The following is a 144,179-nucleotide window of genomic DNA, read 5'->3' on the forward strand; positions in this document are numbered from 1 at the left end:
AAGCCTCTTCTTCATGAAAGATGCATCGGTAGATGCTGTTTGCCTAATGAAATATACTGTTCAATTTGATATTTAGAAAACGTGAACACCAAAGTGCACATTACACAGAAACATGAGCAGCCTTGAACTTTCTAGTCCTAGATTATAATAAGCATATAACCACATGCTTAATATTCAGAAGGGGAAGAAATGTATTCATATAAATGTTTAAGCTTCCCTATATAATGTTTGATTGGAATATGAACTCAAACTAAACCTAAGAGCTAAACATTTACTAGTGCAGATTCCAGGGCTGCTGACAAAAATGCCAAGCCCCTGGCAGATTCATTCATAGACTTCCTGAGGCAGTAGAGAAGATGTTCTAAACTATTATCTCACCTTTGTTCAAGAACTCCTCTTCAACTGTAAGAGCTATGACCGCTACATATGATATGCAGTTTCCTCTTACCTTAAACCAAGGTAAGGGTTGGTTATGCCTGGCGAGTGGAAAATGCCTGAAATCCCAGGATTTCCCAGAACATGGAAAGGGGTGAGGCAGAAGAAGGAGGGAGGTGAAAGGGAGGGGCAAGGATAGGAGAGACATGGTACTGAGAGTGGCCACTGGGGACAGCTGCAGCACTAAGAGAGAGGCCAGCAGGGGTGAGGCTTCACCATCTTGCCTACCACAAAGTTTGGGTAAGTAGCACCCCTGCCCCAAACCCAGAGCCTGCCCCCCATGGAGAACCTACAGGCTGCAGAAGGGGTTTCTGTGGGGACAGCCTCCAGACAGCCTACAGGCCACACTAGGGGGTGCTGAAGTTAAGAGGTAACCCGTACAACTTAGCCCAAACAGATAGTCTGCAGGTCATGGGGGAGAGCAGCTGGAGGGGAACATCCCACTAAAGCCTGCCCTCTAACATCCTGCAGACCATGGGGGGCCAGCTGGAGTGGGACTGGCCCCAGGATCCTGGCCCCCCTCAGACAGACTGCATACTGAGGGGGGCTGCTGGAGGAGCACAGCCCTTCAGATCTTAGCTCCCTCCCCTTTCAGACAGCCTGCAGGCCATGGAGGGACTCTTGGAATGTGGGGCCACCCCTGGAGTCTTGCTCCCCACCCAGACCATCTGCAGCCCACAGGGAGGCATTCGGAGGGGGATGAAGTCTGCTGGAGCCTGCCCCTCAGCTTGCAGATTGCAGGGGAGAGGAAGCCTGCTGGAGGTTGGGGGCAGCTCCATGACCTTCCCCCCAGCCTGCAGTGGAAAGGGGCCACTGGAGGCTGGGGGCAGCCCCCAGAGCCTCATCCCTACAGCCTGTAGACCACAGGGGGCACTGGAGGTGTGAGGGGGCAGCACTGGAGCCTTGCCAGCCCTGGGAGCACCTCAGCAAACAGGCTGCAGGATGGAGGGGACTGCTGAAGGCTGTAGGTAGCCCACAAAGCACTGTCCCTCCCCAGACCAGTGGAGGGCTGGGAGAGGCGGCTGTTGGAGGCCAAGTGCAGCCCACAGAGCTCTGCCCCACTTCCAACAGACAGAACAGCCACTATGCCATGCAAAGGCCCACTGAAGAAGCTGTAGGCCTTGGGGGCAGCAGCACATTCTGGGTAGCTGGAGGCCAGGCCCAACCCACAGAGCCTCAGTCCCCACCCAGCAAGTATGCTGCTCTGGATCCCTCTGTCCCAGGAGTAATCACTGGATGGGGAGTGCAGTCCCATCCCCATCAGGAGGAGCCTCTGGGTTGGGAGCACTGCGTAGAAGCATCACCTCACCTCCATGGGTGGCCCCAGTAATTCCCGTACCTCCCAGACCCCAGTCCTGAGACCCTGCCCAATTTCTGCACCTCTCACCTACATTGACCCCTCTAACCCTCTGCCTTAAGCCACCCACCTCCTGCCCCTCTTCATCCATGAACCGTCACTCCAGCCTTCAAATTTTTCTTCATTTTGAAAAACACTATCAGCTGATAAATTTTTCATTTATTTTCAAAAATGACTTCCTTTAAGGAGCAGAGCAGTGCCGGCTACATCTGCTAATACTACCTATAGCATTCTTGCTCACACGATTCATAAATCAGCCTGGCCTTGAATGTAAATACTTGAATGGGTAAGTTAAATAGGATGTAGATGTTCCGTGGCTCTTTAGAAATCTTCCAAAGTTTTAAACTGAAATTTATGAAAGATACATTTAGTTATAGGATTGTTTTACATGGAATTGCATAGGACTTCCTAATCTAACCTTTAGACTAATTATGATGAGAAACTGCAGCAGTGCTACCACATTTCCACAAGAACTTTCTCCATTGTACAGAAGCTCATTCAAAAGGACAAGTCAATTCTTCTAACTCACTTGGCAGGGTAAGCTTCACTTCATTATGGCTACGTCTACGCTAGCCAAAAACTTTGAAGTGGCCATGCAAATGGCCATTTCGAAGTTTACTAATGAAGTGCTGAAATACATATTCAGTGCCTCATTATCATGCGGGTGGCCACGGCACTTCGAAATTGACATGGCTGGCCGCCGCGCGGCTCGTCCAGACGGGGCTCCTTTTTGAAAGGACCCTGCCTACTTCGAAGTCCCCTTATTCCTATGAGCAGATGGGAATAAGGGGAATTCGAAGTAGGCAGGGTCCTTTTGAAAAGGAGCCCCGTCTGGACGAGCCGTGCGGTGGCGAGCCGTGTCAATTTCGAAGTGCTGCAGCTGCCCGCATGCTAATAAGGCACTGAATATGTATTTCAGCACTTCATTAGTAAACTTCGAAATGACCATTTGCATGGCCATTTTGAAGTTTCTGGCTAGTGTAGACATGGCCTATGTGTGCCCTATAAATACAAGCTTGGAATGAACGTATGATTACTCTGCAATAAATTGTATATTAAAAGTGATAGTATAGTGGTGTCATACAATTTTTCCAGATTCATATTCCATCGTGTTTTATATACAGAGATTAAGAAGAAAAATGGCTTACTCTTTTAAGTGTATGACTGTTAACTTTGTTAGTTAAGATAATACTTTATTTCATGAAACACAAGTATTGATATCCATGAAAACAGATATTACACTGTGCAATGTTTTTGCCTTATTGCATTTGAATTGTAACTACTAGCTAATTTGTACCCAGTGGTACTTTGAGCAATTAATTCCTCTCAGTAATAGAAGAGAAATAAAGTGTAAAGTAGTGCCTCAATTTAAGTGAGTGTTGTGTTCCCATGCACCCTAGCATAACTGAAATTTCACATAAGTTGGGGTCAGCTTTTTATCTGGTGGAACGCAGGTTCTGCAGCCAGGGAAGCAGCAGGAGCACCTGGAGCTCCTTTGGAAAGGTAAGTCCTGGTGAGCCAGACTGGGGAAAAGGTTGAACTGGGTCTGAGGTGGGGGGTTGAACTGGGGAGGCAAAGTTGAACCGGGGCCACACGTGGGCGGGGGGGGGGCATTGAACCAGGGTTGGGGGGTTCAGCTGGAGCCAAGCTCTGGTGGTAAGCTGGTGTGGGGTTTGAAAACCAGGGCTGGGGGATTGAGCTGGAGCTGTGCGTGAGGGGTAGTGAGCCAGAGGTGGGCACAGGGGTTGGGGGTGAGCCAGAGCTGTGCACAGAGGGCATTTACACCAGGGTGGGTAGGGTTGAGCTGGAGCCACGTGTGAGGGATGGTGAGCCAGAGACAGGGGCAGGGTTGGTGAGCCTGAGATGCGTGCAGGGGGGTTTGAACCAGGGTAGGGGTGGTGATTCAGAGCCATGCTCAGGCAGTGAACCAAAGCCACATGCAGGATGGTGAGTTGGAGCTGTGTGCAGGGGTGGGAGGTTGAGCTGGAACTGTGTGCGGGTGGTGAGTGGGGTTGAGGGTGGCGTTGAGCCTTGGCCAGGGGGACCAGAATTTTTAGTTGCGCTTAACTCGCATTATTGAGAGTTAATGCAACTTGAAATTGCGCATTTTGAGGGTTTACTGTATATGCAATAATATTAAGTACTGAGATTTTATTACTGGACTGTGGTAAATTTAACTGAGCATGTTTTTGGATATGATAATTACACCTGATAGGGTTATTTTACTTTTTTGTATAGGTGGGCATTTTATCTTAGGATGCAAGACTTTATATTGTTGAAAGCGAACACAGGTGAACAATGTTTCATGCTGGGTGAAGTTAGCTGTTCCCTGGGGCTCAGTTTAGACTGTTTTTATTACAGTTGTCATGTATGCTGTCTATCCTGCCCCAGAATCTTTTTGCATCATCTGTCCTTATCTACATGTGCTTCTCTTCCTTAGTAAGTGGTAGAGCCATTCCACAATAGCCACCAAAGCAGCTACCACCACTTACTCCTTTGGCTCCCAGTCTTTGCCCCACTGTGCTGAAACAAAACTCAATTTAATTGGTTTAATGGCTGGCAGAAAGGATCTGGCCATTAAACCTAATTAAATTGAGTCCTATTTTAGTGCAGCAGGGCAGGGAACTGCCCATGCTTCAGGTGGAGGAAGGGACTAGAAGGGCCGGAGGGAGCTGTGTGGAGGAGGTGGTGGTGATGGCCCAGTAAAGGAGCCATGGGCAGCAACAGTTGTGCTCTTGTGAGGTAGATGGGGGGCATTTTGGGGTGGCAGGTGTTTCAGCCTGGGGGCAGGGGGAGCAGTTTGTGGCTGCAAGGGGTTTAAGTCTGGGGATGGGGGCAAACTGAATTGCCTTGGGTCACAAAGTCTTACTGAATTGTCAAAATGGGTCACTGTCTTGAAAAGGTTCGGAATCGCTGTATACAAGGAGATTTCACATGATGCTTGTATGTTGCTTATATGTTGTCCACGTTTCACATGCATACAGTAGCACTGGAATAACCCCTGCATGGTGTAGAAGGAGATTTGTCTTGGCACAGTGAAAGGGAAATTTGGTGAAACTCTTGACTCAAGAAGAGCAAAGAATATTGAGAGATTGAATGCTTCAATGGAGCACGTAACCAGCCTAATCCAGAAACTCAGATTGAGATCCGTGAAGAACTGCCAGAGTTAGACACTGATGCATCTCAAATCAAAGTTGATGAGGTTTTGGAAGTTTTATACAAGATAAAAAGTAGCAAGCCCCAGAGCTAGATGGCTTTTACCTGAAATGCTCAAATATGCAGGTGAAGATTTGGCAACAGGAATATGTTTATTATGCACCCAAATGTGGAGAGAAAAAAAAGCTTCAGAAAAATGAACACTTAGTATTATCACCAAGCTTCTGAAAATGGGAGTCTTAAGTAACTGTTCAAATAGGAGAGGAATGACTTTGTTTCTTCCTCACAGGAAATGTCTTAGCTATGATTGTGTTAAAAAAGATGAAAGGAAGAGCAGATACCATTCATCACTAGGACCAATCAAGTCACTAATGCACAGACACTATCATCACCTGAGAAGGGTTACTGAAAATATAAATGAATTTCAGGGAACCTTTGATACTAATTTCATTCAAAAACATTTGATAGTGCAAACAGTGATACAGCATGGAAAATGGTTAAGGAGTATGGAATTCCAATGAAATTTATCAACATAATGAAGAAGACATTAAGGAAGGAAGACATTTTACATACAGGGAAAGAAGTTAAAATTATGTAAACAAATTAGATACCTTCAAGCCACCAGGGCCTGATGAAAAGCATCACAGAATACTCAAAGAACTAACAGAGAAGATAGCTGAGCCCTTAGATATTATCCTTAAAGAGTCATGAAAGATGGGAGAGATTCCAAAAGACTGGAAAAGGGCAAAGATAGGACCCATCTATAAAAAGGGAAATAAGGACAACCCCATGTAATTACAGACCAATCAGATTCACTTCTGTACCTTGAAAAATAATAGAGCACATAATTAAGGAATCAATTTGCAGAGGGCAGCCAGTCCTTAGCACCACCCAGAACATGCTGCATTAGTGCCCCGAGAGCTTCTCAGAGCATGTTGTGCCACACTCTGGATTTAAAGGGTCTGGGGCACTGACAGTAGTGCTGATGGCAGCTGGGAGTTCTGGACCCTTCTGAATTGCTGGGCTTTGGGGCAACTTTCGCCATTTCCCCCGCGTCCCATTGATGGGTCTGTGCACAAGTGATGACGTCATGTGAAGTTATACAGGTCATTGTAGATAAGTGATCACTGGGACATGCTGTCCACTCTCCGTGTAAAGCAGTGATCTCCAACCTTTTTATGCCCAGGATCACATTCAGACTTAGGGCTACCCAAGATCTACCTTCCCCTTCCCTGACCCCACTCACGCCATCTCTCCTGTCCTTGTTGCTTACTCTCTCCCACGCTCCCTCACTTTTACCAGGCTGGAGTTACAGTTTGACGTTTCAAAGGAGGCCTAGATGCAGGAGGAAGGTATGGGTCTGGACTCTGGGAGGGGGCTCAGCACTGGAGCTTGGGGTACAAGAGGGCATATAGGTGCTGGCTCTGAGAGGGGGCAGGGTTGGGGAAGGGGTTGAGGTGCAGGAGAGGCTCAGGATGCAGGAGGGGGTATGGGTGCTGACTCTGGGAAGGGGCAGGGTTGGGGTCTGAGATACAAGAGGGGGTCCAAGATGCAGGGTGGATGTGGGTGCTGGCTCTGGAAGTTGGGGGTCAGGGTTGGTGGGTTGCGGTGCAGGACAGGTTTGGGATGCAGGAGGGGTTATAGGATTCTGGCTCTGGGAGGGGGGTCAGGATTGGGGTTGAGGTTCAGGAGGGGTTTAGGGTACAGGAGCGTTCTAGGGTGCTGGTTCTGGGAGAGGGGTCAGGCTGAGTCAGAAATTTGGGAAGAGGTTTAGGATGCAAGAGGGGCTGGGGGTTGGCATGCAGCTTCTTGCCAGGTGGCTCAAAGCCAGCAGTTCAATAAAGGCTGAGGCACACTGCTCCCAGAAGGGGTCACAACCCCCCTGCCACACTGGGGTGATGGGTAGAAGGCACAAGGCTGTTTATGCTGCCCTTCTCTGCCAGAACCCCACCTTAGCTCCCATTGGCCACAATTTTCCATTCCTGGGCCCTGGAAGCTGTGGGATTTTGGATGTCAAGTTATTTTATGTCTCCATCTTCAAATAATGGCACTGTATTCTAAAATTTGTATGTCTGAATGTCTGTCATGCTAGAAAGTTGCATTGGAACTGTAAAAAGCTATTTTTCATGTGCAATCTCTGTATTAAATGTCCACAGTCATACCTCTGCCTCCATCCAAATGATCTCTCTCTTTTTTCCTATATCTGGCTTGACTGAAATACTGCCACTCGATTGTGTAAGCTCAGCATGTGGAATGCATGCCAAGAATTGCTAGCAGTCCAGTTCTGAATAAAATAATGTGCTTAAGACCTTACAGAGATGTTCAGTTTGTGGAGGGGATTGTTTTGTAATAATTGCATTGTGCAGTATTCTAAGAATATTTGCTAATGAACTTCAGATTTCAGTCTCTCCATTCAAATAGGAGACAGGGGCCATCATGAAAAGGGGAGAGTGAGAACTGGCAGCCAAAAAAGAGAAAGTTCAGTCTGACCAGATATCAAATTGGGGCCCAGGAGAGTGTGTGGGAAGGGAGCAAGGGAGAAGCAAGGGTACACCCTCCCAGTGATTAGTGGGGGCACAGAACATCTCTTGCCCTAGGGCTCTGGCAGGGGCATAGAAGGTGCCCCTCCAAAAACCAACACATTTTATTCTCATGCACACCCCAGCTGAGGCTTGGAAGTGGGTGGAGGAAGAAATTCAGAACTAGAAGGCCAAGGGAGAAACTTCAAAGGTACATTGCCCACCTCTTACATTTGATTTTATGTAAAAATTTTAACATTACAAATACTCTGAAACTCTGATGCAAACAAACTTCTCGAGCAAGAGTCAGCAACTCTTCCGAGGCAGAGTACAAAAATTTGACCTCTATGTATGATCCAAGTGCTGGTGATACTTTTTAAAGTCACTAAAGCTACGTCTACACGGGGATGCTACGTCGAAAGAGCTTATTTCGATGTAGTGAAATCGAAATAAGCTATTTCGATGAATAGCGTCTACATGTCCTCCAGGGCTGGTGCCGTTGATGTTCAACGTCGACATTGGGCAGCACTACATCGAAGTAGGCGTTGCAGGGGAGCGTCTACACACCAAAGCGGCCCATGTCGAAATAAGGGTGCCAGGAACAGCTGCAGACAGGGTCACAGGGTGGACTAGCACTTCCGGGGAAACAGCAAGCCGCTCCCTTAAAGGGCCCCTCCCACACACACTTGCGCTAAACAGCACAAGATCCACAGAGCCGACAACTGGTTGCACACTCTGTGCATGCAGCATGGATCCCCAGCTGCAGCAGCAGCAGCCAGAAGCCCTGGGCTAAGGGCTGCTGCACACGGTGACCATAGAGCCCTGCAGGGGCTGGAGAGAGAGTCTCTCAACCCCTCAGCTGATGGCCGCCATGGCGGACCCTGCTATTTCGATGTTGCGGGACGCAGATCATCTACACATGCCCTACTTCAACATTCAACGTCGAAGTAGGGCGCTATTCCCATCTCCTGTTGGGGATAGCGACTTCGACGTCTCGCCGCCTTACATCGATTTCAACTTCGAAATAGAGCTCGCCACGTGTAGACGTGGCGGGCGCTATTTCGAAGTTGGCACGGCTACTTCGAAGTAGCCGGCTTGTGTAGACGCGGCTTAAGAGTCCTACTTACAGCAGCTTCATTAATATATAAATTAAGGTTCAGAGCACCACCGTTCATGTCTTTTGTTAATCCACAGGTGGCATGGTGTTGACTAAGCTCCCAACAGTATAGGGTGGAGGGGCAGGGCCTCGTGCTAGTGAAAATTGGATTGTGTGCCACTCTTGGTGCATGTTCTGGGGGTTGCTGACCCATGTTCTAGAGGATGCAGGCAATTCCCAGGGGAAAGGAATAGAGTTGTGCTGATTAATGCCCAAGTGAGGAGGATTTGGCCCTGTGAGATGCTGCTCTGCATCCTACCGGATCAGCTTTAGTTCAGAGAAATGCTGATAGGAGATAAGCATTTCTTAAGCACAGTTTAATGGAATGAAAAAAAATTGTAGTAATGGAAAAGGCTTGAGGCCTTTGGTATGTTTTTGTAATGTTTGTTTTATTCTCTTCTCCATTTTAGAAAAGAGTTCTGGTAACAGAAAATGTCAAGTAAAAAGAGAAAATACTTTTATGACCTCAATAATAATTCAACCAAGGAGAAAAATGTAGAAAATGATAGAGTTACTGGTTTGACTAACTTAATTAACAATTTCTTGAGTTAAACTACATCACAGCCATGTAGAGTGGCCCACGTTCTATTAGTCACTCACCCAATCTGAAGTCATTACAAAAAGAGCGTTCAGTGGCACTTTGTGTTGACAGGAACACATCTCTTTTATGTAAATCATGAAGATTTGCTTGTCTGCAAAGTAAATATGGTATATTAATGGTCTAAAATAGTTCCAGTTTATAAAAGGCCATGGTCAGAGGAGGAGGACAATCTTAGTGCCTAATCTTGCATGTTATACTCAGGCAAAGCTGCAGATTGCCTTGGTAAGGAATATAGGAAAGGCCCATCTAAAAAGTGGTTAGCACTTGTGCAGCACAGCCTACCACTGACTCCCCCCACTGACTGCTTCTTTCCTTCATGACTGGCTTCTAAAAGACACTAAGGAATCAGATGTGTTCCCTGGCTGCCCCACCCCAGACAAGGACTGTATCCCCATGCTAACAAATCTCACAGGCGCCTAAAAAGGAAATGCATCTGATTTTTCTGTGGGGTGGCTCTGAAGCAGGATTCCATATAAGTGTGGCTCACCCCAGTCTCCAAAAGGCTTTTGCACAGGGGAGCTTTGCTGCTGGGCTGCCCAAAAAAGGTCTATAGTGGAGCTAATTTGCTCTTTGTGCATAAAAAGGTTAAACATTCTTGATGGACACCTTCGAGCTTTTGCTTCAGGCAGAATGTTCGGAGTGACGCGTCCTTAACCAAATGGGGGAAGGAATGTTGGTGCCAGAATGTTCCCCAAAGGCTGCAAGTGGCAGTTGGACTGAGCAGTTGGAGAGTGAGAGGTCTGCTTAATAGTAGTGACAGAGATAAGATTTCCCTCAATGCTGAGAGAAACAAGTGATGGCAAAAATGAGTTGAAGGAGAAGCAGAGTAAGAGAGGAAATGTAAAGAAGAGACAAAATTAGAAGGGAAAAAACAAGGAAGAGCCCAAGGAAACAGATAAGTGCCTTGTGTTACTCCTGTTAGGGATGCAAAACTTGACCTTAACTTTCTGAGCACTTGCTTTTCCTGCTGACATTTGCTGGTGTGTGGGTGCTCAGAACTTAAGTCTTCTAGGCTAAAAGGAACATGTTTGCCTTTGATAACTCAAATGCTGAAAAGAAAAGTGTTGCCAGGCTGGGGGATAGGTAGCCAGAGGGAATGGGCAGGTTGTCACAATAGGTACAGACAAGTCCTTTGTTAGCTTTACTTTTAAAATATTCCCATTTAACAATTTGTTTAAAAATGTTTTCCCTTACAGAGGGGGCTTGTGCTCTCACTAATTTAATTGCACAGGCCAGGAAAAAGATAGCAAGGACAGAATAAAGAGGGAATAAGAAGAAGCCAGTAGTGTTCGATCTACTCTGATTCACAGATTGGAACAGTTAAGAGCCTAAAGTCAAGGCAGGGAGGTAATCGTAGCCAGAAGGCTCCCTGTAAAAATATGTATTAGTGCTGTATCTGTCTGGTGTCACAGGAAATAACTCCTTTGATACAGCCCTTGCTCTCTCTGCAACTGTATTTCACCGTAGAGTAATATTAATTATACTGGCTATTATTTTTCCAAAATCTTTCTTAAGTATTCCTTACTGCACAGGCATTTTATTCTTAAATTTGAAATGAAGGTGGTCAGACCCCAAGAGGTGTTACTTCCTTGCTAAGCACCCGCAGTTGCTACTGTGGTCCACAGTACTTGCAGATATTTAGCACTTTCTCAGCACTTCTCAGGATTTTCACCTTAACATTTGTCTTTATTGGACCAAGTCTCATTACTTTCTGTCCATTTCAGTAACCATATTAGCAGAAGTTATATATTTTTGTCTTTGATTGTTTGCTTCTCCTTGGCTGTGTCTAGACTAGCCCCCAACTTTGAAGGGGGCATGGTAATTAGGGTGATGGGAGATTACTAATGAAGTGCTGAGGTGTATATGCAGCACTTCATTAGGCTAAGTCTCCCCCATGGCAACTTCAAAGTGTCAAACTTCGAAGTGCTGGCTTGTGTGTAGCCAGGGGTACTTTGAAGTGCCCACGCTACTTTGAAGTCCCTTTACTCCTCAAAATATTGAATCCTGACCCGGGGCTACACACAAGCCAGCACTTCAAAGTTTGACACTTTTAAGTTGTTGCTACACGTACCTACATGCTTCTAGCTTCCATCCTGCACACATGACATAATCCATCATTTACAGTCAAGCCCTGAGATGCAATCGCATCTGCTCTGATCCTACTGACAGAGACCGAAAACTACAAGATCTCTACCAAACATTCATAAACCTGAATTACCCACCGAGAGAACTAAAAAAAACACATCGACAAGGCCAGATGAAGACCCAGAAACCAGCTACTCCAAGATAGGCCTAAAAAAGCCAATAAGAGAAAACCATTTGTCATTACCTACAGCTCCCAGCTCAGACCACTGCAACACATTATTAAAAACCTACAATTTATCCTAAATCATGATGCCACACTCCACAAGGCGCTAGGTAACAGGCGTCTTCTTTCCTATAGACAGCCTCCCAAACATATGAGGATTCTCACTAGCAACCACAGGCTACACCATAATAATATTAATCCTGGAACTTTTCCTTGCAACCATCCCCATTGCCAACTTTGTCCACATACCTATTCTGGAGATACCATCACTGGACCTAACCACATTAATTACAGAATCATTGGCACATTCTCCTGTTCCTCAACTAACATCATATATGCCATCATATGCCAACAATGCCCACACACCATATATATAGGACAGACTGCAAACACTCCTCAACAAAGAATGAATGGACATAGAACAGACATCAAAAATGTCCAAATACACAAACTGGTCAGCCAACACTTTAATGGAGTGGGCCATTCTGTTAGGCTGTGTCTACACTATATCCCTACTCCTCAGGAGTAAAGGGACTTCAAAGTAGCCCGGGCACTTCAAAGCACCGGTGGGTGAGCTTCAGCCAGACGTGAGCCAGCTCTTTGAAGTTTAACACTTCAAAGTTGCCGCAGGGGGGAATTTGCTTAATGAAGTGCTGCATATGCACCACAGCATTTCATTAATAAACTCCTAACACCCTACTTACCATCCTCCCTTCAAAGTAGGGAGGTAGTGTGGACAAGCCCTTAAAGACCTGAAAGTTTGTGTTCTACTGAAATGGGATTTTAACAACCATCTACAGAGGGAATGCTCAGAATGAACATTCATATTCAAATTCAACACATTTACACATGGTTTGAACAGGGACAGCAATTACCTGACCCATTATAAGGACTCTTTTACATGCTTTGATGTTTTATCTAACTCTTAACTTCTGGCCCCCATGCTGTCCCTCTGCTCTTCAGATTTGCAAACCTTGATAATAATTTTTCTGATTTGTCAACCTCGATAACAATTTTTGGACCTCTGTGCTTTATGTATGGAGTCTGTTCTGGTATGGCTATGATCTGAAAAAGTGGGTTTGTCCCATGAAAGCTCATCACCCAATAAATTATTTTGTTAATCTTTAAAGTGTTACATGACTGCTTTTTCCTTTTTAGTTCAGTGGGGTTTGGATAAGACTCTAAATTGCCAACAGAGGCAACAGTATTAGAGAGGTTGACCATAAACTCAATTAAACTCTTAAACTCACATTTTCAAGCACAGGCACCTAAAATTGAGCACTTACAGCCATGCTAGATACCAAAAATAAGTGACCTAATTTTGAGAGCTGCAGTGCTGCAGGTGTTCACTGTATTGTGATTTAATGGGGTTTTGCTACACATTAGAAGGCAAAGGCAAAAGGCTTTGGACAGCTTCTAGGTTTGCATACAACTGGTTACTGAGTTACCTTGGTGATGGGAGCATTATGAAGGGGCAGAGAGCACCTGTAGGTATATTTAAAAATGTTTGCAAGGGAATGAAATTGATAACTGTGGTGATCCTTTCTAGCTTTACTGCCAGTGCTGAGATATTGTAATGTAGTGGTTTGAAAATGGTTATGGGCTTTATCATGTATTTGAAAATGTTACTCAAATAAAAGTAATTAATACTAACATGCTCTTTTTAAAATTTTTACTTCAAATAGAAATCTGACTGAGCACATGGATCCTTGGTATCTGCAGTCCAGGACAATGGTTACTTCAGCACCTTATCTGCTACCTGATCTAGATCTACGAGATGGTGGAAGGACCTTTCACTACAAATATGAACCTAGTTTAAAAACGATGATTCCTGTCCGTCGCAAAGCAAGGCAAGTCACATTTATTCATAATTGATATATAACATATAGAAAGAAAATCTACAGAAAGAAAATCATAGTCTGATGGCTAATGGAGATTAACATTTATTTTTCAGGAAGCCCCTAGCTCCTTTCACCTCCCCAAATATTAATCCTGCATTTATTTCAAATATATTTGAAGACCTGAAATTCATTAACTATGTTTTTTATGAACTACTATCTGCACCTTACTTATATTTAGTTGCAGCAAGCAGTCCTGTAGCACCTTAGAGACTAATGAATTTATTAGGTCATGAGCTTTCCTGGGTAAAACCTGTTAAAGCTCATGACCTAATCAGTTTATTTCTAAGGTGCCACAGTACAGTGTGTTGTTTCTGAAGTTACAGACTAGCATGGCTACCCCTCTGAGATTTATATATAGTTGGTTAACTGGGTTGATAGACTGCCAAGATAAATTTTAGGCATAATCTGAACTGAGTTAAACTGACAGAACGTGACATTTCGGCATTGTTGAAAACTAGGATGAGTGACTTCTCTGATGCTCTGGGTATGCCCTGCAGCATTATCTCAGGAGGATTCTGATTAAATGCAGCAAATGCCAGCTGACTTCATGTAATGAAGCTGACTTTTAGCTCAGAAGCAGAGCACACAGGATGCTTCAGAAGCTACAGACTAGGTTCTTACCCCATCAGTGAGACCTTACTTTATCATTAATTAATAGGCCGTGTATGCATACTATCACTTCATTAAGGGATGCATGTTGGTTTCCGCCTAACAGTATGAAAAGGTCTTTATGTGATTCAGGGAACAAAATTTTCTATATTTAACATTTGTAAGGTCAGTGAGACAACTTTGAAATTAACTTGAATGCTGAATTAATAGTTGTATTTTCCATGTAGACCTTCTGTTAACCCAACGGATGATGCAGGACTGGTCTCATTTGCTACATGTTCTTGGCTTTCATCTTTGCTGGTCACAGGATATAGACATAATATTAGTGTGGACACCTTACTTCCATTATCGTATCATGATAGTTCAGAGCCAAATGCAAAAAGGTAGGATTCTTTTAATTTCAGTATAATTGTTGTAAGATTCTTCCTTATAAGGTGATCTTTATTGAGAGTCATCATTTGGGACCTCCCGGGTTCACTAGATACAATATAGAATAGCAGGGCTTAGCTGCAAAATGTTTTGCATGTTTTGTACTCTTTGACTCAATACAAGATCTTAAAGATAGAAAACAATAAAACAATGATTTGAAAAAGGATGAAGAGAAAGGAACAGAAGAAAACAAGTGGTTGGGACTGGTTTTTGAAAAAGAATTAGAAAGGAGAAAGAAACAAAACTTCTTGATAGTCTTCTCGTTCCTTTATACTTTTTTATGTCTTCTTTCTTTTCATATCTTATACAAAGATCCCACTTTGCAAGAAGCTGAGGTGGGGGGTGCTTCTCCCCAGGGAAGACCTAGATGTGTTGAAATCAAGAGCTTGACCCTAAATGTTAGCCTTCTATATGGCAGACAAGGCTTCTTCTCCTATGGTCTTGGTCAAAAACCTGCTTAAGTACATGAGAGTCTTTCCATTTATTGGATTTGAAACAGACCTGAAAGGCTCAATCTTGACAGGTGCTGAACATTCTGGCCCGAGTCCAGCAATGAAGCTAAATACATTAACGTGTTTAAATGCGTTACTGGATCAGGACCAGAATATCAGCATCGTAGAGCATTGAGCCTAAATACATTGCAAAGCCCTTTGGAGCAACTAGTAAGTTTTGCACATAATTCTAATGGGAAAAATATATTAAGGACACTTATGTAACTTTGACGTAGTGTCTGTAGTATTCATTATGTCAGCACCCCAGGTACCATATGCAACCAATTAATTCCTGAGATTTTGAAAACTATTTCAACTAGTCCATTTCAGTTTACCTAGACCTAGCTGAAAACAAGTATATCTGTCCACAGATTGCAAATATTAATGTTTTCAGTATGATAATTTCCTTAGAGCAGTCATGTTGAATGATGAGTCCCCTTCATGAATTGTTGACCTACAAAATATTATTTGTATAATTTTTAGATTTGCATAACTGTTGGTAGACAGGATGAAGAAATGAATTTTAATTTTATTAGAGTTGCAGTTTCACATATATTTTGTGTAAATTGTTGGGGTTAGAAGCAATTCTATGCCTTTTATTTAACCTTCAGCTACTTACATGGGGGAATATTTTTTTTTCTCCAGACTTCAACTCCTTTGGGAAGCAGAGCTTAGAAAAGTTGGGCCTGAAAAAGCTTCTTTGGGCAGAATAGTTCTTAAATTTCAGAGAACAAGAATTTTGGTGAATGTGATAGCAAATGTCATTAGCATTATCATATCTGCCTTAGGACCAGTAAGTAATTTCGTACTGATGGACTATTTTACAATCAATTGTATTAAATATTGTTAAACATTTTATATTATCTTTATGATTATTTTATTTTCTGTGTTCTGCTTTGATGGATATTAATGAAATAGCCTAGAAAAGATTATTAGGCTCTCTTCTGTTCCAGATAATTACTTTTCATGTACAGTAACATACTTTGAGCTGTAGTGTCCAAGGTTTGTTTGTTCTATGTTGACAAAACAAAATGACAAATGACACAGAAGACAAACAGGAAAGAACAGGACTACAGTTGGGTAAATGTTGTCAAAAACCTTCCAAAATATCTGTTCACCTTTTAAAAAGGGTTCACACACCTTTGTTTTTTTTCTTTTTCCAAAGTTAGATGTTCTTGAAGAGAAATTTACTCACAGAAATATTAAAGGAAATGGCCACTATTAAGTAAACATTGCAGAAAATTAGGAAGAACAGTCAATTTCCCCCCCCCCCCCATTTCCTTGTTCTCACAATTTGAACAAGTAACAAAAATGGGTTTCTCCTTGGTTTATTTTCTCGGCAGAGCTCTTTACTCGCCCACTTCACTTTCTATGTGTGCAAAGAGTAGCATAATAATGACAAGAATATGTTCAGATTCCAAGAAGAATACCCATACACTAGCAGATGTACCTACTGTTGCCTGGGTCTTTAACTGAAGTCATTTTTGAAAATAAATGAAAAATGCACATGCCATTTTTCAATGATAGTATTTTTCAAAAATGAAGAAAACTTTGAAGGCTGGAGTGAGGGTTCAGGGGTGAGGAGGAGCAGAAGGTGGGTGGCTTAGGGCAGAGGATTTGGGGGGCTCAAGGCAAGGGGTGGTGCAGAAGACAAGGCAGGTAGGTACAGAAATTAGGGCAGGGGTCTCAGAATGGGGAGCTAGAAGGTGTGTTATGTCAGGGAGGATACTGAGGCCAGCATGGTGGTAAAGATGGCACTGCTCCAGCAGCAGCTCCTCTGAGGGCCCAGGGCAGCACTCCCTGGCCAGTAACTCCTCTGGAAGGGTCAGAGCTGCACTCCCTGACATGGGAGGAAGAGATCCGGGGATGTGTGCTTGTCAGGCAAGAGCTAGGGCTCTGAGGGTTGGCCCTGGCCTCCAGCTGCCCCACCTATCCTGCAGCCTGTCTGGGAGGGGGGCAGCATTCTGCTGCTGCTGCTGCTGCCCCCCACACCTGCAGCCATTCCAGGGTCTTTGCATGGGGAAGTAGCTACTCCATACTGCAGCCTGTTGGGAGGAAGGAGTAGCACTTTCTGGGCTGACCCTGACCTCCAGCTGCTCCCCCCACTTGACACTGGGGGAGTGGTGCTATGGAGGTTACCCCCAGCCTCCAGTGGCCCCCTCCATCCCATAGCCTATTTGGTGGGGTGCTGCAGGCTCTGGAGGGCTGCCCCCCATCCAGTGCCCCCTGTGGCCTATGGACTGTCTGGAGGGGACCAGGCTCTCAGGGCTGTCTCTCACTCCAGCAAGCCCCATTCCCCATGGCCTGTAGCCTGTTGAAGTTGGGTGAAGCTAGGGGGGCTCACCATGGGCCCCAAGTGGCCCCCATTTGGTCTGCAGGCTCTCAGGGTAGGGCAATCTTTGGGAGCTGCCTCTAGTGGTCTCTCCCTCCCCTGCAGGCTGTCTGGGTGGGGTGCCAGGCTCTGGGGGGGCTGCCCCCTCCAGTGCCCCCCCCAGTGTTCAAGCTGCCTGTCAGGGTAGGCTCTGGGGGCTGCCCCCTGTCCAACTACTCCTCACAGACTACAGGCTGTTTGGGTGGAGAGCCAGGCTCTGGGGGTGGCCCTGCCCTCCAACAGCCCCTCCACAGCTTGTGGGCTGTCTATGGGGGGAGCCAGAATCCAGGGGGCTGCCCCTTTCCAGCTGGCCCTCTGCAGCCTCTCTTCAGCTGACTCCCCACAGCCTCCAGGCTGTCTGAGTGGAACCAGACTCAAAGGGCTGCCCCCTCTCCAGCTACCTGTCTGGGGTCTGAAGGCTGCCTAGAGGGGCAGGCTTCTGTGGGCTGTCATCCTTCAGCTACCCCCTGTAGTCTGCAGACCTTCTGGTGGGGCCAGGCTCTGGGGGCTGCTCTCTCCTCTTGCTGTCCCCACCTCCAGCAGCCCCTCCTAAGTCTGCAGGCTGTCCAGGTAAGGCCAAGTTCCAGGGGCTGCCCTTGGCCTCCAGCACTCCCTCTTGTGGTCTGCAGGCTGTCTGGGGCTTCCCCTCTCCATCTGCTGCTCCCGGGGAGCCAAACTTGAGGGAGCTACTCCCTCTCCAGCTGTTCCTCACCCCCTGGTCTGCAGGATGTCTGGAGTGGCAGGCTGCAGGGGGATGCTCCTTCTCCAGATGTCCCCCTCCACTTACCCTCTCTCTGTGGTCTGCTGACTGTCTTGGGGGCAGGCTATGGAGGCTGTCCCCCTCCAGCTGCTTCCCATAGCCTGCATGCTTTCTAGGGGAGAAGGGTAGGTTTCAGTGGTAGCAGATCCTTTGGGAATTGGTTCTGTCCCTAAACCCACTTGATCCTTGTGGTTGGCACAACAGAGGCTATCCATTGAGATCAGCTTTAAATATGCTAAGCTTTGCATAGCCCTAGATCTCTCACTCTAATTTGCAGGGGCTCCATGGCTGTAGGGAGATGAGGGCAGAAATAGTTAATTTCAGTGTACTCCTATTTTATCTCTCTCTTATGAGCGAAGTATGGGAAACGGAGACAAGTTTTTGTTGCACAGTTACTGATGAAATTTTAAAGAATTAGCAGGCAATAAAAGACATTACGCTAACTAATTGCCTGTGATGAGAGGATCCCATGGATGCCTAAGGCCAAATGAGTCTGCTACATTAATCTTTCTTTTTCATAAAGCAATGTCTCATCTAAATTATGGAATCATGAAAGGTATGGGTCAAATCCAATGTTTTATTGCAAGTCTAAATAAGTTTTCTGGTGACATATAACATGAGCTTCAGTTAAAAGTCTACGAAGAGTTCAAGGCCAGTTAGTGATTCCTATATAGAGAATCTCCATGTCCTACATATGATAAAACCATAGAATTGTAAAGTAATTTTTATTATTAAAGTATTGAATTCCTCACAGGGACCCTAACTGCAGTGTTCCATTTGTCAGAAACATGTTCTGAATCCTTCTACCCATCACTGTAATCTGAATACCTTACCATGGTTTCACAGTATATTTACTACATGCACAATGTCAGTTCATTTGCAGATTTTAAGGGTATCCTGCATTATTCTGTTGACAAGTGCCTGCCGCAGTCCCGCTGAGCTCAGACTGAGATGCTATAAAATTGCAGTAGAGATTTCTTCTTATTACACATACTACTGTAATGTCCATTTCTCATTCCTATCTCATTGTGTCATTAGCCATAGAAATGTGTAATCAATTTTATGAATCTTAATAAGATTTTGGTTTCACTGATACTTTGTGGCAATGCATTCCATTAGGTCATTAAATTTCTTTGTTAGTCTTTTATCAACTTTAAACTTGTTACCCTTAATTTCACCATTCATCCTCTTCTTATACTTAAAAATATTCCACTTTCTAAATTTTGGTCTCAGCATTCTCGCTTTTAGTGTGATTCCTCCTCTTAGAATTTTGAACTTAATTATGTTGCAGTCAATATTACTTTGTGGCTCACTTATAGTTCTTGAGAACAACAAGAGGTCTTGTGGCACCTTATAGACTAACAGATATTTTGGAGCATCAGCTTTCATGGGCATCTGATGAAGTGGGTCTTTGCACATGAAAGCTTATGCTCCAAAATATCTGTTAGTCTATAAGGTGCCACAAGACCTCTTGTTCTTGAAGCTACAGACTAACCCGGTTACCTCTCTGATACTTACAGTTCTTGAATCCACCTATTCTGTGTGGTAAAAAGGAACAAGTCCAGAATAACCTCTCCCTTTGAAACTATTTGTTACAAAAAGCAAATGTTAAGCCTTGTTCTGAAAGACAATTGACCAGTTTAAGCACCCTTAGTTGAAATCCCAATTATTGCAGTTTTATCAATTAATTATTTGTTCATAACTCTCTCACAGAGTAGCAGCAACATTTGGTAACTAGCTAGCTGAGTTGATTTCAGTGGTTTATATCAGGATACGAAGAGTGGATAAATATTTTTATTGAGCCAATAGTTCAAGTAACTAATTCCAGAATCCATCTGCAGAGAAACAACATAGTACTCCCATGTGGTGGATACTGTTTTACAGGCAGATTGATAGGTAACTATCTATTAGAATTTAAGGCGGCACTCATCCTGTACTCATCACCATGATATATGAATGCCTGTCCTTTAGTACTGCATGAATATAAAATGTACTTTCCTTCCCCAAACCTGTATTTTTTACACATATAAATCCCATATGGTACCATGCTGGGTATGCCTACTTTGTGCACAACTTTTAGCCCTTCCCTAGTTGTTCAATTTTTTGACTAAACAAGTCACAAAAGGGGAACACAACTTCCAGTTGGGGCTGTCTGCCCAACCAGAATTAGCAGGTCTTCCCCCAGCGCATCCCTTCCTGCAGATTCTCTCAGCTCTCCCACTTCTCCTGCAGCTCTTTAATAGGGAACACATATTTCCTTTGTGGCTGCATTTGAATAGTGAACAGGACTGCCCAACCCAGGCATATGGCCCTTAAAAGTACAGGATAACCTGTTATATTTCCAATGCACATGCCTCTCTCCTTTATAGTCACATGGGCCACACATCACACAACAGGATGCTTTTAATATGTGCGAAGAGGCTTTTTAAATCCAAAATGGGAACAAAGAACTAAATTAGGAGAGTGCAAACCAAAGAATTATGGGAAAATGTGGAAAATAAGAGCACCTGTAAATATGCGTAAACATTCCTCTGCAGTTCTGCTACTTATCAATTATATCATTGCATAAAACCAGCACATTCCTGTCACTAAGTTCTAATTAAAGTGGCTTCTGTATAGATAATGACTGTGTAGTTCCAGCCATGTTCAGTCATACTTTTGTGGACAATAGTTAAGGAATCCCTACATTTTATTTATTTATTTATTTATTACAAATATTTAAATATCTAACCTGCCAAATCTGGCTAGATGCTGGTGGGCAGCCAGGCCTGTCAGGTGTTCATTTCACTCAATATGTGCTACTGCCTTAAACCTGCCAATTCATGAAGTTGAACCATGTGGGAAATTGAATGAATTTGCCTGTCTATAAATTTCAGATAAATGCTTCCATTAGACATCCCAGACACATGTTTGTATTTAAAATTCAAGAAGTTATTTTCCTTAAGTAGCTAAGGAGCTATTTTATGAAACCATAAGGACATCAGAAGATCGGAAAAAGAAATTTAATAACCATTTCCTAGAGTATTCACATATTACAGCAACTTTTCAAGTAGTATATCAAATTCCCCAATTCTTTTCAAATGCCATTTAACACTTCCTGAAAATGACTCCCAAGAATACTTGTTTTAGATTATGAACAGTTATATGTAGCTAAAAGTAAATAAGTCATATAAGAATATATTCAAACTAAGCCACAAAAGAGTCATTTGTTTGTTAAGATCACTCATCAATAAACTAAACCATAAAAACCACTAAAAAGTACAGAGCTAAGACTAAAAAGGATTAAAAGATTACAAAGTCAGGCTCTCCTAAATTCAGAAATACCAGATTTTGCCTGTGCAAGCTTTAGTTTGACCCTTTTTGTATGATTTAACTGAAATACTTGCACAATAGCTTTCTTCAGGCTATAGCTGATGCCCTCCTTAGCTTTGTGAAGTTCCATCTTGACCAATATAGTGAAAAGAACTGAGTTAAACTATAATTGGAACATGTCTTGTTGATAATTAACTTCAACTTCTAAATTACTTTTTAAATGGTGTGACAGTGAAAACCGAGTTGGGATTCAGACCTATAATTTCCAACTTTTTTTCTAAAACTCAGCCTCCAGTTTGAAGGAAGCATGTAAGGCATATACATGAAAGGTAGTTTTGTATTTGAGACTATATCAATTACTGTTTGAAAAAAAAAACAGTGTAACTTACCATAGGACAAGTCCACAAGAACTCAGCAAGCTTTCATTACAGTTCCTCCTGGGATCCTTCAATGTAATAATGTCATGGTTGTCTGGAGGTAAACCAGTTATCACAGGCCACAGTTACCATGACAACCAAGTCACCGTTGACTGTCCCCTGACTGCAACTGAATTGATGGGAAGGAGGCTGCGTCTACACAATGAAATAAAATCAAATACTTCAAGGTCAAGTATTCTCTGTCAACCTCCTCAAACAAACATGCAAATAAACAATCAAGCAAGTAAGCACACACACACACATAAATGATAGGTTAAAAAAGACATCAAAAAGGCAAAGTGCTCATGAAAATGCTTACTTCAAATCAAGGGTGGCCAACCTCAGAAAGTTGAGAAATAATGATTTAGATAATATAGATTTCCTTTCCGCAATGAAAGCTTACCTCCTTACCTCTCTTTAGTCAGTCACTTTTCTAAATGATTTCTGGTTTTGGTGCAGGAAACTAAGTGATAGTGTGGATGATCAAAAATTGTAATAGCTTAACTGATGGATTTTATCTTTTCTTATGTTTGCTTGCTATTTGGGAACAAATCATGAAATTGTCAAATGTATTCATTACTTTAAATTATTCATTATTGTCTTGGTTTGAAAATTATAGTTGGCAGTCATCTGCAAATTCAAAATACACACTGCAAATATTATAGTCACTGTACAAACTATGAATTATGTGTTCAACAGATATAAGTAACTCAACTTACCAACTCGCCAAACAGCTTGAATTTCAAATTGTAAAATTAATTTTCACAGTTTACACTGTTCTGATTAGTCACTGAAGTGATCCAATCAGAGAAGAGAAACAGTATCACCTGACCTCAATAACCTTCTCCTCAGGTTTTGAACCACTTGACACTCTGAATCAATTGTATAAGCTGCTGTAGAAAGTTTCTTTGTGTATACACTTTAATGGATCTCATATGACTGCATTTTGTATGTCAGGATAAAGGAAGGCATAGGTTCGAGGCATGCATTCAGATTTCGGTTCACACTAATGTGAATGCTTTTTTGGAGTGTTGAGGCCACAGTATAGCTAAAGGTGGATATGCTGAGGATGTGTTAAATCACATTCCTTTGTCCATCTCTGACTTCTGTCCCTTTTAAAAAGTAAAAGATAACCCTTTTGCTCCAATTACCTATCAGTGAAACAGATTCAAATGGTGAATGAGGTGTTACAGTGTGTAATATGGTTGTCATATTTGTCTAATCACTGCACTGCCAGCACTTGATCTTTACTGCAGAGTGCTTTACTAGACTTTGTATTTGAAAGATACTATTTAAAAATTAGTTTCAGAGGGATAGACCTGAGTCTGTAGCTTCACAAATAACAAGCAGTCCTGTAGTAGTTTAAAGACTAACAAATTTATTAAGTCATGAGCTTTCATGGACAAGAGCTATACGAAGAAGTGAGTTTTACCCATGAAAGCTAATAAAATTGTTAGTCTTTAAAGTGCTACAGGACTGCTTGTTGCTTAAAATTAAGATACTTTGGGGCAATTTCTTATCATGACCATATAAAGTGGTCTTGTAGTACCTTTGGATTAGCACACCGAGGTTCATCCATTGAAAGCTCCTTCCTGTCAGAATTCACTCCACTAGAGGAATGACACTCCCTTTTAAGAATGTTCATTTAATTGATTCCTGGACCTAACACTGTGGAGGATCACAGAACTAAAGTTACTAGAAAGTCGAAATGGACACAAGCCACGAAACTTAGATGTAGCTTTGATGGGGTGAGTTTACAAAGTTCAGGGTCGCTTATTCTGTAACAGAGATACCTTTACTGTAATCGTAATTTTACTGAGGCTGTGTCTGGTCTTGCCTTTCCACTAGTCCTCCTCTTCTTTCCCTTTCCATGTCTGTCATCTGCATTCCAACCTTTTTATCACAAGCTGGCTAGAATGAAGTGATGCAATGCTAATGTCATTTAAATTTGCTCCTTTTATTATCCATTTTGCATTCCATCGAAATACCTGCCTCTCTGAGCCAGCTGGGGCTTTATTAGGAATCAGCCGTCATTGGTCAGCTGAGGCCCTGTACTCCCTATAAAAGGTTCGCCTGAGCTGGTTGCAGGGGGGAGGGTTTTGGAAGGTGGAGTGGAGTGGAGTGGAGTGAGCAGTTACCATGGGGAAGCAGTGGGTGAAGTGGCCCAGGGTGAGGTTGCTACTTTGGGGCAGGGGTGAAGGCCCTGCCAGTTGCTTCTTGTCCTTGTAGCGACCCTTCCCCAGAGGGATTACTCCACTGGAGCAGGCTCAGGCCTGCAAGGGGACTGGCTTTATCCTCCCCATTCCGGACTTGCCTATGATGAGGATGGCTCACTAAGCGGACACTCCTGCCCCTGGAAAGGCCTGGGCAGCTAAGGGGTCTCTGTGAGTCTCTGAGGCACAACAGAGAAACTGCCAGGAAGCGCAGGGACCCACGGGGGCTGATGAGGGACTTTGTCACATTAGAAAAGAGGAGACTGAGGGGGGAATATGATAGAAGTATATAAAATCATGAGTGACGTGTAGAGGGTAAGTAAAGAAAAGTTATTTACTTGCTCCCACAATATAAGAACTAGAGGACACCAAATGAAATTAATGGGCAGCAGGTTTAAAACTACTAAAAGAATGTTCTTTTTCACACAGTCAACCTGTGGAACTCCTTGCCAGAGGAGGCTGTGAAGGCTAGGACTATAAGACAGTTCAAAGAAGACCTAGATAAATTCATGGAGGTTAGGTCCATAAAAGGCTATTAGCCAGGGGGAATGTGTCCCTGACCTCTGTTTGACAGAGGCTGGGGATGGACGGCAGGAGACAAGTCGCTTGATCACTGTCTTCGGTCTACCCCCCTCTGGGGCACCTGGCACTGGCCACTGTTGACACACAAGATGCGGAGCTGGATGGACCTTTGGTCTGACCCAGTAATGGCCATTCTTATGTTCTTAAAGTTTTGTGCAACCATATAATAGGTATAAAAATCAAATAACTAGTAAATTCATGCAGTGATCTTTTCCAATTTAAAGATAAGTGAAAGAGGCCTAAACCTCTCTGGAGGCCAGAAGCAAAGAGCCAGCTTAGCTCATGCTGTTTATGCCAATAGAGATATTTACCTGTTGGATGACCCCCTATCGGCAGTTGATGCGCATGTTGGAAAATACATTTTTGAGAAATGCATAAAAGAGGCCCTTAAAGGAAAAACGGTAGTCCTTGTAACTCATCAGCTACAGGTAATTAAAACAATTATTATTAATAAGGCAGTAATTATCAATGTGAAGTATATTTGAAGCATAAATTTGTATAAGTATAAATGTGAGATAATATTAATCCTACAAACAAACTAACATAAACAATTTTTTTCTGTTTTTAGTATGCTGGTGATTGGTGAATGATGTGTCAGGGCAATAGAATAAAAATGGAGAATGTGGTACAGTTTGATAATTAATGTTTAGGTTCAAGTGCTAAGTTCAGGCTCAAACACAACCTTCATGAATGACAGTAGGATGGCTTGCTATAATGATCAGCGAAATAATTAACTCCTTTTAAGTGTCATAGTTAGGGTTTATGGTCAATATCTTACAAAGATGAATACAGCTTAGAGTTATTGTTTCTGGTTATCTGGACTCATGCAGGCAACCTTGCATTGTTTTACATTTTTCACATAATTTCAGGGTTCTCGTTGCCATCGAAAGAACTGGAAATATCTTTTCTTTTTAATTAAGGCTTAGCTTCTGAAGTGGGAAGTGCTTCCCGTGGTAAATTCTGCAGCTGTGGAGGAGTGAAATACGTAGGCCATTGTATGAACTAATTAGTTGGTGTTTAAATTGTTCTAAGATCTGGGAAGCTTTGTTAGGTAAAAGGGGTGGACAACAGAGGGGTTTTTTGCTGGCAGAGGCACGTCTACACTGCCTATTTACTGCCAGCTGCACCCTCTGCCAGCAGCGAGATCTCACACGGCTATGCTAATGAGCTGCAGGAATAGTCTAATGACAGCCATTTGCAACTGCGAGACTGCTCATTAGCATGAAGCTGCTGGCAGGACATCTCCGTGTAGACCTAGCCTTTGAGTGACCATATGGAAGGAATCATTTAAGCTCTCCCAGCCTGTGATCTTGTGTATACTCCACCCTTACTCCAGGCCCTGCCCCCTACCTACTGTCTCCCTCTTCTCTTCCCTCCTTCTCACCATTCACCCCTTCCAGCCAAATCCTGGAACCCAAATGTTGAAAATGACATTTGAAAACAAACCACCCACTCTTCTACAATTTCTTTCTAAAGAAAATGGACCATTTTTAACCATGCCCAGATTGTGAAGCATGGACATGCAGAAGGTACCAAATTATAAACACTAAATTTGGGAATAAAAACATGTCAGCCATGTGTTTTGATATACCTTGTAGTGTTGCCAGAGATTTATTTGCAAAAACTTGGTAAGTAAAGGCAAATCAGCTGTCCTGCTGTATACAACACTAAATAAGATGGAATATATGATGCAGTTCTTCTCTTCAGGTTTTGCACTTTCTTAATCAGTGCATCTAAGATGATTTTGTATTTTAAATGTACTCTTAAGCTTTCATAATATAATCATTCTAAATTATGTTTAATGCACTGAAACAAAAATTATTGTAAATTAATCAGAGCAGTTTAGTGTAGTCATAAAGTTTAGACAAAGGAAACACTAATTTATTTTGTGTGAGCAACATAATAAAAATGTTAATGAAATTCACCATATGCTTATGTTAAAATACGCTTCCAAAGATTTTAGGCCTAATGAAGGATTGTATAGCTTACACTAAGGTATTGATTTTGGTGGGAAGTTCTCTAAAATTAGCTCATCAAATAGTCAGAAATAGAGAAAAGAGAACTCATTTGTCCAGCTATATGGAAGAAAAGGGATGTTGTCCCTGTAAGGGTTCTTTTCAACAGGGAGGTGAAAGGAAAGCAGGGATGGACAGGAATTCTTTGGAAACAAGTTTTGTGTGATAGTAGTTAAAATGTGTATTTTAGATATGGGTGATCTTTTAAAGAATGTATTAAAAAAACTATGTCTGAAGATACAAGTTTTTAAGGCTAAAGATAAATACTCATCTTATGCACCTAAATATCTATGCATGGATTTTTTAGAAATGTGATCTTATAATCTTTAGCAACAAACTAATGAAACTTGTAAAGAAAATTTTAAATTATGGCAGTAATGCACTGGTTTTGTCAGTAGATTCAGAAAGTGACAGAATATACCTCTGGATTAGCACATGCCTGATAAATGGCTTCATTGCCACTTAATGGCTCTTTCATAGGTTTGATGTAATGCAAATAGGTTGGGCAAGCTGGAAGGTTTTTCACTTTTAAGTTAATAGATCCACTCAGGGCAGAATTGGGAGCAAACTCACAAACCTGCAACAGCTTGCTGTGGGAGCCTGCAAGAACTGTCAAAAGGGATAGGAAGAGGGGAGAAGTCAGCCCTAAGACCAAGGGGAGGCATTGCCTCTCATACTAGCCAGCTTTCTCCATCACCCAGACTGAGCCTTCTTTGTCCTTTTAAGAGACCAGCTGTTTCATGCTATCGCTTGACCCTAATTAGTCTAGATCCATCAGATTGGGAAACTGATGCTTAATTACACCACAGCTGGGCTAACTGAACAGAGTGGAGTCTGATTACCCACAGGCCTTTTGGCCTTTCAGGTGCAGCCCTCTCTGCTAGAGGCAGGCACTCCAGAATACACAGTAACGTGGTGGTTAGGGCATTCTCCTAGGATGTGGGCAACCCACATAAAAGTCTCTGCCATGGCTAATTCAGGCCAGGGACTTCAACCAGGGTCTCTCATATCCCCACTGAGAGCTCTTGTTAGTGGGTGTTCTAGGAACAAGCACAAAACTATAAAAGCTCATGGTTTTTTTCCAATGCAGAAAAGGATAAGCATTTTAAATCTTGATTTTTCTTGCAGAGTAGGAAAAACTTTTCCCTCCCATCTCTACCTCTGGGCTTCCCAGACACCTGGTGCTAAGGGCTGTGTTTGAGCAGACATCTCTTTGGAGTCTGAAGTACTGTGCCTCAAGCTCATCCTCCTTGCAGTAGCAGAGTAGGGAAATATCTCCCTTTTGAACATCATAATTTTCTATAAAACTCAAAGCACAGATGTCTTTATTCAGCATTAGAGCCTTTATACTGGAATACTTTTCTTATAGCTCCCTAATGGCAAATATGCCCCTGGAGTTGTGAGGTTTTTGTTTGATCTAGTACACTCATTTCATTTCTTTCACTTTTGTCTTTTTTTGCTAGTAATATAAAAGCAATGTACCAGCAGGTGGCACTAAAGCAACATTTTACACTGTGACGAAGCACAAGCTGTTTGAGAATGCCTGACGCTAATGGAAGACATTAGTGTAGAACGCAATAAATGCCAAAATCTAAATTAATGCAACATTGAGACTGGTCAGATAAAATAAAAGAAAAAAACTCAGATGCAAAATGTAAGGTTCCTACAGCAATGTTAGCATAGCCATTCTGCCCATCCTCTTTATTTATGTAACATTTAACAAAATAAACAGATGTAGAAAAACAAGAGGAAAACCAGTAGATTTATGCCTTAGTGATTTCACATTGCCATAGAAGCCGTTACTTTGCATAGTTTAAAAAAAAAAAAAAACCTTTTGTTTACCAAGCAACTGTAATAATACATTAATGTAATTGGCCTCATTTATCTTCCTAAATTATTTCCTGAAGAAAAAAAGCTATCAGGTAATGCTGAAAATACATCAGAGCACACTTCCAGGAGACAGTGCCCTTCAAGCATAAGTGGCACTTGTTGTTTGTAGTGAAGAAAAACTGCACCAATGCCTCCTTGAAATAAGCTAGGGAATGCTGGGGGTGAGGATTAGTGATGCAATCTGAAATGCCCCAGAGAAGGTAGCAGGAGAGAAATCCATGCTAAAAAAATTAAAATTGTGCATAGCTATTCTGGTGCCAGTGGCTTCGTGGCCTCTGCTTGGTGAAAGGTGGAACTACAGCCCTTCTTAGGCAGAATGGTTTTTTTGACCTTGGGGCAGTGGGAGGGGAGGCATGGAATTCTATGCCAAATATGAATTCTGCCTGTGCATACTGGTACAGAACTCTCCTAGGAGTAACAGCAACCTACTTCAAACTTTTCAGGTTCTCTAGGTCCCGGTATGTTCTGAGCCAGAAAACTCAAGAGCCCAGATCTGAATTGAATTTCTAATATAATGATCACATGTTGACAGGCATTTTGGGGAAAGAGCAGGGAGCCTGCCAAGGAATAAGCCCAGTTTAATAAAGATGCCTGGCTAAACGTGATTGTTGAAGTTGTATGAGGCTTTATAAATGTGTGAATTTATTTAAAGATTTTCTAAGAAACTCATGAGGTAAAACCAGTCACTAGCACCCAAGTCAAGTCTTTTGGCTGGTCTCTGAAGTGGTCTGGGAGGGAAAGAATACTCTAACACCATGAAATTACAATGGAGCCAGAGCCACTCTATGACAGCAATAGGGTGAAGAGAACTTGCAGAGGTGCAGTGCATGCCCCCCCCCACCACAACACACTTCTAGTGCAGCAGCCCCATCAGTTTGGTTGCCTAGGACTCCTCACACCCATACCAGTGAGGGCAGGATTTGCCCTATAGGTGTGAAACTGAGACTAATAACTTGGAGGCCTTGGTTCAGATTTGTCAGGGGCAAAATACATAGAAATCCAATTAGGAACTTAAGTGCATGTGACCTGCTCTGCACAGCCATTCAGTTGTCCCAAAGAAAGAAAGAAACAAGCATTCAGCTTGGAAAACCTCTACCAAGGAGAAATTCTTAGGTGGCGTAGAACCACCATAACCATCTGTTATGCTACCCCTAATCAGAAACTGACAGAAAGGATATGTGGTCATGCTAAGAGTGTGAACACAGCCCCACTGTACTTTGACAATCTCCAACCGATGTATTCTACCCTTCAAATCATTGCTAGTTCTTAGGCTCCAGCAGACTACACCGGATCAAGCACAGAACCAACCCCAGGGCTATAGAGTTACAAGTGGCTTTTTTACAGTTCTTCCCCTCAGTGGCCATAACCATTTATACACAGTAAGATAGTTAAGGAATGAATCCATTTTGTTGGCTGCATTAAAGGGAAGATCATCAAGGTCAGTGGAACCTGAACAAGCTATTTTAGTATTTGAGGCTGAATATTTTAAAAATAATTGTATTGGAAAATCATATTTTAAAATAATTCCTTTACACATATAATTGTGCTGCATAAACAAAGGCATAGTCACCTGTATGGATGTAGCAAATTAACTCAGGATTGCTGAAGTTTTCCCAACTGTGAAATGAAACCCATTAATTACCATCATTCAGTTTGAAAACACTAAGCACATGCATTAATTTTCAATGCAGTTACAACATTTATGGAATTAATGGCCCATTCTTATAAATCTGTAGTATTTAGAATTCTGTGATGAAGTCATTGTATTAGAAATTGGAGAAATACATGAAAGGGGAACTCACCAAGATTTAATGAAAGAAAAAGGACGCTATGCTCAGCTAATTCAAAACCTTTGTATGGAGCAAGCAAAGGTAACACTTAGTATTAAACATATTCCACTTTCACATGCCTTAGAATATTGAAAACAGGATTTCAGATTTTCACACTTATTTTACAGGACACAGAAAATACTATGTCTGAATCAGTGACAGAACCAATGAGTGAAATTCAGGATAAGAGTAGTTCCTCAAGAAGCTCTTACGAAGGGGTTGGAAATCCTGGTAATATAATTTAAGACAGTAATCAGAATTGCCTGTATTTGGTTGTTTAAAAAGACTAATTGTTCTTTCATATGCATAGCTTTTGTTATGTCTGAAGAAATCATCACAAAGGAGTCTGAGAGAGACCTACAGAGAAGAAAGAGCACAGGTATTCTACGAAGAGTCACTTGTGTATTATTCCAAGTTGCTGTTTTTTTAAATGAATTTAATTGTAAATTAATTATAGATTTATGATCTGAATGACGCTATTGAATTCAAAATGTTTTGTATCCACCAAGTAGCTTCTGTTCCTCAGCTATTCCTATCTGCACTTATTATTGGCTCTATGACATCTGTCTTTCTGCTAGGTTTGTACAGTAAAAGACAATGTTGGCTCACAAATTGGACTCCTAGACATTATTACAAAACAAATAATAATATAGTTGCCTTTCCTGACTTGATGGACAGAAACTGCACTTCTTGAAACAGTTTTAGATTAATTTAAGATATGTGAAAAATGCCACACTGAGAATAATGGCAGCTAAAAACTTGCTTTTGGAACAATAACCTAGAAAGTTACAATGCACAAGCATCCCCACATTTGCCTGGCCACTGTGCTTCCACTCTGTTCTAGAGCAACTGAGGCAGTGCTGGACACGTAGTAAGTCTGAGTGAGTGATCCAATGAGACCTCCAGTAAGGGCATGCTACCACCACCTTCCATATTGGTGGGGTGAGACAAGCTTAGAGATGTTTTCAACCTGGTTGGAGGAATACGAACAACTTTGAAATGTATTAAATGTAACATGTGGAAGAGAGGGATTGTGGACCAAAAAAAAGTGCAGGGGAGAGGTAGGAAAGATAGGACACAGCCCATTTTGTTATCTGTCCTGTAAGATGGAAGCTTGTAAGCACAGATACAGATCCTCCATTTGCGTAGCTGACACTGTCACTTATAAGCACATCATTCACAAATATGAAGAAGTGAAAGTTACCTTGGCTAAATTGCCAGCCAGAGTTGTCAGTAGAACCAAATATTACAGTTTTAATGCTAAACAGTAGTTGGTCATGTGTACAACCCAAAGTGTCAGGAACTGTTTTTTCAATAACTGCTGTGTTTTACTTTAAAATTCTTTCAAAGAAATATAATGGGCTTAAGGCAAACAAAAGACACTTTCAGGGCCAAATGAAAGTTACAGGGATGTTGTAAATGTTCTAAATAATAGAGAGAGCAAACTACTTTCTAGCTATAAAAACTCTCCCTTCACATCAGGTTCTATACATTAGCAGTGCAGTGATATGTACAGGTTTATAACTGCCTTAGGTGGAGCAGAAAATTCTGGCTTCTTAGTCTGCTTTAGCATGCATACTGTTCTGTCAAGGACGAGGAGGGAGAACTAGACTGTCAATAGAGTTTTGCATTCAAACTTAGGCACTATTGATCATTTTTAGAAAAATCCATGTAACTTATATTTTAATTCTCAGCATCATTTTCTAGTCATTCAAAAACCATTACAAAACTGGAGGGAGCATTTACTTACCATATGGAAGCATCCAGAGGCAGCAGGGATGCTTTAAAAGAAGGAATAAATTTCATAGATTTTCTTATGAAGCTACAAGTGCATATCTGTATATATCAGCATATAGAGTCTTTGATTTTGATTTAACATACCCAGGATTCTTATATATTGGGTCAAAATTTTCTTACATGAATGTAAGTTTTTTGTTTATGTGGTAGCTCCTGTAAACCAACTTTTTCAAAAAGAGGAAAAACAAGAAGGTTCAGTGACATGGAAAACCTATCACACTAACATTAAGGCATCTGGAGGTACATTCTGCAAAAATGTCTTTATATTGAATTTGCATTTTTCTTTGATATTTCCATTTTTAAAACTAGGATTCCTTTCCAATATTTTTCATTAAATCTAAACTCATATATTTCGGTTTCAGATTGGCTCAGTCTCTGTCCCTGTTAGAGTTTACTGCTTTAATTTTATTAGCATTAAACATACCATAAAACAGTTGTAATCTCCTGAGCTAATCTAGAATTGCAGATCACTGGGTTTTATAGAGAAATATGTTAGTAACTGAGTAATAACTTAAGACATTCTTTCATTTATTAGAGAGAAAATGTAGAATATTCTAGTCAGAGGCACCTGAGAAACAAAATTTGGATAAAGACTGGATTTTCAATATATCAAAGTTTGGAATAGCTGACATCTGGGTTTTGGTCGAGCTCATTAGATAGAGAAGTCTATGGTGAAATTCAGGTCTGGATCGGGTTGAGATTTACATACCCACAGACTCCCAGGGAATTTGAGAGCTTTTCAAAGAATCATAGAATACTAGAACAGGAAGGAACCTCAAGAAGACATCAAGTCTAGTCCCCAGCACTCATGGCGGGACCAGGCACCAACTAAATCATCCCTGACAGGTGCTTGTCTAACCTGCTCTTAAAAATCTCCCATGATGGAGATTCTACAACCTCCTAGGGCAACTCGTTCCATTGCTTACCGACTGTGACAGTGAGGAAGTTTATCCCAATGTCAAACCTAAACCTCCTTTACTGCAATTTAAGCCCATTGCTTCTTGTCCTATCATCAGAGGCCAAGGAGAATATTTTTTCTCTCTCCTGCTTGTGCCAACCTTTTAGGTACTTGAAAGCTGTTATGTCCCCTCTCAGTCTTCTCTTTTCCAGACTACACATACCAAATTCTTTTAATCTTCCCTCATAGGTCACGTTTTCTAAACCTTTAATCATTATTGTCATTCTTCAGTTTCTCCCCATCTTTCCTGATATGTGATGCCCAGAATGGGACACTACACTCCATTTGAAGCCTAATCAGTGCAGAGCAGAGTGAAAGAATTACTTCTCATGTCTCGTTTGCAACACTCCTGTTAATACATCCCAGAATTATGTTTGCTTTTGCGGGGTTTTGTTGACTCATATTTAATTTGTAGTTCACAATGACCTCTAGATCCCTTTCTGCAATACTCCTTCCTAGACAGTCATTTCCCATTTTGTATGTGTCAAACTTTTGTTCCTTCCTAAGTGGAATACAAGACTGCATTTTGCTTTAAAACAACTTCTAGTCCTGCAATTACAAAGGAAATTGCGTTTATTTAAATATATATGCATATTTTTACCCTTAAGATTTTACCCTGCTGATATAAAACATATTTTCTGGGCCTATGGTTAGCCACAGAAAAAGTATACACACAACTGTTTGATCTTAAATCCGATACATGCAAAAAAGCATACAGTCTCATACCTAACAGAGAGAGGCACACTTATGACATTCTAAATATGACTTTTTAATCCTTATGGGTTCATGGGCCCAAAACATTCACTATTTCAATGGTGGTTCATTCAGTAAGACTCATGGAATGTGTGTGTACAGTGAATGTGCATATATTTTAATATGTACATAAGTATGTTTTCCCAAGCATTAATTTGCTGAATTTACAAATTCTGAATGATAGTAATTAACTTTTTATACAGTGGGACTGCTCGTTTGAATAAGAGCTTCTTAATATGAGCAAGGATTGCAGAAGCCACCATTCTGGTAAACACCAAAAGCAATTAAAGTCAGCTCTTCTGTGTGCTAAATTCTGAAGTCCTTACTCAGTTTTTACATGGGCAAAACTCACTTTGACTTCAGGATTTAACTCCAGATCCACACATTCTTGTATATGGCATTTATGCACCTATACGAAGAGAAGAATAAATGTGGATTAAACAATAAAGCTGTTGCTCAGAAGCAACAAAACAGTTTATATGAATAGAGTATACTTAAATATTCTTACATCATCAGTTATTAATCTGCTTTTTTTTGTTCCATTTTCAGGTTTCATGCTGTCTTCCTTTGTTGTATTTCTCTTTATTTTGATGATTTGCAGCTCAGCCTTCAGCAACTGGTAGTTAAGTTTCTGGCTAGAACAGGGTTCAGGGGTAAGTAACAATTGAATTGTAAATTTCTGCTATTTAAAAACAGAATTACACATACATTTCAAGTATATCAGTAATAAATCTCAATGCCAGCATCTATAGCATTAAGGCAGTTGCTGCACAACTTCCTTCCAACCCTGCTTCAGATGAAATTCTTATTTCTCTTATAGTTTTCCATCTAAATTGCAGTTCTTTTAATACAGTTTTCATAAAATATATTCTCCCTAAATGTCAGCGGGTCACTGTCCCTTCCCCTGAATTTAGTTGAATGTGCTTCTGAAAGTGTCCAGCATAGGACCTAGAAAAATTGGAGGATTGGGCCAAAAGAAATCTGATGTGGTTCAACAAGGACAAGTGTAGAGTCCTGCACTTGGGATGGGAGAATCCCAAGCATTGTTACAGGCTGGGGACCGACTTGCTAAGTAGCAGTGCATCAGAAAAAGACCTGGGGATTACAGTGGATGAGAGGCCAGATATGAGGCTACAAGGACCCACTGTTGACAAGAAGGCTAATGACATATTGGGGGTGTATTAGGAGAAGGATTTCCAGCAGATAGAGAAGTTATTATTCCCCTCTATTTGGCACTGGCGAGGCCACAGCTGGAGTATTGCATCCAGTTCTGGGTGCCCCAGTATAGATAGGATGTGGATACATTGGTTCAGTGGAGGGCAACAAACGATTAGAGGGTTAGAGCATATGAGCTATGAGGAGATGCTGAGGTACTTGGGGTTATTTAGTTTGCAAAAGAGAAGAGTGAGGGGCAATTTGATAGCAGCCTTCAACTTCCTGAAGGGGAGCTCTAAAGAGTATGGAAAGAGGCTGTTTTCAGTAGTGACAGATGACAGAACAAGGAACAACGGTCTCAAGTTACAGAGGGAGAGGTGTAGTTTGGATATTAGGAAAAATTATTTCACAAGGAGGGTGGCAAAGCACTGGAATGCATTACCTAGAGAGAAACAATAAGAAGTCCTGTGGCACTTTATAGACTTACAGATATTTTGGAGCATAAGCTTTTGTGGGCAAAGACCTGCTTCATCAGATGCATCTGACAAAGCAGGTCTTTGCCCACGAAAGCTTATGCTCCAAAATATGTTAGTCTATAAGGTGCCACAGGACTTCTTCTTGTTTTTGAAGATACAGACTAACTCAGCTACTTCTCTGTTACTTGTTACCTAGCGAGGCGATGGAATCTCCACCCCAAGAAGTTTTTAAGTCCTGGCTTGACAAAGTCCTGGCTGGGATGATTTAGTTAGGGTTGATCCTAAACTCTCTTCCAGCCCAAGGATTCTGTGATTCTGTGATTCATCATTCTAGCACAGCTATCTGTCATGATTCATCACTGTTAACACAGCGCTCTTTCAAATTCACAGTGCTCAGACTGGTTTTTTTCTCCCTCTTTGAGCAAATGAACATGTGATCACCACTCTAGCTAGCATGGGTAAGAACAGTAGTAAAGATGCAGCAGCACAGGGTTCAGCAGATGCTAACAACCCAAGTGTGTTACACAGGGTTTCAGCTTGGGTGGCTAGCCTGCACTGAAGCCTGTACCACCCCATCTTTACTATTGCTACCCAGGCTAGTTAAAGTACAGCTAGTGGGAGTATGCCTATTGGCACTACACTCACACCTTCATTTGCTGTGTTCATACTTTTCTAAGTCAGTGGCCCACATCACCCCTGCAATTTTCAGCAACCTCCTGCCCATTCCAATCCAACACTGCCCTCTTGGTTTATAACAGTGGACTCTATCCACAATAGCCCTTTAGCCCTACATTTATCTATCTCCTTCCTCTCCCACTCATTCCAGCTCTACAATTTTGTGCTCCTCCAGAAGTTAATCTTTCACTTATGCTGTTGTAGGTCCCTGGATCTGGGATTCTCTGCCATCTTTTTCCAACCCAATGGTTCATGTACCTTAAATTTCATTTGAAAAACTTTTCCTTTGCCATATAAGGAACTCTCTGTAAAGACTCTGAGAAAATGCATGTTAAGGATGCCGTATAAAATCAAATGAATCATATATGCATTGAGAACATACTTGCTGGGAATTCAAAGCTATGTTATGACTGATTTACTGCTTCACATTTCTTCACAATGAATATAAATAAGTGGGCATAAATCATGTACTGATTTGTATTAGTTTGAGTGCTCTATTGTTGTACATGCTTTACTGGAACAAAATCACACCTATATTTCCCAATATCATCAGATAAAAATAACTTAGAGTTAAATTGTGCCATCACCAGCTGAAAAACTAGTGGCCCTGAACTTCCGAGGTACAAAGGTTCCCTCTCTTATCTCCCTTGCCACACAACATTGCTGTCCAGTGTATGGACTTCCCACTTTACCAGCCCAGTCATGAAAGACTTTTGGGGTAGGGGTGTAAGAAATTTGTAAAGTGAGGGTGCTAAGTGCCATTGAACCAAACTGTGAACACTCTATATAATGGAAACCACTTCAAGCCATGGGCTACTGAAGTGTACATACCCCCTGCACTCCTGATTCCAGCACTTCTGGTTGGGAGAGAGATTTTTACCGTTTAGTTGCCTCTGCAGCTACGTAAGATTTAGGCAAGTGTAAAATCTTGTTCCAATATGGCACTGCAAAAATGCTTCAGAGATGCACATGTTCCCTGTCGCTAAATAAAAGGGGACTGACTAGCTGACAGTTTTTCAACTTTATGTGTTTGGGTTTTTTAATGATAAAAACATAATACAAATGAAAACAGCTTTTGTCTAAGGTTTCAATATGCTTTGTTTACAACCTCAAAACTGTAATACAATGATAATGAAAAAAACTAGCTTTTACACAGCTTTTCATCATAAAACAGCTTTTGTATAAGGGTTCAATGAGTGTTTACAAGCCCTAAAGTGTAATACAATAAGAAAAATCATAAATACCTAGCTTTTCTATTACTTTTCTTCACTAGATCTCAAAATGCTCTACAAAGTAAGCAAGCAGTATTCGTACCTTTGTGTTTAGTGCATCAGAACAATGAAGCATAATTGCCAGCAAAAAGGGTTCTATTTATTTTCATTCTTCAAGCTAAAAGAAATGCAAAATATACACAAATATCATTATGGGGAAAAAAGTAAAATTGGTTCTTAATCATGAAAGGTGTTATCATTAAAAGATTAAAATTTGCTTCTTTTAAAATAGAGATTTCTCTGATAGTCTCCCTGAAAATACAAACATATGAATTTTTCCCCTCTTAAATTTATGAAATTTAAGATTCTTCATAAGCAAGGATTTAAAAGTCCTCACACTATCTGCAGTTTTCCTTCAAGTGCTCCCTGAAGGTGCTCCACGTGGGTGTCAGTGTGTCCCTGCACTGTAGATCGGTAGCTTTGCAGAGCAGTTCCCTTACCCCGCCCTGCGTGCCACGCATACGCAGAAGCCAGGAGGTGACAACTGCACTGAGGAGGGAGTGTGTAGCACAGCTCTCCTCAGTTCCTTTTCTACCCTCCTCGGCTATGGACAGACGCAGAGCAGCTCTTTCCGTGTTTGAAAAAAATCTCAAAATTTGGGCTTAGCGTCCCTCCTTTCCCTCATAATTTTAACAGTTATATATTTTTAAACCATCTTTACCTCAGGAAAAACTTTAAAAAAGCAGCAGCTGTTGTGGCTTTTTTCTTAAAGAGCAACTTTTTTTTTTCTCTTTTTCAAGGCCTGACTCTGAGAGGAACTGTGATGCCTCTGGAGGCACTATGCCCATGTCTGACAGGCATGCCTCATGCCTTGAGTGCTTGGGTGAATCCCACAGCATTTCTAAGTGCCCCCATTGCCAGGGTGTGCCGGCAAGGGCATGTAAGGAACGTGAAGTGTCTTTAAAAGTGCTACTTTGGCAAAAGTGCCTCAGATTCCGGGGCCTGCCAAACGATGTGTGGGTGCAGCAAAAGCCCTCAGATAGGGTAGCTACGTCGCCTCACAGAAGCTCCCAGGCTGCAACAGCTTCACTGGATCGCTTGCTATTTGAGTTGCCGGGAGTCTCACTTTCTCTGATGCCACCCATGTCAGGTACCATAGAGAGACACAAGTCTTCCTCAGCAAGGAGATCTGAGGAAGAGACTGGGTGACCCACACTGACGGGCACCTCTGGGGCACCTGCTCCTCAGAAGCAACACATGCCTCCACCAGCACTGCCTACTACCTCTGCCAGATCAACCTGCTTGACATAGGAAGGCACAATGGAAAACATGACATATCCACAAAACCCTTCAACTATACTCAACACCATTTGTGTCTTCACCGAACTCTGTGGGGGTGCAGGCATGCTAGCAACTCATATGCTGACCCTCACTCACCTTCACCTTCATCTCAATCTGAAGGCAGTAGCAGACACTCACCAGCTTTTTTGCCTCCATCCTGTCATTCATATTGAGACCATCCCTATCAGACTCATCCTTTCTGGGTACATCAGCCATGGCCATGCCCCAAACACCAGTTTCCATTGCAGCTGGGTCCATGGGATGCCTGGTAGGTGTATCGGCCATGGTTATCCCACACTTGCCACTCTAGGCATACTGACCCCTCAGCGTGAGCACATGCCTGGCACCCTCCTACGATGTTGTCATATTCCTCTCCGGTTAACCTTCTGTCTATTATTTCCCAGATGGCTCCTAATGTTATGGAGGAGTTGCCTCACTCAGGCTACGTCTACACGTGAAGCCTACATCGAAGTAGCTTATTTCGATGTAGCAACATCGAAATAGGCTATTTCGATGAATAACGTCTACACGTCCTCCAGGGCTGGCAACGTCGATGTTCAACTTCGATGTTGCGCAGCACCACATCGAAATAGGCGCTGCAAGGGAACGTCTACACGCCAAAGTAGCACACATCGAAATAAGGGTGCCAGGAACAGCTGCAGACAGGGTCACAGGGCGGACTCAACAGCAAGCCGCTCCCTTAAAGGGCCCCTCCCAGACACACTCGCACTAAACAACACAAGATCCACACAGCCGACAACTGGTTGCAGACCCTGTGCCTGCAGCACGGATCCCCAGCTGCAGCAGCAGCAGCCAGAAGCCCTGGGCTAAGGGCTGCTGCCCACGGTGACCATAGAGCCCCGCAGGGGCTGAAGAGAGAGCGTCTCTCAACCCCTCAGCTGATGGCCGCCATGGCGGACCCCACTATTTCGAAGTTGTGGGACGCGCAATGACTACACGGTCCCTACTTCAACGTTGAACGTTGAAGTAGGGCGCTATCCCCATCTCCTGATGAGGATAGCGACTTCGACGTCTCGCCGCCTAATGTCGAAGTTAACTTCGAAATAGCGCCCGACACGTGTAGCCGTGATGGGTGCTATTTCGAAGTTAGTGCCGCTACTTCGAAGTAGCGTGCATGTGTAGACACAGCTTCAGACTGTTAGGCTTCTTCCAGGGGTCCCAGGTCTATATGAGAAGAGGTGTTTTTTCAGATTTCTCCCTCTCCTCCTACTGATGACCTAAAGCACCTCCAAGAAGTTTTTAAAAGGGTTGCTCACTCGCAGGACATCACCCTGCAGGAGTGTAGCCAGACAAAATCTCCCCACTACAGACCAGCTTTTGTCTCCCCTCTAAGGTGCCTCAGAGCACACGGGGCACTGAACAGCAGTTAAACAGCACAGTCTTTGATGTCTCTCACTGAGGCCCAGATGTGCTGGCTCATCGTGACCCTGAGAAACAGAAAACACAGATAGAGGGCTAGCAGGCTAACTGTCAATAAGGGGGGGCCTCAGGAAATTACCCCAGCTGGCATTGATGGATTTGATGCACCCACACAGCCATCCCAGAAGGGAAATCTCCGCCCTTGTAAAAGAATGTCCTGTACTCCCAAATTCTTTATCTCCTGTCTTACAAGTGCAAATTAAGTAAGAATTGCCCTTGTAAAAACTGGTGTCACAAAAGACAGACCAGTACGATCTGGCACCATAGATAAGAAAGAGAATACGTGACCCAGGGGGTATAAAGATGGGCCCACCAGCACGCTGACTCTGAGTGCATTCCCACCAACTACCCGCTGGCCGGGTCAGGTGATTGCCTCCCGAGGTCCACAACTGGGGACGCCCAACCTCGTATTCGTCTTTCCGCGGAATTGAGTGACCGATCCTGGCTTGGCTACGCAGGTATCGAGAGACGCCAGGAGGGTAAGATGTACCCACATTAAGGTCTCCTTTTTGGTGTACACAAATAAAGAATTAGAGCTCTGTAACTAGATGTTGTTGTATTAAGATATTGTGTTAGATGGTAACAGATATCTTTGTATTGGATTGTAACGTAACCTGTTAACACCTGTACTCTGCTAGCATATAAGAAGTAGACAATAGCCTTTTGTAACCCCACGCTTATAACTGTAGCTTAATAAACTTGTAACTAGTTAAGATCTAAGCGTGACTGCTGTTACTCTCTGTCACTGCAACACAGCCGGCACAATAAAAAGAACTTTAACCATTTGGTTACCACAGCCTGGCCATAGGTGAGAGGACTAGGAGCTCCCTGCTCCAGCAGTAAAAAACTGGGTTGTTTAGGACCCAGGGGAATCCGTCAGCCTGGCTTGTCGCTGCCCTCAGTGACGAGCTCCGTGCTCTCGCAGTTAAAGACTCGGATGGTAACAAGGGCATAGTTGGTACCTCACCGCACATTACCCGGCCACCGGCTAACAAGGAGGTACAAGATAAACAGCATAGGCTGCTCATGATTCTGCAGCCAACTGCACTCCCCAAAATAGCCTTACCTATTAATGAGACAATCCTTGAACCCTCCACTGGACAGGTCCCAGCTTCTATCTTGTCCACCAGTTGAGGGCAGATAGGAAGTATTTTGTTCCATCTAAGGGTGTGGATTTTCTTTTTTTCACATCCACAACACAATTCTTTAGTTATGGATTTGGTAAATCACAGATCCAAGAATCCTCAGTTCAAATCTACTCACACTGGTAGAGAGCATAAGCAATTAGATTCCTTTGGCCATAAGATATACTCCTCATCTACACTACAGTACCACACTGCAAACTATACTGCCCTTTTAGCCTACTATGACCATACAAACTACAATAAGTACAAGACCTGGTGTAAGACCTGCTGGACACCAAATGCCCTATCCTGCGGTCTATTGTTAAGGATGGTTTCTCAATTGCTGAAACTGCTCTTCGGGCAGCAATGGACATGGCTGACAGAGCTGCCATGGCCATGGCCATGGCCATTGTGATAGTTATGCACAGGGTGGCATGGCTCTTATCTTCAGGCATTCCATGTGAAATCCGGTCAAGGGTGGAAGACCTCCCTTTGATAGGAAGTAGCTGTTCTCCAGCACCACTGACAATATTTTGCATTCCATGAAAGACTACAGGACAACACTCCACACATTGGGAATGTATTCCCCTCCTAGCAAGAGGCCCAAGTACATTCCCTTCTGTAGATCTAGGGAGCATAACTATTCCTTCTGCAGACAACAGCATAGGCAATATAATACGCTTCCCCCTATCCCATCCCTCTTCAGTGACCCATCTCATGAGCCCTTCCTACGGACAGAAGCTTCCTACTTTAGGGGCAATAGAACCCATCCCCAAAGAGGCACTGTGGCAAGGAGTTCTACGCCAACTATTGGTGATCACAGCACTCCTGGCTGACCCACCTTTTACTATTTTAACTAAAGACAAGGTGATACTTAGGCCTCACCTGAGGTTTCTCCTCAAAGTCATATCTGATTTTTATGTAAATGAACCTATATACTTACCTACTTTTTTTCCTAAGCCTCACTCCTGTCCTAGGAAAGCTGTATTGCATCTGCTTCATGTTAGCTGTGCACTTGCTTTTTACCTTGAGAGAACCAAACTAAACAGGAAATCTGACAAACTCTTCGTAGCATGGTCAGGGCCCTGTGCGGAAATGGCTGTTTCGGCACAATGCCTGTCCGAATGGATTGCAGATTCCATTCATGCTGCATATCAACTTAAAGGCAAGCAGCCACCACAGACTAGTAGAGCCCATGCGACATGAGCAATGGCTGCAACAACTGCCTTCCTTAGTAATGTCTCTCTGGTAGACAACTGTAGAGTGGCCATGTGATTCTCACACTGTACGTTTGGAAAGCATTAAGCACTGCAGAAAGGGCCAATACCTGCCGTTGCCTTGCAGATGATGTTTTACATCACTTTAATTAAATACTCCAATACCCACCTCCAGCAAATGGTACTGCTACAGAGTCACCTACGTGGAGCACCCACAGGGAGCACTCGAAGGAGAAGTTACTCATTTTCATGCAGTAGCAATAGTTCTACGAGATGTGTCTCTGCAGATGCCCCACAACCCTTCCTTCTTCCCCATCTACTTGGCATCTATAAGAACCGTGGGTAGAAAAGGGACAGAGGAGGGCTCTGCTGCGCACTCTCTCCTCAGTGTGGTGACATCACCTGCTGGCTCCTGCGCACGTTTGGCACATGGCAGCAGGGGACAAGGGGAGAGGCACTGCTCTGCAAACCTTCTGACCTACAGCGCAGGGATGCACCGATACCTATGTGGAGCACCTGCAGGGACACATCTCGGAGAACTATCACTTTGCACAAAAATGAGTAACTTCTCCCTATTTTTATAAACAGGGATTAGGCCTACAAAATGCATTAAAGTTGAATTTTTAACTCTACAGTGCTGTTTTAAAATCTTGATTTTACTTTTCCTTATCTGAAATCCATTTCCATGGAAAGTTAAGAATCATTGTCTTTCTAGTAATTGCGTTGTCAATACTATTTCTCTTTCCATAGCTTTACACAATGGACTGGGAAAAATAAAGTCAAGGCTATAAATGATTTATTCTTGGCTTCATTTCAAGAGTGAGAGTAAGAACTCTGACTTCTAGATTGTAGTGGCTGGCTGGCTGCCTGCCTGCTGAAATACACAAGTGCAGGTTTTAAAACCCACCTACAGATTTCAGAAGGCAAAATTATTACATTTTATATAACACTACAGACACACATTATACTTAACAAATCATATTACTAGAGTAACAAGTGGAACCCAGATATATCATACCTGTCACTACATTCCTCACCACCATAATTTAAAATTTAATATTAACAATATAGACTGTGGATTCTTCTCTCAAAGCACAGGACTCCATCATATTCACAAAAGGAGACTCTATTTTAACAGCTAGCTATATAGGTCCTATGAAATATAGTTGAGCACTTCCGATTCCATATAATGGAGGGAAGTGAAACACACATACATGGTAACTAGACAAGTCCTGAAGAATTTAAAATGAATGAAAATAAGGTTATATTCAAATTTGAATGGGAGAAGATGTTAAAAGAAATTAAAGATAAGATGTAGGCAAATCTGGAGCTGTCGAATGAAAAATGACTTTCATAGAACTTAAACAATATATAAAAAAAGGAAGCTGGTGAAGGGTTATGTGTAACAGAGCCAGAGAACTGTTGTTACAAAATTCTATAGGATTTTAAACCGGAAAATCCAGTCTGAGCAGCTCTGAGGTGTGGCTGCCCCATCTCTGCCCCTGCCATCCAAAATCATTGCTTGGATCATGGAGCCAGTCTTTTCCCCTCCTCCTGCCACTAGGCCCAGGGGCTCAGCAAGTCTGTCAGCCTCCCCACCCTCCCCATGGGGTATTCCTGCACTTAAGTTGTCCCTCTGCCTTTATCCTTATCCTTTTATGTCATGTTATCAGTAAAGCTTTCAAATTTTAATCACTGTATTTTATACATTTGCTTTAAAGACAAACTGCAGCATCCTGAATAATGAAACAGAATATCCCATTTGTGACATGGGAAGCATCATGGATAACCCCAGACTACACTTTTACCAATTAGTCTACGGAATGAGCATGGTGACCATGATTGTCCTAAGCATCATCAAAGGGTTTGTTTTCACAAAGACAACATTAAAGGCTTCTTCAGTGTTACATGATAATTTATTGCACAAGGTGTGGAAGATACATTGCTTTAATTGTTATTAGGGAAGATTTACCATAATAAGCTCATAAAAAGACAGAGAATAGATTAGCAGTTAGTATTGATGCCTAGATCATTGGTTCTGTTCCCAGGTCAGCTGCTGCCTCATTGTGTGACCTTGAGCAGTGTTTGTGAACATTTTGTGCATGCTACTCTATTGAATTATAATGCCCACCTCCTTAAATTAATGCTCCCAAAGTGCTTAAAGTGTCTCAGATAAAAGACTACAGATGCAAGCTATTACTTCTTGTAGCCTGGACCTAAAATGATTCTAGCAAGTGAAACTGCCAGGTCACCAGCACTGTGCAATTGGATGGAAACACCATAAAGATTCTCACCTTCCTCTGAAGCATCAGATATTGGTCTCTGCTGAAGGCATTTTACTGGACAAAAATTGTTCACATGTAACATGTGGATTTAAATCCATCTGAAAATAATCCAAGCACTGGAATCTAAGGGCCAAAGGATGAAATTTTCAAAAGCACCTAAATCCAATTTTTTATAAGTGATGAAGTTACTTAGGGTCAGATTGACAGAGGTTTTTAGTTAGTTGCCTAACGATACACATAGTTGCCTACTGGGCTTCACAAAAATGCCCAAGCACAGACACTGACCCTGTGGGTACTCCAGTGCTGGCAGACACATGGAAAAAAATAACCTGTGGGTTTTGGCACTCAGTGGCAGCTATGCTCCTCCTCCCCCTGCCCCCTGCCCCAATGTCTCCTGCCTGCTGCTGATCAGGTGTTCAGTGGCAGGCAGGAGTCTGGTGCTGGAGGACAGGACAAGGAGCAGGAAGGGGAGGAGCAAGAGCCGGGCGTGCTTGTGAGGGAGGGAAGGAATGGGAAGGGGCTGAGGCAGAGAGGTGTCAGGAAGAGGAAGTGCAGAGGTGGGCCCTTGGAGGAATGGGTGGAGTAGGGGCGGGGCCTTGGCTGGAATGGGAAGAGGTGTTGAGCACACATGGGAAATCAGATCGTTAGTACTCCCTTAGGTGCTCTTAAAAATATTAGTTCATTTGTCTAATCTGCTGTGACCTGTCCTAGGACCCTATATTATATGAGTTTTTGATTCAACAAAGTACTTACATAAATGTTCAGTTCTGGCTGTGTGTACACTAGCACAAACCTTCGAAACAGCCATGCAAATAGCCATTTCAAAGATTACTAATAAGGCACTGAAATGCATATTCAGTGCATCATTTGCATGCCGCCAGCCATGGCTATTCAAAATTGCTGCTTTTCACAGCCACATGGTTTCAAAGGGGGGTCCTTTTCGAAAGGACCCTGCCAACTTCGAAATCCCCTTATTCCTATCTGCTGATTTTGAAGTTGACGGGGTCCTGTCAAAAAGGACCCCTGTCTGGACGAGCCACACAGCAGCGAAAAGCAGCAATTTTGAAGAGCCACGGCCGGTGGCATGCTAATGAGGCACTGAATATATATTTCAGTACCTCATTAGTAATCTTCAAAATGGCCATTTGCATGGCCATTTTGAAGTTTTGTGCTAGTGTAGATATAGCCTCTAAGAATACAAGTTGAATATTAAATTGAGAAGTATTCACTACTACAACACTGCAAACATCTGCTTTGAATCAGACACCCGTTTAAGCACCTTGATGAATCAGGGGTTATCTAGCTTACTGCAAGTGCTCCTTTTAACATTCTGATTTTCATGCACATTTCTTTTGTTGTGATCATGACAACAGGATAAGCCCTTCAGAAATATTTATTTTCTTTTCAAATACTGCTTTACAACACTATCTAACGTTGTAAAAGCTGTAATACTTTTTCTGATGTTCCTCTTATTTAAATTTTATCCAGATTATACTGGTATTTACTTTACCATACATACTTGGAATACTGTAGAAGACAAAGACTGTCATTTGATTCTGCTCTTCCTCTTTATCCCCAGATCTTTCGGCGTCCAATGAGTTTTTTGATACAACTCCCACTGGCAGGCTAATGAACCGTTTTTCTAAGGATATGGATGAATTGGACGTGAGATTTCCATTTCACACAGAGAATTTTTGCAGCAGTTTTTTATAGTGCTCTCTGTTCTAATCATAATAGCCATTGTGTTTCCTTTCCTCCTAATTGGAGTGGTGTCCTAACCATTATTTTTATTATTCTCTTTCAGTAAGTTGATGAGCTAGGTGTTTAAGAACAATTTCAAGAATTTTAGTACCTTTGCAGTCTTGCCAATAGCAATTGTAGTTGTTCTGTACATCTGTTCTTTAGCTTCACTTTTGTAAAGGTTTACTGGAGAGTGAGAGCTACAGAAGTCAATATCTCGTAAAGCAGGCACAGCTAGTGGAAACTGGGAAGCTGGCAAATATTTTCTGCCTTTTATACTGGGGGTAAATCCAGGCTTTTGCTTGCCCTGTCTTTTGCCAATATAGTCCAGGGCCTTCAGTCTGAAGTCACAAGTTATACACAACCTTACCTCAACCTACTGGTCTACAATTAGGACCAAAGCCACAGAAACAGACCAGGCTGGTAAGAGAGAACATAGCCAAGGTATCCTTAAATGCGCCAATTCAGCCTGTGCTAGGTAGTCTCCAGCAATGGGGAAACCTTGGAGCCTTGACTACAGTTTAAACCAACATCCTCAAAGCATCAGCATCAAGGACCAGTCCTGGAGGATGGGCATTCAGTGGGATGCTGGTGCTTAGTCTCTTCTTCCCATACACATTTTCTGGCCACATGATGCAAGTAATTTTCTCTTCCCATCTATACCTGGAAGTAGAGGAGATGGTATTATTTTTTCAGTTTTCAAAATCTACTGTCATATATCAGTACTCATAATGCATTAGTAATGAAATAATATGATATACATGAATGACTAGATTATGTCTGGCCCCTCAATGCAGGGGCAGGCACAATACACAAAGCCAAGGTTTTCAAAAGCGACCAAGCGACCAATCTGAGATGCCTAGAAAGGACCTGATTTTCATTAAGTACTAAGTATCCAGTTCCTTCTGATTACTCAGTTGTCTTAAAGTACTGGTTGAAGTACTGGTTGAACCTCTCTTGTCCAGCACCCTCTCGACCTGACCAACGCTGGATGAGAGAATTTGCTGGACCACAGGTGGTCAATTTTTCTAGCAGCATTTCCAACACTTCCACTGCTTACTGGGCTCTTAGAAGACTGTTGGGGTAAATTACAGGTGAATAACAACACAGAATTCTGAGTACCAGGACTGGTGGCTGTAAACAAACTTTATGGGACCATGCAAAATTTGGCCACACTCATGATGATAAGTGGCCATCCAGCTAACTAAAATCCCGCTGGATTACGGATTCTTCCTGCAACGTGGTGCTGCTCCCTCTCCTGTGGTTCAGACCATCTGAGATTCCAGTTCAGATTGCTGTCACTCCTTACTTAACATTGTAGTTATGCTCCTGAAAAATGCTGCTTTAAGTGAAACAATATTGAGCAAATTCAATTGCACTATATGAACTAATGTAAATGGGGAGGGCTTTAGGTTCCAGGGATGGGGCTTTTTTATTTATTTTTTTTTGTTTACAGACAAAAGACATTATGTACTTGTACAGTATAAGTTTTATAGTTTCAAGCAATTTAATACTGTGCTCAACAGTGATGTTTGTGAAGCTTGCTTGAGGCTAGGGTGTGGCAGATCAGGACATGGGGGGCTTGCCCTCCTCTGCCTGCCTGGTGCTCCTGCCGGGATGCAGGGCTGATGCATGGGGTGTGTCCGCTCTGTCTGCCCAGCATTCCTGCCAAGCCATGGGGTCAGGGGCTTGCCCACTGCCTGGATGGAGTGCCATCTGAGCAGAGTGGGAAAAGCCCCTGTGGAACACTAGGTAGGCAGAGGGGTGGGGGGGGGCAAGCCAAAAACCTTCTGACAGAATGTTGCACAACTTTAAACTAATATGTTCTCTAACAGATCAGCACCCTAATAATGAAACAGCAATAACCAGAATGACTTTAATTGAAGAGTTAAAGCGCCAGCTTTAGCCACTAAATAGTGATGTATACCATCCATGTACTGACATAAACATGTACAATGCAATTTTGCTTTTATTTTGTTGCAGAATTTTTCAGAGAGCCATCGGAGAACTAAAACGAATGGAAAATATTAGCAGGTCTCCTTGGTTCTCACACATTACTTCTTCTGTGCAAGGTCTCAGTGTAATTCATGCTTATACTAAAAAAGAAGACGATATCAACCAGTAAGTTGTATACATTACAAATATATCTTTTTTATTTTGTTCATCATTCTGATATGGACAGAAAACATTTGATTGTTATTCTTTACTTGATTGTGCATAATGTAGCCTTGTACATGCAGTGACTCTAGGTTAACCAGGTGTCCCGATTTCATAGGAAAAGGCTTTATATGTGGGGCTTTTTCTTATATAGGCACCTATTACTTCCTATCTCCTGAAATGACTTTTTGTACTTTCTATGTAATCACCCTGCGACACTGACGAAACCATTCTGTTATTACAATACAGAACAGCAATGTTCCTGCAGCTTTTCATTTTCCTAAAATGAGAATCCATGGTGATGCTTCTAGTTTGTACCGTGGACCCTCAGAAGACCATCACAAACAGCACTGCATGTCGTATCTCGGTGCCTACTTCTGAGCATTGTTCAACCTTTTACTTTAGGTTTTTAGCAATTTATAAGAGCTGAATTAAAAGCCCAGAAGTACTGAGTTCTTGCTGGTGGGCTCCCAAAGTGATTTAGATCCACACATACAGATCTTTAGGATTTGATTTGTCACATCTCAGAGTGAACCATGTCAGCTGTATTTTCCAGAACTCATGACAAACCCTTCTTAGCTTGCTTGAAAATTCAGACACTAAAGTTCCTGAAATTCCAAAGGAAAGATCCCACTTGCCCTGTGTGTCTTCTGCTTTTATCTTACGTGTTTTCTCTGTGATCAGTGACTTGTCATTGCCAGGAGTCAAGTGGCTCCTTCCCTCTGTGCCTTCTTGTTAGGTGCTGTAAGAATAAATCCAGGGGCCTTGTCAGCTTCTAGCAGTCTATCAAAACAAGCTGCCACTTCCAATGTCTCATATCCATCTATCCATCCTGTCAGTAGTTTGACTGTCCCTAGCCCATGGCTAAGGGTACAAGGACAATCAGTTTCTGCATGGGGGAGGGAGAAGAACAGGGACTGTGCCTATGTTTGCCCTCACATAAGTTAACCGTCTCAAAGGGGGCAGGAAGAAGGCAGTGGCGAGGAGCAGCTCATATATTCCCTGTGTCTGACAGTTAGAAAAAGGAAGGTCTCCCCATAAGTCTGACTACACTGGACACAGATTAACTAATACAACGTTAAGCACAATATGGCGCTGATGATAGACAAGGACTATGGTGTTTTATATCATGTCACGTGAACGTTGGTTAGCCATCACAGTCTGACCTAAACAGTGTTTGTGGGTCTTGTCCAGATGCAGCAGACCATTTGTTTCCCTGAGAATGGCATTTTTGGAAGCCTCCCTTTAGAAAAATGTTGCAATATAAACCAAGTCTTGACTAATTCATACTGAGCTGTGGTATCTTCTGTTTTACTCAACTGTATTTGCATAATATTGAAGTAAAATAGAACACGTACAAAGGCTATCATAAAAATGCCTACATCAACGACTCACTAGCACAGGGCCAGAAAAAATAGACAGCATGGGCCAAATCTGGCCCTGAAAAGCCCCTGGATTCAGCCTGTGGATGCAATGGGGAGCTTCAAGCAGACTTCAGAGCCCTCTTTGTTTTTCAGTAGATGAAAGCTGGGGTGGGGGGAGGGCTTCATGCACCGCCCCCACCCCCCAGCACAATCCCTTTGGCTGATTTCTGGCTAATAGGAGCTTCCTGTTGGAAACACTCCATACTCTCCCCATCCTTGCCCCCAACCAGGCTCATGTCTATTCATAGTCACACATGGCCCCTGCCATAGCTGGACATGCAAGGAGCCTGCCTGAGAAATCAGCTGGACTGCTGGCCAGGAGTCACTCAGCTAAATCTCCTGTCCAGAGCCTGCCTCTAGCACCCCAGACCCTCCCTACTCCCTATCCTCTGCCCCTCCCAATTCTGCCCCCTACCCCATATAACCCAAACCCTCTTCCCCCTCCTTCTGCACCCCAGTCCCATGCTTCAAGTCACAACCCAAACCCCAGTCCCCTGCTCCAGATCTCAACCACCTCCTTCACCCAAACTCCTCCTGGAGCCCACACCACCTCCTGCACCACAATCCCCTGTCCTGAGATCCCATCTGCACCTAACCGCCTTCCTAGACCCCACACCTCCTCCTTTCATATCATGGAAGAGGGCACCCCTTGACTACTTTTCAAAGTTTTAGAGTGGCCCCCCCCATCAAAAATTGCCCACACTGTACGAGCAGGAATAGAAGTTGTGTTTACATGTTAAAACCTCTCTTAGGCCGCGTCTACACGTGCACACTACTTCAAAGTAGCGGCGCCAACTTCGAAATAGCGCCCATCACAGCTACACGTGTTGGGCGCTATTTCGAAGTTGAAATCGAGATTAGGCGGCGAGACGTCGAAGTCGCTAACCCCATGAGGGGATGGGAATAGCGCCCTACTTCGAAGTTGAACGTCGAAGTAGGGCACGTGTAGCCGATCCGCGTCCTGCAACATCGAAATAGCAGGGTCCGCCATGGCGGCCATCAGCTGAGGGGTTGAGAGACGCTCTATCTCCAGCCCCTGCGGGGCTCTATGGTCACCGTGTGCAGCAGCCCTTAGCCCAGGGCTTCTGGCTGCTGCTGCTGCAGCTGGGGATCCATGCTGCATGCACAGGGTCTGCAACCAGTTGTCGGCTCTGTGGATCTTGTGTTGTTTAGTGCAACTGTGTCTGGGAGGGGCCCTTTAAGGGAGCGGCTTGCTATTGAGTCGGCCCTGTGACCCTGTCTGCAGCTGTTCCTGGCACCCTTATTTCGATGTGTGCTACTTTGGTGTGTAGACATTCCCTCGCAGCGCCTATTTCGATGTGGTGCTGCCCAACGTCGAAGTTGAACGTCGACATTGCCAGCCCTGGAGGATGTGTAGACGTTATTCCTCGAAATAGCTTATTTCGATGTAGCGTACACGTGTAGACGTAGCCATAGATTATCAAAAATGTTCATCTATTTTCATTCCAGGTTTAAAATGCTAAATGATGAAAACTGCAGCTATTTTCTGTTGTTTAACTGTGCACTATGCTGGTTTGTGGTTAGAACAGATATCCTCGGCTGTGGTAACCTTTGTTGTGGCATTGTTTGTTGCTGTAAGCCCTTCTTTTATTAGTACTGCAGCAAAAGGCTTGGCACTGTCCTATATTATCCAGGTAAAAATAAAGTATCTTGTAAAGTAAAAATAAAGTTTAGCATCTTGCGTTAACCATTGTTAATGTTACTGCATCGACATTTCCTGTTCTGGGCTCTCTTTCTTCTAAAAAGCAGTTTAAATATAATAGTCAACTGATGCCAGATTCTGTGACTTCTGCTCAGGCTGGGCAATATTTTACTCTGAAAATATCACACTGGATTTTGAAATCAGTGGATCAAAATATTACTCAGAATGAAAAAAGCAGAATCGACGCTACAGGGAGACAAAAAAACAGTTCACATTTTAGAAAGAGACGAAATTCAAGTTGTACACATACATTTTGTAACGGTTACCTAATCCTCATTTTACTGCCCCTTACCTTCTATTTAATAACCCATTTATAATGTTTTATTTTAAGTTAAATTGCTAACATTTCAAGGCATGGATTGTGTCTTTTTGTGTGTTTGTACCACACTGGACATTTGGATCCTGACTCAGGCCTTCATGTACTTACTGCATGATATTTAAGTAAATAATTCCAAAACACTTGTGTTTAATATATGAATGTTAAATATTCCTTAGTTTTATATAGAATTTACAAGAGAAAATGATACCTAGCATATTGCAAAGCACAAAAGGAAATGGGAGTTCCAATTGTTCCTCAAATTGTTCCTCCAAAGTTCCAATTCCAATTGTTTCTCAAAAATCACAACAAACATACCAGGTCTTGCACACTTAGGGTAGTGGGTGGGTTTTTTTTTTCATAACCTGTCCACAGTACGTTCAAAAAACCTATAGAAATATTTCCACTCAGAATGGGCATCAATTGGCAACAAGTAATTTCTGAATTTCCACCTTAGACTTTCATCACCTTTGCTCACTATTTTTTCCTCATTACCTTTGAAGCTCATACACCTATTAAAAGTTAGTGTGCAATGAATACATATGCCCAATGGCTTTTACTGCTTGATTAATGATGTGTTGTCAAAATATTTTAACTGTTAAAAATAAATATGAGAAGTGTAGTCATAAAAATATTATTTATTCCTAAAAGTGAGGTACTTAAGAGCTGCGTCTACACGAGCCGGCTACTTCGAAGTAGCTGTGCCAGCTTCGAAATAGCGCCCACCATGTCTACACGTGGCGAGCACTATTTCGAAGTTGAAATTGATGTAAGGTGGCGAGACGTCGAAGTTGCTATCCCCAACAGGAGATGGGAATAGCGCCCTACTTCGACGTTGAACGTTGAAGTAGGGCACGTGTAGACGATCCGCGTCCTGCAACATCGAAATAGTGGGGTCTGCCATGGCGGCCATCAGCTGAGGGGTTGAGAGACGTTCTCTCCAGCCCCTGAGCTCTATGGTTGCCGCGTGCAGCAGCCCCTTAAAGCTCCCCGCCCCCTGCATTCCTGTGCAGGAAGCTAAGAGCGCGTGCAGGCAGCAGCACTGCCACGCAGCCTGCCTGCACGCCCGCAGCAGCCGCAGCCCAACAACGCGCATCGATGGCAGCCAGCCCCCCAAGCGCCCCCAGGGCACACCCCCCCAAGGGGAGCCAGGGCTCCCAGGCTGGCAGCCAGCTGAGGAAGAGGCAGCGGGGTCCCTCCTGGACGGGGGCCAAGATCTGGGACCTGCTGGGGCTCTGGGGTGAGGAGGAGGTGCTCCAGGTAATGGGGAGCAAGAGGCGGAATGCGGATGCATTCGCTCGGCTGGCTGAGGGCCTGGCTGCCCGGGGTCACCCTGTCCGCACTCCTGACCACGTCAGGAGTAAGGTTAACGAGCTGTGGCAGGGTTATGCCCAGGCCCAGGATGCGGCCAGCCGATCTGGGGCTGCCCCCCACCACTTGCCCCTTTTACAGGGAGCTCAGGGCCATCCTAGGCCCCCGGTACATCTCCTCCCCCCCGGCCACTCTTGACACATCGGCTGACGAGCCCCAGCAGGCCCCGGAGATGGAGTCTGCCCCAGAGGCCAGCCCTGCACCCCAGGGGCCCCCCCAGGAGCCCACCCCTGGGATGCCAGAGGAGGAGGAGGAGGGGGACTCCTCCAGCGACAGGGGGCTCCGCATTGCCCTCCTGTCCCAGAGCTCCAGCAGGGTATCTGTCCAGTGGGTGTCCCCCGACCGTGGGAGCAGATCGTCAGGTATGTACCACCTGGTGCACACCCCCAGGGTTAAAGGGTGGGGACAAGAGACATGACCAGGGCCCTCCACATGCCCAGATGACCATGGCCCCAAAGACAGCAGTAGAATGTCCCTCAGAAGAGTGCATCAGCCCCTGCCCCCCAGCAGGACAGCGCCATGCCCCATCTCTGGGGATGGGGGGAGCGGAACCTAGGGTCCCCCGTGGGGAGTGGGGGACACCCATCATCATCAGCAGCATCTCCTGGGGATGGGGATGGGGAACCAGCAGCAGAGGGGTGGAGGGACAAGGGCCACGGGTCAGGGCCCACACTAACGGCTGTCTCCACTCTTCTTCCCCCGTGTTCCGCAGCTGCACCATCGGAGGGCCCGGAGAGCGCCGACGAGGTGTCCGTCGTCCCAGAGAGCCCACCGGGGCCATCCCAGCAGGCCAGCCCCTCGGCAGAGCACCGACCAGCCCCAGGACGAGGCCGATGGCGGAGCCACCCGCGGACGGCCACGGACCCCCCAGCTGCTCACGACCCTCCGGTGTCAGCTGGAGGTGTCAGAGCAGCGCCTGCAGGTGGAGGAGCGGTGGCTGGAGCTCCAAGAGCGAGCGCTGGCCTGGCGCCAGGAGGCTTGGGGGGCCTTCATGCACACCTTTGAGCGCATAGCGCAACACCTGGGCCCCCTGCTGTGCCGCCCGCCACTCTGCCTGCTGTACCACCCGCCGCTCCAACTGCCACTCCACCTGCCGTCCCTCCACCATCAGCCACCCTGGGGCCTGCCGCTGAGTGGGACCATGGGCCTGCGGACACCGGCCGGCCGTATCTGCCAGTTCTCCCGGCCCCCACCCAGCCTCGCCCAGGGCTCCGGCTGAGGCGAGGGTCACGCCCTCCAACACCGGGCACTGGATATTAGGGTGCAGGGCCAAGGACGTGCCCCCCCCTTTGTACATATACCCCATTTGTATATAGTTTTTGTTGGACCCCTGTTTTGCTAGCTGCCCCCCCATGTAAATAGCTCCCCCCTTTTTTTCTATGTTATTAATAAGAGGTTGCACTGTTTGGTTTGAAACAACACTTCCATTTATTTCAAAGAAAAGTGTGGGGGGGGTGCTCTCAGGTGCTCTGTGGTGTGGGCGTGGGGACAGGAAGTGTTGTGGAGGATGGGGGGGTGCAGTGAGTGGCTCGCCCCCAGCTGGCCCTGCCAGCGTTCACCCCGCAGCCTGGTCAAAATGGGCCCGCAGGGCCTCCCAGACCCGGATCCCCTCAGGGTCAACCTGGTGACTGGGGGCAGCAGGTGGCTGGATGTCGGCCCTGCCAGCCTCCACAGCCCAGCCCTGGAAGAAGGCCTCTCCCTTGTTCTCCACCAGGTTGTGGAGTGCGCTGCACGCGCCCACAACCTGGGGGGATGTTGGTGAGGCCTGCATCCAGGCGGGTGAGGAGACACCTCCAGCACCCTTTAAGGCAGCCGAAAGTGCGCTCGACCACCTGGCGCGCATGGTTCAAGCGCATGTTGAACCGCTCCTGGCTGGCTGTGACATGGCCTATGTAAGGGTGCATGAGCCAGGGCCGGAGGGGGTATGCCGCGTCTGCGACGACGCAGAGGGGCATGGTGGTGTCCCCCACAGGGATCTTCCGCTGGGGGATGTAGGTCCCTGCCTCCAGCAGGCGGCACAGGCCCGAATTTTTGAATACCCGGGCATTGTGGGTGCCGCCAGGCCAGCCAACATAAACGTTCAGGAAGCAGCCTCGGCTGTCCACCAAGGCCTGGAGGACCACAGAATGGTAGCCCTTCCTATTGAGGAAGCATCCTCCGCTGTGCTCCGGGGCATGGATGGGGATATGGGTCCCATCCAGAGCCCCAAAGCAATTTGGGAAGGCCAGGCTGGCAAACCCCGCGATGGCAGAATCCGGGTCCCCAAGTCGCACGAGCCTGTGGAGGAGCAGGGCATTGATTGCGCGGATGACCCGCAGGGGAAGGACATGAGAGAGCACCGGTGAGGGGTGTGCAGGGTGTGTCTGGCCCTCCCCCGCCTCGGGCTCCCCCTCCGGGCTCCCCCCCCACCCGGGTCCTCTTACCTCCATGAGGACAGCCCCGACGGTGGCCTTGCCCACACCGAACTGCTGCCCTACAGATCGGTAGCTGTCTGGAGTGGCCAGCTTCCAGACAGCAATGCCGACCCATTTCTCGACGGTGAGGGCACGTTGCATGGAGGTGTCCTGGTGCCGTAAGGCAGGGGTGAGCCACTGGCAGAGCTCCAGGAATGTCTGCCGGCTCATCCGGAAATTCTGGAGCCAGCAGTCATTGTCCCACTCGCCGAGCACGAGCCGCTCCCACCAGTCCGTGCTCGTGGGGTAGCTCCACAGCCGGCAGCGTGTGCGGCGGGGAGGGCGGGGTCAGAGGGCAGCAAAGTCTGGGGCTGCTTCCTCATCCCCTGGGGGCAGCTCCTCTTCCACAAATAAAAGATGATCAGCTGCCTCCTGCATGGCACTAAGCAGGGCGAGCACTGCTCCACCAGGGGCGGATGTGTGGACCTCTGGCTGCTGCTGCTGCTGCTGGGAGTCCATGCTGCTTCCACTGGGTGTGCATGCTTGTGGCTCTGCAGACCGTGTGCTGTGCAGGCTGAGTGTGTCTGGGAGGGGCCCTTTAAGGGAGCGGCTTGCTGTTGCCCCGGAAGTGCTAGTCTGCCCTGTGACCCTGTCTGCAGCTGTTCCTGGCACCCTTATTTCGAGGTGGGCAGCTGTGGTGTGTAGACGCTCCCCTGCAGCGCCTACTTCGATGTTGTGCTGCCCAACGTCGACATTGAATGTCGACGGCACCAGCCCTGGAGGACATGCAGATGCTATTCATCGAAATCGCTTATGTAGACGTAGCTAGGATGTCACAAAAATGGAAATAAATATATCTGTAACACATTTCATTGACTACTGAATACCTTCTAACAGTGAGCAGAACGGCCAAAACACCACAAAACATTCATGTCAAACTGTGAAAAATATTTTTGCAGTTGCCTCAGCTTGGCAAGTTCCACAGGCAGTTATAATAGCTTTGAAAACACCTCGGGGTCTGTCACTGAGCTGTGAATAGCTTGTGTGAATAGCTTGTGTCCCAAGCTCTTTTTCACATTAATTGTGCACTTTTCTTTCCTCTCTAAAGCTACTGTAGCTAGAAGTGAATAGAAAGGACTTCCCACAAGGCACTGGACTAAATTCCAAAGGCTGTATCCTGTCATGTGGTTCTTATATACTTTTTCAAATGGCTGTTACATACAAGGCCACTTAGGGAGGGAGAAACTCCTAGCGTATAGTTGTGTGTGAAGATTTTAAACTTATCAAAAGGAATGAAGAATTGTCACATCTGCGGGTTAGTTTGTACCTGATAGCCTTGCACTGGAGTGGGCACAGAAGGACTGTGCTACAGCAAGACCCTTAAATGGAGAACTGGCTGATTACACAAAATATTAGATATACATTTGTGCACCTATCTTTTGAAAGTCAAACTGTAAAGGACTGTTTTTCAAAGGCACGAAGAGAACAACAAGAAGTCTTGTGGCACCTTATAGACTAACAGATATTTTGGAGCATAAGCTTTCGTGGCCAAAGACCTGCTTCATCAGATGCATGAGTGGGGGTGATGGTTTCAGAGGGGTATCTGAAGAGTGGGGTCCCAGTAAAAGGGAGGGCCAGAGCTGACAAGGTTCAAAATATCTGTCAGTCTATAAGGTGCCACAAGACTTCTTGTTGTTCTTGAAGCTACAGCCTAACACGGCTACCTCTCTGATAATGGAACAAAGGTAAATTAGGCACTCAAATCAAGCTGAAAATCAGTGGAAGTTGTGTGGCTAACTGTCCTTTGTGCCTTTGAAAGCCACACACACACTAAATAACTGCTATCAGATGTATCACTTACTACACAAAGATTACTATAAAGCCCTGAATGATGGTCAGAAACATTCAGTGAGCTAATATAAATATTAATGAGTTTCTTGTTGTTTTAGGCCTTTTGCTTGTAGACATGACACACGCTCAACTTTATGCATGAGAATAGTTGTATTAAAGTTTTGTTTTGTTTTGTTTTGTTTTTTAAATAGTTGAGTGGACTTCAATTACGTGTAAAAACAGGGATAGAGACAGAAGCTAAATTTACTTCTGTTGAACAGATACAAGAATATGTCTTGGTAAGATATACATCTAAATGGGACATTAATTAATTAAATATTGCTTAAATCTTTAACTGTCACTTAATGACTTTGTGGCTCAATTAAGTGTCTTCCCTTTTTTTTCTTTCTTGTAGGCAAGTATTCCTGAGGCCTCCCAGTCTGCAGATATAGTGAACTCTCCCAAAGGCTGGCCCAGTCGAGGGAATGTCATATTTAAAGACTACCAGATGAAGTATAGAGACAACAGTCCCATGGTTTTGAATGGCTTAAATATGAGCATTCATGGTGCAGAAACAATTGGTATTGTTGAAAGAACAGGCTCTGATGAGATATACTATTTTGTCTCCCCAGTCCCAGATTTCTCTCAGCCTCCCATGCTAAAGTACATATTTTTGATATTTCACTGTTTTCTAAAGTCAGTTTATCTGTAAATTGTGACTTTACATTAAAGAAATCAGTTATGCCATTAAGAGCATGTCTACAGTGCCACCTTAAATTGACTTACTGTGGTGGCTGCTGACTATGCTACCCTCCTTCTGTCAGTGGTGCACACCATTATCAAGAGGGCTCCCACCAACTAGGAAAGGGAACTGAGGGCAGCTAAGAACCAGGAAATTCAGTTCTGCATAGCTCCCTAAATGTTCCTGGGGTTTCTTGCCTCCACCAAGAAGCTCCTGCCTGGAGTCTAGTTGGCTGCTGTGGTCCAGGCAGAAAGCAGGGAGCTGGGACTCTGTGTAGACTGCAGAGCTCCCACCCAGGAATTAGGGAGCCTAAGCGACAACCCGAGCCATGAGCCCAAGTTGGTTCCACTTTCAACTTGGATGCCAGAGGTGAGGAGCTGAGCATTTTGCTGTATCTGATACTCTGTAGGTCTTCACTGCTGTTTTGGGGTCAACCTCAAATCCAAAGAGGTCCCTTATTGTGGTGGCTGAAATGAACCATCCTGCATCTGAGAATTAAGTCAGAGGGTGATAACTTTTTTGGTGTAGTGTTCTGCTCACTCTTCATCTGAGAAAAGGAGAGGATATTGTTAGTCTTTTCCTGGATCCAATTGTGCCTTTTTCTCTATGGACTCCAACAAGGTCCTTAGGCAGAACTTTCTGACCTGCCATGACTCTTCACCCTCCAGTTCTGTTGCTATTTTCTGTGAGGTCAATAGCAGATCTGAGGTTAGATGATCAAGTGGAGGAAGCAGACAATTTTAAGAGAACTGATTCATCGAAGCTTATGCCTTCTTAGCCTGGGTTTCCCCCACTCCCATATTGTTCTGCCTTCTATGGGCCTCTTTCCAGGTCCCAGCTACTGGAGGGGCTGGCAGTCCTGGGCTGTGTCATCTTCTTGGTTTCCACCACAGGACTTTTTGGAATCATCCCTTGATGGATGGAGAGGTGATGTTTCATCAGCAAGGATCCAATAGCTTAATAACCCTTGACTCTGGTTCCACCAGCTCTATATACAGCTCTGATAACTATGTCTGACATTTCCTTAAGAGGAAGATGAAGAAAGCTCCTCTTTTTGAACAAGGACAGTGTAATTTGTCACTAGATGACATTTGGAAGGTGTTGCCTCTGCATCATCTGCTTCAGAGGATGCTTTGTAGTTTCATGAGCTGGTGGACCATGTATCACACTCACAGAATTTACCTTCTGTGGCTGTGGAGGAAATGTTCCAACCCGTATTTGATACTCTTGGATATATAAAATCATGAATGGTGTGGAGAAAGTGAATATAGAAAAATTATTTACTTTTTCCCATAATACAAGAACTAGGGAACACCAAATCAAATTGATGGGTAGTAGGTTCAAAACTAATAAAAGGAAATTTTTCTTCACACAGCGCACAGTCAACCTGTGGAAATCCTTGCCGGGGGAGGCTGTGAAGGCCAGGACTCTATTAGGGTTTAAAAAAGAGCTCGATAAATTTTTGCAGGTTAGGTCCCTAAATGGCTATTAGCCAGGGGTAAAGCATGGTGCCCTAGCCTTCAGTACAAGGGCAGGAGATGGATGGCAGGAGATAAATCACTTGATCATTGTCTTCTGTTCTCCTTCTCTGGGGCACCTGGCATTGGCCACTGTCGGCAGACGGGACACTGGGCTGGATGGATGTTTGGTCTGACCCAGTATGGCCGTTCTTATGTTCTTCTTATGGATCTGCCTCCTGGAACAGGGTACGGTTGTTAATACTGGATGGCCTCCTACAGCCTGCTGGAACTATTTGGGCATCCCCTGCATCCAGTTGGTGTATTTCTGAAAAAGCAGAGAATTGTACAAGATACCCCATGACTCAAGGTTTTCTTACTTTATCACTCCCTCTGCCTATTTCACTGGTGGTGGCTGCTGAGAGTAATAATGTTAGGGTCTGGTTAGGCCCAGTAACTTCTTGACAAAGGTGAGAAGAATATTTTTTCCCTCCTTGTCTTGTGGTACGAATATGGCTAGTTTCCAGGTGGTCAGGACATCTATGTTTGCTTAGACTTTGCCAGACAATAATAGAAGGATGGCAAATGTTATTTTCATGAAGAGACAAAATGTGAAGCATGCTCTCAGGGCTTCACCTGATGCATCTCTCTCTTCCATTAGAGCACTAGAATATGTGGTTATTATCTTAAGAACTTTTTCACTTTATTCCTCTTCATTGGCCATGGATACCAAATTGAAGAAGTGGAAGATCTTTTTTTGAAAGGGATGCTCTCTTCAGCAACGAGATCAATGAACTGTTGGAAATATTGAAACATAATACATCCACTCCTTGTTCACTGTATCTTTATCTCTAGGTCAGAAGGAGACCTAATAAGCCTTATTTCCATTATCAGAGGCAATTTTACTTCTGTCATTTGCTTTATTTTTCTCAAATAAGAGATGTAAGCTTTGTCTTAATTTTAGAGTGAGTGCATGAAGAAGTCTTTCAGACACATGCCTGAGACAAAACAATCTGCTCCCACTTCTGTACCCTTCTTGAACACCAGGCGTCATATTTGATGTGAGGATTGAGAGTCATGAACAAATAAATGACTATCCCTTCTGTCCTTTCTTTGGAGACAGCTTAGCAATTTTCTTCAACAACTGGAGGCTTTACTGCATCAACAAGTGGGTTCTAGAAATCACAGAGGAGAGGTGGCAATCCCTCAACAACCAACCATCTTTCAATTCTTTCTAACCTTCCCTTTACATAGAAGTGCTCCACAAAGCTATTCTTCTGTCACACATTCAAAACTGTTCCTTCTATGTGTTGTCAAAGACATATATAAATATCTTTGGTGTCAGGGGTTTTATTCAACTTACTTCCTATTAAAGGAAAAGATAAGGGATACTAATCAATTTCAGATCTGAGAAAACTGAACAAACACATTTGAAAGTTCTGATTATAATGTTACTCTTGGTGTCCCTAACAACCTCATTTTCAATTATGGATTGGTCCACAACTTTTGATTTAAAGAATGAATATTTTCATATTTCAGTCCAGCTGAGCCTTTGTTTTGTTATGGCCCAGGGACATTGCCAGTAAAGGTCCTGCTTTTTGGCCTTTTTAGAGCACCAAAGTCTTTACAGAATCTCCCTCTGTAGAAGCAGGGTGTATTTGTTTACCTGTATTTGGATAAAGAATTGCTGAAGTCTTCTTCATGTGAGGGCCTGCAACTCCATATAAATGCCACAAATTCCCTACTTAGGGATTTTCGACTGCTTTGGAACATCAAAAGTCTTCCTAAATGGCAGTTCCACTGTTTACTATTTTTCATATGGACAAGGTGGTTCTTAGATCTGGCAACAGGTTTCTACAAAAACAGTATTTGAATTTAACTTCGCTCTATTAATGTTTTCCCTATTCAGCCCCCACAACCACATAGTAAAGAAGGGAAATTGGAGTTACATATTTTCGATGCTGGAAGGATGCTGGTCTGTTATTTAAATAGAACAAGGTTTTAGAAAGTCATCTAAGTTATTTCTCTGTTATGCTAAGACTTACATGGGTAATAGTGCATCAGTACAGACTATATCCAGATCAGTTGTACAATTATAGCTAGAGAGCGTTAAACTATGTTATATTGTATAAATACATATATTATAAACAATTATTGTATAGGTTAAACTGTTATAAGTTAGTGGTAGTTCCTGTGCTTGCTATTGTGACATTTCATTCTGCTAGAACAATGGTGGCATCTCTTGCGTGTCTTAAACATGCTCCTGTTGGACAAATCTGTTTGACTGCTTGATGGAGGCTATTCTTTTACCAAAAATATGTTTTGGATTTTGCTTCAGGAGCAGATGCCAGAGTTAGGAGAGCTGTACTTCAATAATTTTTTGATAAGGACTCTATTCCCTCTTACTGAAATTTCAGCACTGCCTGCCAAAGTACCAATAAGTGTGAATATGCCGAATCACTCAAAGAAGTAGAAGGTTGGATACTCGTAACTGGAATTCTTCAAGACAACTCTGTATATTCACATCAAAATGTTCTTGCAAATAAGTAGCCTTTCCCTCTTTTTCACAGTCTTACCTTGGTTCTCTGGGTTAGCTGTAAAACTGTGTCAAAGTGGAAGGAGGGAAAAGCACTACCTTATATAGATGACCCTAGAACATTTGAGGATACCGAGATGGCAGCCCTGTGTACTGTAATGGACATTACCCCATATGTGGGAATACACAAAGTCTACTGGGAGAGCTCTGGTTACAAGTAAATATCATTTCTGTGTCATTAACATTGGCAAGCTGTTCACACATTCAGTAGAGAGCCCAAGAATGACTAAGCATAGAGAATGAACTTAACTCTCACTTTCAGAGTGATCACTTTGTATTAGTGTGGAGACACATCGAAGCGGTAGAAATAACTAAATTTTTGCAACTTGCACTGCTGCTAACTACTGTAACTGATCTGTGAAGAAAATGGAGTTCAGACCACACAAGTATCAAACCTGGAACTTTCCAGCTTGACTAAAATGGTCTTTACATCATTGTTTATAAAAGTCAAAGTTTATCTGCATCATATTTTATTTATCCCCAAAGGAAAATCATCATGAGGAGTTGCACTGTTTCGACTAGTAGAACCAACTGCTGGTACTATCCTAATTGACAACATTGATATCTGTACTATTAGTTTGGAAGATCTAAGAATGAAGCTTTCTGTTATTCCTCAAGACCCTGTTCTGTTTGTAGGTACAGTAAGATAGTTGTTCTTGCCATTGTAAATTAATTTTTTTTTGCAAAGTGAAATGTCATTAAATCATAAATTGAGGGGGTTGTAATAAACTAATTATTAGTCATTATGTATTAATTTGCACTGCAGTCGCCCTGAGAAGACCTGAGATCTGAACCCCACCATGCTTTATAATGCACATAGTAAGAAAAGCTTACAGCATAAACAGGCATATCAGACAAAGGTATGATAAATGAAGTACAATTGTCCCCATTTTACAGATGAGGAACTGGGGTGCAAGAAGGCTAAGGGTATGTCTACACAGCAGTTGAGAGTGCAGTTCCCAGCACAAGTAGATATGCAGGCAATAGCTCTGCTCTACCAGCATCTAAAAATAACAGGATAGCTACAGCAGAATGCTTGCAGACTCAGCCTAGCCATTCAAGTCCTTACCGAGGAGGTTGGGGGAGACTGTATTCTGGCAGCTAGCTCAAGCTGCTGCAGCTACGCTAGCATTCTTAGGGGCCAGCTTAAGCAGAACTAGTGCACTTCTTCGCCATGGAGAGAAAATCACCTCTTAGTTACTGTGTAAGCATATTTTAAGGCAAGTGACTCGCCCAAGGTTACACAGGAAGGCTGTGTCTACACAGCTGCCTTATCTCGAAATAAGCTATTCTGGAAAAGCTATTCCAGAACAGCTTATTTCAAAATAACACTGCTACACAAAAGTTGCATTTTGAATAGCACTCAGCTAGTTTGAAATACAGTGTCTACACACATAGAGCCTATTTTGACATAGAGGTATTAGAGGCACTATGGCTTATTTTGAAATAGGCTCTATTCCCTTTGTCTGCATCTACATTTCCTCTTCCTTTTGGAAGGGGCACATAAATGCAGACAACTGAAAACGCAAACAAGGCATTTTTTGTGAAGAAGTTTGCTTTCGAAAGCGGGGTTTCCTTTCGAAGGAACCCCATCTACACAGCTGTTTGTGTTTTGAAAGCAGCCCCTTTTGGAAGTGAGATTTGTGGAAGTATGCAAATGAGGTGCAAGATATTTAAATTAGTGCCTCATTTGTATTTTGATCGGCTGCATTTATATACCCCTTCTGAAAGGGAGGGGTCACGTAAACACAGCCTGTCTTAACAGCACCTATTTCGAAGTAGGCACTGTTCCTTGTCGAATGAGGTTTAACAATTTCAAAATAAACCAACTGCTATTTCAAAATTATTTTGCATTAGTAGTTGTGTTGTGTACATACAAGGATAGTTATTTCAAAATAATTTTGCTGTGTAGACCTACGTGAAGTCTGTGACAACCCTAGGAATTGAACCAGAAACTGAGTCCATATCCAAAAATCCCCACTGAATCAAATTTTGGAAAATAAGAGCTTCATAAACCATACGGAGAACATGTGAAAATTCCCAGTTTACCAATATTGAAAATATTAAAAATTTTTTGTGAATGGGAGGGAAGTAAACACTAAAAATCTCCCATTCATGAGAGCAGAATTCATTTAGTCTCAAATATGTCAGGCTGAATGGCTAACCATGATCTCAAGCTTCATATGGGCCAAGATGAGCTCATTATTGCTCATTCTAGACCCTACATCCAGTCCTATTTAAAATTGATGCCACTGCTCTCTTTTGCCCATCCAATTTATCCAAAATCCTGCTGCCAAAAGTCTTCTCCATAGGCACAGGAAGTAAGGTTGCAGGGGAGAGGAGTGCTGCAGTACCCCAAGGTTTTGCTCCAGTCTCCCCTGCACCTCAGAGTCAGCACCACTGCTGGCTCCTCCAGCCCTGGGTCCTGGAATCTGGGTAGCCCTCCTGGGCTCCCACCATTCCTGCCATGTGGTCTGCTGGCCTCCCCTCTGGGGTCACACTATCCCTGCTGCAGGTGCCACTGCCCCTGCCCCTGATTTGTGTCCTGCTGGCCCTTCTGTGGACTCTGCTGCTCCCTGGGGTCCCTCTGGCTCTACCACAGGGTCTGCTGGTCCCCCATGCTCCTGCCACTTACTGACCCTCTTGGGGGCTCCATTGGCCCTTGGGGTCCTGCTACCTGCCATCCCTGCCCTGAGCTCTGCCAGCCCTGGGGTCCTGCCCAGGGCTATGCAGCTGCCCCAGACTGTGGTCCCAGCCTGGAGTCATGAGAGTTGTCAACTCTTCCAGTCCAGGAAAGTTGGTAGCCCAATCTCAATAGGTCTAAGGGGTTGGGGGGGAGGGAGGGTGCGTGTGTGCAGCTCAACACTCTCACTCCAAAAATAGTTCCAGTGCAACTGGTCATCTCTCTGTGACTTCAACCATATCATCCTCTTCTTTACATTATTTCCTGGCTTCCCATTGTGCTGTTCTTCATGCTCACTTTCTTGTATTTGTCCTCATAGCCTATGTCAGACTTGCCTACATCTTTAATCAGGTATATAATATTCTTGCTCCCTTGTTTCCACTTGGCCTTCAAAACACTGTCATCTTCTTTTATAAGACCCTCTCGGTAATCTTTCATGCTTCTCTTTAGCATTTGAATATGCTGCCCAAACTTATTAGCCAACATATCTTAAATTCCTTCATAAGAACCTCACTTGGATGAGAAAAGCAGGTATTAGATCATATTAGCAGTATCACTGAAACCCTGAATATAGCTACTATATTTTTATAATAGCAACATGTTTATGGAACAATCATCAATCCAGAAGTATCAATATCAACAAGACACACTGATTCCCCCCCCACCCAGGAACACAATGTAATTTATTGAAAACATGCATTATAAAAATTATAGTATAAATACAAGCTCTTGGCCATTCAGCCAAAATATTTCAGGTTTAAAATGACCTGTGACAGTAATTTGTGAAATAGGGTTGCACTGTAATATGTTTTATTTTTTAAATCATTTTATTTTTTGCCTGTCAGGTACAACCTAGATCCTTTTGTTACCTATACAGATGACCAGATCTGGCAAGCTCTGGAAAGAACATTCATGAAAGAGACTGTATGTTTTGGGGGTTTTGGTCATAATTCATTTTCTGATAAAAAGTTGTTATTTGCTGTTTTCTATTGCATATAATTTATCTTGATAGATTTTTATGGCATGAATATGCAGTCTCATTAGTTGTGAATAATTAATGTCTACTTACTGCATTGCATCCCTTTTTGATGTTATAACAGCAGAATATTTATTTGAAATAGACATTATTTTAACTGTTATTAAAATCAAATATCCTGATAAATGTATGACCATACACAATCAATATATATTATTAGTGTATCATAACTTTTGTCATTGGGTGTTTTTTTGTGTGTATTCTAGGTATTGAAACTTACACAAAAATTACAGGCAGAAGTTTATGAAAACGGAGAAAACTTCTCAGTAGGTGAAAGACAGCTGCTTTGTATGGCAAGAGCACTCCTTCGAAATTCAAAAGTTAGTAACAAAAGAGATTCAGATAATTCCAGCAGTGGTCCTGAATACAAAGATTTACAATAAGGCTTTTCACCATCTATGAACAGGAAAATAGTGAAACCTAAACAGAAACCAACATATGTTTCTTGACAGTTTTATAACTAGTTTATGAGAAAGGTCAGCTTAATTGAAATATATTTTTCAGCACTTCTCATTTAGTGTATTTGACCAAGTCTCTTCCACCTTTTAGATTCATCATAAATCAACTTATGTCTTGTCAATTAAACATGAAACATCTACTACACATAATGGTAGAATACCCGTATTCTATATTTTCTAACAATATATTCATGTCACGTCTCCTGCATGCTTCAATTGCTGCTTTTGACAATTTGAAGTCACAAAGTCCTGTTGTCCAACTAGTTAACAGTACTATAAGGACAGGAAGCCTGTGGTCATTTTTGAATCTAAATCACAGAGCCTGATTATCAGCTGGTATAAATCTATTGTCCTCAGTAAAGCCATTCTGATTTATACCAGCTGAGGTTCTAACCTTGTTTTTTTTGCTTGAAAAAGCATGGTCAAGATTTGTCTGAAGTTCAGCTAGGCTTTTGTCAAGTGACTATGTAATTTTTAAACTTCAGAAGAGGGTTTTGTCCACAGGGATTATTTCTTCCCAGAGGGCCACATCACCACAAATATTTTTTTAGGCTCAAATATGCTTTTCCAAACTTATTTGGAAGGAATAATTAAAAGCTTTAAGGGAGCCGACAAGCCCAGGTTCCTGAGAAGAACTAATGGGAGTTTGGATTTCCCAGTGTACTCAGCTTGGTCCATCAGGTTACTCTTCAAGTAGGCAAGAAAGCATTAAACCAAGTCCCTACACCTGCCTGTAAAAGCATAAAAAAACTGTGGTTTGGCTTTAACTTGAATATTCAAGCATAAACATGACAGTGGGAATGTGCAGACAATTTTTTAGCAAGGGCCCAATCCAGTTTCTTTTCTGTGGAAAGACTTCCATGACTGTCACTGTGGGTTGGATCAGTAAATCTTTTTTAATATTTAAGCCTCAAGATCTTGGGTACCTTTCATTTCCATAATGCTATGCATGTATTATCACTGGGCCTGCTCTATACAAACACCTGGACACATTTTTAATGCTACAAGACATGAGGTGCTAGCTTATAATAGGTTTCTCATTCCCCTACAATCATCTAAATCCAGGGCTCCCCAGTCTTTCAGCTCATACGGTCACAGCACTCAATCTTACTCTTATGGTGGGCCAGAGCAGGTCAATTATAGAAAATAATACATACATTTTGTATATAACGCCAAGGCAATTCCCATAAACAGTGTAAGTCTATACTAGGGAAATAAGTCAATTTCCGATACTCAGTTCTAGCCACAGGATTTGCATAGCTACAATCAATATATCAGAATTGACTTATTTGCCTAGTGAGACTGAGCCTCTATAATCTCACGTTGATCTCCGTTACTCCACGAGATAGTGTGAAGTACTGGGGTCAATGGCCAAGCCCAGAGAGATTGATTTTGCCACATCTTCACCAGACACACAAAATCAAACTCCAGATCAACCACTAGCACGTCAATCTTCCAGTAAGTATAGACAAGCCCAAGAGACTACCCCTGCCCTGATGGGCTTACTGTTAACATAGACAAGACAGCAGAGGGTTAGAGAAACCTTGTAAGGGTGGTTAGTCATTTTATCTTAGGACTGTACACTGTGAGGTAGCTAGAAGCTCCGGGAAAAACAAGAGGGGAGGAAGAGGTGGTTGTGTGGTGGTAAAGCAGAGGGAAGGAGCATTGGAGAGGGATGGATATCAGGGGAAAGAGGATGAAGAAGAATCCCTTTCACAGATTTAGCTTTGTCTTTGCTGTATCAAGTCTTTGAGTGTGCTTTTCTGCAGATGTGTGTAGGTGCTTGCTTCGATTGAGATCCTTGTGAGAACTCCTCATCCAAAACTCGAGACCAAACCGACTCATCAGAAATGTGTCCTTGATCATCCTTGGGCACAGCCACCCACAGCTCCTGCTGGGGGCTGTGGAAGTGGTGGCTTGCACATCCCTGTGGCCTGCGCCATTTCCTGCATCTGTATCAGGATGGTCTCAAAGCAGGCCTTCTATGTTTTAATGTAGTGGGTCCCATTTTTAAAGGGCTTCAGTCTATTATTTAAACCTACATCTGCAATTCTGAAAGCAAGCACTATGGAATTCAAAGAGCTAGAGAGGCACTAGAACCGTGGTTCTCAACCAGGTGGATGTGTACCCTTGAGGGTACTCAGAGCTCTTCCAAAGGATACGTTAACTCAGTGTTTCTCAACCTTTTTAAGAATTAAAAAATTGGACTTATTTTATGTTCATCTATTTTTTCTATTTATCCTTTTTGCACATTGTTAAGAATGATGGCAAGTGTATTGCTTAGAGGCAATTTCTTCAACCAACCAGTTATGAAGTGGGTCTGTCCCACGAAAGCTCATCACTGAATAAATCATTTTGCTAGTCTTTAAAGTGCTACATTTCTGCTGTTTTGTTTTGTTGAAGTACAGACTAACATGGCTTCCTCTCTGTTACAGTTATAATTAAGTTGTTTGTACAAATGTGTTGCAAAGGTAGAAAAAAATTGTGCATCTGAAAATTATAGGTACTGGGGGTTCTTATTTTTATTTAAAGGGTTACTTCATAAAAAATTCATTCAGCTGCACATCTACCAATGTAATTTATGCCATCATGTGCCAGCAATGCCCCTCTGCCATATACATCGGACAAACTGGACAGTCTCTACGTAAAAGAATAAATGCACACAAATCAGACATCAGAAATGGCAATATACAAAAACCCGTAGGAGAGCACTTCAATCTCCCAGGCCACACAGTAGCAGATTTAAAAGTAGCTATCCTGCAGCAAAGAAATTTCAGGACCAGACTCCAAAGAGAAATTGCTGAGCTACAATTCAGCTGCAAATTCAATACCCTCAGCTCAGGATTAAAGAAAGACTGTGAATGGCTGGCTAAATACAAAAGCAGCTTCACCTCTCTTGGAGTTCACACCTCCAGATTTACTGATGACAATACAACTCAGCCTTCCTGACTGAGCTACCCTCATTATCCCCAGCCTTGCTCTGGCCTATTTATACCTGGCCTTGCAGATTTCCAGGACCAGCATCTGAAGAAGTGAGTTAACTCACGAAAGCTCATGCTCTAAACTTTTCTGTTAGTCTATAAGGTGCCACAGGACCCTTCGTTGCTGCTACAGATCCAGACTAACACGGCTACCCCTCTGATACTTCATAAAAAAAGGTTGAGAAACACTGCACTAGAGTGTACAAGTAGCTCACTGAAATAAAATGGGACTGTTCTTGGAATAAGGTACTATTCAGTGTGAGTAAGGCTCATAAATAGTAAAGATAGCCTATGTTTCACGTAGATGCATTGATGCAAAGTCAATATATTTTAATGTGGGTGAAATATCTGAAGTCTTAGCATTAGCCTGGTTTGAAAATGGGCTGTTTAAAAATCATAGGACCCACCCACACATACACGATAATAATTTTGTTAGTACATGTAGCCATTTAAGAAATTACACCCATATGCATTAGCTTTTAAAGCTGAATCAGAAACCCCTCTAAAAGACAAATACGTACAAGCTGATGCCTATTCCCCATCTACACAGCCCCTATTTCAAAATGTTAAATTGAAATAGGCACTACTCCTCAAGCAATGAGGTTTACCTATTTAGAAATAAGCCATCCACTATTTCAAAATTATTTCCAAATAGCAGTTGCATGATGTAGATGCTAGGAAAGTTATTTCAAAATAATGGCTGTTATTTTGAAATAACTTTGCTGTGTAGACATACCCCGTAGTCCTCTTTGCAAGTGTCTTATCTTTTTTTGCCTCTAACTCATGTTTAAAATTTCCTCAGCACTTCATACAATAGACCACAATTTGCTTATCTAGGACCCAAACTTCCTCTCTTTGGAGTCACCAAGGCTAGGGCTAAACTGTAGCCATAACCTGAAATTGTGTAAGTTATTTCGAGGTAATTTATTCTGACCTCGGTGCCATCCAATGGCACCAAAGTTCAAAATAAGCTTCTATTTCAAACTTCCCACTACACCTCTCACAGCTGGGCCACACACAGAGCCTTTTAGCATGCAAGCCACCCCCCATACTTCTGTATGTAACTGCAGCCTGCCAGCCACATAAGAGCTACACTCCAACTTTTACCAGTGTTGGTTGTAATGCAAGATGTCCCCATCATTCCCCTTGTCCCACATTTTCCCCCAGAAACGTATGTCATATACTGCCCAAACTGCTCCTAGACACTACAAAATATTTTAAGTCCGTTGTTCCTTTCAAAAAAAAATATGCATTCAACTTGTCACACAAATGGAGTTACCTAGGCACTTCACCTTGAAAACACCAAATTAGCTAAAACAAGCTTATTAACTGCAAAGAGACAGATTTTAAATGAGCACAAAAGTGAAGCATGGAAGTCAGGGATCATTACAAGAAGAATAAAGATAAGACATTTATAAATACCTAACTTAACAAACTTAAACTATCAGATTCAAGCAAATTTTCTCACCACGTGCTTTCAGCAGTCTTAGGGCTTGTCTATATTTATGGGAAGATCGACACACTGGTGGTCAATCTTCCGGCGTTCGATTTTGCACATCTGGTGAAGTAGTGGCAAAATTGATCTCTCTGGTCTCAGCCATCAACCCTTGTACTCCATGCTATCACGCGAAGTAAGGGAGATTGACGTGAAACTATAGAAGCTAGGTCTTAACTAGGGAAATAAATTGATTCTGATATGTCAAGTTTAGCGTGCAAATGTGGTAGCTAGAATTACATATCTGAAATTGAATTATTTCCCTAATATAGACAACCTACTAATCAAACCAAGTCAGGATCCTCCCCCAAAGTCCAACAAATGCTTCCTTTCAGACTTCAGGTGTAGCGAATGTGAGGGGCAGGAAGAGGGAGAGAAGTGGGTGCCTTAGGGTGTTTGCCTCTCATTTTATGTTTTCAGCTTGGTGCTAGAAGACAAGAAGGCCATCCTGTGAAAGGACGGTCCCTGCTTTTTTAGCTTTCTTTGTTTCCCTTCTTGCTTGATGACTCTGTTTACTGCCTAAATGCAAATTAAGACAAGCACATATTCCTTTGTTTAGGACAGTCCTGTTTGCTGCCTTCTGTTTGGGCAGGGCTGTGGGGTTTTGAATATGTGTTCATAACACTATACAGTTAAATCTTACTTTACATCCAATGTTGCCACACGTGTTGTAGCAGGATGATACTGAACAGCAAATTATGAGTTGTCAAATGATATCTTTCAAGGCACAGTTTATACAAAGTTTATTACAATACCAAGTAGCATATGCATACAGGGCATATTCTGCCACAGTGACAGACTTTTGTTTGTTTATTTGTATAGTCATATTAGTGTTGGAAGATTAACTATCTGAATAATACTGAAAGAGATCACTAACTTTGGGTGTGTTTCATTTTCAATTGGCTATGTATCCATTCAGTCATTCTCAATGAAGAGGAAGAAGGAAGTTATTGCTAAGATGATCAATTGTCTTAAAATTTTCCCACCTTGTGGAAATTTCAGTTTGTAACTGGTATCCAATGATTAAAATGAATATTCATTTAGATTTAAAAAGACGGAAAAGAATGCTCACCCAACCTGGCCTTGCCATTAGCTAACAATAATTACAGCATCCAGAACACCAGCACATCCCCATGAACCTTCCTGCACATACCAATAGCAAGTAACTGAAACAAATTACAAATCAAGGCCCTAATCCTACAAGCATTTATATGTGCTTAACTTAATGAGTAGCCCCAATGAAATCAGTATGGGAGAAATCTTGAAAACAATAAAAATAGAAGAGTTAAAAATGAGAATCCAATTTCCTCATCTGGGGTTTCTTCTGAGAATGTGAAGTGTAAGTAATATTTGATTTGCACCCCAATTCTCCAAACACATATGTACTTAATATTTCTCACAGGAGCAGCTGTAATATATGAGTAGTCCCCCATGTAAAGCATGCATATAAATATTTATAGGATTACAGCCCCAATCAAAATCTCCCCACTTTGCAAACTTTCAAACAAACTTAGTGAGAGAATTTAATCATCTGATTTTCATTTATGGTCTAATGTGATTGTTAAAAGTAGACGTTTATTTTCTAATGCTTAACTTGATACATTCCATTTTTAATACATGCTCCTGTTTATTCATATATAGAGCATTATAAGGGTAAATTTTTTTTAAAAGATACATATCGTTTGGTTAAAAGTTTTTTTTCCCACATCAGATCGATCATACTTCTTGATGAAGCCACAGCCTCAATTGATTCTGAAACTGATGCACTAATTCAGTGTACAATCAGAGATGCATTCAAGGACTGCACAGTTTTAACCATTAGGCATCGCATAAACACTGTTCTGGAGTGTGACTGTATTCTGGTTATGGATAATGGAAAGGTACAGACTCAAAGAAGTTAGATAGGGAAAAGACCTATTAGATACATGTTTGCCAAAAGGTGCTCTGCAGAACCGTGGGGTTCTGCAAAGGGAAAATAAGGACTCCATGAGAAAATTCCATTACAAGAGCTGACTCCTCTGTGGCTCCCTGCCCTGCCATCACTGAAACAGTAGAACTAAATTTAATTGGTTTAACAGCTGGCAGGGTGGCAGGAGGGATCCAGCCGTTAAACCAAATGAATTTAGTTCCATTATTTCGGCAGTGGCAGGGCAGGGAGTTGCAGAGAGCCCCTTACTCCACCTGAGAAGCCTCACTCCCCCCCGGCCCCAGGGACACAGCTCAGCTCACCCCCACCAGCAGAACACCTTCACTCTGGCTTTCCTTCCGCTGGGCACATGTGGCCACCTGGCATAGGCTGCCCAGCCAGGGCCATGGGTGGGTAAAACTTGGGGATGAGGGCAGATTTGGGGGCTAAGATGGGTAAAGCCTGCATATGGGGAGTGGGTTTGAGGAATGAGGGGATGGTAAAGCCTGGGAATGGGGTTCCGCAAAATTCTTTCCAGTTTAAAAGGGTTCCGTAGCCAAATAAAATTGGGAACCACCATATTAGATCATATAATCCACCTCTCTGCCACTGTATAGTTATTCCTGTTCATTAGTGCCATGTCTGGTCTACTTTAAAAGGTCTGAAACAACAGGGTTTCCACTACTTCCTTTGAGCAAAGCTGTTGAATATACATCTTTTCATTGAAGCTTTTCACTAAGTTTCTTCTTAAGTTCTTCCCATTATTTCTTTTCAAACCCCAAACCTTCCAAAATATGGTCTTCCTTTCTGGTGTTTACACCAGTCAAATATTTAGACTTTTGCCATAGTCCTTTCATTATTGCTCAGTCATGCCATATGTGCTTAACTTTTTCAGGGCTCATGTCTGTAATGTGCTGAACATTCTGGTCCCAATCCAGAAAATAAATTAAATTTAACTTTAAGAACATGTCATCTCATTAGCACATACTTAATTTTTTTTAAAAAAAATCCTAGCTAAGATCCAGAGTAACTCAGTGCATTGCAAGACTGAGACTTTGATTTTATTTTTTTTTAATAAATCAGGGTTCTTCTACTCAGGAATGTTATATTGGCTAAACTGCCTCATTAATTTACATGGATATTCTTATTCTGATATAAGAGTTTCGGTTTGGTTTGGTTTTGGTTTTTTTGCTTAAGCTTATTGTACTTACAATAAAACAAACTAAACTGAAAAGCATTATTTGTATTCTGCAATGAGTGTGTCCATTCCAGAGTTTGTCCATGAGTGTTTGGAGCTTTATATCAGTTTAACAATATCAGTATAACTTGAAAAACTTTCCTATGTAGACAAGTATTCAGTTGTTCCAGCCTCCTAAACATTTTTACTTCTCTTCTCCAAATTCCCTATTTGTTGATAGCATTTTGACAATTTGGGACATAGGATATAATGCAATATTCTGGGTATAGTCACAGCAGAGTTATATTGACTTTTAGCTGACTGTTATGCACAGTGATGGTTTTGGCTCTGATCCTTGTTGGCATAGATCTTGATGGGGAAAGAAATGGAATGTGTGACCTCTGCACCCTTTGATCAGAGAGCCATATGTTGGGGTGAATCATAGAAGTCCTCTTAGGGTTGACCCCTGGTGTGCTTATCATGTCATTGATGCCTGACTTCCTGCTCTTGGAGTTGCCCCCGCTCTGTCCTGCTGGGCCAGATCTTCTGGCTTCCCCCAGGCAAGGCACAGAGTTGGCATTATCACCCCCAGCAGAGTAATACAGACACAGAATCAGTTCACATCTGGGAGGACACAGGTCTCAGGGATCAGCACCCAGGAAACCCACCACCAAATGGGGTCAAAACTCCAAACAAATCCATCTTACCCCGTGTAAAAGTTTTACACAGAGAAAGCTCATAAGTCCACCCCCTTTATAAATAAAAAAGATATGCACAGGGTTGCTCCCTCCTCCACGTAACAGTGATTTACACTGGGCTTGGTAATGAACAAAAGTGTTTTTATTAAGTAAAAAAGTAGGATTTAAGTGGTTGCAAATGAACACAGTCAAATCAAAGTAAGTTACTAAATTAAAATGAACAAAAAACAGTTAACTATTTCTAATCTACTAAGAAACTAGTTACATGCAAATTCTTACTTAAACAGTTGTTCTCAACTGTTTCACAAGCTAAGCAGCCTCCTAGCCTGTTCAGTCTTAGTTGTTTTCAGCAGGCATTTTAGGTGGTAAGTGTATGTGGGGGGTGTTTCCTGGTATCTATTACCTGCCCTATTGTTTGTCCATTCCCCATCCCGTTATATCTGTTTTGCCAAGGCAAGAATTTTTTGTGATTCATTCAAACTTATTTCACCATGAGTGGAAAATTACCAGTTCCAACATGGGTTTCCACATCAGGGCTACGTCTACACGTGAAGCCAACATCGAAATAGCTTATTTCGATGTAGCAACATCGAAATAGGCTATTTCGATGAATAACGTCTACACGTCCTCCAGGGCTGGCAACGTCGATGTTCAACTTCGACGTTGCGTGGCACCACATCGAAATAGGTGATGCGAGGGTACGTCTACACGCCAAAGTAGCACACATCGAAATAAGGGTGCCAGGCACAGCTGCAGACAGGGTCACAGGGAGGACTCAACAGCAAGCCGCTCCCTTAAAGGGCCCCTCCCAGACACAGTTGCACTAAACAACACAAGATCCACAGAGCTGACAACTGGTTGCAGACCCTGTGCCTGCAGCACGGATCCCCAGCTGCCGCAGCAGCAGCCAGAAGCCCTGGGCTAAGGGCTGCTGCCCACGGTGACCATAGAGCCCCGCAGGGGCTGGAGAGAGAGCATCTCTCAACCCCCCAGCTGATGGCCACCATGGAGGACCCAGCAATTTCGACGTTGCGGGACGCGGATCGTCTACACGGTCCCTACTTCGACTTTGAACGTCGAAGTAGGGCGCTATTCCGATCCCCTCATGAGGTTAGCGACTTCGACGTCTCGCTGCCTAACGTCGAAGTTAACTTTGAAATAGCGCCCGACGCGTGTAGCCGCAACGGGCGCTATTTCGAAGTTAGTGCCGCTACTTCGAAGTAGCGTGCACGTGTAGACACAGCTCAGGTGTCCTGGCCATATGTGTTTGTAGGACCAACAACAGTTAGCGCTTATAGAACAAACAAGACTATTCACAGGTTGCTAACTTGTTCACTGAGTCATCCAGGTTCTGGGGCATCAGTGATTTCCCTCATTAGTATATTTAGAACTACAAACAAATCCACACTTCATATTTCTAGTTTCACATACAAGAATGATACATGCACAAAATATGATATAGATTCAGCAGACTAACTGTGAAATTGATATTACATGATCTGTTTGCATACACATTCATATCCGTAAGCTGATTTTCCTAAAGGCTGGGAGGGAGCAGGCCTGTGCCAAGCCAGTGCCACTTCAGAAGAGTCTTGGTTATGCAAGCTGGTAATGGTCAGAACAGAATCTCACCAGCAATCTCATCGTGCCCTTGTCCCTCACAAGCTAATAAATTGTCTTTTAGATAATATTGAAATGTTTTTTGCTGATGCATTTCTGGCTCTATGTATTATCTCATAGAATTCTGGGTGGTTCTAATGTACCATGAGTATGAGGCACTTTGTGTCAGAATATCATGAATTGGTTGATAAATGTTTCCCTCTCACTAACAAAATAATTTATTAGGTGAGCTTTCATAGGACAGACCCACTTCTTCAGACCATAGCCAGACCAGAACAGACTAAGTAGAGAACCAAAAATAGTAATCAAGGTTGACAAATCAGAAAAAAAATTATCAGAGAGCAGAGGGGTGGGGGGAGTCAAGAATTAGATTATGCCAAGTATGCCAAAGATCTGGGTCATTATAGGGACTCTTTTGCATACTTGGCTTAATCTAATTCTTGACTCCCCCCACCGCTCTGCTCTCTGATTTGCTCACCTTGATAATTTTTTTCTGATTTGTCAACCTTGATTACTGTTTTTGGTTCTCTGTGCCATAAATATTGAGTCTGTTCTGGTCTGGCTATGGTCTGAAGAAGTGGGCCTGTCCCAAGAAAGCTCACCTAATAAATTATTTTGTTAGTCTTTAAAGAGCTACTGGACTGCTTTTTTGCTTTAAAAGCTAACCATGTAATTGTATTGATAAGAAGAACCAAGGACTGCATGGATTGCTGACGTTCTGCAGCATAATCATAGGCAATGTGTACACTAGAGGGTTTTGTTGACAAAACACCAAACAAAAGAGCCGGGGAGCATCCAGCTTCCCAAGGCATTTGGTCAACAGAAAATTGACAGAATGCAGCACTTTTGTCAACAGTTTTATCCCACTCCCCATGAGGGACAACACTTCTGTCAACAGAAATCTCTCAATAGAAAGCCAGTCTGCACATTCTGGGGGGCCCTCTGTCGACAGACGGGGCTTCTAGGACACCAGGCAACCCTGTCTGCTGTGCTTTGGTTGGCCGTTCTGTCAAGAGAGTGTCCAGGCAGTCCAGCCCCTCTCTGACAACAAAGCAGATCACTCTAGCAACCCACTTGGTAATGTGGCCACAATCTGTCACCAGAAGTTTTGTCAGAAGATATCTTCTGTCAAAAACTTCTGTCAACAAACCATGTAATCTAGACATAGCCTCAGTTTGAATATCACTTAAAGGCAATATGTTTTTGCATCTCAATTACTTTGAGCACAAAAGAAAACTATGCTTCTTTGATTGGAAATAGTGTTTGTCTTTTGCATGAGAAGAGGAAAAATGGATTTGCTGTTCCGGAACCTATAGACTTAGTCCGAATTAATCTTGCAAGTGTATATGGGGAATATTAATTTTTAAAAAGATAAATCAAGGGAACTTGTTGGTAAAAATCACTAGAATCTAAGTCACTGACAAAGTCCTCACTGTCTGTTTCTTCTCTATTTTAAATTCACTATATCTTGTCAAACCAACCTTCTAAACAACTTTAATTTATCTGCTGTCTTTGGTAAAATACCACTTTTTAAACATGACTTTTTGCCTGCAAAATTCTAGATAAAAATATAAGTAGTAGCTTAAACTAAATAACAAGCTTTAAATAGAAACCAGAAGGACAGTTTTACAAATCTGCTGTGTTTGTGAAGAGAAGCCCTTGTTACTGTCAATCAGTTGAGTAACAGAATAGTTTATAAAATCCCCCACAAAGCTAAATGATTACTCTGGATTAATTCTAATCTATTTAGGTATTTGAAGATGCCTTGCGCCGTTGTAAATTACCATCTTACCTCACAAAATTGGCAAGACCCACATTAAATGTGATTCAGCCATTTTTCTAAAGCCACGTAAAACAGTAATAGAAACATGCGAACAAGGCAGCATGGTTTGGCAATTAAAATGCAAGAACTTTTGGGCTCTATTCTCAGCTCTGCTTGTGACTCACTCTGTGATCTTAGGTGAATCACTTGCTCTTCCTGGAGCTACATATGTTTAAGGTTAAAATTATACTGTTCACCTTTTTTTAATATTGCAAAATAGGAACTGGCTTCTCCATTTTCAACAGTCATCAGTTCAGCAGAGTGCCATATTTAAATAGGAGTCACAAATAATATTTATATATTACCTGAATATGTGTTAGTTGTACCTTTATTGTAAAAGGTTCACCCTCTTCATATGAATGCCACTTCTGGCCCGGGGCGTGTGTCTGCACCCGCTACCTACTTCTTATAGTTCAAGCACAGGGTGGTGTCTGAGGGCTCCCTCCTTTGGATTGACTTAGGACCAGTTTTTTTTCCTCCCCCTGCACCCTGCTCAGGTAGCTGTAGAGAGGACGGAGCAGGACCAAGGCTCCTCTCACTACTCTGGGTCTCAGCCCCAAGATCCTGTAAATTTCAGTTGTCTGCTGCATCCCGTTCATTACAGGTCTACTGCTATTCTCACTCCCCTGGGGCCCACACTCTCCTTGCTCTTACCCCAGGCCTTGGTTCCTAGCAGCACCCTGTATGGGGCTCTGCAGCTCTTCTCACCAGCCCAGCCCCAGTCTTGGTAGCTGACTCTGTGCCTCAGGCCAATCTGCAATAAACACCCCTCAATGAGCTGTCCATGGTACTGCTGCTTTCTCAGCCAGCCAGTCAGCCAGTTTTCATTCCTTGAGTGCCAAAGAACTTCCTGGCTCTAACCCAGCAGGCTTATTTATACTGATTTGCTGGGCCCTGATTGGCTCCCTCTCTAGGGAGACTGGAGGACTTTCCTGCTTTTTCCCTGGGATGTGGTACGGCAAGGGCACAAGCCTCTGCAGGGGGATTCAGGGCCTTGTCCTCCCTATCACCGAAATCCTCCCCAGACTTCATTGTTTCAGTTAGAGCTAAAGAGGTTTTAATTAATTGTGCACTGTCCAAAAGGAAAAAAAAACTTGGTTCTTTCAAAAGATATTAAAAGCTAGGGAAGACATGTTGGGAGATTGACTGAATCGAGGAGGGAGAATGTTATGGGATTTCATGAGAAAAAGGAGCCAGGAATCACAATGGAGGGTTATTTTTTTACTAAATTGAAACTTTCACTATCTTAAAGCTATTTGAAGTCCTCATATTTATTGGTGATCAAAAATCATTCTCCACACAACTACAGCAATGCAAGAGAGTATCCCACAAATTATGCCACAGACAATTCCCGCTTCCCCGAACCCAGCATAGTATTGTGGCAATGGAAGATTTCTGTATTCCATTCTACCTAGCCTCTTATACTGCACCTATTCCAGTTGTGGCCAAGTACCAACCAGACTCCCATTCCTTTGTCCTTGATTCTACTTCCACTAATATTTAAGTTCCAAAAGAATTTTGAGGGTTGCAGAATTTGATGACAAGGAACAGCTGAGTATGTGAGCCATGTATTTCACTGTACTGGCATCATTTGTGTGATTCAACTGGAAGGTGCAACTCACTACAAGGTCTGAGTCCAAATAGCAAAGGGTTCCTCTTAAAATTAACACACCACCAAGTAAATCCTCCTACCCCTAATTTTCTGGTACCACAAAGTATTTTCTCAGCCTGTGTACTCATAGTAAGAAATAATTCCACACTCACCAGCCTAGAGGCTGTCTATGAAACAATGAAAATACGTCTGCCAATTAATCACAGTTAATGCAAGCAATTAATGTAAAACAAATTAACTAGATTAAAAATAGTCATAATTAATCATAGTTCTAATTACACTGCTAAGCATTAATAGAATACAAATTTAAATGTATTATAAATATTTTGGATGTTTTTCTACATTATCAAATATATACAATACAAAATACACAGTGCTCCCTTTATTATTTTATCGCAAGTATTTGCTCTGTAAAAATAAATGAAAGAAATGGTATTTTTAATTCACCTCATACAAGTGACTCACTCCTATTACATGTTCTTAACAACTGAATGAACAAGCTTACTTGCACTTACGGGAAATCATGCTGCATGCTTCTTATTTACAATGTCACCTGACAGTGAGAACTGGCATTTGCATGATACTGTTGTAGCCATTGCAATATATTTAAGTGCCAGAAATGATACATATTAGCCATGTCTACACGTGCACGCTACTTCGAAGTAGCGGCACTAACTTCGAAATAGCGCCCGTCACGGCTACATGCGTCTGGCGCTATTTCGAAGTTATCTTCAACGTTAGGCGGCGAGACATCGAAGTCGCTAACCCCATGAGGGGATAGGAATAGCGCCCTACTTCGACGTTCAACATCGAACTAGGGACCGTGTAGTCGTTGCGCGTCCCGCAACGTCGAAATTGCGGGGTCCTCCATGGCGGCCATCAGCTGAGGGGTTGAGAGACGCTCTCTGCAGCCCCTCAGCTCAATGGTGGCCGCGTGGAGCAGCCCCTTAAAGGTCCCCTCCCCCTCCCTTCCTGTGCAGGAAGCTGAGGGAACGTGCAGGCGGCAGCCCAGACACGTGGCCAGCCTGCACGTTCCTCAGCCAGCACAGAGAGCCACCCCAGCTGCGATGGCTGCCCGGCAGCCCCCCCAGCGCCCCCAGGGGACCCCTCCCAAGGGGAGCCAGGGCAGCCAGCCCAGCCAGGCGAGCAGCCAGGCTGGCAAGCGGCAGCGGGGCCCCTCCTGGACGGAGGCTGAGCTGCGGGACCTGCTGGGGCTCTGGAGCGAGGAGGAGGAGCTCCAGGTAATGGGGAGCAAGAGGTGGAACGCGGATGCATTCACTCGGCTGGCCGACGGCCTGGCTGCCCAGGGTCACCCTGCCCGCACTCCTGATCACGTCAGGAGTAAGGTGAAGGAGCTGCAGCAGGGTTACTCCCGGGCCCGGGATGCGGCCGGCCGATCTGGGGCCGCCCCCATCACTTGCCTCTTTTACAGGGAGCTCAGGGACATCGTGGGCCCCCGGCACACCTCCTCCCCTCCGGCCACCCCTTGATACTTCGGCTGACGAGCCCCAGCAGGCCCTTCAGCCAGAGTCTGCCCCGGAGGTAAGCCCCGCACCCGAGGGGCCCCCCCCGGAGCCCACCCCCGGGACATCATGGCAGGAGGAGGAGGAGGAGGGGGGCTCCTCCTCTGCAGAATCCGGGCTGCAGATCCTCCTCCTGCCATCCCAGAGCAGCAGCCGGGCCTCCGCCCCCCGGGGATCTCCGGACCGTGGGAGTGGACTGACAGGTATGTACCCCCCTCTGGTGTACACCCCTGGGCTTGAGGGGCGGGGGGTAATAGATATGTGTCCAGGGCCCCCCACATGCTCACATGGCCATGGCCCCAAGGACAGCAGGGCCATGTCCCTCACAGCAGTGCATCAGCCCCTGCCCCCCCCACCCCGCACGACAGTGCCATGCCCCATCCCCGGGGCACGGGTGAGCGGAACCTCGAGGGGCCCCCGGGAGGAGGGGGTGGGACAGCCCGCAGCAGCAGCAGCAGCAGCATGTGATGGAGTGGGGGGAGTGCAAAAGGGAGACTCAGGCTAGATATGAGCAACAATAGCCGAATAGCTCCCAGGGCAAAGGATGATCATGGGGCTACAGCTGGCAGGTGACACCTCTGCCCTGAACAAAGAGGAGGGAGGAGCCGAGCTGGCTTTGAATTGGGGGGGAGGGCGGGGGCCACAGGTAGAGGCTAGGGGAAGGGAGAACTGGAAGGCAGCCAGCCTGAGGAGGGGGAAAGCTGCATCCCAGAGGGGCACCCCTTGGGGTCCTCTCCCCACGACGGGTTGGAAGGACTGTCTCTTCTGACAGCTGGTGCTATCACTCCTGGGAGAAACTGGGCATCTGTGGCCTAAAAAACCTCTTCTGTCAGACCCTGCGGAGTGAAGTGAGAGTTGCTCCCACCCGGGGACGGGGTGCAGTGCAGGGGGACCCCTGAACCCCATCCATCACAGCAGCATCTCCCGGGGACGGGGATGGGGAACCTGCAGCACAGGGCTGGGGGGGACAAAGGCCATGGATCGGGGCCCACACTAACGCCTGTCTCCATTCTTCTTCCCCCCTCCTCTCCTGTGTCCCGCACCTGCACCATCAGAAGGACCGGAAGAGAGCGCTGGCGAGGCATCAGTGGTCCCGGAGACCCCTCCGGGGCCATCGCTCCAGGCAAGCCCCTCGGCCGAGGACTGACTGGCCCCACGGCGGGCTAGACGGCGGACCCCGTGCCACCACCAGCTGATGGCGACGGACCCCCAGCTGCTGGCCATCCACCATCAGCAGCTGGAGGTCGCGGAGCAGCACCTGCAGCTGCAGGAGCGGGCGCTGGCCTGGCACCAAGAGGCATGGGGGGCCTACATGGAGACTTTCAACCGCCTCGTGGACTACCTGGCCCCCCATGCCGTGCCGGCCGCCGCAGCACCCGACGTGCCTGCTCCACCCGCCGCACCACCAGCTGCTCCGCACGTCACCGTCCCGTCCGCCGTCGCCCCGCCACCCACCGCCGAGGGCCGGAGCGCCAAGGGACCCCTGGAGCCAGCTGAGACTCGCCGGGCATATCTTCTGGTCCGCCCCGCCCCCAGCCAGCCCTGGACAGGGCTGCGGCTGCGGCGGGGCTCCTGGCCACCCATGCCCAGTGCCGGACTTTAGGGGCGAGGGACCCGGGACGTGGCCCCCCTCCCTTGTATATAGTTGGGACTTATTATTTTGTGCCCCCCTTTTGCCCCGTCCCGCCATGTAAATAGTTCTCCCCTTTATCATCCCTGGTTTTCTTTTTATTACTGAACACACTTTTTTATTACTATTGTTTTATTTGTACATATTACTTTGGTTCCACACATGTTGTATATAGTTTATTCTTGTTTTATATTTATAGTTAAAAAAAAAGTTCTAAAAGAAAAAGCAGTTTAAGTTCAGCCACAAGTGCGTGCTGTCATTTGTCCAGGAAAAGTGGGAGGGGGGTGCGGTTGGGTGCTCCATGGTGTGGGCATTGGGGCAGGGAGTGTGGTGGAGGAAGGGGCGGGCAGTGGGGGGCCTGGCAGAGTTCACCCCGCGGCCTCATCATCGAAGTGGGCCCACAGGGCCTCCCGGACCTGGGTCCCTTCGGGGTCCACCTGCCGACTGGGGGCAGCGGGTGGCTGCACGTCGGCCCTGCTGGCCTCCACAGCCCAGCTCTGGAAAAAGGCCTCCCCCTTGCTCTCCACCAAATTGTGCAGGGCGCAGCAGGCACCCACAATCAGGGGGATGTTGTTGGGGCCCGCATCCAGGCGGGTCAGGAGACATCTCCAGCGTCCCTTCAGGCAGCCAAATGAGCGCTCCACCACCTGGCGCGCGTGGTTCAGGCGCTGATTGAAGCGCTCCTGGCTAGCGGAGAGATGGCCCGTGTACGGGTGCATGAGCCAGGGCCGGAGGGGGTATGCTGCATCTGCGATGATGCAGAGGGGCATGGTGGTGTCCCCCACAGGGATCTCCCGCTGGGGGATGTAGGTCCCCACCTCCAGCTGGCGGCACAGGCCCGAGTTCCGGAAAACCCGGGCGTCGTGGGTGCTGCCAGGCCAGCCCACATAAATGTCCTGGAAACGGCTCCGGCTGTCCACCAAGGCCTGGAGGACCACAGAATGGTAGCCCTGGCGATTCATGTAGCGTCCTCCACTGTGATGTGGGGCGCGGATGGGGATGTGAGTCCCATCCAGAGCCCCGAAGCAATTGGGGAAGCCCAGGGTGGCAAAGGCCGCGATGGTGGCATCTGGGTCCCCCAGCCTCACGAGCCTGTGCAGGAGCATGGCATTGATGGCACACACAACCTGCAGGGAAAGCACATGGGACAGCACCAATGAGGGGTGAGCAGGGTGTGCATGGCCCTGCCCTGCCCTCCCCTCCTCTGCCCTGCCCTGGCCTCCCCTCCCCTCCCCTGCCCTCCTCTGCCCGGGCCCCCCTCCCCTGCCCTGCCCTGCCCTCCCCCCGTGGGTTCTCTTACCTCCATGAGGACAGCCCTGATGGTGGCCTTGCCGACACCAAACTGCTGCCCCACGGATCGGTAGCTGTCGGGAGTGGCCAGCTTCCAGACAGCGATGCCGACCCGTTTCTCCACTGCGAGGGCACGCCGCATGGCAGTGTCCTGGTGCCTGAGTGCGGGGGTGAGCCACTGGCACAGCTCCATAAATGTCTGCTGGCTCATCCTGAAGTTCCTGAGCCAGCGGTCGTTGTCCCACTCCCCAAGCACCAGCCGCTCCCACCAGTCGGTGCTGGTGGGGTAGCTCCACAGCCGCTGGCGTGTGAGGTGGGGGTGGGGGCGGGGGCGGGGTGCTGCAGGGTTGGGGGTTGAGCTCTGCTGCCCTGGGGGCAGCTCCTCCTCCGGTGTAGCAAGGAGGTGCTCAGCTGCCTCCCGCATGGCATGGAGCAGGGCAAGCCCTGCTCCTGCCGGGAGGGCTGGGTGGACCTCTGGCTGCTGCTGCTGCTGCTGCTGCTGCTGCTGCTGCCGCTGGGGGTCCATGCCTGTGTCGCCCGGGGTCGGTGTGCCTATGGCTCCTCAGACCACGTGCTGTGCAGGCTGTGTGTGTCTGGGAGGGGCCCTTTAAGGGAGCGGCTAGCTGTTGCCCCGCTAGCGCTAGTCCGCCCTGTGACCCTGTCTGCAGCTGTGCCTGGCATCCCTATTTCGATGTGTGCTACTTTGGCATGTAGACGTTCCCTCGCTGCGCCTATTTCGATGTTGTGCTGCGCAACGTTGAAGTTGAACATCAACGTTGCCAGCCCTGGAGGACGTGTAGACGTTATGTCGCTACATCAAAATAAGCTATTTCGATGTAGGCTTCACATGTAGACGTAGCCATTGACTGCACACTGCTTTGATTTTGAATGCAGTTATGCAAAAAAATCCTACATTTGTAAATTGCGCTTTCACAATAAGGAAATTGCACTACAGAATTTTCAGTGGAGTGGAACCAAGGGCAATTGATACCGGGGAGTGGGGAAGGGACACCCTGAGAGCTGGGAGGACACATAGGAGCATCCCACTGAGAAATTAAAATTTTGGTGGGGGCATAGGGAGGGCAGTGCACTTGCCAGGTGTTACCACAAGTCACTTATGAATGGAACCAGTAACACAGAGGTTGCCCTCCTTTTCAGGAGAGAAGAGCTCTAGTCTCATCTCAGTTCACTTCCATGATCCAACCAATATTAAACTTGTTTACAGTTACGGAGACACCAAAGTCTTACTGGGGTTTACTAGGTAGAACGCTTATGCAGACATTGTCTCTGTAGCCATATTTGCACTAGACCACCAACACATGAAAGCACAGAGCTCCTTTCCCAAGGACTTCAGGCTACAGCACTGACATCTAGAGTTAGCATACATAGGCCTACCTTCCTCTACCAGCTAGGCACTGTAGTGCATCAAGCACTGGCAACACACAGTTAAATGCAAAGACAGCAAATGCTCCAAAGAGTGACAAGCATGCCACAGAAATCTGCCAAGCCCTTGCATACCTTGGTGTTCTTGTAACTCATTATCCATTGTGTTGTAAAGAGCTTAAAAACCTGTTTCCATTTGGTCATTCCAACCACCTGAAGCTTCATCACAGATGCTGAATTAACATGTTTCACAGTTCATTCACACCACTGTCAAATATTAAAACAAAAAGCAGTCAAGTAGCACCTTAAAGACTAGCAAAAAAGTTTATTAGGTGAGCTGTTCTGGTCTGGCTATGGTCTGAAGAAGTGGGTCTGTCCCACGAAAGCTCACCTAATAAACTTTTTTGCTTGTCTTTAAGGTGCTACTTGACTGCTTTTTGTTTTGATAGTATATAGACTAGCACAGCTTCCTCTCTGTCACTGTCAACTACTGAACTTTTGAATTTTCAGAGTGCTAATCTTAAACATACGCATAGCTTCCCTTTCAGCAGCATGAATCATGCAGGGTCAGAATTATATGGCAGAAGCTGCCTAAATACATTTGTTTAATCAAACCATATTTCACATTGACTCTTCCAAATCCACTTAACACATTTTAATGGTAACATTTACAGCATTTCTTTATACAAGCAGATATATACAGCAACGTCCATTTTGAGTCAGTTCCCCATCCGCTCCATATCAGACACATCCAGGATCAGAGCAGATAACAAGAAATATCACAGGAGATGAAGCTTTAACTAGAACTGACTCTGGAGTTTGAGTTACTGATTGGAGTTTTGTTCACCCAAACTTGCACAAACCAGCAAAGCCTGGAAGCCATTTAATAGAGAAATTATTAGGGCTCTTCTTCTCACCCTTATTTCAGTCCCTCACAGACTAGCTCAGATCCATTTTTTGGTTCTGGTCTAGATTCACAGAGGAACTTAGGTACTGGCTGGGGAAGTAGAGCGTAAGTCAAATACGTAAGTACAACTGGCACCCACAGAACTCCACTTTTCCTGATGCCTAGATTTCCACTGTGAAGCCACTGAAATATCTACATTTTGGTGGCTGGATGCACAAAAGAGGCATCCCTCCACCTCTCTTGCCTAGGGACCATGTTGAGAGCACACCACCCAAACCCACACAACAGGTGCCATAGAAGGAGGCACTACCCCACCTTATGACTTTCAGCTCAGTTGTAGAAGCACTCACCCAAGACACAGGACACTCCTTTCATTGGCTCCTGCCACGGTCTGGCTGAGCCACCATGAACTTGCCCAGTCAGCTTGTTGGCTTTTGCAAAACTCACTGGTAGGCACCTAACTTGAGTTGTGAATTCCACTAAGCAGCAAGGCACCAGCAGCTCCCAAGCTGAAAATGTAAAAGCTCCTGAAGCATTTTCTACAGCCATACTGCTACCCCTGCACTGGTCCTGCCTGAGTTGGTATAACTGACTTGGCCTGTTGGTATAAATGGGACTGGAGACAATGCGATGCTACACTAGCTGCTTCATAGAGCACCAACTGACCTGTACACTCTCTTACACTGCTCCGTCTCAGCACTGAAATAATCTGATTGTGTGAAATAAACCCCCACTGACAATTGAAAGATGAATATGGGGGATGTTTTGTTAAGTATCCCATCTGGATAAATTAGGCCCCATCCTGTGTCCATTTTTGGGAACATTCTGAGGATGTGGCCAATGTGAGCAAATACAGAAAACCATCAATGTTACGGACCCCAATTTAGTGGACTCTGGGGACAACAGATGCCCGCCAGCTCCCCGTGGTCCCCAGTGTCTTCTAAATCCACCAATCCACCCCCACTAAGAAAGTACATAAAGTAACTCACTGGAGCCACCAGAGACACTGCTGGAGCCACCACCACCACAGCTAGAGAGTTGCCGTGGCTGGAAGGGTTATCACTTCCAGCCACCACAGCTGTACCCTCTGCCACAGCCTGGACCACCACCACTGCTGGAGTTGCCACATGCTCCTCCCACCAGGGGTGGGGTGTGTACATGGGCAGACAGCACTTGCGTACATGACCCACCCCTGGTGGGAGGAGCTCATGGTGGCAGGGGCAGCAATCCAGGCCATGGCGGCTCCTGCACCAGTGGCAGAGGCTCCTGCTGCTGCAGTGGCTCGTCCAGCCATGGCGGAGGTCCCAGCAGTGATGGTGGCACTGGTAAGTCGTGGGCATTTATGGCGGGGGCAAGGAGGCTAGGGGAGCCTGGCTAGGGGGGGATGCTATGTAAACCCTCTTATTTAATAGACTTTCAGGCTTAATGGACATCCCTTCCCCACTATTAGTCTATTAAATCAAGAGTTTTCTGTACTGTAGCCCCCCTGCCAGGTAAAGACACCAGCAGCCAGGACCAGGCTCAATTTCTAAGGATTCCTTTCCCTCTATCCAACACAGAAGTCCTGGTTGGACAAGGTCCTGGCTGGGATGACTTAGTAGGGGTTGATCCTGCCTGAAGCAGGGGGCTGGACTAGATGACCTCCTCAGGCCCCTTCCAGCCCTAGGATTTTGTGATTCTGAGAAGAGGCTCAAGCCCCACAGAGAGTAACCCAGGAAATTCACACAGCACCTGTCAGCCCCTCGGCGAGGCAATGCTTCCCCCACACGCAAGCACAGAGTCTGAGTGTAGAAAAGAAACTTTTAATGAAAAGGGAGGGAAGTAACTTGGCATTAATTTAGGAAACCAACACAAACAACTTCGTAAACAAAACCATGAGTAGAAGTCTGACCACAAGGAGGTTGGACAATGTCCTCTCCCTCTCCGGTTCTTAAGTCCAGCAACACGACTCTCCTTTTCACATAACCAAGCTCTCTTTGCACACCCCTCACAGTCACTGCCATTGTCAGAGCAGACCAAGAGCTCAAGGAGGCATCTGCAGGATTCTCCTCTGATCCTGAGTAGGGGAGGTAAAGCAACATCTTACTTACTCCACTGGTCACTCACCATCCACCTGCTCACTGTTCTCCACTACTGCCCACGCTGCTGCCCACTTCTGCTGCACCCACTGGCCAGCTGTTCACTATTTCCATGAGCCTTTGGTGAATCTGACTCTGGCTAACGCTCTCAGGCTATGCCTACACTAGAAGCATCTGTCTACTGAAGTTACTGTAGGAAGAGAAGTGCTGACAAAACCTGTCGACAGATTGCGTCTGCACATAAAAGTGGATTGATCTTTTGATCTGCTCTGTTGACAAAAGCCCCCACCCCTTGGCCCCGGAGCATCTACATGGCTTTTTGTCAATGGCTTCTGTCAACAAAATACATTTTGTGTGTAGACTCTCCGTGAGTTTTGCGTAAAAAACCCAGTTTTGTACACTAAAATCTCTAGTGTAGACATAGCCTATGTGATTTCAGCTCTTGACCCCAAGCACAGTCCAGCCACAAGAAATTTCAGCTTATACTGGAGGAAATTTAAAATAATAGAGGTCCCCCAGAGAGCCTCTCTTATCTCTATCATTGAAACAGTGGGGAGAAATAGTATCTGGCAGAGGGTGCCTTGCCCATCCAAGAGTTTTTAAACTGACAGTGTCTCCTTTCGAAAGGGGTATGCCCACAATGACTAGAAACATTACAATTAGTATTAATGCAATTTGTGAGCCAATACCAGCCAGGTTGATTATCGTGAGCAAAACACCACTCCATCATCTGAACAGCTAACTAATTTAACAAACCAGGAGCAAACTGTATTTGCTAAGATGCACCTAGGGTTATTCCTTCCGATCCTGTTTAAATACATCTGAATGTCTGGACAATTCCAAGTCACATTTTATAATCTCTTTACTTTAGCAACTTTGCATTCTATTTATTTGACTGTTAATCATTTTTATAAAATCCATAACCCACTTGGAGTAATTAATAAAATATCTCATTGGAACCAGAAATAATTCACTTTGCTGATCCATTAACAGCATTAGGTTCTGGGCTGGAAAATTCCAATTCCACACAAAGAGGAGTTCTTAGATAACATGTTTTAGGCTCAAATGGCGCTATTATCCCAGTTAATCTAATAAAGGACACACACAGATAGTGCAAATTTTTACTCTGTGCACATAACGTGCCTGGCCCACACAAAGCCAGCCCCCTTGCACAGATTCTTCCAGGTCAAAACCAAGTAAGTTTGCGTGTATGTGTAAGTAAATATTTGCCATTTATGGATCTGGGGCTGTATCTATCCATGGATCTGTTTACTGGCTTGTAAAATGGTGATTATTAGACTGATTATTCTGCTCTGGACAACTGGTAATTATACTTGCTACTACTCTGCACCCAGCTTCTACACTTTGACCAGCAATACTGTTCTGGCCAATTTTGCTTTTCCATGCCTAAAATTCAGTGAAAGCCAAGCAGTGCAGTAGGCCAGACTTCAGATGAGTATTTGGTACCTGAAACTCCTGATTTCCAAGGTCAGCAAGTCACGTTAAGGAGCAAGCTGAACGGTTGAGGAAGGCAGCATCTGTTTTCTCTCTGACACCATTCCCTTCAGCTTGGTCTTGAAGAGGCACAAAAAAAACCTGAAGGCAGTTCTGTTCAATGACCTTTCTCAGCCAGAGGCAGCGAGTAAGCTGTACCCCATCTTTTCAAGGAGGATAAACACAAGCATGAGAATGGAGTGCATCTCAGAGAGCCACTCCTTATCCCTGCTATCCCTCAAAGAGCAAATGAAGAATAGCTGTCTGACCTCCATTCATCCAAGGATTTAGAACATTTTTTGTCTTGTTCATGTTTTCCCCAAGCTTTTGTCATTGTAGTACTTTACTGCTATCTGGCATCTTATCAGTTTTGTAGTATCTGGGGAATTATACTGCATGTTCTGCAATGATTAAGTGTGCTGCAAGACATGGGGCACTTCTTCCCCACAGCAAATTCTTTCCTCGGTTAAATGCAACCTTTTATTATGTAACCTCAATTGAGCGGACTAATTGGCATCGAAATTATACATCTCAGTATTTAGATCTATTTGAATAAACTTGAACACTTTCAGTGTCAACTGAGTGCACATGAGGAGTTACCGTTCCATTACTCAATGTAAATTTCCCCCCAAAGGAATTCTAAATAACAGGTTACCACTTCACATCACACAGTAAGATAATTTGGTTAACGTTTAGAACCAAAAGGCCGGCGTCCCTAGCAAATCAAAATTAGGCTGAAGAAAGAAATTCACAGGCGCACGCTCCATCTTTTCTTATTAATAGCCAGTTTGTTAGACTAGGTTTGATAAGAAAATTCACGTCAAACAGGAACTCAGAGCATTGAGGTAGAGCTATGAAATAGAAGAGGCAGAAATGATTCTAATGTCTACACTGCAGTGATCTGTCAACAGATGTCACTGTTGGAAGAGATCTTCCAACAAAACTTCTGTTGCCCTACTGCTGCCACACACAAAGGCGGATCGCTCTGTTGAGTCACTGTTGACAGAGAGTGGGTGGCAAGACTGTCCGTCTGCTCACTTGACAGAATGGGCTCTGGAACCTCCTCACACAGGGTTGCATAGCTGGCACACTCTTCTGGGAGCCCTGGCAAGGCACAACCTTAAAGGGACCCCCCCCCCCCCCAGCCCCAGACATCCATTCCCTGCCCTTGCTGAGACTTGCCTACCAACTCGAGGGACAGCATAGCTAGCACAGGGCTCACACACTTTCTGAGAAGGAGACTTTGCACTTTCCAATCAGCCATGGAGCCAGAGCAGCCCCCCTGGGCTGGAACTGGCCTCAGTCACAATTGCGTCAGCTGCTGCTGAACCTGATCACAGTTGTCCTCCACCTCCTCTGGGGGTTCACGCCCATCGCAGGCTTCGAGAAGCACACCCTCAGTGCCGTACGGGCCCATGTGCACTTGCCCCTCCGGTGATCAGGCAGGTCTGGAGGCAAAGCACCAGTTCCAACTGGTGGCACTGGGTGGTCATAGGGTAGTGGGATGACAGCAGTGTCTCCAGAACTTCCAAAGGAGGAAGGACACCTTCCAGGAGCTCTGCACCTGGCTCATCCTCACCCTATGGAGACAGGACACCCAACTGCAGCCTGCCATCCCTATGGAGAAGCTGGTCACCATCTCCATCTGGAAGCTCACCATGCCGACAGCTAACATTCTGTGTGAAACACACTCCCAGGCATGTGTGTTCCGTGTCGGGGGACCCTTTGCGACCCGGTTCAGAGGTGTAGGGGAGGCAGCCCCATCCCTGGGTGACTGTTCCATCCCTCCCTCACACAGTTCTGCTGCTGGGCTTGGGGGGTGGCCTCACAGGGGATGCCTGGAGAGCTCATGGAGAAGGGGATGGGAGGGGAAAGGGGAGCCCACCGCAGCCCAGGGGCTCCCTCCCTCAGTCCGTCTCGTGTGTGTTTGGTCTCCTCTTGCAGGTCATGACGGCCATCAACACCATCGTGCTGTGGAGGGTTGTCCATCTCGCAGATGTGAATGAAGTAGTGGTGAGATTCACCACCCTGAGGTTCCTCAACTGCTTTGGGATGATCAATGGGACCCACATCCCCATTGGTGACCTGGACCACAGCGTGGCCAGGTACATCAACTGCAAGGAGTACTACTCCACTGTGCTGCAGGCCCCGGTCAACCAACGTGGACAGTTCCTCAATGTGTACATTGGGTGGTCAGGCCAGGCACATAATGCATGAGTGTCCTGCAACTCTGGCCTCTGCTAAAGGATGAAGGCAGGCACCTACAGTCCCCTGCCGGGAGCTGGCAGCTGGGGACATGACCACGCCATTGTGCATGATGGGGAACGCCACCTAACCCTCATGCCCAGGCTCATGAAGCCCTACACTGGGCAGCTGGACCACACTCAGGAACTGTTTAATGCCTGACTCAACCAGGCAGAGCTGCAGGTGGAGTGTGCCTTTGGCTACCTGAAGGCATACTTTAGGTGCCTCCTCAACGGCCTGGATGTGGGGGAGCAGAATGTCCTCCAAGTGGTGGTGGCGACATCCTGTGTCCTCCACAACACTGTGCTGGGGAAGGGGGAAGCCATCCTCCAAGGGTGGGAGGTGGATGCTGGCTACGGCTACAAACAGTTGAGCACCGCTCCAGGTCACCAGACCCACGAGGATGGGGTGTGGATCCAGAGGGCCCTAATGAAGACTTTCTCCCACGTCCCCCAGTGACCCTCCCCAGGGAACCTTCAATGGGGGCATTGGGCCTTCAGCCCTATCCCATCCCCATCTTTACCTCTCCCTTTGCCCCAACCCCTCCCCAGTAAAAAAAAAAGGACATGAAGGTGGAGAACGAAAACGTGTTTTATTGTAACAGGAAGAAACGTGTTAAAAATAAATGTTGTGATCAACTTTTTACAATGTGCAATATAATATAACTATATACAGTGGGGGGCATCAATCCAGGGAGGGAGAGGGGGACCATGACCCCCTGGGGGAGCAGGACCCCGAGCAGTGTTGTCCTTGGCGTCCTCTCTTGGCATGAGTTCAGGGTCCCTGTTGGGGCCAGGAGCAGAGGGAGATCTGGAGTCAGTGAGGCTCTGGCAAGCTTGGGCTCAGCAGAGGGAGCAGAGTGGGGAGCAAAGGGGCCAGCCATGGCCATTGCCCACTGCAGCAGCTGCAGCACACCTGGGGGGCAATGCAGAAGGGGGGCAGGGGCAGGGGCAGGGAGAGTGGTGGGGGTGGGTGGAATGGAGGTGGCAGGCAGGGGTGCCTGGGCCAACAGGTGCCACCAGACACCAGTGGTGGCATCAAAGCAGGACATCAGTTGGTCCCAGGTCCCTGTCTGTCACTCCCATACTGACCACTCCTGGTTGTCCCTCAGCTGCCACCCTGGGAGGTTTGTGAGCCTCCAGAGGGCAGTGACGTTGGCCTGCTGGAGGTCCTCATCTTGCCAGCGACAGCCCCTCTAGCTGTGGCCTGTCCTTGTGGTGGGCAGGGGGGTGCTGGCCTCTTCTGCTCCCGGTTCTGGACTGGCTAGCTCCGGCGCCAGGGTGAGACTAGCTGGCTCTGGCAGGGATGTGGGGCTGGCCTGACCCTCAGTGCAGCTGTAAGAAAGACAAGGAGGAGAGATGGTGAGCCATTCACGCCACACGGCCCCCTAAGACCATGTCCCACCATGAGCAGTGGCCACCACCCTCTGGGCCAAGGGGTGGGGATGTTACAGAAGCACAGGATGGTGGGCCTTGCTGCATGGGGACCCCCCCAGCACCTCGCAGTCTGGGCTTACCATTATGAGTTCTCCCTCCCTGCGCTCAACAGGCTAGTAGCCAAGGGAGGACATGTCCAGCCACAGAGGTGTCCCCATGTGAGTGGTGGGTGATCCAAGCAAAGCCTGGCCCTCCCCACAGCTCACTCGCATGTGCAGCTTGTGGTGTGTCTGTGGGCGTGGGTGCTGACTCTTGCCTGTGGATATGCCCAGGTGTCAGAAGCTGAAGTCCTTGGCGTGAGGGCAGACCAGCACCCATGTGGCTGGCCCACTCCCACCATGGCAGGGGTGGTGGGACCCCCTCCTCCAGGGTCTGGGCCTCATCCAGCCTCCCATGAGGCTGGCATCAGGCTGGCACCAGTGCCCCAGGGCTGCCTGCTGGGTCATGGTGGGGCACAGTGCACTGCACATGGTTCCACATGCTGGGACTGCAGTGTGAGGTGCAGCCTCAGCAGGCCTGTCAAGCCTTGCAGCACTGGGGTGTGACATGCTGGGTACTTACCAGCGGGTCCCTGAAAGAGGCCTGGGGGTGCCCCGGACATAGCCTGGTTCGAGGGGCCTGTGTCTAGGGCAATCATGAGTGGGCTCCCACTGGCCTCAGAGCCCAAGCCCGCCCCTGGTTCTGGCTGGGTCCTGGGCTGCTCCTCCTCTTCTGGCTCTGGTGGAGGGGGTGGGGCCTCCTTGGCCATATCCACAGCAGCAGTCATGAAATGGTTGAATTTCTAAAAGGTAAAAGTGAATGGGAGCAGTCTGGATCTTGCGGCGCCTGAGCTTGTGTGAGTGGCCTCATGGAGTCAGGGTGGCTATCTGCACACAGAGGGAACTCAAGGAAATGACGCTTTACAGGAGCAGAGAACATGAGAAGCTGGGAAAGGATGGCACAGTCTCGTTCCTATTATGCACGCAGATTCAAGCTGCCCATGCGCACCTGCAGTTGGTAGGAGGTGCAGACTTGTAACGGAGCGGAGAACTACTCCCAAATATTTCCTCCTCCTCTAAAGGATCGACACACCCATATTTAACAGGAAAGGGCTCCTGTGACTCTCTCACCAATCTAATTGAACTGGAAAAGGCATGAATTCCACTGGTGCAACTGGAGGCTGCTCTGACAAAATGTGCATGCAACTGCCCTCATCAATGCTCCTGGGCAGCATCTAGCCTTTCAACAATACTTCAGCTCTTACGGGCTTAAACTTTTACATTGAATGAGCTAAGTGCTGAGGGAAAGTGCTCAGCAGAGGCTCAGGATCCCTCTGGATTCATTCAAATATAGGCTTTGAGGTGAGATTTCTAAGTGACTGTGCTAGTGTTTGCAATCAAGGACATTCAAGATACTTCAAGAGCAAATAAAGCACATAGCTGACGGCGGCTCTTCGCTCATCTATGGTAATGCAACTGTTAATGCTACTGAATTATCACATACATGAGCAGAACCTACCCTACCACACCAGAGATCAGCAGCTCTACTTCCAGGGAGTTTTTCATTTTTCTGCCTCCGGGGGTTGCTGTGGTTAGAGGAAAATGGAAAATCCAGAGCTCTCAATGAATAACTAATTAAATAAAACCAATAATTATTTTATGACACAAATAAATTCTGAGATTCAGCATTTTCCCCTCCTCCCTCCCACTCTCTCCCTTTTAATTATATGGCCTCTCTTTATACTTTATCCTGCTCTGGAATGGCATCGGGCTCTGCTTAGTGTGCGCCATGACAGATGTTGTTTAACAGACAAGGCTGACGTCATTGAAGCTGATTTGGCTCTAAAGCTCTAAGGCTTGATTTCTTATTCAGCTTCCATCACTTTGCAAAATATGTTGAGGGTCTTCATCTTTAAACTTATTTTCAGTTTACAAGATAACAGATCATACAATTGAAGTTAATGGAGACTGAGAAACAACTGTGATTTTCAGAGATACTATTTTCTTTGTGGGACAGAGAATTTAAGTGAGTGACCTGGTATTCCAGATCTCCTGCTAACTCCAGTTTTCATGTATATTACATGAACATTCTGTACATGGTTCCAGCCCTCTCATTATGCTGTCACAGAATTCTGAATCCCACGTATGAGAATGTGTGCATATCTGTGGATACATCTAATTAAAACTTAAACAGGGACATCTAACTGAAAAGTGCCCTATCCACTGCCTCAACTTGTATTTCACATTGTCATCTTTTCCTAAAGACAGACAAGGAACTAGTGTGACAGGTAAGAGACAAGTCCTCCATGACTTTTTGGTACACTCCTTCTTTGCTGCTCCAGACATCTTCCACACTTGGCATTCTGATTCTTGACATGTGAAATTGTGTTTCATGCTCTAGGCTACAGAAGAGCTGGTACGTGTCATGAGTTTATTTTAAGATTTCGTGGTAGGATTATCATCAGCTGATATCAAAATGATCATAACCAGCTACCCATCAGGAAGAAGTAGAAGCAGCAGCAACAGCAGAAATGTTGGCCAAGAACACAGCTTCTGGAGAAACAGTAACCAGAAACCGCTAATCAGCTTCAGTTAATATGATTGATCATATTGACTACAGTAGTAACTATATCATGTTCATTACAAGATTTTTGTGGGGTGGGGTGAAGGAGTACTTTGGAGAAATCAGACAAATGGAAGTAAAGGTGACAGGAGGTGAGACTGAAAGAATGGGGAAAGGGAGATAGGGCAGAGGAGAAGGTATTGAGGGCAGCTGGGGTTGAAAGACTCAGGAAGGTGGGCAGAAGATAATAAATGGGGGCTCAAACCAGCAGCACAGGAGAGAGAGAGAGAGAGAAGTCCAGTGGGAAGTTTTATGAACCCCCAGACAGCTGTTGCTCTGACTTCTGTTCTTGGTATCTGGCATCTCTTGCTGACTCCTCTTAGCAGTTTTTTTTCCCCACAACTTCGGTTGGGGTGAGTCTCTTGTACATTTGTGGGACCAGGGTTTGCTGGGAATGAGGTAGCCCCATTGTACCTCGTTCTTACCACCTCTCCCCAGTTCTGCAGCCTTAGAAAAGCAGTCCCTGCTTCCATTGCTTCTGCAGCAGCTACTACAGACGGGGGTCACATCCTACCTCATCTAGTACGTAAAAATTCATGCACCAGTTGCAATGGACCTAAAAAGATGATCTACAAACTCTTCCTATAGCAATGCTGTATGTGCAACTAGAACACACACACACAAACACACACAGGGTATTTCATCCTTCAGTACTATATGACCATGTAATGTGACAAGATCATGTCAAATGCGTGCTGGTAGGTTAACAAATGGTACATCCAGGAAACCTGCCTACAGCCTCAAAGCAAAACATACACGTAGGCACACATACAAAATCATAACAGAGTTGGAATAAGACTCCCTGTACTGCACAAGAGTGATTTAAACTCAATGGTATTTTATATGAGTTATGTATTTTCAACTTTGACAGTATTTGACATGTTAAGAGCTCCTGTTAAAACATTCAGAGCTCCTGTGGAAAACGGTGAATGCTTTTTCAGAGTATTACTAAAGGAAGCCAGAAAAGTTTGACTAATATAAAAAAATTTTGGTGGGTGTCTGGATTTGGAAGCCACTTCTTGATCTTTTTCTGAACATAATACAAAGCAGTCATGTAGCACTTTAAAGACTAACAAAATAATTTATTAGATGATGAGCTTCAGTGGGACAGACCCACTGCTTCTGATCTGGACATGCAGATGAAATTAAATGGGCACAACAAGAATTCAACAGAAAGAGAAAAAAAATGAAATGAAAACTGATGACAGAAGATTGCAAAGGAGGGGGAAGAGGGGGAAGAAAATTACTTACTGCAAGTGTCTATTAAGTGACTTGCCTGAGATCACTCTGAATATCAAACATGGGGAAGCAGTCTTTGTAATGCATGAGGTAATTGCTATATCTGTTAAGACCAAGCCGCGCAGTGTCAAATTTGAGAATAAAATCCAATTCAGATGTCTCCCTTTGTAATCTGGTTTTAAAGGCTCTGTTTTAGGATGCAGAATTTCAGGTCTTTAATACTATGGCCTGATCCACTGAACTGCTTTTGTTTTGTGAAGATACAGACTAACACAGTTACCTCTCTGTGACTATTCACCATGCAAGGCATCTTTCTGAACAGAGCCTCTGCCCATCTGAGGGCCTGATGAATGTGCATGTACTCATTCACACAGACATAGATCTTGACCTCCAGCCACGAAGCACTCAGTGCAGGTGAGAAGAATGAGAGAAAAGCTGGCTTCAAGCCATCTCTGTATCCCTCCCTCCTCTGATCCACAACAATCACAGTACCAGTCCCTGCGACAAACCAGATGAAATCTGAAGGCCTGTATAAATGGCTTTGGCTGCGTATGGCCTCTGTGGAGCTATTCTGGCAGCTAAAGGCTTGTCAGAGAGATTCAGAATTGGGTTGTAAAGAGATCATGGCCCTGAACCATTTTTTCTGATCACACCCCTGCAGAAGCATCTGGACAGGGAAGTCACAGAGAGGCTATTGTGAAAGTTCTGCATTACCTGACACTGGGGAAATTTTCTAGTCGTCAATTAAACCATTGTTCAAAGAACTATGAACCATCAGAGCAACACAGATCTGGTGTAATGCAGGGCAAGATTTACATCACAAATGCCACACTCCCCTCCGTCCCACCCTGATCCTTTCTATTTATTTATTTATAGACTAACAGAAAAGTTTTGAGCATGAGCTTTCGTGAGCACAGACTCACTTCATCAGATGCTGGTCTTGGAAATCTGCAGGGCCAGGTACAAATAAGCCAGAGCAAGGGTGGGGATAACAAGGTTAGCTCAGTCAGCAAGGGTGAGGCTTACTACCAGCAGTTGATCTGGAGGTGTGAACACCAAGGGAGGGGAAGTTGCTTCTGTATTTAGCCAGCCATTCGCAGTCTTTGTTTAAGCCAGAGCTGAGGGCATCGAATTTGCAGCTGAATTGTAGCTCAGAAATTTCTCTTTGGAGTCTGGTCCTGAAATTTCTTTGCTGTAGGATAGCTACTTTTAAGTCTGCTACTGTGTGGCGTGGGAGATTGAAGTGCTCTCCTACGGGTTTTTGTATATTGCCATTTCAGATATCTGATTTGTGTGCGTTTATTCTTTTACGTAGAGACTGTCCAGTTTGTCCGATGCATATGGCAGAGGGGCATTGCTGGCACATGATGGCATAAATTATATTGGTAGATGTGCAGCTGAATGAACCCACGCTGGTGTGGCTGATCTGGTTAGGTCCTGTAATGGTGTTGCTAGTGTAGATATGTGGGCAGAGCTGGCAGCGAGGTTTGTTGCATGGATGGGTCCCTGAGTTAGAGTGACTGTGGTGCGGTGTATAGTTGCTGGTTAGGATTTGCTTACAAATCCTACAGTCCTCAGCTAAAACCTCTACAGCGCATCATCAGGGATTTACAACCCATCCTGGACAATGATCCCCCACTTTCACAGGCCTTGGGAGGCAGACCAGTCCTTGCCCACAGACAACCTGAAGCAAATCCTAACCAGCAACTATACACTGCACCACAGTCACTCTGACTCAGGGACCCATCCATGCAACAAACCTCATTGCCAGCTCTGCCCACATATCTACACTAGCAACACCATTACAGGACCTAACCAGATCAGCCACACCAGCGTGGGTTCATTCAGCTGCACATCTACCAATATAATTTATGCCATCATGTGCCAGCAATGCCCCTCTGCCATATGCATCGGACAAACTGGACAGTCTCTACGTAAAAGAATAAACGCACACAAATCAGATATCAGAAATGGCAATATACAAAAACCCGTAGGAGAGCACTTCAATCTCCCACGCCACACAGTAGCAGACTTAAAAGTAGCTATCCTACAGCAAAGAAATTTCAGGACCAGACTCCAAAGAGAAATTTCTGAGCTACAATTCAGCTGCAAATTCAATGCCCTCAGCTCTGGCTTAAACAAAGACTGCGAATGGCTGGCTAAATACAGAAGCAACTTCCCCTCCCTTGGTGTTCACACCTCCAGATCAACTGCTGGTAGTAAGCCTCACCCTTGCTGACTGAGCTAACCTTGTTATCCCCACCCTTGCTCTGGCTTATTTGTACCTGGCCCTGCAGATTTCCAAGACTAGCATCTGATGAAGTGAGTCTGTGCTCACGAAAGCTCATGCTCAAAACTTTTCTGTTAGTCTATAAAGTTCCACAGGACCCTTCGTTGCTGTCACTAGTTAAGGATGTTCATTTGTAAAATGGGCATAATCCTAAATCACATAATAACTGTGTAAATGTTTTTTTTTGATCATCACATAAGAAGTGTTACAGAAATACAGTCATATTTGAGAAAATAAGTTTTGAAAATTCAGAAATCCCACAACTTTAATTGTCTCCCTCCAGCGCCCTTTCTCAATTCCTATGATCTAATGTCTTCACTCGTATGCTAGTTGTATAAATTAGACCGGAAAATCCTTGGGACCAGGGTCTTAATTTTAAATCCACCAAAATGTGATGCTCTTTCTCTACTCCTTTTCTAGTACTATGTAAACATAATTTCTGGAAGCATGAAAATGGGGTTTCCACTTAAATTTCCTGCAGGAGAAAAGGGAATGAAGATTAGAGGATTAGACCAACATATTTTAAGAGGGGGAAAAGGTTCTATACTTTTATTTTGCTAAGTATGCAAGAGGCATATAAAAAGGACACAAATCATCTCTTGTGTTTATGGCCCTTAAGAGAAAGCATATTTATATAAATTTAGTTTGTCAACCACAGATATACTTTTGTTGAAGACACATGATCTCTACAAGTACTTAATCAATATTGTAGGGGATGAATTGGGAAGTTATGAGCCCTCCACATTAATACCAAATGAATTTATTCTGAACAGTCTTATTTCAGTGACGCAAAGTGAATTCCAAATGAATTAATGATGCAATGGGACGACTTAAATAATATGTTCCTGCCAAGTCCCTGATACAGTTCAGTTCTGATGTGAAGGCCCAGTTCTTATGCACCGAGTGTCTCAGATTTGGGTTTAACTTAAATGACGTACTGCAAAGCAGCTCTTGGCTGAAATTATTTTTGCTTTTCTAAATTATACTGACCTCCAAAAAAGCCAGTGCCACATCTTAGGAAGATGCCTAGCCGGGGGCAGTAGCTAGAGGATCATTTGGTGGCTCAACATTTAAAAAAAAAAAAAAAAGACACGAAAGCCATGCTTCCTAATCTCCCCTTTTCTTTTGAAAAATGTAATAAGAAAAAGCTAGAGGATAGTTTTCCAATATGTGTCCTATACTACTGATGCTAAAGGAATTGGCTGTTTAATGTTTTTAATCACACCAGGAAACTTCAGATTGCTCCACACTTTCCTCATCAGTCAGCTCTAGTAACAGGTTTCATACCACTCACTCCATTTTTTTATGTGAAATTCTGCAAACCCATCACCAGAAATATAACCATTTGCACACACTTTATTTAAACTTTAAAGCTCCTAGTGGCATTTTGATATTGATGTGAGTGGTTTCATAGCTGTCAGTGAGACTCTCTGCATAGTAAGGAGATGGGTGGCAGAAGATAGCCCTTAAAATTAGATGTTCTTCAGCTTTTAAACAACCCTCACCACATCCCTCTGAGCTAGGTCATTATCATTACAGGTGTCACAGAGAAGCAGAGCTGTTGAACAAGGCAACAGGCGAAACCAATATACAAACAAGAACTACTCGCTTCCAGTCCTTAGACACAAAAGATTTCCCCTTCCACATCAGATCTTTAGCAATGGAAAACTGATGGGTATAGCGATACACAAAAGGCTGTTCCAAACAGTAGAAGCGGCAGAGAAGAAGGCTCTTCTCATAAAGCCAGTGAGATTGTAAGAGTTGCCAGACAGAATGCAGGTACTAAATAAGAAAAGGTAGTGTGAAAATGAGTAGAGAAAGACACACAGGGTCTGAATCTGTTGCTGAGGGAGAGTAAGTTGATGGAGAGGTGCAGACACAAGAAGAGTTATTCTGAAGTGCATGCTCAAATGAATGGGGAACCAGTAGCAAGGTGTGAGGATGAGCATCATGGTGCCAGCAAAAAAATAGAGAGCACCCAGCTACATGGTGTGGGGTCTGAAGAACTGCAATTTGAGGAAGCCATAATGGACAGTATTACCACAGGCAAGGCTAGAAGAGTGAAGGGCAAAGATACAAATTAGCAGCAGGGTCTGTTTTCAAGACAGTGTTTTACAGAAGATGTGAGGGACAAAGGAGAACTCAGGCCGTACAATGACTCCAAGGTTATGGTGCAGGCTGATGGGAGAAGAAACATCTCAAAAACTAATCCAAACTAGGCACCTTCCCATGTTTGGAATAATTTAGAGGTGGAAAAGGTACCTAAAAAGTTACTTGAGTAAAAGTACTGCTTCTTTGGGAGGAATGTACTTAAGTACAAGTTCCTGTGTCCCTCTGAAAACTGCTTGAGTAAAATACACACACGCATGCCTGTACACCCCTGTCACATCTAGATTGTTCTCAAGGATCCAGAACTGAAAGTAGCTGCACTTCAACTCAAGTAACTTTTGGGGTACTGTTTCCACCTGCGTAACTTATACTATATGGTCCTTTATGATTTGAGAAAGTGACATGGCAACAAGCCATTGCTAATGGAAGGGATATTGAGTGAGAAGAGAGAGTTTAACTTCTTGGATCCTATGTACCAATTCCTCTGTCTCTTATCTCCTCATTCACTCCAATGAATCCTCAAAATACCTCTGGGTTAGCTACACAATTGCAGAGGAGGAAACTAAGAAAGAAAGTGGTGAGGAGATTATTCTCAAACTGCAGCAAATCCACAGTATACAAAATTTGCATCCCTGCCTTCAAGAATTTGTTTTTTTTCCTAAACATAATGAAAGTACAAAGCATGCCTTTGACTGCATTCACAATTTATTCTTCCAATGTGCACATGCTGCCTTCACACCTTCATGCCTGTGCATTTTCAGTGGCTGATGTGCAGAATGCCAAACAGCTTTCCCACTTGTAAATCTTCTTAGGAAATTTGTGGGAGGAAAACTGTATGTATGCATAAGTAGTACAACAAAAGTAGACTAAAGCAGTTAGGGTTTAACATGCGGAAAGAATGAAGAAACAGTTTCCTCTAAAGCCAGAAATGATTGACTTTTGAAAAGCTCTAAGCTTCTTCAGTTAGAACACGTACTGTCAAATTCATTTTCCCACTCTGAAAATTCTGTCAAGTACCCTAAAGCTTCCTTCCTATAAACTGCATTTTTCTCAGCTGTATCTTCAGCACTGATTATTTTTTCCTCAAACACATTAGCCTTTTGACTGCTAAACATGGACATACCCAGAGAGATCACAAACTTTGCTGAATGGGTATTTCTGTTTCCCTTTGAGGGACAAAGAAATCACTTTTTTTGTTAAAGGTAGAGGAAGAAAACATTTTTCCAGTTGCTTTTCTTTAAAAATGTTCTCCAGGTAAATTTGTTTTCACGTGCTGCAGAGAAAAAACATTTCTTGAAAGCCACGAAGTTGTACACTAACATATGTTGCAAATATTGGGGCAAGTCTACTCAACCACTTAATTAGTGTAATTTACACCACCTGGGGTGAGAAAAAGCCACACACACACACACACACACACCCCTGAACAACAAAAGTGACAGCAACTTAAGTACTGTCCACACCAGTGCTATGTCAGCGGGAGATGCTCTCCCACTAACATGGCTTCTGCCTCTCGGAGAGGTGGAGTAATTATGCCAACAGGAGAGTGTCATCACATCGGAATAGAACATCTTCACCCAGTGTGGCACATTGGCGCAGTTCTTCTGATGCACTGCAGTCTTAAGACATGCAGCAACGTTCTGGGTTTACAACCACTGGAGATGACATTGCCAGCATTACAAAGGGGCGTTAAGTTTTGTAAGAGAGCTTAGGCAGCCATGGAATGATGAACCTCCACAGTACACATGGGTTTGTGATTGGTGAAGAGCAAGTTCAGTACAGGGTCGTTATGACAACACAATGGATAGCATTATTTTAAAGTATACCATCTACAAGGTAATGGGTAGTATCTAGTTACATTAGATAACTTCTTACAATCAGGGGAGGCCCCTGCGATACGTAATATATACATAAATTGTTTGTACCTGGTTATGAAAGCATCACTCAACTGAGGTGCATCAAATGATCTAGGGGATGATGGAGCCCCCTTGCCATCAACTGAGTTGCATCCATCATCAAGGCACATGAATGTATTAGTGTAAAACTGCTTGCGCTCAAGCAGGGACACCCAACGTGCCAATGTGCCCCTGTGTCAATGACAAGAAACCTGGTCCAGTTTCTTCATATTTTGCTTGATTTTTGCTTATTGGAGGCCCTCAGAAGTCTGGTGTGGGCTAACTGTGCAGAGCCAGCACTAGCACTCAGAGAAGGCAAATATGTACGCAGCCAAAGTTTATCAACACAGCAGGGAGCAAAACAGACATCTGGACACCACACTGGTAATGACATCTTCCATTACACCCAGCTTGATTGTCAGGCCCTATCATTACAGCAGTATGCTTCTGTCTACTCAGGCTGGGAGACATACTCATAGCTGCAATGTAGACATACCAGGACACAATACCAGTCAGCGCTTCCCTCAGCAACTTGCGTGGAGAGGTGTCCCAGGAAGAATAGAGTTCATTTAAAGCCACCTCTGCAGCCCATTTCATCATGTGAACTGAGCATAGACGGAGCTGAAAATGAAGGACCTCCATGTTCAATTGCTATATTCCACTGAAAGAGTACCACTTATTGTCCACATCTGTCCTAGAGGTCTCCAAACAGGACTGGCAGCCAAGAATTTCTAAATTTCCCAGCACCCAGCCCAGAAACAGGCTGGAACTTGTAGTTACCAATGGTCATAAGAATTTGAATTCTCTCAGCAGAACTGCTGAAAAAGAAGGCCACACACTCTGTGATTTAGACAAAGGGGAAAGAAAAAACAAAACCTTAGAAATGTGACCATTGTATTATTTACTATGGTCAACAGATAAGAGTTCCTCCAGACAGGCACTACTATGTAGTAAAATGCCCACCACTTGACCTACCATAATATGATGATGTCTGCTAGAGACGTGCTCACTAAATATATAGTCCATATCTGTATTTCGAATTACCCTAATGACAACCTACTCATCATATATGTAAGTTCAATGAAAGTCTCTTGTCCTTTGCTAATACAAAACCAGGAAATGAAGTACAAATACACTCTGACAATTACATCATTATTGATGACGATGGGCCACGCTTAAGAAGCTAAATGACTTAGACTTAGGTCTGCCTGTGCATCTGGGCACACTGGGCAACAAGTGCTCACCAGCGATTTCGGTCGGCTGCAAATAATTCCGCCTCCTCCCATGATATACGAATGTTTAATAAGTCTTCCTTAAATGTGGTGCGCCAGGTCTTGAGTGGCCTGCCTCTCTTCCTTCTTCCCTCTGCCAGTATCCATCTCATTGCAGTCTTTGGGTGCAGTTGATCTGGCAGACGCAGAATGTGTCCAGCAAACTGCACTCTGTCACGATATCCTGCAGTGCCCGTGACCCGCATCTTTGTAGTATCTCCTCATTGGTAACGCGATCGTGGTAGGTGACATCCAGGATCTTTTGTAAGCAATGCTGGTGGAATACATTGAACTTGCGTGCTACTCTTGATGTTATTTTCCACGTTTCGCTAGCGTAAATGGCGACTGGCATGACAATGGTGTTATACAGTTGAACTTTTGTTGCGGGGTCGATTGTTGGCACAGACCAAATTGGGCGCAGTCTCTGGAACACTGCTGACGCCTTACCAATTCTTCAGTTAACATCTGCCTCGACACCTCCATCTTTAGACAGAGTGCTCCCAAGATAGGTGAACCGCTGTACTTCTTCTATGGGTTGGCGTCCGACCACTAGTGGTGTGTTTGTCTGAGTGTTCCCAACCCGCATCAACTTTGGTTTATCACTATTTATCCTCAGCCCAATTTTGCCAGCTTCTGCTTCCAAATTTGTCATCATGCCTTGCAAGCATTCGCTTGTTTCTGCTAGCAGTGCAATATCGTCTGCAAAGTCCAGATCTGTGAGTCAACGCTGATCTTTCCATGAGATACCTAGATGTGCGTCGCTCATTGCCCTTCTCACGATGAAGTCCACCACCAGAAGAAACAAGAATGGAGACAGGACACACCCTTGACGCACTCCGGAGTCGATGTTGAAGAAATCTGTTATCCCATTATCGGTCCGCACGCAGCAACTAGAGTTTAAATAAAGATTTCGGAAGATGTTGATGTAGTGTTGTGGGATGCCATATGTTCGCACTATGTTCCATAATGATTCTCTATGAACACTGTCAAACGCCTTTTTAAAGTCGATGTAGTTAATTAACAGCGGCCATTGGAACTCGATACTCTGTTCGATGATGTTGCGCAACGTGAAGATCTGTTCACTACATGATCATCGGCAGCGAAATCCGGCTTGCTCTTCATGCAGTGTTTTATCCACCACGGTCTGCAACCTCCTGAGTAGGACGATGCAGAATACCTTACCTGGGACCGAAAGGAGTGTGATACCTCTCCAATTGTTACAATCAGTGACATTCCCCTTCTTTGGTAACTTGACAATCATTCCCTTCCTCCACTCACCTGGGACACACTCTGTTCTCCAACATTCATTCAACAGCCCTGTCAGTTCCTGCACCACGGAGTTTCCGCCATACTTCAATAGTTCAGCTGCAATTTGGTCTAGGCCAGCAGCCTTGTTGTTCTTTAGCACCTTTATCGCTCAGTCATGATCACGTCTAGGTCTACTTCCAGCTCGTCAGGGAGACTGAAGTCACTGAAGTTGTAGGTTGCGGTTGGGTTCAGTTGATTCAGTGTTTCTTTGAAGTGTTCTACCCAGAGCTCATCTTGCTCTTCTTTACTGAGTAAGATCTTCCCATTCTTGTCTTTGATGGGAGCGTTGCTATCGCTTCTTGCTCCTGTTAACTCCCGGACAATACGATATAGTGTCTTGGTGTTGCATTTCTTCACTGCCTCTTGTGCTTCAGCACCTTTACATTCTAACCATTCTTTCTTGTCAGTGCAACAGCTTTTCTTGACTCTACAATCCAACAACTGGTACTTCGCCACAGCTTCCACTTTCTCACCTGGCAACTCTGCCTGATCTCTTTGTCTCTTCACAACCTTATGTTCATCAATGAACTGCCAGGTCCTGTCCTGTATCCAGTGTTCTTTTTGTGTGCCTCTCCTTCGACCAATCATCTCTTCTGTGATCTCAGTCACTGTTCTTTTGAACTGCACCCACTGGTCTTTGAGTGAAGTTTCACATTGCATTTGTTGAAATCGGTTTCTAAGTTTAAGTTTGTACTGTTCAGCTATGGCTTGGTCTCTTAACTTTTCAACTGCATAGGGCTGAGCTGTTTGCCATTCTTGTTTTCTTTTAAGGTGAAGACAGAGTGATGCCATCAAAAGATGGTGGTCTGACCCAACATCAGCTCCATGGTATACTCTCACATCTAGTAGAGCTGGTCACCATCATTTGCTGATGCAGAAATAGTCTATTTCATTGTTAGTGATACCATCAGGTGACCGCCATGTGTTCTTGTGGATATTCTTGTGTGCAAAATAGGTGTTTCCAATGCACAAGTTGTTCATGCTACAGAATAGTAGTAAGAGCTCTCCATTGTCGCTCATTTATGTTGACGATCCCTACAGGCCAATCACATGTTCCCATCCCTGTCTTCTGTTATCTATTCACACATTCATATCACCTATGAGTAACTTGATGTCATGATTGGGAACATCACTGACGGTGTCTTGTAACAGATCATAAAATGCATCTTTTTCAGCTTCGTTGGCATCCTCGGTTGGTGCATACACTTGAATGATTGTAGTTTTCGCATGCCTTGACTTGAATCTTGCTGTGATAATATGTTAGTTCACTGGCTTCCACCCAACCAATGCCCGTGATGCTTGCTAACTTAATATCAGGCTTGCGCCATGTATCTGCTGACTATCGTTCCCTGAATAAAGAATGGTTTTCCCATCACTAACTAGCCTATTACTTCCTGTCCATCTCATCTCGCTAGTGCCTATGATGTCCATTTGATAACTGTCAAATTCACAGACTAATTGTGCTAACTTTCCACATTGGTATAAGGTCCTTACATTCCACATTCCAATTTTTGTTGTGGTTTTGGCACTTAAAATTGAGCTCTGCGTTGGGTACTGAACTTCTTTTCAGCTTTCATCCAGCACCGTCATAAAAAAAGAGTCGATACCTTCGTGCTGAGTTAATTTTTGTTTATTTTGTTTGGTTGCACTTGTTGTTTCTGTAGCAATTGGTAGGTTTTACGGGATTGAGTTGCTAGCCCAATGCCCAACCTTCCTCCTTTTTCATCCAGGCTTAGGACCGGCAATGGCGGAATTAAGAAGCTAAATGGGAGATACAAAACTGGTCCATATCCTACCCTCAGATGCCCCCTGCACAGCTCCCATAAGCTGAATTGGTACCATACATGCACATGCAAGGAAGGAATTTAGTCTTCAGAGAATTACAATTGTTTGTGGCCAAAAGAAACCGGGGGAGTCAAGGAACACTTGTCAGACACAAAGAGTCTAGCATCAGATGCCATCAAGCTTGGTATTAACAGAATTCGATTTAACAGCCACTAGGATTTGTTACTTGGCAATGTTAAGCAGCATTTAGTTTTTCAGGATAAAATTGTTCACCTGCTCAAAGGATTGTTAGGACAGAAGAGAATCTGCTCTGTGCTGGGATCCAATACTCCATGTGTCACTGCTCAGGTCTCTGCAGTAAATGATGATGGAGCTGAGCCAAATTATAATTAAGCATCTCTGACTCAATTTGTACATCGGAGATTTGGCCCTGAGTAAGGATGACTATTCCCACCTAAAGGGGAATGCAGACGCTGCATTGTCCTCCGTTACCCACAGCCAACATGGAGAGGAGAGAAAATTAGTTCTGACAGGCCCTTGAGCTAGGGGCTTATTATACCTTGTCACTTGTACCCCTCACAAGGGCCAGTCAAATATAACCCTTGTTGAGCTTTCTACTCACTTTCTACTCACACAAAACCAAACACCCTTGACCTGACCCCTGCCCTGACCCTCCCTGCTCACAACTTCCATCACTCACTCGCTCAATTTTACTAGGCTGAGCAGTGGGTAAGGGCTCCACTGTGGGTGCAGGGTCTGGTGTGGGGCCAGATATTTGGTGTGAAGGAGGGGTCTCCAGGCTGGGGCTGAGGAGGTCAGAGTGTGGGAAGGGCTCTGGGCTGGGACAGGTGGCTGGGGTAAGAGGTGTGAGGGCTCTGGCTGAGACTGCTGGCTCTGGGGTGGGACCAGGGATGAGTTTGGGATGTAAGAGGGTGCTCTGGACTGGAACTGAGTGGTTCAGAGGGCAGAAGTGGGGATCAGAGCTGGGGAACAGGGTGGGGCTGGGGGGGGGGGAAGGCTGAAGGCTCCAGCTGTGAGTGAGGGATCTGGTATGGGGCCACAGATGAAGGATTTGACATGTGGGAGGGGGCTGTGGACCGTGGGTTCAAAGTGTGCGGGGGAGGGTCTGGGCTGAGGCAGGGGGTATTGATGAGTTAGGTGAGTGGGGAGCAGGCTCAGTGTGGCACTTTTCTCAAGCAGTTCTCAGAAGGAGCAGCTTGACCCCCTTCTAGATCTTAGGAGGAAGGTGACTCATCCTATTGCCCCATGTCCAGGTGCCAGCCCATGGTTCCTGGCCAATGCCTGTTGCAGAGCCAGTGCTTAGGGTGAGGCCAGTATGTGGAATCCCTTGGTTGCCCCAGTGCGTAGTCGCTGGAAGAGTGACATGCCACTGCTTCCAAGGAGCCACCCACAGCCAGGATAGGCTGGGAGCCTGCTTTTGCCCTCAAGTGGATTTTAACGGCATGGTTGGCAGCGCTGGCCAGAACTGCCAGGGTTCCTTTTCAGCCAGCACACCTGGCAACCCCCTCTATATTGAATGTTCATGCAACAGAAAGAAAATGGTTCATGCTCTGAAGGGGTCACCTTCTAATATAGCCACCCACACAAACAAATGAATCCCACAGGCTCCAAGATATGGAGAGAGAAAGGGTGAGAAGAGCTGTGTGATACAGGAAGGATTCTTTGAAGAACTGTAGTCTGAAAAGCTGTGCAGAGTAAAGTGGAATGTAAGTTTATTTATAAAGTAAAGCTAGGATTTGATTTTGTGTCTGACTGCAATGAATTCTTGCCTCCCTGCACAGTGCTTGAAATTAAATGAATGCTTCAGCTCTGTGTTCACACAGAAAGGTAGATACATGCTGGAAGCAGACATATTTCCCATGAGAGGAAAAAGATGGAGAGTGGGGGAAAAAATCACAAGCCTGTCAGAACAAGAAACAACATCCTACAATCTGACAACCTCTGGCCCAGATGCAATTCTTCCTGTTTTGTAAAATAGAGAAGGAAAGGAAACAATGAAATGATTAATAGCTGTTTTGAAATATCCTCTGTAAAGGAGGGACATACTGAAGGTTGATGAAAACAATAACAGATGGAGACACAGGAAATAGTACCTTTTTTATTTTAAATCTTAGCCATGAATATGATAATTGCAATAGTATTCTGAGCTGTAAAAGAGCAGTTCTTGGTCAACTACCGTGTCATTATAATTATGCATGAATTGTAAGGGACAATGGCACCGAAAAATCTAAATAATTTTTCAAAAGTAACAAAAAGAGCTTCTGCAGTTCCGGAGAACATCATTAGGAAGATACAGCAACACTGTAAACAGTTTACCAATGTAAACAGACAGATCACAATACAAATCAAAGATCTAAATTAATTACGACAACCATTTTATTTTCCACTACATTTTTGGAAAAGACATTGCTCCTCAGACATGGTGGCTTTCTCACTGTAACATTTAAGTTTGTGGTTCCAAAATGTCTGGCTTTGCTCGTGACTGAGAGGTCAATTTTCTGAGGTAGGTGAATGGAAGGGATGATCTTTTATCTGCTACTGGCCAATGTAACTCAAACATAAATACTCCAATAGTTATGTTTAGAGATTTAAAGCAGGTCTACACTAGGAGAGAAAGTCCACCTACTATACTTAACTCTGACTATGAGAATAGCGTAGCTAGAGTCGATGTACTTTTAGTCGACTTTCCCACTGTCCCCACAGTGGGAGGTCAAAGGGAAAAACTAATGTACCTTACTCGGTGTAAGGTACCTTGCATCAATGTCCCTTATTCCTTGCAAATGCAAGGAGTACATGGGTTGATGGGGACACCCTGAATGTAGCACTTACCTACTAGACATGATAAATTGAACACTGAAATATCAGCCTTGGAAGCCTTGATCGTCCTGTAAGTATAGATGTCCCCTAAGGGACTGATCTTACATTCCTCATCTACCCAAGGGTCTCACTGATTTTACTACAAGGAATAGAGTACTGACCCCTTGAACCAGATAAACAGAAAGGCTAATCTTTGCTCTAAGCAGGTTGGTAAACTATATTGAGTTGCTGGAGAAGGCATCACTCCTAAAGGTCATGCTGTGAATATTTTGTTGAGTTCCCAACTTGCCATTCCTGGCATTTTTCAGAATCTCTACTTTCATTTGCAATTAAATTGAAATTTAAACAACTGTTAAAGAGAATGAACCTGTCTCCTGACACACACAACACATACATCTGAGTGCAAACTGACCAAAGCTCTTAAAAGCTTCTGCTGTGATGATTCTCCTAAACTTTGTCATTCTCCTCCAATCAGTTAAATATGGTCAAAAGTTTCTGTATTGAAAAATCATCAAAAAATCAGAATGGAGAAATAAAATTAATATGCAAAATTTTTCTTGCCACTTACCAGATAATAACAAAGGAAGAGGTTTTATCTTGGGAAACCTAAAGAGAAGAGACATACATCTGGTCAGTTAAAAGAAACATTAGATGGGATTGCTTTTTAATTGAAACTTAATTGTGTACACATTTCAGCACCCATGAATGGGAGTGAGGTAGGTATCTATTATTTAAAGACCAAAGTATAGAAAGCCAGTGTAGGCCTATCACTAGTTTTATAAACATCCACATGGGGTGCAATGACTGCTCAAAGCATGTACTTCCATCTTAATTAAAGAGGATGCATCATCCATGTCAACGTGCCTTGGACCTGTCAGTGTGAAATACATCCTGACATTCCCAATGAGCAGCTCTCTTACCAAGTCAATCTTGAAATCTATGCAAAGGAAAAAAGCTTTTAACACCTTTACAAATTAACAGTATTGGCTGATTATGGCACTGTACATTTTTGGAAGGTGGTTGTTATTTTCACTGTCAGCTGGCATGTCAAAAGCACTAGAATACAACTAGATTATCATATTGATATCAATTTATGGCTATAATAAATTAGACCAATTTGAGGAATGCACAACTTTATATTAATATTGTCAGATTTGTGCTAAATCATCACTTTAATTCAGGCACTAATTCAACTATAGATTTTACTAACACACTATTATGAGATATTTGATTGCAGAAATCTGCGTTAACTGAAAATAAGGATAAATGTGGCTTTCAGCTCAGGGAAAACGCTATACTACCTAATGCAGGCATTTGTCTATCAAATTACATTAGTTGCCCTCCTTAAATTAAGATAAACTTCTTCGACCACCTGATGTTGTTGCTGAAACAAATGCTTATGGAAAATACAGGACATAAGCATTACTGACTGTTGCTGTAAAAGCTGTCATTCTATAAAATAGACACTTCTAATTTTCCCTTGGGAATTCTAGCTAGCAAGGTCAGAATTGGAAATACGTTACTTAACACAGAGATGTTCCACCTTTCAGAACAGGGTTGATTTAAAATTTAGCTGCTGCTAGTTTGTACCAAACTGTTTTTTCCCTAAAACATCTGGTGGCCCACACTGCAGAATTTCCCTGACACCCCCTATATTCATTTTATTGAAATGTTTGACATTCAACCTTTTACTGAATGGTTTTGTTTTTTTTAAATGCTAAACTGAAATGCTGCTTGTAATGCTGGTCTTGCTCCTCTTTCATCTGACTTTTCCTTCTCTCAGATCGCTTCATGTTCTTCAATATCCGTTATTCTGATTTTCTTCGCTCTCCTCCCATCTTCCTCAATTCCTTTCCTCCCTATTTGCCTACTTAGTATTCTCCTTTCTTCCTTGTATCTTTTTGATCACTCTGCTTTCTCCTTTCAGTCATGTCTAACTTATTTCACATTTCCTCACCCTCAGCCTCCCTTCCTTCTTGTCTTCTCCATCCTGGAGTAGCTCCCAGGCCTGGGGCTGAAACACATTGGTCCTTGGGCTACACCTGGCAATCTCTTCTCTTCCCCTCAACCCTCCCAAATCCACCATTCCTCTTAAACTTTGTTTCTGTTCCCAGAACTCCTGTTCTGCACCCCCGCCCCATTTTTGTCTCTCTGGAATTTGTGGCTCTGCTGCTCCTTCCCCTGCTCCAGTTCCACAGCTTTAGACCCAAGTCAGTCCTCTCTCACAGACCCAGGTCTCATGCCACCTCTCCAAGCCACCATTGTCACACATAATATAACCAGCATTCCCCTGTTCTTCTGAGCACTGACCTGAGAGTCTGCAAACAAATCTACCACAACTGTGCAGTGGGGGATCCTCAGCTACATCTTTGCCTATTTGTCAATGGTATAAGAAAGGAGAGAGAGACGTTGAAATGACCTTGGCAACCACCCCCTTTTTCCTTGCAAGCAAGATAGAAAGTTAGCTTAGAGGACATCCAAGCCAGAGGAGCTCAAGAATGCGGAGCAATGATGCTTCCTAGAAGTCATTTTTTAGAATTTCTGCTTGTTCCATTTTTCTGAAACAGGCACAATGGTTAGTCAAACCGCCTCACGCACCTACCTGCCCAAACTGTTGCATATCTGGCACAAAATATCCTCCCCGCTTTTCTTCTCCACACACTGTAGCTCAACGCCACCTAACAGAACAAGGCAGCCTCAGAACAAGAGCTAGACAAAACTTTATGGCTTTGGTTTGGTGATTTGTTCTTAAAATTCTGGTTTGTTCAGAGTCACCTGCTGCTTCCCTTTGATTTCAGGTTCAAAACAACTCAAGAAACTCAAACTCAGTCTCTCATACCAAGTTTTTCTGACAGACTCCATATCACATAACTCATTGTCTGCAAGGTGTTGAAAGGTTGCAGAACCTGGGTGTGAGAAGGCACGTAGGCAATGGACCGACTGCTTGTTGAAAGCCACAACTAAGCTCAAAGCAGGGGATCTAGCAGTGCTGGGGCCAAGAAAGGGGAGGAGAAAGAAGCTACCATAGAATGAGCTTGGTCTATGACCCCACCTTAGGGCCTCTCCCAAAGTCAGTTCCCAGCTCCCCCTCATATCACAGCCCTGGGGGCAGGAACTGACATATACAGCCTCACTGATGCCATTATGCCAATGGCATTCCACAGCCCCTAGTTTCCTCCCGAATTTACAAACCCCTTCCCAGCGCCTACAACTTATTTAAACCAAAACTTGCCTCAGGGTCCTAGAATCTTCAAACAGTTAACTCTGTGAATGCAGCCGCAAATACGGTCCAGGTCTGTAACTAAATCAAAACCAAAAACCAAGAGGTCCTGCAGTTTCAGATAGTTTCTAAAAGTTAGACTCGTCTTTAAATCTTGTGACCAATACTCAATAATTATGAACAATAATAACCACTCAATGGAAACAATCTTCCCAGCATTAGGGAGATGATCTTTTCTTACTCCATTCTCCATTGAATCATACTTTCCTTCATCATGAAGCATGAACTGTGCATGGCTTCATATTGCAACTATTTCTTGAACTAAACATTTATATGTATAAGCCAAAGGAATTGGAATCCCAGCCCTGCTTTCTATCCACATTTCCTTCTATGATAAACTACACTATGAATTATATCCAGAAACTGCTTCCTCACCTCTACCAGTTTAGCAGCATTCACTTTGAAAACATCGTCACCATAAAGAAATAGGCTCCTTTGAGTGAAACTCAGCACCAATGAATTCATCTTTCAGGAAATAATCTGGATTTTCCTTACTACAGTATATGAAAATCCATCCTAGGAACCTCTTGATCTATCACCCAGAAATGTCCAATGACATCAACAGTAGACAATGTGAAGGCAGAGACTTTTATGCAAGTCGAATTTTAGCAGCATGAGAATCATAACAAGCACATCATTGTCAGTGGAATTCAAAACTGCCTGATTCCTGTGCATTTCAGAGTGAAGGACACTCTGAGATAAACTCTGGTCTCTCTGATGCTAAAAAAAATCCTATGTCATTGAGAGCAGAGGCCTTTGGCTCATATTTTTAACTGATTACTGCTTGAAATGAAACTATTGTAAAAATACAAAATAAAACTCCAAAGGCTTGCTGTTCGTAGCTACTCACGGAGGGCCTTGTTCGGCTCTTAGTTACAGCTATGCAAGTCTGTAAGTGCTGTACAGATGTGAGCAAAACCACAATTTGGCTCTAACAAAAAAAAACTTTTGCCATGGGCAGTGAGTGAAACCACTAGCCTATGGCCCCACCCTTGCTATACCCCTGCTCTGCCCCAGCTTCCACCCCCACTCTGCCCAGGACCCATTCCCTCCCCACTGTCTCCATCTTCTCTTCCTTTTCCCTACCTGCCTCTTCCCTCTTCCAGCCAAATCCCTGGAACTAAATGCAGCAAGTGACATCTGAAAAAAAACAAAACAAAACAAAAACCAAAAAAAACCCCCCAACTCTTTATAAAGAAAATGGAACGTTTTCCACTGCATGCCAGACTGCAAAGACTGGACAAGCAAAAGAGCCTAATTAAAAGCTCTAATTTTGGGACTTAGAGAATGTCAGTCACAGGTGTTTTGATACACCCTGACATTTTGTTAGAGATTTATTTGCAAAATCCTTGTAGCAAGAGCAAGTCAATTGTCCTGCTGAATACATCATTAAATATTATGCAATACATGATGCAGCTCTTCTCTGTTTTACATTTTCTTCACCAGTATATTTAAGCTGTTTTTGTAGTTTAAATGTACTCATAAGCCTTCATAAAGTAATCATTCCAGCTTGCTACATATTTAATGTGCTGAAACAAAGAAGTTATTTTAAATTAATCAGTCAGGGCAGTTTAGTGTATTCATAAAAAAGTGTATTGCTTTTAGAAAAAGGGAACACATTCATTTAGTGTGATTTCCATAATAATAGACATGTATATGAAATTTCACCATGTTTATATTAAAAATGTTTTCAAATATTTTAGGCATAACAAAGGATTTTATGTCTTGAGGTACTAATTGATGGCAGGTTCTTTTAAAACTAGTTCAAAGACTCAGAAGTAAAGCAAGGGAAACTCATTTGTCCAGCTTTCTGAAAAAAAAAGTGTTGTCATTTTAAGACCTCTCTTCAACATGGGATGAAGAGACAAAGATTACAATTGTGATGGGCAGAAAAGACAAGAAAACTTTGCAATCAAGTTTTTTGTACTAACGTAATTAAAATGAAAGTGTGTATTTTAGATAAGGGTGATCTGTTGAAGAACTTATTTAAAAACTATATGTCTGAAGAGCTGAGCATTTAAGGCTAAAGATGAATACTAAGATTTTTAGCTGTACAATGTGTGGAATTTTTTTTTAGAGATGCGAGTTTACAATCTTCAGAAACAAACTAATGAAATATTTAAAGCAAAATCCTTACAGTAATGCACAACTGTTTTTGTCAGGAAATTCAGATACTGGTAGTATATACATCTGGATTGGCCCATGCCCATTAAAGGGCTTCATTACCACTTAATGGCTCTTTCATTGGTTATGCTACTAGATCTAGTAAGCAGGAAGATTTTTCACTTTAAAATTACTAGCTCTCTTCTGATGGAAGACTCGCCAGGCTGTAACAGCCTACTGTGGCAGCCTTCAGAAACAACCAGGATAGGGATAGGAAGAGGTACAGTATTGCTTACTAAGACCCAGGGAAGACAGTGCTTTCCCTTGCCAATTGTATCTGCTGCCAATGACATTGGCCAAATACTTTAAAAAGCCCATAAAAATTTTTAAAAAAGGAAAACCAAACCAAACAAAACCCCAAGCACCATTTATTTTCTATGGCAAGCACTGGTGTAGCACCTCATAGATGTTAGAAGATTTATCTTTCCAATGGTGTGGATACAGGGAAGTGTTACAATTCTCATTTTATAGATGGGGGAAAACGAAGCATTGAACAGGAATGGTGTTTGCCCACAGTCACAGAAGAAGTCTGTTGTAGAGCTGGGAATAGGAACAAGAGGCATTATGTATTGCTCTGAAGGATATGAAGTCATTTACACCAGTGAAAAGTGTGTGAAATGTGATTATCCTAATTGGTTGGATTTTACATCCCTCTGGCACTTTTCTGTTTGGTTACACAATGTGAAAGGCAAGGGAGAAGGAGGCTCCAGTTGTCCTGAGTCTCAGCTCAATGTATTTAAACCTAAAGAATGGCATTGTGTTTTTTATTTTGGTTGCTTTAGAATGGAAGGCACCTTCTCAGTCTACCAAGGGAAAATGAAAATATCATGCATACAAGTTAGTCAAGTTAATGCAGATACCATGCATAAGTTTAAATATAGCTACTCAAAATAGAAATCTGTAGGGGTCTTGCTGTTTCATTGTAACTCTGTGTTTAGGGATAAACCCTTCCCTACTAGAGGAGGGACTGTAGCTTTTATTGTGATATAAAATCTTTTTGCTGCTCACTGCTTAGGGTGTATAAAATTGCGGTTTTGAGACTTAGGGCTTGTAACGGGCCAACTCACCACCACAGCACCTCCTGCTGCCTGATGAAGAAATTGGCTCATTTGATCTCCAGTTCAGCGCCTCCCTCTGACGGGCATGTTATCTGCTGCCTGCTCTCTCTCTCTCTCTCTCTCACACACACTCCCTCCCTCCCTCCCTCTCTGGACCCACATAGCTCTTTAGCTTGCAGCCTCCTCTTCCGGACACTGCCCCCACCGGTGCCCACTCTACTAGTTCTTTGCCCCTTTCTGAGGGACTCAGCAGTCCTTGTTCAATTCAGGGCACCCCTGTGTTCCACTGTAGTCACGCTCTAGCCCCTCATGACCACTTTGGTGCGGCTACGTGCAGTACAAGGGGGAAGGGGCGGGACTCAAGCCCACCCGCTACTGAGTCCCAGCCCAGGGACCATCTGGCAGCAGCCTTGTTCTGCCCTCCTTCCCTCCTGTGTCTTGCTCCTTGGGCCATTTCCCCTATAGACCCCTTGCACCTTCTGGGCCTCTATTTCAGGGCCAGCAGCCTGGCAGGTGTCAGGCCAGAGCCTCTCCCTAGCCCCATTAGCCTGCCCAGCACTGCTTTACTGAGGTGCTTGCTCTATTTGGGAGCTGATACTGTCTCTTCCCTGGCTTGAACCTAACTACTTCAGCTCTCCTGGAGCAGCTCCTTATATATGAGGCTGCTCCAGAGAGCTGCCCTGTGATTGGCTCCCACAGGAGCCGTTCACTTATTGGCTTGGGGGAGCCATGCAACCCTTCCTTTGCGGTAGTGATAACTGGCCCCACTATGGACTCTTTATGTTTGAAAATATTTTCTGATCTCTTGGGGTTTTTCCATTTGCAAACCTAGCTCACATTATCATTAATGGAAGTGACACAGTGCATTTCAGTGGAAGAAAAGCCTCAGTGGAAGAAACTACATTATAAATTCGAAAGCTCTTGGAACAAACACTGTATTTCAACTACAAATTATTCGTTGTTTCCTTATTTCATTGCCAATTTTATTCATGGTGCTTATACTAAACATCTGTATGTTTAAGTCCCTCAGGCGAATGATGAAAATGACATTAATTGGACTTAAACAAAAAATTTTAGCTTAATTTGAATTTTTTGGCTAAAGAAATGTCCAAAGTAAGGCACTAGAGGGTGAAATTGTGTTACAGCTCTAGAAGATGTACTCAAGCTGGACAGAGCATTTACTGTATAACCAATGAATACATAAAATGGAGAGGACTCAAAAGCTGCATTTTTACATCTAAGTAGATGAGATTAAATAGAAGGCTGAAGAGCACATACATTTTCTCACACAATACAGACTGCTCAAAGAGGAAAAGCTATACACTCCACAAATAACAAAAAGATGGAAAATTCCAATAAATGCTTTATCAGCCACCTGCCATATTCTGAACGCAGCCAATAACGAAAATTTATGCAACAACAAAATTATTTGCATTCTCGCTTGTTCACTGGAGAATATCATCTTTCAGACTGGATTACTGGCAAATTTCATTGGTAACACTGTGCACAATATTCTGTGAAGTTTAAAACATACCATTAAATCCATTCATTTGAACAAAAGCCTGGTTCCAAAAAATACACAAATTTCTGCTGATTTATCAATAACTGTGATTTTTAAATGCAGTTAATGGTGAAAAACCTATTTATGTTTGCTTTAGTTTTCAGGGAGCATAGTTTATTCCACATAAATGAAAATGAAGTTAATAAAACACTAATAAAAGTGAAGATGACAGCAAAGCAGTCTTATGTGGGTGCTTAAAAATGTGTTCTGACAGTTTGTCCTCTACATTAGCAAGGAGTTTCAGATTCAAGGAACATTAACAGCAGAAAGATAAGCCCCTAATGAATGTCAAAAGTCACATTCAGAAAGCAAAATTAGCTTTCATAGGAAACTAGCAATTACATTTGGACCCAGCTGAGAGAATGAGGAAGGACGCCACTGGGTAGCTCTCCAGTCTTGAATGCTGGCGAGAATTAAGCAGGGGAAGGCAATGGTAGGTGAAGGTTCTGGTTTGAGGAGGCAGTAGTTCCCCACCCCACTTATGTCTGTGGCCACACCCATACTGCATCCCTGTTCTGCCCACCACCTCACCTTCTTGCTCCCTTCATACCCTGCCTCCTCTCCAGTCTCCCTCCTCTTTTCCCTGCCCCCACCACGGGATATCAATGCATTCTGTACATTCATTCCCAGTGCACGTGATTTCTACAAGCGATTTTTGTTATGAAATGGGCTTTTTAGTGTCTGCTTCGAAATACTGTTGAACATCCAAGGTCTCGAGTTGAACAAGCTAAGGGGTGCTGGGACCCAGAGTGAAATCCTTACCTGCTTTTCTCTGGCTGGCCAGCTCCTCTGTGGGACTCCCCCGCAGTGCTGCCGGGCCTGCCAAAGCTGATGCTTGAAAAACTCAGGTAGGGCAAGTGATGGAGGGGGCAGCTGGGTGGAACTGAGCAGCAGTGAAGCATGTGGAGAAGAGTGTGGGAGGAAAGCACAGAGAAGAGAGGAGGAGGAAAGGGAGGGGTGAATGGAGGGTCAAGGGCGTGGAGGAGGAAACCCACCTAGCAAGTGTGGGAGGGAAGGGCTGAGTACTTGGGGGAGAGGGACTCCAGTAAGTGAGGGGCAGGGGCTAAACACAGGCAGGAAAAAACCAGGGAGCAGAAGAGTGGCAAGAAGGGGCAGAGGGAACCCACCAGACACAAGCAAGCAGAGGAGGCCGAGCACTGGGCAGACAGGGGCTGTAGCAAGCCTGTGGGGAGAGGAAAACAAGGGAAGGGACTAGGAAGCTCTCCCTGCAGGGCTGGGCAACCCACCTCTGTCCCTCCTCCCCCGCCGACACACGTACCTACACCATCCCGCACACCAGCAAAGGGAGGAGAGGGCTACAGGAAGAGAAGAGGGCCCAGCAGTGAACTTAGCTGCAGCTCAGGCTGGGGGAAAACCCCACCCACCTCCATGCCACACACTAACAAGTGGGGTGGGGGGCAGCTGATCAGGGAGAAGGCAAGGGGAGGACTAGGAGAAGTGAGCCACAGCTGGGCTGAGGAGGAAACCTCACATGGAGCAAACAAGGATGGCTGAGCAGAGCCAGGGCAGGGAACTCATTGACGGGGGGCTAAGCAGGGAGAGGGCAGCATGGGAGGTGGGGGGCAGCGAGGATGAAGCCCACTTTGCCCAGCCTAGGCCAAACTGCAGGGAGGGGACTGGATGGGATAAGGTGCCAAGCAGGGAGGAGGGGAAGGAACCTGTACACAAGCAGCAGCAGAAGCACAGCAAGCTGGGTGCAATCTCTGGAGGGCAGGGCTAGCACTCCTCTCAGAGATGGCATGCTGGAGAAAACTGCAGGCTGCAGGAGCAGGAAGAGCCTACATGAATGACACTCGAGCCTTGTATTGGTCCCATGCGGGCAGAGGAGGCTATCTGGTACTCTCTCTTCCTGGCCAGCCTGGAACCAGCCCGAACCATACTAAAATCATCCCCTACCAACACATGGGAGATGGAGGCAGTCAGGAGAGGGGAGGGGACACCCCAGCCCCTGCATTTGGTGGCACGTCGGCAGCCTCTGTGTCAGAAAGCTGTGCCTCCCTTTGTCTTAGGTATGCACCACCCAAGGAGCATGGCAAGGCAAGCAGACCTGTAGCACCCTAGCACCACCAGGCTCCTTGTTGTTTTGGTAGTAACCACCTCTCTTTTTGGAAAACAAAAAAGCAGTCATTTAGCACTTTGAAGACTAACAAAACAATTTATCAGGTGATGAGCTTTTGTGGGACAGACTCTCTTCTTCAGATCTGGAAATAGAAGTGAGTCTGCCCCACAAAAGCTCATCACCTAATAAGTTATTTTGTTAGTCTTTAAAGTGCTACTGGACTGCTTTTTTGTTTTGTGAAGATACAGACTAACATGGCTACCTGTCTGTGACTCTCTCCTTAGGTTTCTGTCATTTATAGGTCAGGTTGCTTTAGAGCACGGCTGAGCAAACTTTTTATGTCAGGTTCCACTTTTTGTCCCTGCAATTAGCAGGGTCCCCCAACCTATCTAATGTAATCCACACTGGTGGAAATTTTGATATGTTCATATGGGGAAAAAAAAAAAACTTTCTGCACATGTAAGAACATAAGTCTGTAGAATGTAAAAACTTTAATCAGCATATAAATGTGAAGACACATGTAAAGCCAGTAACATATTTCAACATTTTCAGTGAGATGGATGAGCCTGAGGCTCAACAGCCCATCATGCTGCCCCCCCTTACCAAATTTAATGTCCCCCAATGGGGCCTGCCCGCCACTTTGCATATCCCTCCTTTAGGAGCCTTGCCTTTGCTGTGGCCAGTGGATGTCTATACAACAGACTCGGTGGGGTTCCACAGCATGAAGACAAAGGAGCTACCCCTTTGTGGCACAGAAAACTGCACCATGACAGTCCCCTGCAAGGCAGCTGCATGCTGGGGAAGACACACAGGGATAAGAGTCCATTGGGAGCAAGACTATGGGGCTGCCACATGTAAAGTGCCTCGGCAGCTGTAATTAAATGAAAGAGAAAGAAGAATTTTAGTAGGGATAAAAACCCTCCTACTTCAGAGCATGACGCCGCATGGACTATTGGGCGTTCAGAGGAATCTTTCTCCAGGGATAGCTTATCTCATGACTGCCTACTGAAGGGTGTTTTGCACCTTTTCCAAAAAGATTTGGTATCAACCACCACTGGTGTCAGGAGGATACTGGATTTGATGAACCACTGGTTTCGTGCAGCCTGGCAACTCCTATGCAGCCTTGAATGAGTGACTGCAGAAGCTCCCTGTATCAATGTACATGCAACGTGTTCAGCTATTTGACCGCATCATTATCAGGCAGGTTAGCCCAATGCTGAATAAGTTAGCGCTGATCAAGGGTATGCAATATTAGTGTGAAGATGAACGCAGAGCTGCATCACGGGTCATTTGAAAAGAGATTGGCTGCACAGTTCCTGTATCCTGCTCGATATAGGAATAGAGAGGATCACAGATCAAAACCCGAGAGCCAAAAGGCTGGGTCAGTGATGAGAGAACGATTAAACAGGACTGTCATTGACCACTCATTGCACCATACCAGCTCCACTGTCCTGTGCTGTGGTGACATAAATGACTATAAAGGGTGCCTAGAACAGTGTTTTTTAAACTTTTTGAGACCAAGGAACACCAAACAATAACATATTTTTATGCAGAACACCTATGAAAATTTTCTTCAAAAAACTAACAAGCAAACAGCAACCTAAACTGAAAAACAAAACGAAGTAACTTAACTAGGTATCAGAGCAATGAAAAAAATCACATTGTATCTGGTTTTAATAACAGAAAATATATATCACCTGTGTATTTTTCCAAATGTTCGTGGCACACCTGCAAGTTGCTCATGGAACACTGGTGTTTCATTGAACAGTTTAAGAAATACTCGTCTAGAAGACAGGGGAGCTGTCTGAATACAAAGGATCATGAAGACAAAGGTTATTATTTACAGATTCTTTATGAAAAGGAGTTATGGAGAACTGAAAGGCTCAGAAGGGTGGTAATGAACTATGACACGCAGATCATGGCCAGCAGTTGAGAGAGGCCTGCTCACAGTGAAATACAGGACAGACCTATGTCGCTAAGTATTGGTAGTCATGGCAACAGAATTACCAGTAAACTCCTGATAACAATACACATAGCTCTGTTAAACTTTACATTGACCAGCCTCATGTGAGACAAGTAACACTCGACTGGAGCACAGTACTCTGCTGTTGAGTAGCAGAGGGTAAGAGCTGATGTGCCAAGCATCCAGGCAGAAGCACCCCTAGTTGCTTAAAACAATGTTCTGAGCAGGTTGTTCTGAGTGCTGACCTTGGCTGCTGTCTTCCTCAAGTGATGGTGATACATTTATGACCTATCCAACACACACCAAAGTGAATTGTCAAAACAAAAAGCAGGCAAGTAGCACTTTAAAGACTAGCGAAATAGTTTATTAGGTGAGCTTTCGTGGGACAGACGCACTTCTTCAGCCCATAGCCAGACCAGAACAGACTCAATATTTAAGGCACAGAGAACCAAAAACAGTAAGCAAGGAGGACAAATCAGAAAAAGACAATCAAGGTGAGCAAATCAGAGAGTGGAGGGGTGGGGGGGCCTTGCTTACTGTTTTTGGTTCTCTGTGCCTTAAATATTGAGTCTGTTCTGGTCTGGCTATGGTCTGAAGAAGTGGGTCTGTCCCACGAAAGCTCACCTAATAAACTATTTTGCTAGTCTTTAAAGTGCTACTTGACTGCTTTTTGTTTTGATAGTGTATAGACTAGCACAGCTTCCTCTCTGTTACTATTCAAAGTGAACTGGTTGCAGCTCACACTGTAGGCAATGGCAGAAATGTGTCACCACTGTTTGACTTTCAGGCCGTTGGTCTGGTGCTTGGATTCTTCATCTTAATGTTGACAGCTTGACAGCAGCTGAGCACAGCATCATTACTGCCCTATGACCAGGAGGTACAGATTTCTCTCTGTCTGTCACCAGGCATCTCACCACTGAGCAAACAAGCTACTCCGACCTGGTGTGGGATTCAGATTTTCTCCTTAACTTAAGAACATAAGAACATAAGAACAGCCATACTGGGTCAGATCAAAGGTCCATCCAGCCCAGCATCCCATCTGCCGACGGTGGCCAATGCCAGGAGCCCCAGAGAAGGAGAACAGAAGACAATGATCAAGTGATTTATCTCCTGCCATCCATCTCTTGCCCTTGTTCTGAAGGCTAGGGGCACCATACTTTATCCCTGGCTAATAGCCATTTATGGACCTAACCTGCAAAAATTTATCAAGCTCTTTTTTAAACCCTAATAGAGTCCTGGCCTTCACAGCCTCCTCGGGCAAGGAGTTCCACAGGTTGACTGTGCGCTGTGTGAAGAAAAATTTCCTTTTATTAGTTTTGAACCTACTACCCATCAATTTCATTTGGTGTCCCCTAGTTCTTGTATTATGGGAAAAGGTAAATAATTTTTCTATATTCACTTTCTCCACACCATTCATGATTTTATATACCTCTATCATATCGCCCCTCAATCGCCTCTTTTCCAAACTGAAAAGTCCCAGTCTCTCTAGCCTCTCCCCATATGGGATCCGTTCCAAGCCCCTAATCATCTTAGTCGCCCTTTTCTGAACCTTTTCTAATGCCAATATATCTTTTTTGAGGTGAGGAGACCACATCTGCACGCAGTACTCAAGATGTGGGCGTACCACAGTTTTATATAGGGGAAGTATGATATCTTTTGTCTTATTATCGATCCCTTTTTTAATAATTCCTAACATCCTATTTGCCTTACTAACTGCCGCTGCACACTGCATGGATGTCTTCAGAGAACTATCCACTATAACTCCAAGATCCCTTTCCTGATCTTGACTCCCTGTACTCCAAGTGGGGCATAGGTCATCTACAAGTCTTCTGCACCTCACTCTGTCTCAGGACAAAACTTTGAGCTGATTCCAGGAGTACCCCAGTTGTTGTCCTTCGTTCTCAGTAGATTTTCTCCATGTTGTCTCAGATCTTCCTCTTTTGCGTTTTCCTGGCGGGTTCCGTGTGAGAGCATGAAGGACTATGCTGCATGATGGTTTTCTGAGAGCATGGCCTAGACATCTACACTTTCTTTTTTTGATTTCAATGTCAAGTGGTTCTTGTCCTGCTCTGTTCCAAAGCTGCTCGTCTGTGAAGTTTTTCTCCACCAGATCTTTAATACAGAGAGTGAACAAAGCTGCTTTAAATACAACTGAGGCTCTCCCCATTACCCCTTTCCAGCTCACAAATGCTTTAATTCTTAGTCTTCAACTGGCTTCTTCAGCACTCAAGTAGCTAAGCCCTTCTACCACATGGCTCATGACATTCATCTTTTGTGTATTAATGTAACAAACTTGCTCATGACCCATATAAACGATAGTCATGAATAAATTCTATATTAGACATGATTTTCTTTCTGCATATCCATGCTGACAGTGTTGGATAAAACTATATATCCTGGCTGATCCCTAACCTCCTGTATCTGTCCTCCTGTGTGCATGAAACCCCAAACTCATAGGTCCCTGCACCCCAGCTTAATCATCCTTCCACTCCCCATCTCTGTGGGGCCCTGCACTCCCACTTCCATTCATCCCTCACCCAAGTCTGTTCTGCCCATTAGTCCTCCAGAATCCCAGTTTATGCCCACCCCACCCCCCACCCCGGCAGCCCTACATGCCCTATTCTGTCTGGGATCCCCTCCATATCTCATGCCTTCTCACCTGGCTCTGCAGGCAAGGTTCTGGGAGACCACAGCCTCTAATCCCTGCCTATCAACTGCTCTGGTTGCTGAGCCAGCAACCCTCTGTTCTGGTGTCACAACAGCCCCAGTGGACAAGAGGCATAACTACAATGCCTCTGCAGAAAATAATAGGTAGTCCGTCATGTTCGATGATGACATCTTGAGCTTGCACAGGCTCATCAGTTGTGGACTCGCATGTGGCTGAGGACTCCAAGCTTTGAACAGCATGGGCATTCACAGTGGGGGCAAGGGAATTGTCCTGGCTCTGGTGGTGCAGCAGCTGCTGTTGCTTTCTTCCTCTCCCGAGCATCAATGAGGCGTACACGTTGCTGCTCTTCAAAGTTGTCATATGCGTGTCGTATGTGAACACGCCAGCCTGTTCAGTCTTTTGCATGCTGCTGTAGCTGATCTGGTTTTAAATCAGCATGAGCAATGTTGACCTTCATGCAGTCTTTATACCTCTTGTGAGGCCTGCCTTGATTCCTTTTGCCCTGGGAGAGTTCACTGTAGAGGAGTTGCTTAGAGCTTCTTGACTCCTCCATTCGTATAACATGCCCTGCAGAAAATACCTCCTGCTTAAAAGAAAAAAAAATCTGCTGGGGGCATCAGCTGGGCATGTTCACAATGGAACAGAATCTCCTTGGGACAGTAAAGATGGGAAAACACAAATATTTTGTGAATTTTCATGTGAATTTAAACATACTCCTTTGTTCTGTGTTTGCTGTATATTCACATCAGACTGAGTAATTTCACTCACACAAGTACTCACAGAACACGAATTTTCATCTCCCATACTTGAGCAGCTACAGAAAGCAATTTTGAAGATTGCATATCAAAATATTAAAATGAGAACCAGATTACAAGCGTGATGCTCCTCCAGGCAGGAAACAGAAACAATTATGTGCAATTTAGGTAACATCACGGCTAGTCATTACAGCTCTTATATGGCATATCAAATATTTGCACCTAACTACATTTAACTAATCCATGGCCCACAAAGAAATCTGCAAGAAAATGTTTGAAATAAATTAGATAAAAGCATATCATATCCTTCTTGTAATTCTTCAAACAATGGCAAAAGGCAACACTTGTCAAGAAACTTATCCATACTGAATAGGTTGTTCAGTTCTCATCACAATTAGCACCTTTTCAACATACAAATCCTCTTGACTACACTGGTATAGTTAAAAGGGTTACCTACCTACACCAATTATAACAATGTTACTTCCATTTAGGCAAAAGAATAAGCCATACCAGTATAAGGCACTTTCATATCAGCCGAACTGTTTCCACATCAACAACTGTAAATATTTTGGTTACAAAAAATCATCACACTCCTAAATTGAAATAGTTATGCGAGTACAAAAATTGTGTGTAAACAAAGTATTATCAATGGCAGTGGAAAAGGCATAGGGTACGTCTACAATAGCCAGCTACTTTGAAATAGCCAGCACAACGTCGAAATAGCACCCATCGCATCTACACACGCTGTGTGCTATTTCGACACTGAAATCGATGTTAGGCGGTGAGACGTCAAAATCACTATTCCCATCCGACCCTATGGCAATGGATGGTCAGGTACGTACCCCACAGATCACACACCCATGGGCCATGGGGCGGGGGGCACCAGACACCACCGGGAGCCTCACACACCCCCAGCGGACCCCAACCCGCAAACAACCAGCCACAGTACGGTCCCTGGATGGCAGCACAGCCATCAGCGCCCATCAGCACCCATACCCATGGACAGTGCTCAGCCTTAACCCTGGGGGCGGGGGGACAATGCCATGGCGACAGCCAACAGGGACATCACACCCACCGACGGGGACGGAGACCCAGAACCCAAGAGGGGGCAGGGGGAACAGGCCGCGGGCCAGGGCACTGTACTAACAGCCTTCCCCTCCCTCTCTCCCTCTTTGCAGCTGCAGCATCCAACACCCCAGGCAGCCAGGCATCCTCTGTCATCCCTGACAGAGGTCAGCCACCACCAGCGCCCGGAGACACCCCCAAGGGCAGCGGGACGGTCCTGCCACTGCCGGACTCTGGGGATGTCCCCTGTGGACCCCCATGCTCCTGGCAGCTCTCCGGCGGCAGATGGAGGTGGCAGAGGAGCAACTCCACTTCGACCAGAAGGAGTCCACCCGACGGTGGGTGGCATGGAAGGACTTCATGGGCGTCTTCCAGGACATAGCCAAGTTGATCCGGGAGGCTGTCGCCTGGCTCCCACTCCCTGCTGCCCCCCAGGCCACCCTCCCCGCCGCTCCACCCGAGGCCCCCCCGCTGCCCCACCTGCTGTCCTACCTGCCTCACTGCCTGCTGCCCTGCCTGCGGCCCCACCCTCCTCGCCACCTGCGAGCTCCACAGAACCCACTGGGGCTGAAAACCAGCCAGTGGAGGCATCCTGGCCGTACTTGCCAGTCCTCCCAGCCCCCAGCCAGCCACGCCGGGGACCGTGGACACGGGGGGGTGGGTCGTGAGCCATACCCGCCAGGGGTCATGCACCTCTACCCCCACCCCAGACTGATGGGCCAATGGCCGAGCCATCCGCCGGGACCCCATGTATATAGTTGTCCCCCATGTGTATAGTTGTCCCCCTTTTTGTATATTGGTTGCAGTTTCTGTTGTGAACAAAACAAGTTAGCAGTTTTCAGAAAAAAAAGGTTTTATTTTCGAAAAAGCTAGAGGCGTGTGCTTGTTGGGGGGGGTGGTGTTCGGGTGTTGGGGGCAGTGTGCGGGCAGTGCAGGCTGTGTGTGTGGGGGTCTTCTGGGGAAGGCCAGGGGGGTGCTCAGTGGTCTCCCTGTTCGAAGTGAGCCCACAGGGCCTCGCAGACCCGCACCGCCTCATGCTGTGCCTGGCAGCTGGGTGCGGCAGCTGGCTGGGGGAAGCCTGTGCCGGCATCAACCGCCCACCCCCGGACGAAAGCCTCCCCCTTGCTCTCAACGATGTTGTGGAGCGTGCAGCACACTCCCACAACCTGGGGGATGTTTTGGAGGCTGACATCCAGTCAGGCAAGGAGGCACCGCCAGCGACCCTTCAGACAGCCGAACGTCCTCTCCACCACCTGGTGGGCGTGGTTCAGGTGGGCATTGAACCGCTCCTGGCTGGCGTTGAGGTGGCTGGTGTACGGGCGCATAAGCCAGGGCTGGAGGGGGTAGGCCACATCTGCCACGAGGCAGAGGGGCACGGTAGTGTTCCCCAGAGGGATCTCCCTCTGGGGGATGTAGGTCCCCGCCTCCAGCCGGCAGCACAGGCCCAAGTTCCTAAAAACACAGGCATCGTGTGTGCAGCCGGGCCAGCCCATGTACACCTCCTGGAAGTGGCACCGACTGTCCACCATGGCCTGCAGGACCACAGAGTGGTAGCCCCTGCAGTTTATGTATCTTCCTCCACTGTGGTCTGGGGCACGGAAGGGGATGTGGGTCCCATCCAGGTCCCTGAAGCAGTTTGGAAACCCCATGGAGGTGAATCTGGCGATGGCTGCATCCAGGTTGCCGAGTCAGATGACCCTCTGGAGCAGCATGGTGTTAAGCGCATGGACCACCTGTGGGGAGGGAACACAGGCACCCATGAGACTGTGCAGGGTGCCCCAGGACCCTTCTCCCAGGCCCCCCTCCCAGACACCTCCCCGGGTACCGCCCCCACCCAGCCCCTCCATCTCCAGCACCCCTCCCTCCCCAGCCCCATACCCGGCCCCCCCCGCCCCCAGTGGGTGCGTGCCCAGGCCTCCTTACCTCCATGACGACGGCCCCGACCATGGCCTTTCCCACTCCAAACTGGTGTCCCATGGAGCGATAGCTGTCTGGAGTGGCCAGCTTCCAGACAGCTATTGCAACCCTCCTCTCGATGGGGATGGCGCGCTGCATCCGGGTGTCGTGGTGCCTCAGTGCTGGGGTGAGCCACTGGCAAAGCTCGAGAAAGGTCTGCCCGCATATGAGGAAGTTCCGGAGCCACATGTCATCGTCCCACTCCCGCATGATGAGCTGCTCCCACCACTCGGAGCTGGTGGCGTAGCTCCAGAGGCAGGGGAGCAGCCAGCCGGGGAGGAAGAGGGGAGTGCGGTGGTCAGGGGCATCCCCATCTGCCTCCACGGAGGGCTCCTCTGGCAGGAACCAATGGGCGGCTTCCCGGGCAGCACCTACCAGGGGGCTTGCCCCCGGATGACTACCTGGAGGGCCTCCTATTCCTGCTGCTGCTGCTGCTGCTGCTGCTGGGAGTCCATAGCTGCTGTGACTTGGTCTGTGAGAGAGTGGCTACTGCTCTGCAGACCTCTTGCTGTGCAGGCCAAGTGTGTCTGGGAGGGGCCATTTAAAGGAGCGGCTTGCTGTTGACCCGGAAGGGCTAGTCCAGCCTGTGACCTGGTCTGCGGGCTTTGCTGGCCTCTTATTTTGACGGGGAGCACTTTTGTGTGTGGATGCTCCACATTTCCTTCCGGGGTGGCTCCTTTCAACGTTCCCCGTCACCACTTTGACATTGAACGTTGACAGCACCAGCCCTGGAGGACATGTAGACGATACGCATCGAAGTAGCTTATTTCGATATTCTTACTTCGAAATAAGCTACTTAGACGTAGTGTGCCAGTGTAGACGTAGTCATACTGTTTATTCCTGGAAGTGCTCTCTCTGAGTGAGTTGTGAAGCAAAATGAAGAGAAGTTTGTACTGCTCCATCCTTTATCTAAGACCTGTTACATGCCTTTACCAGAAGTGCTGTGTTGGTTAGGGACATGATTTTTTTTTTAACTGATTCAGCTATGGTGGGAAAAAGCCCTAGTGTAGACGGGAACATACTGGTAAAACTTCTTTTTAGTTCCCTGAACTGGCATATGCTATACTGGTGCATGGCTCTTAGAAGTTTTTACCAGTTAAACCACTCTGGTATATCTATAGCAGCAAAACCCTCCTAGTGAAGACGAGGGTAGAATCTCTACCTTTTCCTTTTTGCTGAAGAGAGAACTACAGGTTCCATTTCCTCACTCTTTACCAGACCTTACCTTAAAAAATAATCCACTTGCTTCACCCTCTTCTTTGGGTCACCTCATTTTTCAGAGGTTTCAAAGATCTGATAATAAAATCCCCTTAAGCACCAGCTTCAGAATTCCAAGAGACCCTGTCTCTAACCCCAATACATTAACAATCACCACTAGGTCTGGTTTCTGAATCAACTGCTCAGATGTGAGCCCTTCACAATTCTCTTTCCTTTTGTGAAAATCTAATTCATTTTCTGGCATCAGTCCCTGATCCTCCCTGGTGAATATAGAGACAAAGAATTATTCTACATTTGCTGCCACGGCTGCCTTGTCACAAAATTAGCTGTTCTAAAATTCTCTCTTAGAAGCCTGACAGACTTGTTTAATTATTTTAATGTTACTAGTATGTTATTCGTAACAATAATTACTTTTTGTGTAATTTTCTTTACATTATCTACTTTAAACCTGCTTATCACTTTTTACACTTCCTTAGTTTCATTCTGTACATTTCCCCATCTTTCTTTCTTCCCGATGTTGTACACCTAACCTCTCATATGCCATTTTCTTATCTTTGATTACTTTTTTCAGTTCCTTGTCCATTCCCATTGGCCTTTGCTGATCTTGCTGGATGTACTCCTGTCTGCTAGTCATAACCCTTCAACATACAATAATTTCTCACAGAGCAGTTTCCATTTCCTATCTGTTTCCCCTTCAACTCACATTGCTTTATTCCACTGTATTTTATCTAGCATTTCTTTCTGTTCCACAATCAGTTAACATAACAAAGTATCAACATAAAATGTAGTTGATAAGGCTAAACAACATGTTTACTCTTAATCTCTCTAAGTACCATCTAACTCTTTCACACCAGGCTTTGGGTTTATCCAACAGGATTAAAGCCAGATTTTCTTTCATATTTAAAAAATTTAAAACAAAAAATTAATAATAGTCTTGCCTACTGAATATGACATTCCGCACATGAGTGACTGTGGGGGCGTCATCTGGTTTTCTCTGTATAAAAGCATTAGGATGGGTGCCAACAGCATCTGCTATAATTTAAGGTTGCAAGACTCTTTTCAGTACAAACCCCTTGTTTCTCCAAAGGGTTCCAAATAATTCACTTTGAAGGGTAAAATTCTCCAAACTCAGTCTTTTCTCAAAGGCTTTTATTTTGGGAAAATGTGAGCAAAACCTCTTCATTTTTCAGTAGTGAAAGAATGGAGGGGGAGTATACTTCCCGCAATAGAAAAATTCTAACTAATCCTTTTCAGATGGTGTGATGTCCCCCCATATCCAAACAGCTGGAAAAGCAGTATGTGGCCAGAGCAGGAGCTTACAGTTTTGATAGAAGAAAGTTATGAAAAATGATTTACTAGAAACAGTTTGTAAAAGTTCTCTCTACACATGCATCCTTATGCTTCTACACTTCCTGCTCAGCTGCTAATGAAAAGCTAAAAAATTAAATGCAAAATGCAATAAGTGTTTAATGTTAATGTGCCATTTAAGTCGGTTACCCACTCAAGACTTAAGAATGCCATCGCTAAGGGGCCCAACTCTCGCTGTTTTAATGCTAGTGAAGACAATGGCATTCTGCAAATTAGGTAGCAAGGAAGATGATCTTGGAACTTGAAAGTTTAAAAACATCTTAGAGAGTTATCTTTGCCTTCTTTTAAAATTGTGGCTGCAAGTGGTACTCATAATTCAGAGTTGTGTCAAGGGGTTCATCAGAGCAAACAATTCCTTTACACTCTAGTTCTTTCTTTGACAGAGGACACTTCTGCTGTACCATTCACAGAAACAAGTGGTGCCACTTTGGAACAAACTTTCATTCCCTTTCAATATTCCAGAATAGTGGCCATCAAGACATGACCTCCTACTTCCATGACACAGACCAGAGAAGCACACCGGCAGTGAGACTCACTCCAATCTTCTTCCTATTTTGATCTTTCCCAACCATTTCTACAGTAAAGGAAGAGGGCGGTAGACAGGGGAAACAAACTAGGTTACAATGACATCGCTGTAGAACCATATACTGGGTTCTTTTTAGTATTCCTTATTTTATTAAGAAGTAACATCAAGAAGGGAAGAAAATTTCTTCCAAACAGGCCCCCTCAAGAACTCTTTTAATGGAGACCCATTCCTTTTTTTTTTTTTTTTTGCTTTTCCACTTGGAATGAGTTCCTTATTTCTGTGACAAAACTTCTATTTGTTCACTCTTGTTCCTCTTAATATGTAATATCCGTTTATATCTCTTCTAAAAGCATCTCAAAACTCTCCTTTAATTGTGTACTTTGTATGTATACTGTGTCCCATCTATAACTCTGATGAAGGTAAAGTTATGCAATATTGATCCTCAGACCTGCAGAGGACATGTTCTAATTACCACATATTAAAAAGAGGTAGGTGTCCACCAACTGCATTTGAGTTATGAGGGTAGACTGAAATAATTGTTTAGTTTAGAAAAGAGAAGAGTGAGAAGGAACTTGATAGTGGTTTTCAAATACTTAAAAATGCATCACAAGGAGGAGGGAGAAAAATTATTCTTCTTGGCCTCTTAGGATAGGACAAGAAGCAATGTGGGTATTAGGAAATTAGAGTGGTTAAACACTGGACTAAATTGCCTAGGGAGGTTGTGGAATCTCCATCACTGGAGATATTTAAGAGCAGGTTAGAGAGACATACATCAGGGATTGTCTAGACCAGGGGTCAGCAACCCCTGACATGAGCGCCAAGTGTGGTACATGAGCTGCTTTTCATCAGTATGTGAGGTGGGAACTCAGCCCCCTCACCCCACCCCCTCATCATGTCCCCACATGCAGCCGGGAACTAGATCAACGCCATGCTGCCTGTGGATTAACGGAAGACCAGCTAATGCTAACAATCATCACTTAAATGGTAAAGCTCTGTGTCTTTATTTATTAATGAAGCTGTTGTAAATAGGACTATTAGTGACTTTAAAAAGTATCACCAGCACTCGGACTGTACATAGAGGTCTAAAGGCCAAATTGTGGTACTCCACTTTGGAAAGGTTGCTGACCCCTAGTCTACAGAATGCCTGGCCTGCTGGAGCAGGGGACGGGACTCAGTGACGTCTTGAGGTCCCTGCTAGTTCTGGTGTTCTATGATTCTATGATCCCATAGTCAGAGGAGCTGATTGGAATTCCTATGAGGAACCTTATATGAGACCACAACCCTTCTCCCTCCCTCACTCTGTTTTACAGGTCAGTATCTGACAGGTGGGTTATTTGTATCAGTCACCTAAGGCTGGAGATTTGTCAGTGGAATGTCCAAGTTGAAGCCCTGTAAAGACGTCAAAACTCTAAAACAGACTCTGACTTGTGGCATCCCTTGATGATCTACTAGCAATGCCCACCTCTTAAAGAAGGAAAATTCAGCTCTTCCAATGCATCTCAGTCCTACTTGACAGCAGCACCTCTTATTCACACACTCGTCTCCCACAGATCTCCCACTGCACCACCTTTTTGCCTGCAGGACCCATTGTTTTCCCAAGCTCCTATGCTCTACCCCTTCCCCACCACCCAAATTAGCTCTGCCTATGTATCTCAGGAGAGTAGCCGCAGAATATAACTAGGAATCAGGAATTTTGGATTATTTCCAGCTGGGTCCCTAACTCACTGTGTGAGTTCGTTAACCTCTCTGCTTTGGTTTCCCCTGTCAAATGCAGACAATTCTGTTCATCCGTCTCACATCCATATTGGGTGATTGAGCAAAAAGTACTTAGTGGCTCTTGGGGTATAAGGTACTAATGAAATGAAGGGTGTAACCTGCAGCACTCTGACTATTATTCCGTTACTCCATCCCTTTCATACATTGCTTTCCCTAAGTGCCTCAGCCCTGACCTGCAGGCCCAGCCAGGGGAAAATGGCACATATACTCTAAAACACCATTATGCACCCCTGGGTCTTGATTGGAATTGATTTGTCGAATATATTCAGGCAAAAGTGCACCCCCTGTTCTGATTAATTAATAACTGAGTATGCAAAAAATTCCATAATTCCACAGACAAAAGACAGTGACCCTCAGAGTTCATATAATTATGGCAAAGGCAATGCAAATTACATGTGCAGTTACCCGGGAACATTTGTCATGTGCTCTGTGACTCTTTCAATTTTAAAAATAGTGCCTGGCTATACAACACATGTAAAAGACAAAATCCCTTTGTGGAATTAATCAGAATTGTTATCATATCCCTTATAGTTCAATCAACTATATTGCCACCTAAATTGGAGCCTAATGCTACTTGAAAAGGTCTCTCCAGGGAGCTCAAGTGGGGCAATCACAGTCGGGGACACTGGAACAGTTTGTACAGTGGGGGTGCTGAGAACCATTGAACGGAAGTGTAAACCCTGGATGTAATGGAAACTGCTTCAGGCTGAGGGAAGGGGGCCTGCAACATCACCAGCAACCCTAATTCCAGCACCTATGGTCACAGTTGTCTCTCTGTGTCCTCTTCCAGTTGTGGTCAATTTCATCAGTGCCTAGGGACTGTTATCTATTGCTGCTTATGTCACACTCTCCATTTACAGATGAGACAAAGGGGGCATGGTGGCAGCCATTTCTCTAGCATTCAATCTCTAATGCCCTTACAACCACAGAATGTAGAATATTTCAGTTAATTACAGCTGAAACTCTTATCTGGTGTGCTGAGGGTTCTGGTTAATCAAATGTTCTCGTTAACTGAGAGTTATACTTCACCAGTGAATACAGGTTGAACCTTCATAATCCAGAACTCTCTCATCTGACAAAATCCGTAAGCCAGCATGACTTTAGTTAGCTAGACAAGTGCTTATTGTAAGTGTGGCCAAGTTTCCCATGGTCCCATAAAGTTTGTTTACAACCACCTGTCCTGTCTCTCTGTGTTCTGTGCTGTTACTTAACTGTTATTTACCCCTAGATGTCTTCTAAGAGCCCAGTAAGCAGTGGAAGTGTTGGTAATGTGCTAGACAATATTGACCTCCCATCACCTGGCAAATTCTGTCATCCAGCATGAGAGAGGTTCCACCTATGCCAGAATTAGAATAAAATAGGACACAGGTACTCAACAATCCACTCGCAGTGCTCTACTGCAAAGTGGTTGGTTTCTTGACACACTTAATGTATACAGGTAAAGTTTTCTGTACAGTATTTTACCCAATAACACTACAATTCATTATGGGCAGTGCATGGCATAAACTCCAATCACTGAAGTGACACAACACTAAAAGTAGACTGAACATAATTTAATCTTTCTTTGATGATTCAGAAGGCACTTCAGGATCTTGCACTGCCTCAGAGTCAACACCAGTTATCACTGTAGCTGCAGAAGGTGTAGGAGATTGAGTTATTACAGATTCAGCCCAATGACAGACCCTGGAAGAAGCTTTTTTGAATAAATTCTTCATATCAGCTTGTTTAATTGTCTTCTGCCTCTTTTGCATAAAGTGCAGAATGTGCAATTGCATGATATGCTGGGCAGAATACTAGTCTTGGTTACAAGATTGAAGATTTTGTATTTGTATTTGGGAGATACCAAATTTGAAGCTTTTGTATTGGGAGATACCAGAAATGCCATTTGACTGAGCTTTCTGGATAAGTGCCAGATGAGAGCTCTTATTGTAGGTTCACATATACCTTGTTAGTCCCACAGATTTTATATGAGCTGCCTGAGGCATCTCCTCACCTTTTATGCCCTGCCACAATGTAGCCATGTCATAATCTTATACATTTTTACTAAATTACTCATCTGACTCTTGGCCATGAAAGACCCTGGATTCCCAAATCCTGTTAGGTAGACTTCTGCCCTTCCATATCGTTAATTCCTGCCTTCTTAACTATTTTTGTAAGTGATATTTTACAGCAGTCTGGTATTTTGCTTACAGTACAGGCTTGGGAGAAAGGACCCTCTGTTCCTATTCCCAACTTTGCTATGAATTTGCTGTGTAATTTTCAGCAAATCATCCCACTGTTCAGGGCCTCATTTAACATATATAAAATAGGACCCTATCACAAATGACTATTATAAAGTATAAATAATTTGTGGCTAGAAAAGAACTATTATCTTTGCACTTTCTGTATGCAAATCTTTCTGAAAAGCACACATACAAAATCAAAATGTTCAGAAATGAATATATAGGATCCCATACTTTCTATAGTCCCAATGAGGTCCTCTCACACCCCATGACAACTTTAAAAATGCTAAATGGCATAGAATTATTTGCATCCTTTTTCCCTATTGGGGCAGAATATCATTTGCTCCAGGTAATATCACCAGGCCCATAAAGAACCATAAGACAAGACATACTTCCAAAAATGGAAAGACGCATTCCATGTGAATGAATATGGCTACATCACCACAGAGAGTAACCAGTATATCACCTTCTAAGATGACATTTCACATTAGTCACCTGCATATTATGGGAGGCAGCTGTATCAATTACAGCACTAAAATAGTGCTTCATCACTGCTAATGAGAACCCAGGCCTCCTTCATGCTCTGTATTCATGCAGAAAAATGAGATGATACACAAAACGGCAAATTATCAGGAGACCTCCAAATAACACAGAAAGATTAATGAGAATTGTAAAACCAGAATGTGCAGTTGCCAAACACATGTACAGGAATGAGGTGATCATCTCAAGTGGTCTAGAAACAAGACTGTCGTTCAGAGGAGAATACAGAAGCCTCAAGACACTAGGATCAGCGTTAAACAACTAGAAGTAAGCAGCCAGAGCTTACGTGATGAAATATGAATTTTCATTTCATTTGACTGAAGTATTTAAAAAAAGCCTAGCAAAGATTTACTGAACCTGTGCTGATGTTCAAAGCACTGTGCAAACATTAACACATTGAGCCTCATGCAGCTTGCCAGCTACATACAGCTATTTTCCCCACTTCACATACTGGAGAACTAAGGGTAGGTCTATACTTACCAGAAGATCGACCCACTCAAAGTCGATCTTCTAGGATTCAATTTAGTGTGCCTAATTGGGGACACACTAAATCAAACCATCAGGGCTCAGCAGTCAACCCTCCTCTTTCTCGTGAGGAGTAAATGACCATTTTCTGCAGCGTCCCTTCATCGTGCAAATCCCTTTTGCAACAGCTAGAATCTGATTCTCAGAAGCTGCAACCTCTCCCAGCTCTAATCAAAAAAGTTACTTAGGCTTTGCCAAAGCTAACCTGTGTGGGGCTAGACCCATTTCCACTACATTTTGACAGCCTATTTATTTTTAAAATAGCCTTCATTTTCTCTACCCATCTATGTGAAGCCTGCATATTTCCCAGGGGCACAGCATTCTACAGCATTTCATTAGCGGAACAATGCTCAACTTATTTAAAAACAGGCTAGCAGTGTCACAGCTCATTTGCTCTGATGCAAATCTGAGAAGGTAGTTACAATCTGTGCACTCAACCAGAGGGAACATTTGGCACAGAAACACATGGTAGGAGCTATCTTTTTTTTTTTTAAAGCAGGGAATGATCATCTGTGGGAAAGCTAGTCATCTGAACTTCAGAAGTTCCTGAGTCACTATAGGGGCTCGTCTGCATACTTGGCTCAGTCTAATTCTTGACCTTCCCCCGCACCCCTCCACTCTCTGATTTGCTCACCTTGATTATCTTTTTCTGATTTGTCCTCCTTGCTTCCTGTTTTTGGTTCTCTGTGCCTTAAATATTGAGTCTGTTCTGGTCTGGCTATGGTCTGAAGAAGTGGGTCTGTCCCACGAAAGCTCACCCAATAAACTATTTTGCTAGTCTTTAAAGTGCTGCTTGACTGCTTTTTGTTTTGATAGTGTATAGACTAGCACGGCTTCCTCTCTGTTACTAATGTCAGTTCAGTGTATTTTTGTCCTTGTCCAACAGGAGGAGTGCTGCCCCTAGGAGGACACAGTCGAAATGATTCCCAGTTCTGCAGAGGAAACATGAGCTTGCAAAAATTACCCTTATTTCCTGTAAAAGACACATTCCCCTTTATGGGCAGTAACACATTTTGGGGATGCACAATGGTGGCCACTCATCAATGTCATCATAACAAATCTCAGGAGGATGTAACCTCCTTGCAGAGTGAGCACCACACAGGTCATTCTCTAGCTAGGTTCTTAAGAAGGCCAGTGGCAGACCTAGTCTGGCTGGATATTCAGTGTCGCTGAACCTTTCGGTGTCCATAGGATCACCAATGACTTTGAGGCTTGTGGCAGCTATGGGGACCTTGGCTGCCTGCAATCAAACACATGATTAATCACGATTAATTTTTTTTATTCGCTTGACATCCCTACAAAGCATCCATTCAGACAGAATAATACAGATCAGGGTGTAAGGTGGTGGGTGAAAGCCCAGCTGGGGAAGACAGGTTGCAGCCCTGCCCCTTCTGCCTGAGGCCCCACCCCTTCAGTCACCCCCATATCTCTGGGACCCTAGCCAGCCCCCACCCCAGGTTACTCACTCCAGGCCCAGACCCCTTAGACCCAGTCTCAGGGAGGTGGTACAGTCCCACTCTTCCCAGCTAGCCGTGGCATCTGGTGGCTGGAAGGCCAGACGAACATGGGCCTGGCTTTGGTCTGAGCCCTTCTTGAGCAGCAGGGTAGCCCTGCCCCCCCACAAAAGCCCTGTCCCCAGTGCTCCACTGGTGGCCAAACAGCCCTGTCCCACCTCAGCCCTTCTCAGGTGGCTGGATGGCCCCAGCCCACCCCAACCCCGTTCCTTTGCAGATGCCCAAACAGCCACATCCCAGCCCTGGCTCTCCCAGGACAGCTGTGACCAGACAGCCATGGTTCTCCTGGGCAGCTGGGCGGCCACACTGCACCCCCAACCCCAGCCTTCCCTGGGCAACCAGAGCAGGTAGGCAGTTTCGGGAAGGCAATGTCTTCCCTTGTCTACATTACCTACCACCCAGAAGCGTAAACTAGAGCAGGGCAGAGCTAATGTTTTACATCAGGCCCCACTTTTTGTCCCTACAGTTAGCGGGGTCCTCACCACCCCAACCTGTCTAATGTAATCTAAGCTGACGGAAATTTTTGTCATGTACTGTAACAGGGTCAGGCCAGCAAAGCGCAGGTGGGAGGGTGGCAGGCAGCTCAGGACCCTGTCTGGGCTAGGGGAACAGCAGACAGAGCTAATTAAGCTCCCAGGTGGAGGCAAGAGGGTGTGGAGGCAGGCAATCAATTAACAAGAGCCAACTGATCTGAGTGCCCACAGGCTTAAAAGCAGCTGAAGCAAACAGGGAGCTAGAAGCATGAGAGAGGAGATGGGGAAGTTTGGAGAACCATTGTGAAGGAGAAAAGGAGAAGGCAAAAGCAGATAAGGAGTTGAGAGAGTGCTGGTAGGGAGCTGGGGATGGAGGAGTGGTTGGGCTCCCCTCTCCCCAGCCAGGCTGGCAGCCCTGGCTGGGACTAGAGCAGGGGAGAAGACTGGCCAACTGACCAGATCAGTAAAGGTAGTCAAAGCCTAGACCCTACAGTCAGGGGCAGGAGCAAGGGACCTGCGCCGGACAAAGGGACACCTTGCCATCACACATATGAAATAAAAAACCCTTTCAGCACATGTAAACAATAAGCATATAGAATGTAAGAACTTTGTTAGTCAGTATATAAATGTGAATACACAGATAAAAACTAACATATTCCAGCATTGTCAATGACACAGAGGAGCCTGATGCCGAGAAGTTCATGAGGCTGAGCCTCCCCACCCCGCCACTTATGAAATTTCATGCCCTGAGGGGCCCATCCTCCACTTCACACACCCCTGACCTAGAGTAGCGAGTTTCTTGACAGTAATGGCCAGGGAACTTACCTTTATCTGAATTCATAACCGGATGAAACATGCTGCTTTTTGCCTGACCAAACTGGCCATGTGCTGCAGCAATTTGCAGACTGAGACAACAGGGTAACAGCATCATCGTGTCTCAGCGCTCAAAGCAAAATGGTGTTCAGCTTGATGCCACCAACATCTGCCACCTCAGGCTCATCCATCAAAATGCCTCTGCTGAGCAACAACTACGACGGACCACAGAAAATAGGACCCCATGCTGTGTATCTACCATTAGCTAGAAAATAGCATCATTGACAGCATAGCAGAATAATGCTGTGGACAATTATCTGCTGAGTCATCTGGTCACATCCCACAAAACTTGCTCAAACCATTGAATAAAAAGCCCGACAAAAGTCTGCAGAAATTGCTGTTCAGGGCTCATTAAATCCAACCATCCTCTCCAAGGTAAAGACCTGGCTGACAGTGAAATGACCAGGTCTAAAGCTGCACTTTGCATCCCAGCCTTTTCAATGAAGCACTGAGTTGAGACATGAACACAGAAGCTAAGACTCTCCATGCGGAGGCCAACAGCATAATGCCCCTATAACATTTGGCTTTATTTCCTTCTTAGGACAGTGGCAGAACAGCACCCCTTCTTCCAGTCATTCACGATTATGTTAGTGCAGCCATGATACAACAATACCCTCACCTGTCTCCATCCACTCAGGGCGATATTACAGCCTGCAGTCAGGATCTCTTCTTGGTTAGAGGAAGATGGCCTCCTGGAATTTTCTGACCCACTTCAAATAGAAGAGGAACAGTAAGTGGAGCAATTGAGGAGCAACTTGAAATTACTATTGATATCACTGAACTCGTTGAAGCAGGATGCTGCCATTACCTTGCTTTTTACTGCACCTTCTACCCAGAAACACAAAGTTACCTGCAGGCTGTGGAGTTTGCCAAGTACCATGACAAAATTGGAAGATTAAAGTTTTGATCTAGCTCTGTAACTGCTGGTAGAGTGTTCCCCGGAATCCTTCTCACACCATTCTTCCTCAGCCTCCAAACAGTGCTTGGCAGAGCTGAATTGCTATACTGTATAAGCATTGTGTGAACAACAGCATGAGAGACTCAGAAAGAGATCTTCACATTACCAAGTGGAGATGCTGCTTATGTAGGAGAAGAGCCTCTTTATGGTGAGCTCCCCCTGCCCTGCCTTATTTATTTATGTATTTATTTATTTATTTATTTGGAGGGCAGGTCTCTAGGAAGTACATGGACAGGAGTAGGGAGCTGCTTTAAAATAAATTTAATCTCTGATTCATTTCCTATCTCTTTTGAACAAATAGTTCAGTGATGCTCATAAACTTTCTTTGCATACAGCATACAACAGAGGGTTGCCTTACTGTTATACTTGAGAAGTACTAACAAGCCTGAAAACCTGAAAACTCCAGCCATTCTGTGTACAGTGGAAGGCTTGCCTTATAACTCCTTTCCTTACTTGGAAGGGTGACTTTGTTCCCCTTTGCTGTACCGAACTATTTCCATCCTGGCAGTCCTGCCTTCAAATGAAATATCAGTGTGATCGATAGGTGGGTAGAAATGAGAGAGAGATACCTCCATAGATAATCATATCGGCTATTTTATCACCACCCTTTTCTACACTTGTCTCATAACAAATTTATGAGTTAAGCCTTGCTTCTTCCCTTTGGGGTGAAAAGGACAACAAACCCATCAGAAGTAATTCCGATTTGTGTTACTAATTCTGTTTTTCCTGTAACGTGATATTTTTATGGCATAGCAACTACTAAGGAACAAACAATCCTAGTTACGAAAAAGACCTTTTACTGAAAGCAGCTACCATTTACTGAAAATAAAATGGTGGGGGCGTCTAAACCAGTGGGTAGCCCAATTATACCATTATGCCAGTAATTATGTGCATCTTATTCACTGTGACCAAGATTGTTAATTTGCAGATCTTTGAAGCACTTACTTTGAAGCACATTAACACCTGAAAATTGGACATTTTCAGGGGAAGAACGCATGGACTTGACTGAACAGTGATTCCTGTCACTGGATAACAGATGTAGCCGTATTATGATTTAGTGCAGTGAGTCAGATGCAAGCTCACGGACTCTTCTGACTCATTTTTGTTTACATTCATTTTCTGTAGAAAATTTTCCCCTCAGACTTGTGGACACGTGAAAGACTATCATAGAATCATAGAACACTAAGACTGGAAGGGACCTCGGGAGGCCATCGAGTCCAGCCCCCTGCCCCAATGGCAGGACCAAGTACTATCTAAACCATCCCTGACAGATGTCTATCTAACCTGTTCTTAAATATCTCCAGCGATGGAGATTCCACAACCTCCCTTGGCAATTTATTCCACTGTTTGACCACCCTGACAGTTAGGAACTTTTTCCTAATGTCCTACCTAAACCTCCCTTGCTGCAGTTTAAGCCTGTTGCCTCTTGTTCTATCCTCAGAGCCCAAGAAGAACAAGTTTTCTCCTTCCTCCCGATGACTCCCTTTTAGATACCTGAAAACCGCTATCATGTCTCCCCTCTATCTTCTCTTTTCCAAACTAAACAAGCCCAATTCTTTCAACCTTTTTTCATAGGTCACATTCTCTAGACCTTTAATCATTGTCGTCGCTCTTCTCTGGACCCTCTCTAGTTTCTCCACATCTTTTTTGAACTGCGGTGCCCAGAACTGGACACAATGCTCCAGCTGAGGCCTAACCAGCGCAGAGTAGAGTGGGAGGATGACTTCTCATGTCTTGTTCACAACACACCCGTTAATGCATCCCAGAATAATATTTGCTTTTTTTGCAACAGCATCACACTGTTGACTCATATTTAGCTTGTGGTCCACTATAATCCCTAGATCCCTTTCTGCTGTATGAACTGGAGGCTGCAGCCGTGAACAAGAGAGAACTTGTATTATGATTTCCAATCAGCAACAATATTCCATAGCAATCTGTTGTAATCCCCATTATATTTTCAACACAGACCTGTAGTGCCAGCAGCTTCATGGACATGAGTAGTGTTACAATTGCAAATGGCTGCTCATTAGCATAATTACACAGCTAATAAGCACAGCCGCGCAAGATCTCTCTGCCGGCAGAGGCTGCTGCCAGCCCTAAATAGGCCATGTAGATGTGCCTCTGCCAGTAAAACCCCACCTCCACCACCAGCCCCTTATGTCTGAATTTTTGTTCCAGGTCAGCCATAAAAATGTTGGCATACTGTGGACTCATGCAGGTACCCATAGCAGTGGCACTGACTTGAAGCTATAATTTGTCCTCAAATCTGAAACAGTTGCGGGTGAGGACGAAGTCAG

The 144,179-nt window shown here is 44.6% G+C and overlaps 1 protein-coding gene across 1 annotated transcript; it reads left to right on the forward strand.

Annotated features, from left to right (window-relative positions):
- Nucleotides 1-434: 434 nt before the first annotated feature.
- On the forward strand, nt 435-92,541 carry ABCC11 (ATP binding cassette subfamily C member 11). The gene is given in 25 exon segments (XM_075009128.1): nt 435-459; nt 13,218-13,382; nt 14,270-14,425; nt 15,608-15,767; nt 24,841-25,044; nt 30,258-30,392; nt 30,479-30,581; nt 30,661-30,729; nt 32,298-32,387; nt 34,408-34,511; nt 44,219-44,425; nt 46,156-46,279; nt 46,362-46,475; nt 46,478-46,549; nt 46,552-46,585; nt 48,506-48,643; nt 51,574-51,660; nt 51,662-51,758; nt 57,949-58,035; nt 58,152-58,339; nt 63,016-63,180; nt 66,060-66,138; nt 66,457-66,569; nt 72,899-73,064; nt 92,269-92,541. Coding segments are annotated over 24 exon segments (3,114 nt in total). The 5' UTR covers nt 435-459; nt 13,218-13,233.
- Nucleotides 92,542-144,179: the final 51,638 nt, after the last annotated feature.

The sequence above is a fragment of the Carettochelys insculpta genome, chromosome 14 (assembly GCF_033958435.1).
Source record: "Carettochelys insculpta isolate YL-2023 chromosome 14, ASM3395843v1, whole genome shotgun sequence".
NCBI classification, from domain to species: domain Eukaryota; kingdom Metazoa; phylum Chordata; order Testudines; family Carettochelyidae; genus Carettochelys; species Carettochelys insculpta.